This window comes from Toxorhynchites rutilus, chromosome 3, assembly GCF_029784135.1.
Source record: "Toxorhynchites rutilus septentrionalis strain SRP chromosome 3, ASM2978413v1, whole genome shotgun sequence".
Lineage (NCBI taxonomy): Eukaryota > Metazoa > Arthropoda > Insecta > Diptera > Culicidae > Toxorhynchites > Toxorhynchites rutilus.
Genome location: NC_073746.1, coordinates 264,086,439 through 264,230,617, shown reverse-complemented (window position 1 = coordinate 264,230,617; position 144,179 = coordinate 264,086,439). Strand labels below are relative to the sequence as shown.

The 144,179-nt window shown below is 39.0% G+C and overlaps 5 protein-coding genes and 2 long non-coding RNA genes across 9 annotated transcripts; 4 read left to right on the top strand and 3 right to left on the bottom strand.

Annotated features, from left to right (window-relative positions):
- Positions 1–48,424: 48,424 nt before the first annotated feature.
- Positions 48,425–50,292, bottom strand: LOC129776761 (CCA tRNA nucleotidyltransferase 1, mitochondrial). Its single transcript, XM_055782595.1, has 6 exons — positions 50,187–50,292; positions 49,929–50,128; positions 49,584–49,867; positions 49,199–49,519; positions 48,917–49,142; positions 48,425–48,865 (listed from the first exon to the last, which is right to left on the bottom strand). The coding sequence occupies exons 1-6, from the start codon at positions 50,247–50,249 to the stop codon at positions 48,547–48,549; spliced, it is 1,413 nt and encodes a 470-aa protein (XP_055638570.1). The 5' UTR covers positions 50,250–50,292; the 3' UTR covers positions 48,425–48,546.
- A 12,036-nt stretch (positions 50,293–62,328) lies between these two features.
- Positions 62,329–65,682, top strand: LOC129776769 (uncharacterized). The gene is made up of 4 exons (XR_008743161.1): positions 62,329–62,717; positions 62,790–63,181; positions 63,375–64,286; positions 64,339–65,682. It is a non-coding gene; the product is annotated as an uncharacterized LOC129776769 (long non-coding RNA).
- A 7,017-nt stretch (positions 65,683–72,699) lies between these two features.
- Positions 72,700–74,099, top strand: LOC129776770 (uncharacterized). Its single transcript, XR_008743162.1, has 3 exons — positions 72,700–72,869; positions 73,350–73,462; positions 73,527–74,099. It is a non-coding gene; the product is annotated as an uncharacterized LOC129776770 (long non-coding RNA).
- Positions 74,100–78,936: 4,837 nt separating this feature from the next.
- LOC129778628 (polyubiquitin-C) lies at positions 78,937–82,405 on the top strand. Its single transcript, XM_055785652.1, has 2 exons — positions 78,937–79,096; positions 79,804–82,405. The coding sequence occupies exon 2, from the start codon at positions 79,805–79,807 to the stop codon at positions 82,088–82,090; it is 2,286 nt and encodes a 761-aa protein (XP_055641627.1). The 5' UTR covers positions 78,937–79,096; position 79,804; the 3' UTR covers positions 82,091–82,405.
- LOC129778630 (FAST kinase domain-containing protein 2, mitochondrial-like) lies at positions 82,401–84,842 on the bottom strand. 2 transcript variants are annotated; one of them, XM_055785653.1, is made up of 3 exons: positions 84,747–84,842; positions 82,902–84,569; positions 82,401–82,648 (listed from the first exon to the last, which is right to left on the bottom strand). In XM_055785653.1, exons 2-3 carry the CDS (start codon positions 84,545–84,547, stop codon positions 82,450–82,452), a joined length of 1,845 nt encoding a protein of 614 aa, XP_055641628.1. In that variant the 5' UTR covers positions 84,548–84,569; positions 84,747–84,842; the 3' UTR covers positions 82,401–82,449. The 2 variants fall into 2 exon arrangements, with proteins under 2 accessions (XP_055641628.1, XP_055641629.1); XM_055785654.1 differs by having other exon boundaries at positions 84,631–84,771.
- A 14,456-nt stretch (positions 84,843–99,298) lies between these two features.
- On the top strand, positions 99,299–111,005 carry LOC129776830 (proteasome activator complex subunit 4-like). The gene is made up of 8 exons (XM_055782710.1): positions 99,299–99,976; positions 100,173–100,313; positions 100,381–100,497; positions 100,916–100,960; positions 105,755–109,902; positions 109,955–110,486; positions 110,544–110,691; positions 110,750–111,005. The coding sequence occupies exons 1-8, from the start codon at positions 99,738–99,740 to the stop codon at positions 110,882–110,884; spliced, it is 5,505 nt and encodes a 1,834-aa protein (XP_055638685.1). The 5' UTR covers positions 99,299–99,737; the 3' UTR covers positions 110,885–111,005.
- A 2,716-nt stretch (positions 111,006–113,721) lies between these two features.
- On the bottom strand, positions 113,722–138,979 carry LOC129778597 (inactive rhomboid protein 1-like). 2 transcript variants are annotated; one of them, XM_055785588.1, is made up of 8 exons: positions 138,852–138,979; positions 137,464–138,713; positions 116,268–118,572; positions 115,982–116,209; positions 115,585–115,938; positions 115,271–115,525; positions 114,954–115,211; positions 113,722–114,889 (listed from the first exon to the last, which is right to left on the bottom strand). In XM_055785588.1, exons 2-8 carry the CDS (start codon positions 138,069–138,071, stop codon positions 114,389–114,391), a joined length of 4,509 nt encoding a protein of 1,502 aa, XP_055641563.1. In that variant the 5' UTR covers positions 138,072–138,713; positions 138,852–138,979; the 3' UTR covers positions 113,722–114,388. The 2 variants fall into 2 exon arrangements, with proteins under 2 accessions (XP_055641563.1, XP_055641564.1); XM_055785589.1 differs by having other exon boundaries at positions 115,585–115,926; positions 137,464–138,979.
- Positions 138,980–144,179: the final 5,200 nt, after the last annotated feature.

Sequence of the window (144,179 nt, the reverse complement as noted above, 5' to 3'; positions counted from 1 at the left end):
AAATGCAATCTTCATGTAAGCTCTTCCGCATATAAACTGATGAAACGGGATAAAGCACGACATTCCCACAATTATCCCTAACTAGAGGCGTTGAATAGTGATATGGGGTGTTCGATCTCATCTTCCAGCTCGCACTCTTATTATCGGCATCGGAATTGTGAGCAGAGTGCTGGAAGTGTTGCACTGGCCAAAATAAGGATGGAGATATTCAATTTATATTAGATCTCATTGCGAAGGGGGAATTCCATCGACATTGGCCCGCGGTATATTGAATAAAATTCAACCCAATCGTCCATCTATGAATCGAACATGATTGCACCGTGCATAGAAAAAAGTTGTAGAGCTTTAAAAATTTACTCAATTTGAAACTCGGAGATTTTAATATATGTCTCTCGCATCCTCACCTCGAGTGTTCTCTGCAATCTAAGAAACGGAAAAAGGAAGGAATACAAGTCGGAAAAAGGAAGGAATAATATTCGTTACAAAGGCAATTGACCAACTGCCGACATTTAATTCTCATCTGTTAACTGCGCGTGATTGAAAATCAATGAACATAAAAACATATCCATTGTTAGAGATTGGCAGACGCACCATTTGTATTGCTGCAGTCGAAACTATTCAGTGGAAGCTTTCGGCACGAGCGTGTGCATATAGGGATGCCTAGTTTTGTAGTCACAGAATATACAATGATTTTTTTGAACTTTGTTATGGGCTCATTTAGATATAACTGAAACATTGGTATTTTGGTTTCTGGATTCAACTTTTTTGATTATGCAAACAAACATTTTTTTAATATATCCACTTACAAATACTATTTCCCATTTGTTCTGTTCATTTGCCGTTTCCAAGATGTCGGACATTTCCTCTAACCCTCTTCATAAGAGTTGCTTTCGCATAGCAGATGGATGCCAAATCAGGCCAAAACACTACAGATCCTGTATGTTGACGAATCGTGGGCGGCAATCTATTTTGCTAGTATTCCTTAATGTATGTGAGAGTATTTTGAAACATACGAGGGTCGTGCAAAAAATAAGTTTCAGTGACTCAGAAATCGCGGAAAAATAAAGACACAAAGCAAGGTGATTTTCGTAATCTACGTAACGTTCGAGGCATTTTTCATATCGTGGCATGAGTTTTTTTATTACGAGCGCGAAGTGCGTAGCGTCCAACTTTTTGAAGTACAATGTAACTGCGTCACGAATTTCTTCAGTGTTATTGAATCGGCATCCTGGCAGCCTATAAAGGTTCCAGATCGATTCAATCACGTTCATTAGAGGCCTTTCCAAGCACCTGATTGGCTGTGTTCGTTTGTTTGCATTATTCTTTTCTGGTGTGGCATAAACAGTCCGATGTTCCTTTTCGCAAGCAGCAGAACGTGTGCAGATTGAAATAGGCTCGATCTCCATCACTTGATTATTGTTGCGAAGAAGTAGTTATATTATGATAACAGACAAAGGTGGTCAATTGAGAACCAATTCGGCTACGAGATCTATCAGAACTTTTCATTGAAATAGAATAATAAGAAAAAAATATGTTCGACAATAAATTAGAGGAGCAAAGTTTAACATTGATATTTTTAGTGGAACGGCTGAAAAGTTCACATATACATTGCGTGTCACAACGTTCATTGTTTTGTATTTCCAGAGACATGTAAGAGCTCAGTTGAAATTCTATCAAACAAGATCATCCGACATAGTGAACCAGATGAGATTAACAACGACGTTAATTTTAAATCCGCAACTTTGAGAGTGGAATTTCGATGACCGTTTTTGCACCGAAACCACCATGATAAATAGACATTTCAACAGGATAACGCCTCAGTTCATAATAGTAAGATGGAGTCGAGAACATATAAGGAGTGATCGTACGAAGGATAGATGCAGCTAACAGGCAGTATAAGATTAACCAAACCAATGACGAATCCAATAAGCCCAATCATTCAGCATTTCCATTTTCAAAATCTTTTGGGATTTATAAATGTCCCTCCATCTTGAAAATGTTTTGCACGTTTAAGCCTATGAGTAGCTTTTTCCGTTTCAAGTAACACATATAGCGCAGTGGTAAATTGTGTAAAAGAGCATCCAGGATTTTGGAAGGTGCGCTATAGCTATAGCTCCAGTAATTGATAAGTATACCAGACGAATACTCATTGATTTATCAAGCTATTTTTGAGCTCGTATTTGTATAATTTTGAGCTACCAAACTAACGAAACATATGTTAACCTGGGTCTCATTGTGGTCGAATATATCCAATGAATAATACTCGGCTTTAGTCTCTATTTTCCCGAATAGAGCAGTATGGGGTTTAGTAATCGCATACATCAGATGGCCGTTCCAATTTATCTATGCACACCTCCCACTCAAGAGATGCAATTTTATACTTCCTTCTCCTAGTGAATGGAATCATTAACTCACATTTATTAAAATGATTATTTCTTTAGCGAATCCAATGAATTCGTATCCCGAGTTAGTCAGGTTATTCGATAATCGACATCTAGAAACCACAACAAAGGATAAAGAACTCCTCCTCAAGGACAACCACTTGTTGGCTTTGTCGTTATAGATGATCCTCATTTTTTTTATAAGTCAGTTGGTTAACATAGCATGTATCTAGTTGGAGATGCACGTGTCATAATTAATGTTATTAATAGTCAAAGATTTCTTTAGCGTCTATAGACTTCTCTTTTCTGAAATCAACTTGTGAAGTACTGTTTCCGTTAATTTAGTTGCTTGATAGACTTGATTAAGTTTGTTCAGTGGTATCCTTTGCAAGCACGATAATTTGATACGTGATCAGTGATCAGTGATTTTTCCACCATTTTTGAAATAGTAAATGTTAAAATGATTGGTGTATATGCTTTGGGAGTCGTCCTGTCGCTTTTTTACAGTCTTGAGAACAAATATAAGTCATTTGTCTTGAACTTGTAAAGTGTGTGTCCAACATGAGAATCAGTTGTGAATTATCCGTTTTCATTTTTTTAACTACCAAGTTCATTGGTGTAATCCACTCAAATATCTTTACTACAGCAAGCAGACTTTCAAGTTGCTTACAAATGACGAATTTATTCGTTATATTTCATTAAACAGTTTTTATAATCTGTTCAATTAGAAGTTGATTTTTGAGTTGTTGAAGAAATTTCCAGTTAGTTTTCTAAACTTTACAAGCTTCTTGTTCCACCACCCTTTCTTGAAATTTCACGTAAATTATAATTAAACATTCAACATTACATTGGGTCACCAAGCAAGAAATTCGCCATATTTTACATTTTCACTACCTGCGAGGTAAAACTGCAACGAAGGCGGCCGAAAAAATTCGTGTAGTTTATGGACCCGATACTGTAACGATTCGCACAGCACAGCGTTGGTTTGATCGATTTCGTTCTGGTGTAGTGGCTATCGAAGATACACCCCGTTCTGGTAGGCCAATCGTTGTGGAAACCGATAAAATCGTTGAAATCATCCAAGTAGACCCGCATGTGAGCATCCGCTCGATTGGCCAGGAACTGGGTATAGACCATAAAACCGTTTGGAACCATTTGCAGAAGATTGTATTATAAAAAAAGCTGGATTTATGGGTGCCACACCAGTTGACGCAAAAAAAACTTTTAGACCGAATCAACGCCTGCGATGCACTGCAGAAACGGAACGATCCCGACCCATTTTTGAAGAAGATGGTGACTGGTGATGAAAAGTGGATCACGTACGACGACCTAAAGCGAAAAAAGTCGTGGTCGAAGCGCGGTGAGCCGGCCAAAACCATCGCTAAATCCGGATTGACGACCAGGAAGGTTTTGCTGTGTGTTTGGTGGGGTTGGAAGGGAATCATCCACTATGAGCTGCTCAACTATGACCAGACCCTCAATTCGGTTCTCTACTGTGAGCAGCTTGACCGTTTGAAGCAGGCGATTGACCAGAAGCGGCCAGAAATGATCAATAGGAATGGTGTTGTTTTCCATCAGGACAACACTCGGCCTCACACATCTTTGATGACCCGCCAGAAGCTACGGGAGCTCGGATAGGATGTCCTATTGCACCCACCGTATAGTCCGGACCAGGCTCCAAGTGATAATCATCTCTTCCGGTCCATGCAAAACGCTCTTGGTGATACTAAGATGGCCTCAAAAGAGGACTGCGAAAACTGGCTGTCTGAGTTTTTTGCAAATAATGGGGGGGGGGGAGGGTTTATAAGGGATAATGAAGTTGCCTTCTAAATGGCAACAAGTTTGCGAACAAAACGGCGCATATTTGACTTAAATTGGATAATTTCGAGTATGTTAAATAAAGCGTCAAATTTCGATCAGAAATACGACATTTCTTTTTCCCCAACCCTATATGTTGATGATCAGGTAGCGATTCTACATGCCAATTCATTTATCATATCGGATAATTTGGAGCTATAAAATGTTAGATCAAGACCGTTTAGTTTGATTCAGTTAACAAATTATGGATCGTTTCCTTGGTTACAAATAATGTTAACACATTATATTCAAAAAATATGAGTCATTATATAAAATTTCCGTTGTGAGATCAGAAGAGTTGATGAAAACGATGAGGAGGCTACTGAAAATTTGAGGCATAATTTCCTTGTCCTTAATAGCTGACAACATCGTCGAGCAATGCAATCCAGAGTGTCCAAGCCATTCAGTGGCCTACGGAAAATCGAAGACGTCCATTGTTACATTCGAAATAATACTACTCATGAATATGAAAAGTGAAATAAAACTGAATTCATATGCATAAACGCGGCGGAGTTGAATACTCTCAAATCTATGAGACTGTGTCAATTTTCATCAAAATGTTAATTTTGTAATAACCGATTAATAGAATTCTTGTGCTGCAATGCAACATATTAGGCTTTCAAAAAAGTCCTGCGGTATTTTTTTTGAATTTTCATTTGTTCATAAAATTAGTTACAATCATCTGTTTTAAGTCAAATATGCCGTTTTGTTCGATGACTTGTTCCCAACGAAATGCCAACTTCATAATACCCCTGTTATAGAAGCTCGCTTCCTTATTGGCAAAAAACTCGGATAGCCAATTTTCACAGGCCTCTTTTATGGCTAACTTCTGACTGCCTAGCTCGTTCGCCATGGACAAAAACAGGTGGTAGTCACTTGGTGCGAGGTCCGGACTATACGGCGGATGCAAAAGAACCTCCCATCCGAGCTCCCGGAGTTTCTGGCGCGTCACCAAAGAAGTGTGTGGACTGGCGTTGTCCTGATGGAAGACAATGCGGCCTCTGTTTATCAAAGATGGCCTCTTCTTCATGGGTGCTACCTTCAAGCGGTCCAGTTTTTGGCAGTACAGGTCCGAATTGAGCGTTTGGCCATAGGGAAGCAGCTCATAATAGATTCTTCCTTGACAATCCCACCAAACACACAGCAGAACCTTCCTGGCCGTTAATGAGGGCTTGGCCACCGTCTGAGCCGCTTCAGCGGGCTTCGACCACGACCGTTTGCACTTCACGTTGTCGTAAGTGACCCACTTTTCATCGCCAGTCACCATCCGCTTCAGAAACGGGTCGATTTTGTTGCGATTCACATGCGTCGATACGGTCAAAGATGTTTTTTTGCGTCAACGTGTGTGGCACCCATACATCGAGCTTCTTTGTGAATCCAAGCTTCTTCAAATGGTTAATAACGGTTTGATGACTTATCCCCAGCTCTTGGCCGATGCTACGGCTGCTACTATGCCGGTCTTTCTCGGCTAATTCAGCCATTTTGTCGCAATTTTCGACGACAGGCGTTCCGGAGCGTGGCGCATCTTCGACGACCTCTACACCAGAACGAAAACGTTGAAACCATCGTTGTGCGGTGGAAATGGAAACTGTATCGGGTCCATAAACTGCACAAATTTTATTGGCAGCTTGAGATGCATTTTTGCCTTTGTCATAGTAGTACTGTAAAATATGTCGGATTTTCTCTTTATTTTGCTCCATATTTGCGACACTATAACTCACGAACGACTTAACCAAACAAAACACTGTCAAGGACTATATTATAGCGCAAAAATACCTTTCCAACAAGCTATAGTATGACTCGATACAATGAATACAACTAGAACTATGCGCTTACAACGACACCTCGCGGAAATACCGCAGGACTTTTTTGACAGCCTAATATATTGCAATTATGTGAAATTCAATTCCTATCTCTTCTTATATGTCTTATATGTCTTATATGTTTTCTGTCCTTCTGTCTTTCTGCCTGTCTGATTCTTATGGACTCGAAAACTACTGAACCGATCGACATGAAAATTGGTGTGTAGGTGTTTTTGGGATAGGGGAAGGTTTTTATGATAGTTCGAGACCCCTCACCCTTCTCTAAGAGGGGGCTGCCATACAAATGAATTACAAATTTCTGCATAACTCGAGAACTAATCAAGCAAATGGAGCCAAATTTGGTATCTGAAGATTTTAAGGGACAAGAAACCGAAATAGACGTTTCTATGGTGAGTGGTGAGTTGGTTCTATGGTGGTTTGACATATAAAACACATATTTCAATCAAACATATTTCAATCAAACATGACAATTGAAAATTTGCGGAAATTTCTGAATAAAATGGGAAAATTTGCGAAAATTCAATTCCCATATGTTCTACAATTTCATAGTGACAATCGTTGTTAGTCCATTTGATGCTTGCGCTAACGAAATAGACCTTTGTTCGAAAGTGGAAATTGATTTTAATAAGATAAAACTCACTCCTTTAGCTTCTTTATCTGTATAAATAAAAATGGATCGCTGAATGTGTTGATAAGAGCAAAACTCGAGGAAGGAATTGTCCGATTTTGGGCTGTCTTCATTCTATCATATTTTCTGTATCAAACATTTATTTCATGTAACGGAGAAACATTTTATTTGCAAGTGGTTAGAAAATCTTGAACGAGAATTGTGTCTTAAAATAATCTCCTCATAATAATATTATAATGATGAGTTTTGGTAGAAGTACTAGGAATTTTATAGTAAAAGGTAATTTCAAAGGGTAGATTAGAAGATCAATCAATGAACAATTCTGCAATTGGACCCATGAACGTGCGTTTAGTAAGAAAACGTGAATGTCATAACGAAAAATAAAATTTGGACGGGACGAAGTTTGCCGGGTCAGCTAGTTTAAAATAAAAAGGGAAAATTCGATAAAAAGGAGGTACGCATATGTATGTTTAACAGTGAAAATCATCATTCAGGCCAGTTCTTCAGATCTGAACGATAACATACAAACTCTCTTGAAATATATTCGTTATTTTTACCAACCAAAATATTCTCTAGAAATACATTATATGGCAGAACAATGTTTGCCGGGTCAGCTAGTTAATTGTAAGTTTCATGCAGAATTCAATCAACAAGTAATAGGAATAGAAATTATCAGATAATTTTAGAGATCCAGAATAAACTAAATTAAAAATTAAACATTCCCACCATTTCCCAAACAGTTAGGCAACCCTAGTTAACCCCAAAACGTTATTCCTACATCTTCTCTATTCCCTCTTCTGTGCAATAAATTAGGCATGTGCTCCTCCGAATCATCGTCTGCCAGCATCCTTAAATGTATCGTTATGTTAGCTGTCGTAAATTACCTGATTTATCGTGATTTCAGAATGGCAAAAGTTTCCGGAAGGTGAGTGAACAGCTGTTTGGGCTTTTCATCTGTTGTTATGTTTCGTACCTTCGATATCCCGAACACACATCAGTCAGGATCTTTGGCTTGTGCCAATTGTTTGCACATATCAAGGATGGGTATGTTTCACTTGAATGCATTTTGGGAGCAAATCTTCTTCACTCCGGAACCGCCAGGAATAAATGTGTAAACTTACGGTAAGAAGCACACGTCGTATTGCGGCTGAAGTTTTTCAGCGCGTATAATGTGTCGGAATAGCAAGCGTTACTCTTGAAACCAAACAAAGACGCTCAAGCACACACTTCCTCCGTTACGTGGGCTGATCCGGCCAATATGGTCGATGTGGATCTATTTGTTTACTGTCGCTAAACAAGCACGCGCTAGCGGTGTTTTATTATGCAGTGGAAACGTACTTACATGAGGTAGTAAAATTAATCGAGTGAAACAATTTTTGTGTTGGAAATGCAAAATTTGCCTATATTCGTCACCCCTATCGTAATTATTTAGTTATATCTTTTTCCCCCTTTAGGGTTGTCGTACGTTCTGTGGGGGTGCGTGGCAGCTAATCACTAGCATGAAAACTAAACACCTGCCCGTGGTGGACGCGAGACGATCCCACAGAAAAGCGCACCTTGATACGAAATGTTGTTTTTCGTCTGATTATGAAAGGGTTAACAGTGGTAGTTATGAGCGTTATAGAGAGGGAGTTGCAAAAAAAAACTAGATGAGGTTATTCGCGGAACGTGAGCATAGATTATTAAGCGAAACCGATTAAAAGTGACAATTTTCGTACCATCCAGGTTACCAACAATCGTAATTCGATTTCGCGAAATAGAAAAAAATATTCAAATAATCGTTTACTACTAAAATAATTATTCTTCGTTAACTATATAAACAAATACTATGCGCAAATTCCACAAGAATGATCGTCAGAGAAGATATAAAGATATAATTCGTGTACAACAATTCTTCATGAATAAAATAATATCAAATATTATGCAAAATCTCCCCCTCGTGGATGCAACTTCAGGTTATTCACTGAATTATTTGTCTTGTGTTTTTCATTGTGTTATCTAGTGCAGCGTTAATTATCACAAAAATAAGAAATTATATTTATTTTATATTTATCATTAAAACGTTTACATTGCAATGTTAGAAGAAGCATTGTGAACGTTTTACATTACATATTTACGTCGTAGGTGAATCATAATTCTTGTTGTCTTCTCGTATCAGCGAGTGGTTTCGATTCGAATGCAGTATTTTTTAACATGCACTGATACACGCATATCTTTGAATTCACCACTCGAAATACAATCGACCAGTATCATTTGATATACATTTGATTCTTTTCTTATGCGATTCTATCATATGGATGATTCTAGCGAATCTTGTGCTTTCCATAAGAAAAATGGCAAAAGATCGCAGTATTTCTCATTTTGCGGTAAAGAAAGTTTAGGGTGCTTCAAAATATTTGTATTGCCTATTATTATGACTGTTTTTGTTTTTTTTTATTTTTTTATTTTTATATATTTTTATTTTTTATTTGAAACAAATTTTAATTGAAACTGAAAAAACGCACATCACGTTGCATCGTTAGCTACTGTTTCCCTGAACTACTGAATCAAAACACTATCCATATTTGTTCTGAAGTACGGAACTGTCACGGCTCCTTATTGATGTTCCATCAACCCCCACCCTTTTTGATTCGGTTGGTGAGCGCCTTGCTCGCCTGAACCTCACCCCAGCAACCGCACATACCCTTACATTACGCGAAAACCCCTCACACTGCCAGCGATTTAATTCCGCTTTTTCTCTTCGCTCTGCATCGGAGAATTACACCCTTCGGTCAGAACTGCGCCTAGTCACAGAGACACGAGAAATGCAACACAACGCCGCGGCACGCAAACCACTGCCACAACCTTCCGCCACTAGCACTTTTCCCGTTCATCGCTTGTCCAAGCCACCGATTGCTTGTCTATCGCCCTCCCTTTCTTTCCCTTTCTCACACAGCGACCGCTTATTCATTCAATCTAAGTTTTTCCTGCCCAGACTTCGGCACCCTCTCACTATATCGGTGAGCTAGCAGTTGAAGATTTGTTGAATGCATACCGTAACTAGGAGGAAATTGTACGAAATATAAATAAAATAAAAACAAATATTTATGTTCTACAGTTTTTAACTTTATATTTTAACGTACAAAGTTTTTCAGAAACATATCAGTAATTGTATCATGTTTGCCATTACATTATCAGATTTCGAAATGGATCGATCAATCAATTCAGAAAAATCTTTTGAGAACCTATTCTAACGAAGCATGAATAATAATTTCCAAATTACTGATGATATTTGTGAAAGGACTGATACACCCCAACGATGAATATTTTTTCAATCAATAATTCCACCAAATCACCAGTTCTAACTATTTAATTCTACCTCCACACAACTTTGTGGAATATGCTGTTTTTGGAAAGTTACAGTAGATCGTGCGTGTAGCTTTTCAATGCGGATCTGGATGGAAGTACATTATATAGACTGAATGTCAACAGTGTAACAGTTCGGCTGATATGTTTATAAAGTAACACAGCAAAACTATTTTTTTTTGCAAAATTCAATTTCATTATTCAACATAACTGCCTTCAAGGGCGATACAGCGATTATAGCGATTTTGCAACTTTTTGATACCATTTTTATAGTACTCTTTCGGTTTTTCCTGAAAAAGGCCTCAGTTTCTGTAGTTCGGCAATTCCGGTAATTTCGGTAATATTCCACAGTTGCAATAGCTGGAGCAGAATCCGGATAACGTTTGTCAAGCCATGCTTTGGTTTGCACTGTATTTTTCCATCAAAAAGCAATTCTTTATCAATACACGAAATTCGAATTTTTCCATTTTTTTTTACAATAACAAAAGTTGCTTCACTCTTAATGCTGTAACTGACGAACCAATGGACCGAATTGTCAAATTTTGTATCCATTGAAAGGTGGCGGTTTGTGGTAGTCAAGTAGTTTTTTGCAAAAGGCGTCATCAAGACGTTAACTTTATGAGCTTTTCAGCCAAACTGTTTGCTATTTGGGCGAAGCATGATCTATTTTTGACGTAGAACTACGTCTTTCATTAAGAGTGCCAAATCAGAAAACAGGTCAAGTTTTTATGAAATAAAGTTAACGTTAATAACTATTTTTGTCGCGAGCGGATTTTGGTGATTTACATATCAACAAATCGGAAATTCCCTAAGATTTGTTTGATTTGCTATACATTACGATCCCACAGTCTGTATATGGTTTAAATTGATAAAAAATGGAATCAATCCCATTTTCCCATACATTTGTTCTGTCCATTTGTATGATTATCCGAACAGAGATGTCAATAACGAGCAACTTATCGACGAGCAACGAAGGGGAAATCGTAAGATTTAAAGTCTCCGGGAACCGGGAAAAGAAGAAGAATGAAGGGCAATATTTGCCTAGAGTATAAACAGTGGATCTCGCTGAGGCAAACTTTTGGACAAGTTCTGCATTCAAAGTAATGGACATCGCTTGTTCTTCCTTGTTCTGCGACATCACATTTCTTTGTTTCGGATTGAGCTGAGGACGCGACAAAATTACTCACGCGCTGATGTCTCTGGCATTGCAATCATTACATCATACTGACGCTATTCCATTGAGATTTCGAGCAACACAATTGTGTGGGGAATGAACAAAGCTAGGCTATCGTCGGCTCACCAAGAAAATAAATGTTCTGGAATTTCGGTTTCGCATGACGGTAGCAAAACACTCTCCACAAAGGATGAGAGTTAAGCTAGTGCAAATTATACAGCCGTGATGATGAATATAAACAAGGAGGGGAGATAGTGGGAGGGAAATATATGTGCTAGGATAATTAGTAATGAATCTCTGCTGAGGCCTTTTTCAGTCTTTTTCAAAGCAGTTAACATTGTGCCTAAAAGTGCGATTCCACTGGCAATACTAAATAAATGTAGCATGATATTTGAAACTTGCAAGTATTGTCATTGTTATTGTTTCTATGCGGTGCCAAAGGTTTATTGATGTACTTATGAAATGTGGAATAATGTTGCTGGTGCAACATGTATATAATCGATTGTAGCCGAGTCTATGTCAATTGCAAAAAAAAGCCACCGGAATAGCGTTCGAGGTAAATTTTCAATGCAGTGACATGAAACAAATTGCGACATACGATCAGCTAGTGTATTGTTCTGTGAGGTCAAGAATGAATCATTTATCAATTATCACCAACTGATTCTACAAAAACAAAAATCATTTCAGGGCGATCATACCATTCTACTAAACAGTTATTTCTAAAATTTCACAGCATTATGATATAATATCCGAAGTTATAAACAAGCGACTTATATAAAATAACAGCGTAGTTCTACGTCAACAATGCGGTCGTATCTTCGATACCTCCTATAATTTTGTATTGTTAACATGTCGTATTTTGATGTTAAAAATTATAGAGGATAAGGTAGAACACACAAATCAATTGTTGATGAAGGATATTGTTTTAAAATGGAACGAAATTTGAGAAAAAATTCTTTAGAAAATGTCTAATAGCTCTGATGGTTTGCGTAATTTCCAAAATCAGTTACATCTATTCCAATATGAACACGAGAAAGTCCTTGTTAAAAATTACACAAAAATTTAATTAAGCTATTGACGACCAGTTGTTCGAAAAAGCAACATTCATAATTTTTCATGTCTTTGGGAAGTAATCATATGATAATGTTTTTGCACCAAATGATAGCTTTTTTTGCACCAACACATTTGGACTTGTACGAAAAATGTTGGAGGAATTCGAGGAAGTACTACGGGATAACGAACCAGTTCATAAAAGTGAGAAGATCTTTACATGGTTTATTGAACTGGAACTTCAGATTCTGGATTACCCTGCTTAATTACCAGTTCAAAACCTCAATTTACGTACGAAGTATAGATGCAGCTAATAAGGAATATGGGAGTTTAAAGAAGCTTGAACAAGCAGCTACCTCTGCGTGGAGCGAGATGCAAATTTCCTCATGCCATAGCTTGGTCGAATGTACGCCGAATAAGTTGTTTGAATTGATTAAGAACTAACCTAGAAAAGACCCACAAATTATAAACTTATTGTAATTTATGCGAAATTTGCTGTTAATTTTGTAGAAAAGCTATAGTTTTCCAACTGGTCCTATAGCTATGATACACTGCCATTTTCCTTTTAATTCAAAAACTGGCTTCGCACAAGAAAGAAACAATAAAGTTTAAATTGTCAGTCTAATAGACGAAGATAATTATTATACCATACACTATATACATCATTTCAACCGAGCTCTCATCTTTTGCAACTCAAAAAAAAAATAGAATGGTGGTAACATTCTGACACGTTGTGTATAGTCTTGATCTTTCATCATCCATCGCCGAAGGAATATTAGCATTTCCTCGGAAATTCGCGAAATAATCGTACACAAATGGTGAACTATAACCAAAATTTCGCTAAGTTATTTGACCAAAATGGAGAAAATAAGTATTGGAGCGATTCAAAACGGAATTCTATGGAGTATCGAGAGGAATACTGAAATCTGAGTGGAAACCAACTTCGGTGGACAAAACTTGGGACCGGGAAGTTATGCGTGCGTACGCCAGTAAGAAAAGTGCCTCAGTTCAGGACAGTGGGGTAATCTTATTATTTGATAAGATATATAAAATAATATAATAAATAAATATCTTTGGGAGCTGAGACCGACACATTTGTACAATTGCTTCTCGCTAAGTGAGCTAAGTGAGCTGTACATTATTATCCACTATCGAAATTTATTTTTTGATGATTATTCAGGGCACTTGGATTCAATGGAAGATTGAATTACTTCGGAATATAGAGTTTTGAGTGTATCTCTAAATAAAAAAACAAAAAATAAGCAAAGCTATGAGGATTACTTTTGCTTGTTGTCATTTGCATAGTTTTTAACCGGGAGAGGAACCACAATACTTCACCTCAAATAATGGCTATAAAAGAGGGGAATTCGTTAGCCTTTCAAGGTATGTTTCATAATAACAGCCATCGGGAGAAACCACAACAAAAATGAAATGATTATAATTTGTGTTTATTGATAAAACTTGTCTGCTTCATTGCTGCTTCTGTCGGAATTTGTCGGAAACCGATTTCTCGATCATCTCAAGAAATTATTAACAAAAAAATATAGGAAGAAGTTCGTCTGCACTTTTCCCCGAATTCACAAAGCCGAAATTTCTTGTTGCTTCTTTTCTAAAATTTGTCCGAATGCTATTTATCTTTTTATGTCATCTGCCGTACAAATAAGATGCCAACAGGGATGCATCAACGCTGCTTTGTTTTCATTTGAACAAAACTGTAGCAGAAATGATGATGTCTATGAGGATCGTGCTTCATTAATTACGACAAGTGAATACCGATTCAGACGGTTCAAAACAGGATTATTTGAACCAAGCGACAAAGAACGTGATGGGAGGCCACCAACTCTTCAACTGCTGTGGGTCTTTCTTCATGTTTTTGATTTGGAGGCGAAAATGGACCATGATCCGTGTCAGTCCCAAGAGAAACTTGCCAAATGTTCGTGAGTGACTTTACAAGCCATATAATTGCGTCTGAAGGCAATAGTTTGAGAAATGGATGAAGAAGAAGAATAATGGAAGAATTAAAATAAGAAGAGGAACACGATAACATTTCGGATTAGTTTTCATTTATTGAGTCTCATAAAAAACAAGGAAAATCAGTGACGTACATCAATCACAATACGGGGTTAATTTTCAGCAATATTTTCCACTAGATTTTCAATTAATACAAGTTCTTAGAAAAGTTGTTTATATAAAATGATTTAATCTTCTCAAAATCATACAATGTGTGTCACCAATTCACGCCACACCACAGTAGCATTCTAGCACCAGAATTTCCACCCTACTTAGTTCGATTCTACACCCCAGAAGCGACAAAGTGGTTACGAACGCAAAATGAGCCTCAGCCAAACATGTATGTATGTGCGCATAGTGGGTAGCACACCAAATAATGAGGAAAAAGAACTACAAGAAAACATTAATGGGTATCGTTTCGGTGTAGTTCCGAACTTGTTCGAGGCGCTAGTCGCGTCTAGGGCCGTTTCGGTGCCCCTCGCCTGGTATAACGTTTCACAACACAATATCGCACACCCCAAGCAGACCTCAAAGGACAAAAAATATATACGGAGGGACGACAGGCGATCTTCATCATCTACGGCTCGAGCCATCGTCCTCCTTCTCGTCGTAGTCATCATCATTGGTTCTCTTTCGTGGGTAGGTACGTGTACACTAGTTTCTAGTGCGAATAAGTTCGAAAAAAGGGAGGAAAGGGCCAGCGCTTGCATTGAATGTGCTCAAGCGCACCTGGCCACGAGATCCGTTGAGTTCGCCCGGTGGCAGATGGAACTGAAAATCTGGTTCACTGATTGTACCGTTGATGTTATGTTGCAGCTCAATTTTTTTGTGTAGTTCGGCGCTGCAAAATTTTGAAATATAACAATTCTATGCACTGTTTTGTATTGCACAAAATTTTGATGATAAATTATGTTTGTTATTTACAAAATTGTTTTTTTATTTGTTCTCACTAAGAATTCGATGCCGTGATGCCTGAACAAACCCTGGACTAAAAAGATATTTTAATATTCTGATAGTAAAGCATAAAAGTGCATAATTCTTACATAGAAGGAATACATCGATCCTGAAAACTATGCACAATTTTCCAATGTTAATACTGTTTGTATTGATATCTACCAATGTTTGTATGATAACAAATCCATAGCAAAATTCCTATGCACGCAGAAAAGACGCACCTCATAAGAACAATCAAAATGCTCTCGCATTTCAGCATATAAAATAAATATCGTCTCCGAATGTCAAGGTTATCATAAAACCAACAAACCAGAAATTCACTTGTTACCTCCTGGTAGGGTAGCTTCACGTCTTTCCCTGAGACATAACTGTGCAAGGTGCGTCTTTTTATTTTCCCCTACTTCTTGTGGCTCTCCTGAAGAAATGAAATATCCTTACATTCCATCGTCGGAAGAAATGTAACCAACACTACCGAGTCCAATATACACAACGATGCCTCTGTTGCTTTCAGTCCCTTTAACCAAGACGCTCAAATCCGCTCACAGCTGTGATTTCTGCCTTTTAAATTTTTTTCATTTCTTCGTTTCCTTAGACTCCTTCTGCGTGTTGATATTATTGCTGATATTTGTATAGCCAGAGAAGGAACAACACGGGTGTTTTGGTAGGTCTCAGGTGTTGTGTTGTTGGAGCCAAGAAATGCAGGGCTTTTGTATATTGTAGAGGAATTTGAAACGATCCCTACTATTCGTCAGGCGAGTATTATGTTGTGATCAAGGAAGGAAATAGTATCAAGAATAAAAAAAAATGTTGCTGATAAATGTCGTTTTTTAATTTCTTTCCTAAAATTTTATTATTTCATTCATTTTCATACAGCATATAATATTGGACTTGATGTGCTAGTAACGGTAAATCGAATAGCGGTATCTCCAGGCTTCAATGTTTGTCTTTTTTATTCGACTCTTCATCGAGGGTAACTTCATAAAGTGATTTGATTTAGGGAGAGGGTAGAATAGCAGCGACTGCAGTAACGACGACCAAAAACAGGAACGAATAGTATCGCACGCTAAATCGCAGCCTTCAAAGTACAGCGTACAATACTGATACCGAAATGCAATACGAGTATGCTAGGTTCGATGGTTTTCAAGGAAATAGCAGCACACATTGGAAATGTTTGGTGGTGTGAGTAGCTCGTGAAAGGAAAAATAAATTGAAAAGGGGAAATTGGTTGAATTTAAGTTGTTTGATGTATACATCTGTTGGGATTTTTTGATATTGTATAACTGCACAATTGCCGGCGCGAGATGTACATTTTATTTTATTCTCCTATTCTCGGTTTCAAATGTATAAACATATTTTTAAGTTCTTTTGTACACATCTCTAAGATGAATGAGTGGGTGTAACATCGAGAAAAAATCCGTTATAAAAAGTTGCGGACTAATGAAACATCTCTTCAATGCGATAGAAATGAAATTACCACGATTATCGGATGTACGCACATAGGGACATATAGTTAACCTTAACTTAGTTTCCACCGAAAATGCAAGGTGGTGATGTAAATAGTTCTGTTAGTCATTACAAGCGCAACTAGTACTTTTATCTTTGTTTCGACAACTTTTGAGTCACAATTTGGAGTAAAAGAGTTAGATTTTAGGATTCTTGAACAATTAGTTCTGAAATTCAAAAAACAAAAATTCTTAACAATTACAGTCTATCGTCAAGCTTTCGTACGTGCCCCTAGGCAACACCCTTCTTCTGTTTTGACGCGGGAGTATGCTTAACTGGAATGTATAGGTAAGGTAATGAAAAGTAAGCAAGTAACGATATATACAGCCATTCTATGCCAAACCGATATAGAGGTTCTCAGATTTTCATGAAAACTGGTGGTTTTGTTCCTTATCACAAAATATTAGGCCCGTATTTTTTATTTTCTGTTAGGTGACCATTTCGATTTCAACGTGGTCCGAAAAATCTTTTTTTTTCAAAAATGACTTATTTCTAGAATCCATAACTTTTGAGCTACTAGCTGTTATTTTTTGAAAAAATACTACAATCGCATAGAATTTGAGTTTGAATTTTGTAATTATTGAATGTATTTGCTTCTCACAGTTTTTTCTATAATTTTTCTTGAAAACTTCTACATAACATATCCAAAAATCAGTCATGTTTTTTTTTAATTTTTGAGTTATGGTTTTTCAAAGTTAACATGACTAGACTAGACTTTTTTCAGTCTTCGTTCAATATTCCAATGCGACTAGGCTAGATTTATGCGACTAGAATTCAATTTTTTCGCAAGTTTTTCCCCTTTTTATCAGAGAAGACTCATTAACTTATTGACTTTAATTTAATATGTTGGATATCTGAATCGGTCTAGCAGTTCAAAAGTTAAAAGTTTTGAAAAATGTCGTTTTTGGAAAAAGGGGAAAAAATATTTTTCAGACCATCGAGTAAAATCAAGTAAAAACGAAAAAAACACATCTCTGAATTTTGAATATTTAATGTAAAAAATTCACAGCTTTCAAGAAAAAATATCAAAAAATATAGCGCCCTTGGTCCCGAGACCTGTGTTGAAAAAAATCATCTTCGCTAAACTCAAATGCATAGATTTTCGGGCTAGGTTGCATCGAAAACCTATATATTCCAAACGAAAATCAAAATGAGAGATCCACACAACCAGTGAATATGAGCGAATGAACTATTGTTCTTCAAAATGTTTTGAAGTTTGTTTTTCCACCCAGTGTCATTTTCATCTTGATTATTCAAGATGCCAGAATTGAATTACATTTTAGCCAAATGAATATCAGCTGTTGTTTACTTTTATCATGAGGCAGCTGTGTGCGGTTGGTTTTTATTTATGCCGTTGTTACCGTCTCGCCAAACAAAATCCTGCGCGATTTCTTGTAAAGTTCATTTCATCGAACTTTGACGTTTTGGTTCTCTAAATGAAAAAATCATCATCATCATCATCATCATCATCATCATCATCATCATCATCATCATCATCATCATCATCATCATCATCATCATCATCACCATCATCTAACACATAAAAACAAAACAATCAATAATTACGAAAAAAAAACCTTATTTTATACAAATTTAATATCTTTATATATAAAAGAAGGATTTTCCCACGTACGTGTAAAATATCATCACGGGAGAACGGCTGATCAGATCTGCGTCATCCGTATATTTTGCGAGTTTATCTTCACCCAAATTACAATGATAGATTACTTTGGAAAATATTTGAGATGATTAGAAAAATTCGACAAATGTCATACAAATGAAACACAAATTTCTGCATTACTCGAGAACTAATCAAGCAAATGAAATCAAATCAGGCATATTGAGGTATTAGGGTGCAATAAATGTTTCTATGGTGGTTAGACTTTCCACTCCCCTCTTTAAGGGGGGGCTGCCATACAAATGAAACACAAATTTCTGAATTACTCGAGAATTCATCAAGCAAACGAAACCAATATGGCATGTGTAGGTTTTAGGATGCAATAAATATTGAAAATTTTCGCAAAATTCCGAAGGAAAAAGGGAAAAAAGGCAAATTAAGCATATGGAGGTTTTAGGGTGCAAAAAATGTTTCTATGGTGGTTAGACTCTCCACCCCCCTCTCTAAGGGGGGCTGCCATACAAATGAAACACAAATTTCTGCATTACTCGAGAATTATTCAAGCAAATGAAATCAAATCAGGCATATTGAGGTATTAGGGTGCAATAAATGTTTCTATGGTGGTTAGACTTTCCACTCCCCTCTCTAAGGGGGGGCTGCCATACAAATGAAACACAAATTTCTGAATTACTCGAGAATTCATCAAGCAAACGAAACCAATATGGCATGTGTAGGTTTTAGGATGCAATAAATATTGAAAATTTTCGCAAAATTCCGAAGGAAAAAGGGAAGAAATTGAATTCCCATATGTTCTACAATTACATAGTGACAAGTGCTGTTAATCCATGTGATGTTTGCGCTAGCGAAATTGATCCTTGTTCGAAACTGGAAATGGATTTTAATGTGATGAAATGTACTCCTATGTCTTCTTCTATCTATAGAAAAAAAGGATCGCCAGATGTGTTGATAAGAGTAGAATTCGAGGAAGGAATTGTCCGATTTAGGGCTGTCTTTATGCTATTATATTTTCTGTTTAACCCTTTCGTCGCCCCGTCACCCACATATGGGTGACACTTTCCTCGTTCAAATTTAATAGGATTTTCAAACCAAATTTGACAGCATAGGCACCTGAATGTAACTATAGGGTATGTAGAAAAATAATAAAATCATAATCATATTAATATAATATTAATACTATACTTTTTATCAATTTATAGTGCGGAAGGTTTGTACTGGAGTTGTTTGCGAAACCCGTATAATATGACTTTGGCATGTGCTATTGTTGTAAATTTGTCTTAAAATAGAAAGAAATTTCACTAGATCATTGTCTACAAACTATGTTTGGTCTTCATTTAATGAATCATCCGCAATTTGGGCCTCGCGAGAAACTCAAAAACAACGCATTGGGCGACGAACGTGTTAAACATTTATTCCATGTAACGGAGAAACATGTTATTTACAAGTGGTTGAAAAATATTGAACGAGAATTGTGTCTGAAAATTATCTGATATTATAATGATGAGTTTTGTTAGAAATACTAGGAATTTTATAGTAAAAAGTAAATTCAACGGAGACGAATAGAAAATCAGTCAATGAACAGTTCTGCGATTGGGCCCATGAACTTGCTCATAGTAAGTAAATGCGAATGTTTGAAGGTATTGATAACAAAAAACAAATTTTTGGCGAGACGAAGTTTGCCGGGTCAGCTAGTTTTTTCAGAAAAGACTAGCTAATTGGCTTCAATTATTACATCTGGTCAAGTTCTTCAAAAGTTATGATTTTTTAAAAAGAATCATTTTTTGAAGAAAGGGGAAAATTGGTTTTATGGACCACCTTAAAATGAAAACGGACACCCTAATGAAAAAATAACAAAACTTCTATTTTACGATAAGGAACAAAACTATAAATTTTCACGAAAAACTGAGAACAACTATATGGGTTTGGTATGGAATGGCTGTATAGATATATCACAGAGATTTGTATCAATTAAGGATCGATACTTAGAGTTTCATGAACAATTAGTTGAATATCCTATCAATCTTACAGGTTCTCAGAAATCATTCAGTGGCCTCGGTATATAACTGCGGAAGTATAACATCTGATCGCGTTCAACAGTCGGTACCATTAAACGCACCAGGAAAGACAAGTTTATATTCGTCAATTGTTTTGCAACCACCCGAAAAAGTTTCAAAAAGGCCTAGCATCCGAAGGTAGACGAAGTTTCATTTTTAAATAGTTGGAGGGGGTGGATACGACCTTGGGTACGTTGAAAAATTTTCTCAAGCTGTAAGGCATACGCCTACTTATAATAACCGAGAAAAAATATTTCCGTCGTATTGGGGTTATTGACAAACATGTGGAAGAATTTTCTGCGGAAATGAAACGGCAAACTCATCCCATCGACAACGTACATCGACAGAGACTCGTCAAATGGGAGATTTTTCAAGAGCTAGTACTTAGAGGCGAATGAACTGCAAAGTTTAAAGCCTCTTAAAAACAAAGAAAGAAGAAGAAGAGCTAGTTTTTCAATCAACTTGTATTTCGTGTGGCACATTTTTTGAAGCCTGATTGAGTCATTCTTTAGGCCGTTCTTGTTCTAGATAACTTCTCGATCCATTACAGTGCAGAGAGACCACTAACAAGTGATAGAGCCATATTTTATAAGTTTTTGGCTCTCATCACCACCAATCAATTCAACAATGACAATGTTTTTGCTTCGTCTATGATATCGAGGTTTTTTTTAATGATATTTTTTGTAATGAAAGGCAAAAACTTATAAAATATGACTGAATGCATCAATATTGAATACACGATGATATAAAGAGCACAAGCTAAGGAGTCTGTGCTGGAGTCTGTCATCTAGAAGTCCTGTAAAATGTTGTACTTTGAGGAAGTTCGCAACCCATCAGCTGATATTCACTCTAGCACTTCGAACCTAAAGGGTGTCCCACATCAAATTGCATCACGGAAAAAAATGCTGTGGAAATTATCTAGTTGGCCGATCCTTTTCAAAAATATAACCCATCAGTAAGCTTTTACATATTTATTTCATTCAACTTCAATACCATAACCGTATGCTCGCACCTCATGCTTAACTCCACTCATAAGGTTCTGTACAACATCTGGTTGTAGTCTCTTCTTTACGGAAACCCACTTTTTCTTCATGTCTTTCACAGAATTGACCTCGTCAGGATGCTCCCGTAGTACCTGCTTCATAATTCAGTATTTTTCGATGGGACTTAGCTCTTAGTACGTAGGGGGGAGGGGGCTAGATCCGGTCAGAAGATCGTAGGGTCCTCGTGTTACTCCAACAGAGGGAGCAAATGTTTCTACAGATACTTCTTGAGGTAGATCTGCCCGTTTACAGTACCGGTAGTTACGAACGGCGCACTTCGTTTGCCACATGAGTAGATCGCTTGCCAAATCATGTATTTCTTGGCAAACTTTGAAAGTTTCTGCTTCCTTACTTCCTCCTGAACACCTGAACACTTGTGCTGGGCGGTGAAGAACAGTAGCCCCGGAACCAGCCGGAAGTCCACATTGACGTAAGTCTCATCATACATGATGAGACAATGAAGCTTCGTCCGCATCTAATTGTACATTTTCCGGGCCCGTGATTTTCCCACCGTATTTTGCCGTTCTTCACAATTTGGAGCCTTCTGCACTTTGTGCGTATGAAGTTCCTCCCGGTCCTTGGCTCTCTAAACAAATGACTTGGACGGATTCAACTTTTTTTTGTCACATGCCAGACCGAAGCATTAGGATTCCGCTTAAACGCTTTGACGACACGTTTGTGATCCTAATCTCTAATAGAACATCCATTTTGACCACATTTCTCCTTCCGTTCGATGCTCAGAGTTTCGTAGTAACGTTTAATCATACGACTCACCGTTGACTGCACAATTCCGAGTTGATTGTCCCGATGTCCAGATGATAGAGTTGAGGATCTTCCAGGTACTTGCGCAAAATCAATTCACGGCGATGCTTTTCGGGTGACGTTATTTTTCCAATTTTCAAATAACTGACAGCGATAAAAATACAATGTAACAATACGCTCTGAACTACCTCTACCCGAATTTTCAAGAGAAAATATCTAATGGGTTATTTTCTACAACGTTTTTTCCGTGATGCAATATGATGTGGGGCCTTCTTTTAGATGCTAAGGAAATCCTCTGAATTTCGGCATCAGTTGATCCTGAAGATGAAATCATCAACGTATCCGACGAATCTGCTTTGAATGGCGCCGATTTCTGGTTAGGTATGATGAAGAGCAAGTTTGGTCTTCAAACGTGTGCTTTGCAAAAGATCATCCTGGACAACATTGCATGTAAAAGAGTTTGAGAAGTGGTGTGATATCATGTATAATAATATATCATCAAGGAAGGTTATGTTTCTATTGATCATTTCTATGAATTGTTCATGATGTCAAAAATTCTCAAAGAAAAATGTTCTACTTCGATTTGATATATGGAATTGATTTTGGTTTCAATGTGTTTCTTGAATTAGTTATTTTTTTGTTATCCGCAATTAACCGTATGAATGAAAGTAATGACAAGAGCCTTCTTCTTCTCCTTCAACTTCTAGTTGGATTTTATCATCATTATTTACTAACCATACTCAAAAAAAAACAAAATAAAGTAATCTGAGCTATATTTCTGAGCTCTTTTTATGCTGCGATATAACGTACAATTCGATACAACGTACAATATTGAAATTGGAATGTACGTTATATCGAAGTTTTCCTGTATTTCTACATACATATGGGGTTGGGGAAAAAGAAATGTCGTATTTCTGATCGAAATTTGACGCTTTATTTGACATACTTAAAATTATCCAATTTAAGTCAAATATGCGCCGTTTTGTTCGCAAACTTGTTGCCATTTAGAAGGCAACTTCATTATCCTCTCCTTATTTGAAAAAAACTCAGACAGCCAGCTTTCGCAAGCCTCTTTTACTTGGAAGGGAGTGAAAATAAAATGCGACTAAACTAGCGAACGATCAAACAAGAAAGATATATTTCGACAAACTACAGAGCATTAAATTATCATGGCATGCTTCTTGTAATCGTGTTGCTTCGTTGGCAATCTCAACACTCCTCCTCAATCACGATCTGTTGCAGGCCAATTGATGATCGTAGTCTCTCCAGCTTCACCCTTGGTAGCGGCTTTGTCAGGGCATCTGCTTCCATGGATTCGGTTGGACAATACCGAACGCACAGGACTCCAGATTTCTTCAGATCACGGACGAGGTTGAACCTGGTGTCGATGTGTTTGGTACGGCGGGTATCACCTTCGTTCTGCAGCATGCTGATGCAACTCTGGTTGTCCTCGTGGATGAGAACAGGGTAGTGAACTTCTTCACCGAGGCCTCGCATGAGTTTGATGAGCCACAGCAGTTCCTTGGTTGCTTCTGCCAGAGCTACATACTCTGCCTCGGTCGATGACAGCGTAACGCATGACTGCTTCCGGGATGTCCACGCGATCGGTCCACCTCCAAGCTTGAACAAAAATCCGGAATTCGATTTCCGGTCCGAGCGATCTCCTGCCCAATCCGCGTCAGCATAGCCTTCAAGGTTTCCCTCTCCTCCTAGCTTCAACCGCAAGTTGGCAGTACCCTTCAAGTACCGCAGGGCTCGCTTTGTTTCCGACCAGTCGGTTTCCGTCGGCTTGCTTACTCTGCGCCCGAGAATGGACGCGGTGATCGCCAAGTCTGGTCTGGTACAAACAGCAACATAGAGCAAAGCACCGACAAGGCTTTGGTACTTCTCACTGTTCGGCATTTTCTCCTCCTTTTGCGTGATGTTGGGGTAACCAGGATCCATCGGTATCGGTGAAGGTTTCGCTTGTTCCATACTAAATCGAGCCACGATCCGATTGATGTAGCCTTCTTGCGACAGCAGAAAATCTCCGCTCACGTTCCGTTCCACCTGGATCCCAAGGTAGTTTTTCACATTGCCAAGGCAGGAAATCTTGAATTTCTTCCCCAGGAAAGAGCAAACTCGCCTGTATTCGTCATCTCCAAATGATACGATTAGCATATCGTCGACGTAGAGCAAAATAAACGAAAGCTCTCCGTCAACGTTCCTCACGAAAAGACAGTTGTCAGCTTCCGTTGGCTTGTATCCCAGCTGCATCAGGACTTCGGTGATGGTTCTGTTCCAAACCCGTCCGGCTTGCTTGAGTCCATACAAACTCCTCCTTAAGCTGCAAACTTCGCTTCGATTTCCGGTTTCGTATCCGGGGGGTTGCTGCATGAAGATTTCTTCGCTGATTTCTCCATACAGGTACGCCGTTTTGATGTCGATGTGCTTCACATCCATCATCCTCCGGGCAGCTACCGCCAGAAGTGCCCGAAATGTCGTGTGTTTGGCTACGGGCGCGTAGACTTCATCGTAGTCAGTTCCAAACTTCTGACTGAAGCCTTTCGCCACGAGACGCGCCTTGTACCTTGCTACGTTGCCATGCTCATCCAGCTTTTTCTTGAAAATCCAGCGGCAGCCCACTGGTTTCCGGTTGGAGGGCAACTGGACGATTTCCCAAGTTTTGTTCTCCTGCAGAGAAGCAAACTCCTCGTCCATTGCTTTCTTCCACTGCTCTCGCTCTGGACCACCCAGGGCTTCTGCGATGGTCCGTGGCTCAGCGGCTTGCTGAATGGCAATCTGGCCTGTTTCGCCATATCTTTGAGGTGGCACTCCCTTCGTCGTCCGGCTGGACGTTCTTGGAGCCACAGGTTCAATTGGTGCGTTGGGGGGACGTTCATCCTCGTCGTTGCCATCGGTGAGCGTGGCATCGCAATCGACGTATGGATCGATCGTCTCGTTTTGATCATCCTCTTCGTCGGAATCAGACTCCACTTCAATCTCCGGTTGCTCACTATGAACGTCCCCTGCAACGATAGGAAAATTATTAGTCTTCGGGAAAGCATGTTCACCGATCGAGCATTCGATGATACTTCCATTTTCTGACGCTTCATCCTGACCGGTGTTGCCCATCGTCAGAAATCGTGCATCTCTGCTGTTCACAATGGTGCCAGTCATCAGGTCCAGGAATCGGTACGCCTTCTGTTGCGATGAATAGCCCACGAACGTCATCTTCACCGCCTTCGAATCAAACTTCGATCTGTTCTGTTTGGGAACCCACACAAATGCCTTGGTGCCAAAAATCTGCAAATGGCTCACATCCGGTTTCTCGTCCCACCATGCCTCGTACGGTGTTACCTGGAGTGCCTGTTTCGCCATATCTTTGAGGTGGCACTCCCTTCGTCGTCCGGCTGGACGTTCTTGGAGCCACAGGTTCAATTGGTGCGTTGGGGGGACGTTCATCCTCGTCGTTGCCATCGGTGAGCGTGGCATCGCAATCGACGTATGGATCGATCGTCTCGTTTTGATCATCCTCTTCGTCGGAATCAGACTCCTCTTCAATCTCCGGTTGCTCACTATGAACGTCCCCTGCAACGATAGGAAAATTATTAGTCTTCGGGAAAGCATGTTCACCGATCGAGCATTCGATGATACTTCCATTTTCTGACGCTTCATCCTGACCGGTGTTGCCCATCGTCAGAAATCGTGCATCTCTGCTGTTCACAATGGTGCCAGTCATCAGGTCCAGGAATCGGTACGCCTTCTGTTGCGATGAATAGCCCACGAACGTCATCTTCACCGCCTTCGAATCAAACTTCGATCTGTTCTGTTTGGGAACCCACACAAATGCCTTGGTGCCAAAAATCTGCAAATGGCTCACATCCGGTTTCTCGTCCCACCATGCCTCGTACGGTGTTACCTGGAGTGCCGTGGTAGGAAGCCGATTCTGGAGGTAGTTTGCAGTATTCACGGCTTCGGCCCAGTATCGCAACGGGAGGTCCGCGTCCAACAGCATGCACTTCGCCATCTCATTCAGAGAACGATTTTTCCGTTCCGCAACACCATTTTGCTGCGGGGTGTACGGTGTGGTAAACTGTTGCCGGATGCCTTCCCGTCTGCAGAAGTCTTCCATTGCTCGATTCTTGAATTCACCGCCGTTGTCCGATCGGATGATCTTCGGCGGCCTGCCAAAGGTGGTCTTCATCTCCATCACGAAGTCCTTCAGCTTGTCCTCTGCATCGGATTTTTCACGTAGGAAATATACCGTCGTGTAGCGAGAATAGTCGTCAATCACGGTGAGATAGTAGCGACATCCACCTTGTGTGACATTTTTCATCGGCCCACACACGTCGACATGGACCAAATCCAACGGGCGCTTCGATTTCTTCTTGGCTTCTTTGGGAAACGGGAGTCGTGCAAATTTTCCCTCCAGACAGCACTCGCACTGAATCCGCAGCCCACAGTCCTCGATTTGCAGTCCTGTCGCTAGGCTCTTCCTCTTCAAATCCTGCAAGGCCTCGTTGTCACGATGACCCATCCTTCTGTGCCACGTGTGCTGTCAGTTGGCGGTGTGGCGTTTTTCTTCCACCTTCGTCGCTCTGTGGGCGTTCTTCAAGACGTACAACCCACCAGAAACGACCGCGTTTGCTGCAACCCTTTCATCCTTCAGAATGGTGCAGCCCTTGGCATCGAAGATGACGGTTCCTTTCTTCTCGACCAACTTCCGCACCGAAATCAAATTCGACTCGAGATTCGGTACGTACAACGTATCTGTAAGATTAACTGTCAGATTTTTACCTTCAAGATCGCAGCAACCGATGCGACACGTTCCTTTGCCCCTCGCAACCGTCGTCTTGCCGTCAGCGAGCACCACGTGTTCGTTCACATTTTCATCCAGGTCCACGAAAAAATCTATCTCGGCGCACATGTGCGATGTCGCCCCGGAATCGACGACCCAGGCGGCTGCTTCAACTGCTCCTCTGGCCATGAAGGTGGCTTCGCTCCTATCTTCTCGAACCGCCTTTGCCCTGGACGAAGTTTTGCGGGTTTTCCGGTTCTCCTGGTCGTTCCGGTTCTCCTCTTCTCGGTCACTGGCCAACTTCCGACACTCTCGCTGTTTGTGCCCCGGTTTTTGGCAGTAGTGGCAAGTAAGTGGCTTCTTACCAGAACCTGCCCGCAAACCGGTCTCGTTGCCATAGCTACCGATTTTCGTTACCTCGTCGATGAGCTTCCTTTTCACCAACTCCAAAGTGAGCTCGTCGTCCGCCCTGCTCTCGAGGGCCGTCGCCAGCGTGTTGAAAGATTTCGGGAGGCTACTCAACACAATCGCCACTTGCAGCTTTTCGTCCAGTTTCAGGTCCGCCAAGGAGAGACGCTCGAAGATTTCTTCCATTCCGACGACGTGCTTCTCCATGTCCTCGCCCTCACTGTACCGTTTCGTAATCAGGTTTCGCAATAAGGACACTTTGGAAGTCAGGGTTGGCTTCTCAAAATGGTCCCCAAGCTTTTTCCAGGCTTCACGAGCGGTCATTGTCTGCTTGATGAGGCCATGCTGGTTGCTCTCCATCAAGAGCCCGATCGTGGCTCGTGCTCGCTGGTCCCCGTAGTTCCAATCTTCCAACTCAGCAGCGTTTCCCGGATCCGCCGTCGTCGCAGCTTGATCGGCTGGTCTCACTTGGGTGACGAACTTCCACAAATTCTCCCGGATCAGCAGAAGCTCGGTGCTGAACTTCCAGCTGCTGTAATTTTCTCCATTTAGCTTCGGAAACTGGATCTTCTCCATTTCGGCTTCGTTTCAGGAAAAAAATTTCACGGATGTTGATTATCGTTGCTAGGCACCTAGTTCTGGGCCCATAACCACTTGGAAGCGCAGTGCAGTGGAAGCGTGCTGGGCCCATAACCACTTGGAAGGGAGTGAAAATAAAATGCGACTAAACTAGCGAACGATCAAACAAGAAAGATATATTTCGACAAACTACAGAGCATTAAATTATCATGGCATGCTTCTTGTAATCGTGTTGCTTCGTTGGCAATCTCAACACTTTTGAGGCCAACTTAGTATCACCAAGAGCGTTTTGTATGGACCGGAAGATATGATAATCACTTGGAGCCAGGTCCGGACTATACGGTAGGTGCAATAGGACATCCCACCCGAGCTCCCGTAGCTTCTGGCGGGTCATCAAAGATGTGTGAGGCCGAGCGTTGTCCTGGTGGAAGACAACACCATTCCTATTGATCATTTCTAGCCGCTTCTGGTCAATCGCCTGCTTCAAATAGTCAAGCTGCTCACAGTAGAGAACCGAGTTGAGGGTCTGGCCATAGTTGAGCAGCTCATAGTGGATGATTCCCTTCCAATCCCACCAAACACACAGCAAAACCTTCCTGGTCGTCAATCCGGACTTGGTTTGGGCGATGGTTTGGGCCGGCTCGCCGCGCAATGTGTGCAATGTGTCTGTTGTTTCAGCCGCTCATATTGTTCTTATATTGCTATATCATGTATGTAATGCTAAATGCTAAATGCAAATGCTATACCAGTATTTGAGAGTAACACAGTTTCTGTTATTTTTAGGCTCATTCAACTTGATAAAACGGGAATGCCAAAACATGTACTAAAAATTAATTATGGGTGTAGTTTCTAAGAAATTTCGAACAGTTTTGAAAACCGAAAGCTATTGTGAGGGAAAAAAGAGAGATGGTTTGAGGCAAAAATTGTAATTGTAGTGAAAAAAAAGAAACACTACGAAAATTTGTTGACGTGATACAATTACATCGTTATGGATGATGAAACGTGCTGCAAAGCTCTTTTCCGACAAATGCCTGACCCATAATTGATGAAAAAGACGTCGGAATGACACTTCCTTAAAATAAAGTAACGCTTTCGCGAATCTTCGAACCATAAACCAAATTTTCAGTCGGAGTGTCTTCAGAAGAGGCTGCTGCCTTTCCTGGAGCAGCATGAGGTTGAAAGCATTTTTTTGCTAAACTACGAATGAAGAATCATTACGCTCAAATTTTATGTTTTTGTCCGAAAATTTGGGGCTTTGGTAGTCAAAAATATCTTCCAAAATCGTGCAGAGTTTAAATTACACGCATCTTGAAAAACTATGGACATTTAAGTGATTCATTTCTCTGATGTCAATGACTACACACTTCTCGTGTTTATTATAAAATCGTAGGGGAGAGCGGGGCACATTCGGACACTTTTTTTTCCTTGATTTTTAATATTTTTTGTAAACTCCTGAATTCTTTGTAATCCTGAATTCATCCTGGTTGTCATTTGAACATCAATGTATCATATGAGCGTGTTAGAAGTGTGCGTTGATGCGATTATGAATGGTTTATTCGGGTTTTTTTTAAATTGCCTTTTTGTCCGAATGTGCCCCATGGGCAGTTTCGGACAGTCTGGGGCACATTCGGATAACGAAAAAAAATTAAAATTTTATGTTTATCAACAATTACTTTCGTTTCCTCTTATTAACAGCATATTCTGCATTTCTCTGTTTATCAGTATTTGTCTGAAAGGAAACTGCTTGCTATGAGAGTCAGTAAAAATTCGTGATTTGGCTTTCTTCCGTTTTCGAGTGGTGTTTTTCTGCGGTGAAGTTTTTGGAAAAGATTCAACATTTTCCAGGGACAATGTTGCCAGAGTAAAATCTATCTGTGCTGTAGACGCAATGTTTTGCAGCATTGTTGTATTACCCGATGAGACTGTTAACTTACTTATATTTTTAATTTGGTTGAAAATTGTACCACTTAATTTTTACAAACGTTGTCCGAAACTGCCCCCCTTTCCCCTACATGTTTAGCGTGTAGAGCGTGTATGTGATCAATAAAATGAACTTGCGCTTTCTTCATGTCTGCATCGCAAAATAGTTATCTATTCTACTATATAATATACTGACAGCGATAGAAAAACAGTGTAAACAATGCGCCGTGAACTACTTCTACCCGAATTTTCAAGAGAAAATATCTAATGGGTTATTTTCTACAACCTTTTTTCCGTAATACATTTTGATGTGGAACATCCTTTAGATGCTAAGGGAATCCTTCGAATTTCGGCATCAGTCGATCCTGAAGATGAAATAATCAACGTATCCGACGAATCTGCTCAGGATGGCGCCGATGTTCTGGTTAGGTATGATGAAGAGCATGTTTGGTCTTTAAACGTGTGCTTTGCAAAATATCATCCTGGACAACATTGCATGTAGAAGAGTTTGAGAAGTGGTGTGATATCATGTATAATAATATATCATCAAGAAAGGGTATGTTTCCATTTATCATTTCTATGAATTGTTCATGATGTCAAAAATTCTCAAAAAAAAATGGTTTACTTGGATTTGATAAATGAGAGGGTGTATGTGATCAATAATATATATATATATATATATATATATATATATATATATATATATATATATATATATATATATATATGTATATATATATACATATATATATATATATATATATATATATATATATATATATATATATATATATATATATATATATATATATATATATATATATATATATATATATATATATATATATATATATATATGTATATATATATATATATATATATATATATATATATATATATATATATATATAAATGGATTTCTGTCTGTCTGTCTGAGCCGTGGAAGGTTTTCGTGATAGTTTGAGACCCCTCTCCCCTCTCTAAGGGGGGACTGCCATACAAATGAAACACAAATTTCTGCATTACTCGAGAATTATTCAAGCAAATGAAACCAACTTAGGCATCTAAAGGTTTAAGTGTGCAATAAATGTTTCTATGGTGGTTGGACTCTCCACCCCCTTTTCTAAGGGAAGGCTGCCATACAAATGAAACACAAATTTCTGCATTACTCGAGAATTAATCAAGAAAATGAAACCAAGTTAGCTATCTTAAGGTTTTAGGGTGCAGTAAATGTTCCTATGGTGGTTAGACACTCCGCCCCCCTCTCTAAGGGGGGGCTACCATACAAATGAAACACAAATTTCTGCATTACTCGATAATTAATCTAGCAAATGAAACCAAATTAGGCATCTGAAAGTTTAAGGATACAATAAATGTTTCTATGGTGGTTAGACTCTCCACCCCCTTTTCTAAGGGAGGGCTGCCATACAAATGAAACACAAATTACTGCATTACTTGAGAATTATTCAAGCAAATGAAACCAAATTAGGCATCTAAAGGTTTAAGGGTGCAATAAATGTTTCTATGGTGGTTAGACTCTCCACCCCCTTTTCTAAGGGGGGCTGCCATACAAATGTAACACAAATTTCTGCTTTACTCGAGAATTAATCAAGCAAATGAAACCAAATTAGGTATCTAAAGGTTTTAGGGTGCAGTAAGTGTTTCTATGGTGGTTAGACACTCCGCCCCCCTCTCTAAGGGGGTGCTGCCATACAAATGAAGCATACATTTGTGCATAATTCAAGAACTAATCAAGAAAACTGAATCACATTTGGCATGTGGAGGTTTTACGGAGCAAGAAACATTTCTAAGGTGGTTCAACACTCCTCCTACCCTTCTGAAGAGGGGAGGGGGGAGGTCTGCCATAGAAATGAAACAGTTTTGTTAGAAATACTAGGAATTTTATAGTAAAAGGTAAATTCAACGGGGTCAATTAGAAGCTCATAGTAAGAAAACGTGGATGTTTAAAGGTATTGATAACAAAACACAAATTTTGGGCGGGACGAAGTTTGCCGGGTCAGCTAGTTCTACTATATAATATTTATATCGTATTGAAGTTTCACGTATAATTTAACTTTATGATTTTCTCTCTTTCATAATACATGAAGTAGGGGAGACGGGGGTAAGACGGACATGTTAAGGAAAACTTCAATTGTATCTTGGGAAATACATGTTTTCCAAAATTTAAAAGCAGTTTCTTACAGTTCAATATACTGGTTTTCGAAATAATATGCCAAATATTTAATGAAAATGTGTTTTTCCATGTTTATTTACTGAAATTAAAACAAGCTGAAAAATAGAACATTTTTTCGGTGCGGGTATAATGGACATGTAGTGGAGGGTTCATAATATACGAAGCGTAAAGGTTTATCGCTCGCGAGAGGAATAATTTCGCTCTCTCTCAGTGTTTGTGCGTTCAGCAACAGAAATAGAATGAAAAGAGAAAGTAATATAAAAAAGAGTTCAATATTCTTCCCTTCACTTTTCATCATGCATTGGATGTGACTTTCCATTTCAACCCCACCAGTGCAATTATTTCAATCATTTGAATATACCACTTATGAATGAATTTACTTTTCCGTACATACCTAATAACGCGTCTCTGTCAACTCACAAACCGAAATACAACCATCAGCGAATTCAATTTTGCAATTAAACCACTCAAAATGCTTAATATCGAAGCCACAAAAATTACATCCACACGCGGAATGTTTGATTTTCGGTTTTTGTTTCCCTATTTCACTTTTGATCAGTACGTACGAATTGTCCCAGAAATTCATAATGCAACTATACAAATCAACCACCTGTCCATCATACCCCCACTGTTCGTCTTACCCGCGGTTCCCCTACAACGTAGGGGAACTATACAAATGCAACTATACAAATCAACCACCTGCCCATCATACCCCCACCCAGGGTTGCCAACCATAATTTTGAAAAATCAGGAAGAATGAAAATAAAAATCAGGATAAATCAGGATAGCTCATATTGGGTTGTCCGAAAAGTTAATGCCGATTTTTGAGAAGAAAAAAACATTATTTCCAATCAAAGCATTATAATTTAATTCTATAACCATAGTTTCACAATCTTTCGCCATCTTTCACACAGCTTAAATATTCTATCCTCCCAGAACATATTTGCTTCCTCGTCGAAAACTGCTGCGCGCCATACATTTGAGAAACAGGTTGCTTGGAAATAGCTCATAATACAGAATCCATTTCAAATCCCACCAGAAATAGAGTATATCTTTCTTCGGGCGAAGACCGGATATGTAAAAGAATTAATAAGTATGGTGTTTCGCCTGACTTTTTGATCGTTTATATTTTTCCCAAAAAACCTACAGCATCACTACAGTCAATTGCAGAGAAATCAATATTCAAATTTTCACTAGATTCATCATCCATGCTTTGGAATGAATCTTTACTCAACAAATGAGGAAAGAATATCAGCAGTGGTTGTTGATTTTTTTCTAATTTTCATGATATTTAGTACGGTTATAGGTATATTTACCATAGTCCCATAATTAAAGTTTATTCTACTTTGAATCAGACGAACAAATGACATAAAATCTTTTTTATTGACTGTGGACTCAAAAATTTTCTCTTGAGTAATTTTACGTTTTGAATCGTATTCCTACATTAATGACTCTGGGGATACATCTACATGTACATTATCCTCAATGAAGTAATGTTGTTCCTCAAACTTAATCTCGTTGTAATTTCTTGAATTTGTCAGACAATCTGATTTAATTAAATTTTCTACCACTGTTTTGGAAAGCCACGAAACAATTAAGGGTAGAGATAAAAAAAATTGAGTACAGCTTCGCATCTAAAGAATTCAACTTAATGTAAGATATATACAAGTGTGAACTGGAAAACTATCATGACAGAAAGCTATGGCATGGAAACCAGTATATTTATTACGAATAATGTAAAAAGTACAAAAATCAGGAAAAATCAGGATCATTTCAGAAAAGTCACGATAAATTGAGTGCTCGTCAGGATATCCGGGAGCGTGCTAAAAAGTCTGGGAAATGCTGAAAAATTAGGAAGGTTGGCATCTCTGCCCCCAACGTCCGTCTTTCCCGCGGTTCCCCTACAACGTATAGCGAATAGCACCAGCCATATTATGAACATGAAACAATTTGACTAAAAAATATTATTTATTATTTATTATATTTTTATATTTTATTATAAAATTTATCATTTAAATGATTTCTTTAGAGCTATCAAGAAAAGCGGGCATCGCTTTTTCGCTTGCGGGTATCGCTTTTTATTGTTGCATGTTTCGAATAATATCACTTTGCTCCGATTTTGAATTTGTCAAAACTTAGTTATAGTTTTAATTAAAATATTTTTTTTACAAGAAAGTATATTTTTTTCAAAATATGTGGTATAAATGATTGTATAATTTTTTACCAGTATTATTGTTTTCTAAATAAAATGTAAAATCTGTTTGGATGATTCCCAAGTCAGATGCTATAAGTTTTCTGTTTCATTAAACCTAAAATGTTTACCCAAAAATGTAGCCCTTTCGGAATTTTCTAATAAAGTATGCATGTAACATACAATCCTTGAATAGTAGTGGCTCCACATATTTTCTTTAGTGAATCCATCTGTCAATTTTTCTGACTGTCCAATAAATTTGGGACACATTATTTTCAGTCTCCTCACACATCACATTTGTGATTGTTATTTTATTTCCGAACGATAAACCAAGCACAGATTCAAATGTGAAGAATCGACATATGCTAGATACAACTAAGTCTTCGAATCATACCCTGCGGCCCCAAACCGATTTGCAACGGTCCGCGTACTCCTCCTCCATTACTGATCACAAGAACATTTAAACATTAAAACATAACTAATTGAGCAATGGATTTCTCTGAAAAAAAAAATAATCGCCCAATGTGGCCAGAATCGACCATGTTGGTTTACTGTTTTCACGGATGGAATACGTGAAGGAGGGCCAAATGGTACTTCTGTTACGGTTAATATGCGTAAAAACAGTGGAAAAACATTAACCCAGAATTTTGTATGAATGATAAAACCGACACGTGGCAAATGTAGGCAAGGTACGATTGATTTCTACCGAGTCATTCTATCGAAAACCACAGAGTTATTTTTCATTCGCCTAATTAAGAGTTAGAGGATGAAAAGGTGTAAAACTTCATACCGCTGTTATACAGTTAAGCGATGTTTGCCGGTAGGGAATCATAATCCACATAAGTTCGACGTCACAGTTGAAACCATATCATTCTAAGGGAAGCTGGGCTACAGAAGAGGGAGGGGTTTCTATTGAACGATCATCGAAATTCTAACAAATGCCGTCATGCTAACCGGCCGGCTAGAATGTGCACATATGCATTGAATCCAAGGCAACGTCACCCTCCACCCCGTAAAGGTGTAAAAATGAACATAAATCTTATCGGCTAGTTTCGCTCAGTTCTTTCTTCTGGTTTTTAATACCATTGACGAGGGAAGCTAGCGCGTGTACGGTATGGGATATGTGTCGATGCTTTTGGCACCTTTCACCAGGTATAAACAGTATTTTGTTTCATCTCTCACTGCGTTCGTGTTTTCTATACGAGCATAAACCTTTTGCTTATGGTCGGGATAACGAATAAATGTGTTCATAGAATTTATCTGATGGTATTTGGCTTCATAGCTGGTGGGGGCAAGCTAAATGAAAACACGAGCAGCTGCTTGACAAGTTCAATGACATTTTAGGACCATCACATTTCCAAATAATCACTATGGCACGCGCCACTTAATGACTATCTGCGAGAATGGCTAGCGTCATTGTTATTGGTAACCTGAGTACTTATCTCACTTCAGCTTTGAGTACTCTTCAATTATAATCCTTCAAGCAAAGTTATGATCAATCCCACATTTTACGTAACCAAGCAATGATTAATATTCATATTTTGATATAACTAACAAAACAATATGAATTGTTAAGCTATAAAGATTTGAACTTTTTTAAAAAGATCACCTAAGTTAAATTTCAATCATAAACAAGAAGCTAAAATAAAACTTTTTTTTATGAGAATCAGATTCATATTGTACAAGGTAAGTTCCAAAGCCTTCATTTTGGAATAAAAACAAGGAATTATTAATATAACAAATATCCTTGCTTCTATTTGAAATAGTTCACCTGAGAATTTTTACAGCGATTTAACCCGCCAAAATAATAAGATATATATTGGGTTGGGGAAAAAGAATGTCGTATATTGTCAATATATGGCAACACTTAATCATATATTGTGTTGTACTTATCGCATCGGGTCATACTATACGGCTATTTAAAGACGACAATCTGTGCTACAAGTGTCGTTCTGACAGTGTTGTGATTGTCCTTTTCAGTCTCAAGTTATAGCGCGTCAAAGATGGAGTCCACCAAGCAAGAAATTCGCCATATTTTACGTTTTGACGTAGGACTACGTCTTTCATTTATATACCGGGGTGTAACATCAAAGTTTCGAAAACGAAAGCGTTACGCCGGAGACCGAGATTTTGAGTGTTAATAGCTCCTAAACAACTGAACGAAAAGGTATGTTAAACACTTCATTCGAAAGATAAAATGTCTACGCGTTATATACTTGTTACTTTTTCATCCAAAAGCTTGTTTCAATAGCCTTAAAATTGCTTTCAAAACAGGCTATTGAAATCACCAATCGGTATATAAGCGAGCGCCGCTCGTAAACCCACTCAGTTATAATTGAACAGCAATTGGAGCATGTTGTCGCTGTTGTGATGAAGCTAACTTCGTTTATCACGAAAGCGCTGATGAACGGTGTCACCAAGAGCCTGTTTGTGCACCTTAGGCCAGAAGGGAATCCATCAGGAGGAGAGTGATGCCACGGTTCCGCTTGAAACATCGGAGCAGCCGCCACACACACATACACGCGCGGAACCCTTGTTGCTATCATCGTTGCTGAAAAATAATCTACCAGTTCCCCTGGGAATTGTACAATACATTCATGCGAAAGAGTTTATTTTAATGTTTTCTATCCATACAACACTGCAACCAAATACATTTGGTTTTGTGATTTTTCAATCAATCACAATTGACAGGAAAGCTTCTGAATATTATTTTTCCCCATCAGTAGATAATTTCCGTATCCAATATTGGATGCATAACATGAAAAACGGAAAATTTTTCACATCGCGAAAATCACGTAATTTTCGAGCGATTATTTGCTTCCTACTCATATAATGCTGCGACCAAATACATTTCGTTTTGGATTTTTCAATCAAGTGCGATCAAAGTAAGACCACGTCTTTCGGCAATTTATTAGAGGTGCAATGAATCTTAAGGAATTCCCACTCTACGCGCACTGGCAAACGATGTTTACTCAACAATTTCCCAAACGAGAAATGGGTGTTGTGAAAGGATTGAAAAGAATTAGCGAACGCAATAACGACAAACGGGAGAAAGAGATATTTGGAGGTTGAAGGAAATTGGCAGAAAACATCAAATAATGTGATTCATACCACTTCGTTTTGCCAGAAAGAGATTATTAATGCTCAAAGGAGGAATCGAGTCCTCCGAGGAAATTACCCAGCGCAAATTAGAGTCGACTATCGATTGCGGCATTCGTACACAAATAATTTTATAATGCAGTTTCATCAAAGTGATTTCTTCGATATGGGGATATATTCACTACATCATGTCATATATTTCATATTCTCCATTATGAAATCTATATCCATGGCACCTATCGGTATCGAATTATCATCGACACCATGATTTTCGCTAAATGCTCATTTCAGTTCGGCCTGCAAAAAACTTTTCTGAACTCTAATCCATCAAATTTCGAGCCCTGAAAAAGACCGTTGATTATATGCTAAGCTCATATAGCACGTTCTCCTTGGATTCGATGGGCCAGCTGAATTTCCTTGGGCATGACGCGTTTTGCTTGCGAAAACTGGCTGTCTGAGTTTTTTGCAAATAAGGAGGGGGGATTTTATAAGGGGGGGGATAATGAAGTGGCCTTCTAAATGGCAACAAGTTTGCGAACAAAACGGCGCATATTTGACTTAAATTGGATAATTTAAAGTATGTTAAATAAAGCGTCAAATTTCGATCAGAAATACGACATTTCTTTTTCCCCAACCCTATACAATTTCACTGTATTCTGTTCAATGATGTTTTAGCTTATCTATGTTCAATTCACAAACAGTTGTGATTGCATATTCGGATCATTTCTATTGCACATGTAAGTTCGCCATGCAGTGAATTACCCTATCCGAATTTTTGAAGTTATCATGAATCGGGAGGCTGGGAATAGAGCAATAAGAAACTAAATACAGTGAAATCTCGATTATCCGCGAAATGATGTGCGTTCCAATTCCATAGTAATTCTATAAGCGTTCCCGAAATTTGTCAGTGAGTGGTAGGCTCTTGCTCTTTCGTTTTGGGCATGGCGTTCACATTGGCGGGCTGTCCACATACCACGTGGACAACTTTAGGGGTGGTATGGGGTAAGATGTGCACGCTTGTCCATGGAGAGGGGGAGGGGGTATAGACTGAGCCCACGTGGACAGGAAGAATACATTTTTTAAAATACAATCACCTATACGTTCAAAATTAAATAAAATCTGTTAGATATTCAAGAATTTCCAAACTCTCCGTATTTATCAATCAACGGATTGAGCCGCCCGAGAGAGAGCTGCCCAGTCAAACGTTCATTATATTTTTTCTCATATCATTGAACTTCTTCAGTGAAATCTGTATTCTAAAAATGTCTGTATAGTTTTTCATGTTTCATTGCGAGTAAAATCAATTTTTCAAAGTATTTTAATATCGTCAATTTCTAGGAATCAATATTTACATTTGCATGAGATTATCCATGCACTACTAGTCTTCAAACTTAAAAGAATTGAACCAGTATTCTAATAAAAATATACATGGAATTAAATAGCTGATTCAGAATATTTCAGATGGTAATAGAGTATCATATTTGATGAAAAAAATCCTCCTACGCATATGGTCAATTCTCATCTAGGACAGAATTGTTGAACAATTCTTGAGCCCAATTTTATACCTTGAACAGACTCTCATTTAGAAAGTACGCTACTTGGAATGATTACGCTGTTTATTTGAAAAAAAAAAAGAAAATTTTGCGAAGAATGAAGCTGTAAAACATTTAAATTAATGGAACCAAGTACCTTTAAGAAGTAAAGAAGAAACTCAAAATTTTGTATTTTTATTAATTTTCCAAAAATGCATGATGAACTGAATTGTTTCTATCAACCAAATTGAAGCCCTCCACTCTACAATATTTTCCTTGACACCACACTGTTATCCTTCTTGATATCTTCCACTAATTCAAATGTTTTACAACATAATGTTATGGAAAATTTCCTCAACTTTAAAATGAAAGCAATTGAATCGTACTAAGCAGCGAACTTTTTGAATTAAAATCAGTTTAACACTTGACGGCCATGGTGTTTTGGCCAAAAAGTTCATAAAAACCTGGAGGGTCCGATAGTTGATTCTTATACTAGATGGTGCCAGGAACGAACCCATCCAGCAAAACAAAAATCATTCCCATCTGCCATATAAGGGTAAAAACTACCCGTGTGTAGTACTGCACACGCGGCCCCAACTAAGGTAAAGGTAAACGAGTAAAATTTCGATAAAAATCATTATAAAACAATTTATTTTTTTCGAAATTACATTTTATATAACATTATTTCAAACTCGTAAAATTTCTTCTATTATAACAATCCAGACATAAAAATTTTTCGGAGCATTTCGGACAATAATAAATTGTAATTGGTAGAATAATACAAGCATACAAGCAAACTATGATATCGATGTGCCCTACTATGTATTGAGACCAGTAGAAAACGAAAAACACATTAGTTTTAGCGTAAAACTTATGCACTCATGGCCCCAGCGGAATAATTTTTTAATTGCAGTACGGCACTCATGGCCGTCAAAGTGTTAAGGCAAGGCTTTAAGGCTTTATTTTTTCTTGCAATTCATTTTGCCTATAATGCATACACACAGCAAACTAAAAATATGTACGTAAGATATCCCAGAGCTAGAAATTTTTAGCTTGAAAAGGTTTGAAATTTTTTAACTTCATATCATTTATATCGAAGCTACAACGTTCCGAAATCGCTTAAAAATTTCAACTCTTTTTTCCTCAATCTTTAGTCAAATTTGGATCTATTTATATATTAGGCTATCAAAAAAGTCCTGCGGTATTTCCGCGAGGTGTCGTTGTAAGCGCGTAGTTCTAGTTGTATTCATTGTATCGAGTCATACTATAGCTTGTTGGAAAGTTATTTTTGCGCGCTATAATATAGTCCTTGACAGTGTTTTGTTTGGTTAAGTCGTTCGTGAGTTATAGTGTCGCAAATATGGAGCAAAATAAAGAGAAAATCCGACATATTTTACAGTACTACTATGACAATGGCAAAAATGCATCTCAAGCTGCCAATAAAATTTGTGCAGTTTATGGACCCGATACAGTTTCCATTTCCACCGCACAACGATGGTTTCAACGTGTTCGTTCTGGTGTAGAGGTCGTCGAAGATGCGCCACGCTCCGGAAGGCCTGTCGTCGAAAATTGCGACAAAATCGTTGAATTAGCCGAGAAAGACCGGCATAGTAGCAGCCGTAGCATCGGCCAAGAGCTGGGGGTAAGTCATCAAACCGTTATTAACCATTTGAAGAAGCTTGGATTCACAAAGAAGCTCGATGTATGGGTGCCACACACGTTGACGCAAAAAAACCGTATCGACGCATGTGAATCGCTGCTGAATCGCAACAAAATCGAGCCGTTTCTGAAGCGGATGGTGACTGGCGATGAAAAGTTGGTCACTTACGACAACGTGAAGCGCATACGGTCGTGGTCGAAGCCCGCTGAAGCGACTCAGACGGTGGCCAAGCCCTCATTAACGGCCAGGAAGGTTCTGCTGTGTGTTTGGTGGGATTGTCAAGGAATAATCTATTATGAGCTGCTTCCCTATGGCCAAACGCTCAATTCGGACCTGTACTGCCAACAACTGGACCGCTTGAAGGTAGCACTCATGAAGAAGAGGCCATCTTTGATAAACAGAGGCCGCATTGTCTTCCATCAGGACAACGCCAGGCCACACACTTCTTTGGTGACGCGCCAGAAGCTCCGGGAGCTCGGATGGGAGGTTCTTTTGCATCCGCCGTATAGTCCGGACCTTGCACGAAGTGACTACCACCTGTTTTTGTCCATGGCGAACGAGCTAGGTAGTCAGAAGTTATGCGGGCGCTACACGATTCGTCCAACGTTTCACTCGAATGTTGGACTCAAACATTTGACTCGATGAATCGACAAATGTTGTGACGAATGTGCTGCTACACGGTGAAGTGAATGTTCGATTCAATGCAATCGGTCCAAACAATCGGCGAGTATGTGGATCGAATGTTTATTGTTTTTATTTACCATCAAAAACGTTAGGAAATTGGATGACGATGCGGGTATTGAAATTGCTGCCGTTGCAATTATACTGATATCGGGCAGTAAATTAAAAATGCTTGAAATCAACATTATTAAACTGCAATATTTTGCCGAATATTTTGAATTTTATAAATCAATTTCATAGTTCCTTCATCTAAAACTTGTAAACAAACCAATCTGTCAACGATAGATTCGGACGAATCGTGTAGCGGTGTATCGAATGTCATCGAGTGTCGAATCAACGAATGACAAAAATCCTTTGACTCGTGCCACTCGCGTTGGAAGGTAATCCACAACGAACAGATTACCTGCCAACGCGAATATTCGACACTCGACATTGGAGGTTCGTAGCTCGTCAGTCGACTACACGATGCGTCGAATCATCGAGCGTCCAACATTCGAGGATGTTCGTAGCATCGTGTAACGCTGGCTTTAGCCACAAAAGAGGCCTGTGAAAATTGGCTATCCGAGTTTTTTGCCAATAAGGAAGCGAGCTTCTATAACATGGGTATTATGAAGTTGGCATCTCGTTGGAAACAAGTCATCGAACAAAACGGCGCATATTTGACTTAAAACAGATGATTGTAACTAATTTTATGAACAAATGAAAATTCAAAAAAAATACTTTTTTGACAGTCTAATATATACAGCCATTCCATGCCAAACCGATATAGTGGTTCTCAGATTTTCGTCAAAAGTGGTAGTTTTGTTTTTTATCGCAAATTATTAGACCCTTTTTTCATTTTTTTGTTAGGGTGACCATTTCCATTTTTGGGTGGTCCGAAAAATCAATTTTTTCGCATTATTGCCAAAAATGACTTTTTTTTAATTCATGACTTTCGAGCCACTGGATTAATTTAGATGTTCGACATATCCGTAGCCAATCACCTTTTTTGGAAAAATATTACACTTGCAAAAAGTTCCAATTCTGTTCTAGTTATTATTGATTGTATTTGTTTTTTATAGTTTTCATCGTCTCGGGACCATTGCTATATTTTTTATATTTTTTCTGGAAAGCTGAGGATTTTTTACATAACACATCTCGAAATCAAGGAGGCGTTTTTTTCTGTTTTTGAGTTATGATTTTTCAAAGTTAACCGATGGTTCGAAAAAACATTTTTTTCCCATTTTTCCACTACAAAAAATCATAACTTTTGATCTACTGGACCGATTCAGATGATCAACATATCAAATTAAAGCCAATGAACTAGTCTTGTTTAAAAAAATATTACACTCTGAATGAAAATGGATTTTGCTTTCGTAATTATTGATTATATTTGTTTTTTATAGCTTACATCGTTTCGAGACCAAGGGGGCCATATTTTCTCATATTTTTTCTTGAAAGCTGAGGTTTTTGACCTAGGACTACGTCTTTCCTTTCTGTACCGGGGTGTAAGTTCAAAGTTTCGAAAACGAGAGAGTGACATGGACCGCAAGGTTTTGAACGTTAATTCCTCTTTACCGGCTGAATGGAGTAGTATAATAATCACTTCACCCGAAAGATAAAATGTCAACGAATTATATGATTGTCACTTATTGGTCCAAAAAATCGTCTCAATAGCTTAAAAATTCCTTTGAAAGCAAGCTATTGAAATCATAACAATCTAGCTCATTGATGATGATTGGTAATCGCAATGCGTTCCCGAACACGGACGCAAAATCTAGGCACCTTGGGTAACCGTCATAGCGAATGCATGCAAGCTGTGATTTGTTTTGCTCGCTTGCATTAGTGTTTGGGAAACCATAGCGGCTGGAAAAGGCGTGAGTACTGCCACTCGTATCAGTTTCTGTTTTGCTTCCGCACGGAACAGTCATGAAAAATTGTTTGCGTGTGAATGCGTCCGGGCAAAGGAATATTCGCACCCATTTACGCATTTGACTTGGCGTTCCCGTTTTTGGACTATCGGGTTCTTTGAAAAATCATAACTCAAAAACGAAAAAAAAACGCCTTCCTGGTTTCGAGATATGTTATGTGAAAAATCCTCAGCGATTTTTTTTTCGATGCGAAATGACTTAAAAATGCATGAAGCGTCGAGATCGAGGACTTCCCAAAAAGTCGATTTTTGGCCAAAAAATTTTGTTCGAGATGATACCAGATCTCGACGTTTCATGCACTTTTAAGTCATTTGCCATCGAAAAAAAGTATCGATTTTCCAAATTTCTTTGAGGCACCCCTAAATCATGCCCAATTGGGCTGAAGTATTTTTTTATTAATAGAAATGATCTATGCATGTAGAATTGTTCTGTTGTTCTGTGCGCTTCAAAAACTCGAAAAGTTCGGCAATGTTGGAGCTTATATACTGCGTTCCACAACTATAGAACCGCTTCATTTTTCTGAATTTCCAGAGATATGTAAGAATTCGGTTGAATTGAAATATATAGTGTAAGATACAATAGCTATTTTCATTTATAACCCTGGCCATTTGAACTTTATTGTTGTGCCCAGACGCGAAACATTCAAAAAACTAAAATTACAGTGTTTCATAACTATAGAACCAGACAAACAATCATCTCACCCCTTCACCAATTAACGCCAATTCAACATGAATTATGATAAGTTTCTAATTCGTAGGTCAATCTCGTTCTACGTAGAGGAAACTGCTCGTTTTAGCTTTTCAAATCACTCGTACTGCTTGTAAGCTGCATCTACTTTTCGTACCATAACTCCTCATAAGTTTTAGACAGGGTTTTGACTTGGTAAACAAGCTGACCAGTCCAGAATCTGATACCCCTATTCATTAACACTTTCGTCGCCCCGTTACCCAGATATGGGTGACACCTGGAGGCGATCCGGCGTAGTGGTAACATCCAAGGCGCGTAGAAGTATATCCTAAAGTGGGCCAACTTGCTAAAACCACTCTTCAGCCATCTTGGAAGTCTACTGTGTTTTGTTTGTAAACAAAACACAATACGCTAGTGCCGAAGCTCGCTCCTGATCAGTCTGTCTCTTTCACGCTTCAAGGAAATAATTCCCCTTCTGCTTTCTTCCGTACTGTTTTCATATACCGCTCCCCTAACCAACTTAGTGACGAAACGGCCTCACCTAAAGGGTGTGTCACATCAAATTGCATCACGGAAAAAACGCTGTAGAAATTAAATTTTTAGGAATTATATCTTCAGCTTTCGCTTTAAAATCAGATAAGAGTGTATAGATCACGTTGGCCATGCTTCACTGTCAATTTTTCGTAAATTTGGAAAAATGTCGTCGAACGAAAAAGAGCGTCGTGAATTAATCCTGTGCACTCATTTCGAGAATCCGGAGTTGTCACATCGGGACATCGGTAAGATGCTGGGAATCGTCCAATCCACGGTCAGCAGAGTACTAAAACGATACTTCGAGAACCTAACCATCGACCGGAAGGTGAAGAACGGCAAAAATGGATGCTCCGTCAGTGAAAAAGATCACAAGCACGTAGTTAAGCAGTTTAGACGTGATCCGAGAAGTTCGGTCCGGGATGTCGCCAATAAGCTGAATTTGTCAAGTTCATTCGTCCAGCGGACCAAGCAGCGGGAGGGCCCGCGTACATACAAGGTTCAGAAGGCTCCTAACCGCGACGAAAGGCAAAACATGGTGGGGAAGCCGCGAGCCCGGAAGCTCTACACCGAAATGCTGACGAAGCCGCATTGCCTGGTAATGGACGACGAAACCTACGTCAAAGCGGACTTTCGTCAGCTGCCGGGCCTGTTGTTCTTCTCCGCAGATGACAAATTCAGCGTTCCGGAGGAGATTCGCAAGCAGAAACTATCCAAGTTTGACAAAAAGTACATGGTGTGGCAAGCGATCTGCTCTTGCGGAAAGCGGAGCGCCCCCTTCGTGATAACCGGCACGGTAAACGGGCAGAAGCGCTTACTACCACTATTGAAGCAGCACGAGGGCCCGACCATCTTCTGGCCGGATCTCGCTTCGTGCCACTATTCAAAGGACGTGTTGGAGTGGTACGAAGCCAACGGTGTCACCTTCGTGCCAAAGGAAATGAACCCGCCCAACGCGCCGGAGCTTCGCCCAATAGAGAAATATTAGGCGATAATGAAGCAGGCCCTCCGGAAGAACCCAAAAGTTGTCAAATCGGAGGCGGACTTCAAGAGAAAATGGATTTCTGTTCAAAAAAAACTACAACCTGACGTTGTACAGAACCTTATGGATGGGGTAAAGAGGAAGGTACGAGCATACGGGCTTGGGTTCAAAGTATGAAAAATGGAAAATGCCAAAAGATGTTTAATAGTTTTTTTTTTACTGTCTAAAATTTTCAAAAGGATCGGTCTACTGGGCGAATTTCTACAGCGTTTTTTCCGTGATGCAATTTGATGTGACACACCCTTTAGTACCATAGACCCGTCTTGGTAACATCCATGCCTCTCACGATAAAGGTCACGAGTTCAATTCTCACTCCCGACATTCTTCCAAAAATGGAAGTAAAAGTGACGAACCAGCCAAATGAGTTGAAAGTCACTATAATACAGATAAAAAAAATGGGTGACACCTAAATGTAACCATAGGATATGTAGAAAAATTATAAAATCATAACCATATTATTATATTATTTATACTATATTTTTATTAATGTATCACCCTTATTCTTGTTTTCATACGAATAGAAAACGTTCAAAAGTATGCCTCATTCGTATCCTTGATTTCGTACGAAGCAAATTCATCAATTCGGAATTTCGAACATCGTTCGTTCGAAAGAATTGTCCTATCCTCGTTTTCGTACGAATGTGTTTTTTCGCCTGTCAGTCAAACGCTATTTTCGAGTTGCGAATCAGACCAGATCAGACCAAGCTTAAGCTTGCTTCAGAATGAGCGAATTTTTCACTTGAGATATTCGTCCTTGCGAAATGTTTTCGCTAAAGTCATTCACATTGAATTACGAAATCATGCGAATCTGTCAAACTATCGTCCTTACAACGAAAAAAAGTTGTACGAGATTGGTGGATCAAATTCATATTACTCACAAATGTGAGTTCAAGTATATCTTGAACTTCATACAATTCAATGTTAGAAAATTCAGTAAAGTATAAATAGAAATTCAGAAATTTTTTTACTATCGTGCCGCAAGCTTGAATATTGCTTAGATCGTTCCATCGATGTGAAGCTGAGCAAAATTTTGCATATCTTGTTGCACCCATCTTGATTGACTTGTTCCAACTTTCTGATGTGGGTAGAGGCAACTGTCAGTGTACCGTGAATTCGTAATTTTTCGCAACAAAAGCCTGGGAAGTTCTATCTTTTTTCGCTCTTTCGCAAGTGATCCCGCGCTTCGTTCTGATTGGTTGGCGAAAAAAGTTCGCAAACATTCGCAGGAATTTGTCTTCATTGTGAAGGATTGAAAAACAAGCTTTAGATGGAAATTATATCGATGTTTATGTTTTTGTGGTTTATTGATTTATTGTGATTCGTTGTGGAAATTTCTATAGAAGCAGAAAAAAATTTAACATGATTTTTCCATATCGATATTTTAAATTTTGCTGCCGGAGAAAATTGTTTGGTCGTTAGAATTACATGAATTGCTAATCGTTGGTGTTGAACAGGTGAATGATGATGACTTTCACCTTTCCACAGTCATCACCACCAAGTTTCGAGCCATACAAATTAATCGGTTTGTTTCTGAAAAAAATACGTTAAAATTGGTGATTTTTACTTAGTGGAATATCGATATGCTGAAATTTAAACTGCATAGATGATTTTCAATTTTTATACCAAACCGTTGAAACAGTTCCAACTACCGTGTTTTACCAACTTGGTTGTGAAATGGTATTCCTGGTTCGCGTTATGTTCATCGACTTTAGTATCATTAACGTTAAGTTCTCCATATTTTCATACCAATTCGTCATACGTTTTAGGTCCATTTTTCATAGCTTTTGATAATGCATAAAAAGAACATGTAGCATTGGATGTTACGCGAAAATGTTTTTGTTCGGCCAGGTTCGAACGAAACCAATGATACCTTTTCCGAACGTGTTCGAATCAGAGCATTCGTACGAAAGCAGATACGGCCGTTAACAAGAATAAGGGTGAGTTTAGACTAGTGATATATTCATGTAAAGAAATATGATGAGATTTATAGAAATCGCATCAACCGTTTACACTAGCGCGAACTTGTATAATGAATATATTCATATTTTCGGTGAATTTATTCACCTGAAGTAGAATTGCATCCAACTTTAGTGATTTCTCGCCAGTAAGAAATTCACCAGCGTTTACATATGCCTGAATTTATTCTATATATTCTACACATATATACCTCGAAGAAGTGTATCATATATATTCTCACCCGTTTACATCTATTTTCGGCTGAATAAATCCATCTATAGCTATAGATCTCCCTAATGTAAACCCGCCATAAGGGTTTATAGTACGGATTGTTTGTACTGAAGTTCTTGGCAAAACCCATATAATATGACTTTGGCATGTGTTATTGTTGTCAATTCGTCTTCAAATTAAAAAGAATATTGCTAAATCATGTAAAAATTATCTACAAATTAAGTTTGATCTTCATTCAATAATTTATCCGCAAGAAACTCAAAAACGTTGGGCGACAAACCTGTTAAACCATACCATGACCTTCCGGATTTTATGAACTGATGCCAAATACTTATGAATTATTTTCGATACAAATACAACAGTAAATGATTCTGAAGTACTTTATTGCCTTCTGACTGTGCATTCGTGTTGATGAAAAGCTATTTGAACCAGATCTTCTTGAAAATATTTTCCTCAAAAAAAGTCATTTTTGGGAAAAAGTTTTTTAGTCAGTGAATTGTACAGAGTTGCTTTGGTGCCAACATCTCAAACTTCAAAAGTATTTGTTTTCTTCAACAAAGCGAACAAAGCGAATATCTGATTTTTAGTCGTAATGAATGTTTTCAAAATTAAAATTGTGAATGAAAATTAGCTTTTTCATATAAAATTAGTATTCTATTTAAATTAAAAACATTTTTGTTTGCCGGTGGTGAAAAGGTCTCATACGAAAATTGTTCATGAAGAGAACTTTATGTTATAATGAAAAAATCAGTAACAATGTTGGAATTGTATAGCCATATGGTTGAATGAACTTGGAGCCAGATACTTATTTATTCTTGATTCATTTATTGTTTTCAAATGAAACAATATTTACATATGATACATATTTTTCTATTTTCGCAGGAAACCGAAGATTTACTGTTCGTATTTTCATAGCAATTTTATCTTATTTTCTCTTTTCCTCCATTTCAAGATTAAGTTCTTCCAATATTTTTGGCAAATGATTCAACAGATCATCTCTACTCATATTGAATTGGTTCGAAGACCACACCAATTTCAACTTGTTCATTACTACTCCGAGTTTTTGTCCTTTCGGGGCACCATATTCAATCAACAAGTTTCCTTTGATTGGAAACAATGGAATTTGCCATTCCATGAGTTGATTATATAATTCATGTTTTCCGTGATAGCGAAGTAATTCAAGCACGTACTCCTTTTTAAGATTAGCATTCCCAAGTGTTTGCAGGGACAACTGCTGAAATGGTCTGGAAACAAAATTTATACTTTTAAGCCTGAAAATAATTAATTTTACTTACAGGATTTCATTGACTGACTCGAACTCTTTCCGGTTTTGTGTGAGAAAGTACGACAGTTCTCTTTCATAAACAGTGAATTTTAAACGAAGATTTAAAGTTATAGCATCCTCTGGATTATAAAGTAAAGCCGATATCACTGTAATTGGTTGTAGTCTTTCGCTTTGCACCGAAATGACATTGTTAAACACCCTGACAAACTCATCGATATTGGGTTTTTCCGGAAGACCTGGAATAGAAACAGTATAAAAAATTTCAATTTATATACTCTTTCATGATACAAACCCATATGCGGAGCCAATTCACACTTCATCATTCTGATTGTTAAATCACAACCAAAGTTTCCCGTAATAATATGTTTCCACTCTTGCCAAATTCTCTCGCCACTTATCCTGGTTAAACCTTGAGCATTTTTTGTCACAATCCGCAGTGTTTCCTTGTCGTGATTATTTTCATCATCAGCAATTCTACCATAAAATCGGAAGTACCTCAATATTCGGAGATAGTCTTCTTTTATCCTCTGGTCTGGGTCCCCAACAAACGCAATTCGCTTTTTTTTGAGATCGTCGTAACCATAGAAATAATCGTATACGCTACCGTCGAAACCTCAAGAAATTGGAAAAAGGTTAACAGTGGAATAATCAAATTTTTATAATAAAGAAATGCTTACCAAGAAACATCGAATTAATGGTTAAATCCCGACGATTAGCATCTAGGAGCCAATCTTTGGTGTGAATGACTTCCGCATGTCTTCCGTCCGTCACAGCATCTACCCTCAAAGTGGTGATTTCAAAGTTTGTCTTATCATTAATCCTTGGGGTAATAGTTCCATGTTTTTCCCCGTTCATATTTATCATTCGGATGTTCTCCTCTGTGAAGATTTCCTTCATTTCCGTCGGAGTTGCTGTTGTTGCAATGTCTATATCTTTTGGGCACTTTCCCATGAGTATATCCCTATAACAGAATCTCAAATTTTCTACAAATGTTGATAAATTTTTTCATTATTTTTTCTTACCTAACCGCTCCACCGGCAATTCGAATTTCATGACCGTATTTCCGGAACAGTGCGATCAAGTCTTCGAGTTCTTTAGTGAAAATCGATCGAAATTCGGGGGTGTCAATCTTCATTACGACCGGATTCGGTCTTGCGATTGCACTTGCGTCCATCCTGCGTTTTGCAATTAAATTCGACCACTTATTTTGGCTGAGACAGCGCTGAAATAATTTAATCAACATTAATCAAAAGTTATTCGATCATCATTCGTCTACTTACTTTGACTAGTAATTGTTTCAGTGGTTTATACAGTATTCGGAAAGAAACATGCATGAAAACCATATCGTGTGCTGTTTTGTTTTCGTTTATTTACATCTTGCTAGATCAGTGAACAGATGTGGAGAAGGTAGAGGGTGGAGAAGTTCTTGAAATATATTTGTGTTGGTGAACGAAATATTGATGTCGTATATGCCGCGAATTGTACATTTCTCGCGTAACCTTTGAAAAGATCCAATGTAACAAATGAACATAAATCGAATTAAGGGATTATGAGACCCGTATTTTTTTTTTTTGTTAGGGTGACCATTTCCATTTTAGGGTGGTCCAAAAAACCATTTTTTCACATTTTTGCCAAAAATGACTTTTTTTTTTAAATTCATAACTTCTGAACTACTAGACCGATTCAGATGATCGACATATCAAATTAAAGCTAATCACCTTTTTTGAAAAAAATAACGTACCTGCAGAAAATTTGAATTCTGCTCTCGTTATTGTTGATTGTATTCGTAGTCTCGGGACCAAAGGCGCTATAGTTTTTTATATTTTTTCTGGAAAGCTGAGGATTATTCACACAACATATTTCGGAATCAGGGAAGCGTTTTTTTTTTCCTTTTCGAGTTATGATTATCAAAGTTAGCCGATGGTCCAGAAAATCTTTTTTTTTTATTTTTTCCACTACAAAAAATCGTAACTTTTGATCTACTGGACCGATTCTGATGATCGAAATATCAAATTATGAGCTAGTCTTGTTTGAAAAAATATTACACTCTGAATAAAAATAGACTTTGTTTTCGTAATTATTGATTATATTTGTTTTTGAATAGCTTACATTGTTTCGGGACCAAGGGCGCCATATTTTTTATATTTTTTCCTGAAAGTATTTTTCACATAATATATCCAAATACCACCCAGCAAACATTAAATCGTATAATCTTGCACGTGCCAAGTCTTACAAGAAATCTGAATAAATCATAATCGCATATACTATCAATCAAAGTATGTATCGTGTATATTTGAAATCGCATAAAATGTAAAAACTCGAAAATTAAGTCGCATATCGGTATAATAAACATCAATTTTATGATGTCGTAAAATATATTTAATCCGCATCATATGCGTATATTACGCTGATGTAGTTTGTGTGTCGTATAAGCATATAATTTAAATCGATTCAGTACTGTAGTAAATTGTGTTGCATGCTGAAGCAAATCATGAAACTGTAAATCATATTAGATCCTAATAAAGAACATATTACATCATATTGAAATGTCAATGAAATGCTGATGCACTCGAAAGTTTTAACCGCTGTTGAATTAAATTTCAGATAGCCGCGCGAGATAGCTGGTGGATGATAATCCAGACGACCGGAGTTCGAACCCACATTGGAGCAAACATCAATCTGTGCCATTTTAAACATTCATATTCCACTCCCAACACAAGTCAATCAAACATTTATTATTTCTACAAACATAAATACTCATATATAAAAATGGCGATTCGAGAGGCTATAATAAACATTTCACGAAAATATTTTGCGCCATTTGTTTTTTTTTCATGTCTGTAATAAATCGTATATGAGTATGGAAAAAGTTGTATTCAATTTCAACATAATCGCTATTATAGCCGGTTAACAGTTAGCGCTCATCTTCCGAGCCAAGCAGACGTGTTTTCTCTTAAGCTAAACCAGGAAGTCTATACAAGCTAACTTTTAAATCGTTTCGCCGCGTTATTTTCATCGCCGAGCAGTTGTGTGTTTCCGCATACTACGGCTCAGTGATGGTACGGCGCGAAAATACATTCCGCATAGATTATGCGATGTTACCGCGCAAGCCGGACTACACGAAAGTGCAGAATTTCATAGGAACTATTCTGTGCTTGAAACCAGGTGAAGTGACGAGAATCCAATGTAGCCGAAGCCTCGGATGTGCCTTCGTGAAGGTAGTCGATCTGGCGCTGGCACAAAAAGTGTGCGAAGAACACGACGGAAAACACGAGGTGACAGTGGAAGGAGGGGTGAAGATTCCCCTACGAATAACGATGGAGGATGGTGCAGTGGAGGTCAAATTATTCGATTCGTCTGAAGACGTGTCGAATGATGCCATCACTAAATTCCTCTCCGCATACGGTGACGTCATCTCAGTGCGAGAGCAGATATGCGGAAATGATCAGCAGTACTTTTTTCCGGGTATCTGCACTGGTGTCCGAGTTGTGAAAATGATCGTAAAACACAACATAGAATCATGGGTTGTCATCGAAGGCGAATTGACGCTGCTATCTTATTTTGGTCAGCGTCAAACATGCCGACATTGTCGTGAATTCATCCACGTCGGAGCGTCCTGCGTTCAGAACAAGAAGCTGCTCGTACAAAAATCATACGCTGATGCTACGAAGCAGCCAGCAGCTTTGAATGCTAAGCCAACTGCGAAACCGCATGTCCAAAAAACGACACCGAGTCAACCAACGTCTGTATTGCGGCATCCGCCGCCGAAGCAAAAACAGCTGCCGATGCCCGTACCTACAATAGAACCGATCGATACACAATCGGCAACACAATTCCCACCGCTCACTATCCCTATCATACCTATATCGGATTCGAATCGACCATCGGATAGCAGGTCGTTGCCCAGTACATCTGGTCAACAACCTCCTGCTAGTGGCGAAGTGATCGACGGACCTGCTAGTGGAAAATCCGATGGCAACGAGACAGACGAATCGGCGATGTCATCTACACGCTTAAGAGCACGGCGTCAATGCAGGAGGCGACGAGAGGACAGCGACGACGAAAGGGAGCAAAACAACAAGCAATGAGTCATCTGACCAGTTACAACGTTGCCACTATAAACATCAACACGATCACCAATGAAACGAAGATGAATGCCCTCCGAACTTTCTGCAGAACGATGGACCTGGACATCGTTTTTCTGCAAGAAGTCGAGAACGAGCAGCTCCTCATCCCTGGCTACAACGTCGTCACAAACGTTGATCAGTCGAGGAGAGGGACGGCAATAGCGCTGAAGGAGTATATACGTTAAACGGAAGACTTATTGCCCTACGGGTCGAAAACACGACTATAGCCAATATATACGCACCGTCAGGCACCGCAATGCGCGCCGAACGTGAAAATTTTTTCACTGACACCATCGCTTTTTATTTACGGCACAATACAGAAAATTTGATTCTTGCTGGCGACTACAACTGTGTGCTGCGACCATGTGACTCGACGGGACACAACAACAGCCCAGCTCTCCAAGCCACCGTTCGGCAACTGCAACTGAGCGACATTTGGGTGAAGTTATACCCCACCACTTCCGCACCCACATACATAACGCATAATTCTGTCTCCAGGCTCGATCGAATTTATGTCAGCCATGGACTCAGTACGCATCTGCGAAACGCGGCCACACATGTCTGTTCATTCACGAACCACAAAGCACTAACTGCTCGAATATGCCTCCCTAACCTGGGTCGCGAACCCGGTCGCGCTTACTGGTGTTTACGTCCCCATATTCTGACAACAGATAACATTAATGAATTCCAGATTTCATGGCAATATGTGACTCGACAACGACGATATTATCCAAACTGGCTCACGTGGTGGTTAACATACGCAAAGCCAAGAATCCAGTCTTTCTTTCGACGGAAATCGCGTGAGGCGTACAGCGTATTCTATGCGGAGCATCAACGGCTGTACAACCAGCTGAGGCAAGCGTATGATGGATATTTTCAAAACCCAGCGATGCTAGTCACAATAAATCGTGTGAAAGCACAAATGCTTGCACATCAACGCACATTCTCCCAACATTTTATGCGCATCAACGACACTTACATTGCGGGGGAAAACATTAGTACCTTCCAGCTGGGTGAGAGACGACGTAAAAAAAATATAATCACAGAGCTGCGTGGCGTAAACGACGAAAATCTAAATACTTCCGAAGCGATTGAAAATCATCTTCTTCGGTACTTTGCCGAGTTATACACAGCGTCAGAAGTGGATGAGACAGCGCGGTATCCTTTCGAATGCGAGAGAGTGATACCTGTAAATGATGAGTTGAACGAAGCCTGCATGGCTGAAATAACAACAGCAGAAATATTAGCATCAATTCGGTCATCAGCAAAAAAGAAGGCTGCTGGGAGCGATGGGTTACCCATCGAATTTTGACGAGGGACTACGTCTAACCGGAATATATGGAGGGTAAAATGAAAACCTAAACACAGAACATGCAGGAAAAAATGAAAGATTTCGAATGCTTATAGCTCGAACATTTCGTACTGGATAGGAGAGATGTTTGCATCACTTGATAGGGAATATTTCTACGCATCTATCGCAACTAACAAAATGTTGTTTTTCATTAGATAAACAATTGAATAACTGTAAAATATTAGGCGTTATCTAAACGCCCTAACTGCATCGTTTTGATTGGCCCGATTTACGGTTTCCCTAACACAGCCATCAAAACCAAGCAGCCTTGGGGAAATCGGCATTGCAAATACATGAAAGTAGGGGGACTTTTGTTCTCATCGAAAAATGTTCCCTAACACAGACTTTAGAACCAAGCAGCGAAATCGGCATTGCAAACACACGAAAGAGCCTAGAGGCGAGTGAACTGAAAAGTTTAAACCCTCTTAAAGCCAAAAAGAAGAAGAAGAACACACGAAAGTAGAGGGAGCTTTTGTTCCCACCGAAATGTGTTCCCTAATAGAGATTTCTAAACCAAGGTGCCTGGAGAAATCGGTATTTCAAATTCATGCAAGTCGGGGGTATTTTTGTTCCGACTGGAATGTGTTTCCCTAACACAGACTTCAAATCCATGGAGCGTGGGGAAATCGGCATTGCGAATTCATACAAATCGGGGGTATTTTTGTTCCGATTGAAATGTGTTTCCCTAACACAGACTTCAAAACCGAGGTTTCTGGGGAAATCGGCTCTGCAAATAAATGCAAACTGCGAGTACTTTTGTCCTCGCTTGCCTTTGTGCAGAGTGGAATATGTCTGTCCTAACATGATCTTCTAAACTTAGGAACCTGGGAAAATCGTGCAGACACTAGAAGCGAATGAACTTCCCAGTTTCAAGCAAATTCGAGATTCGAGAAGTATGTACACTTTTGGGATGTAAACTTCAGAGGGAAATGTAAAATAAAATAATCGTTTGATAATTCTTCCGTACATATATTTTGTTCTAGTCATCATACCAAACGTAAAAGGTCCGTCATTAAATTTACTTGTAACGAAGAACAATCAATCACAATAAATGAATTGACTTTACACGGCATTTGTTCATTTTTTTCACTCGCAGAGCAAATATATTGAGCTCAATTGAATTTGGAAACTGTTTCATTCAATCAAGAATTTAATCAATACAAACGAATGATTGCTAAGCTAAGGTAGTTCCACGTCAACCTTGCGGTTATTTCATAGATATAACCCACTCATTTTTTTTATGAACACACTTTCGACGTCATTCATCGTGAGCTGAATCTCGTTTTAAACGAAGCACTTGTATCCGAGATACCTCCTGAGTTCGCCAATGGTGTAATCGTGCTAGTACGAAAAAGGGGAACAGAAAATACTGCACGAGGATATCGTCCAATCAGACTTCTAAATTCGGATTTTAAAAATTCTCAGTAGAATTATGACGTTTCGTCTTGAACGGATCATACGTAACCATCGGGTACTGAGTGATGCGCAAAAGTGTGCCAACGAAGGGCACTCAATTTTCGAAGCCACTCTGTCTCTGAAAGACAGAATTGCTCAGCTGAAGGCGAGTAATATAAAAGGGAAGCTGATAAGCTACGATCTAGATCATGCTTTCGATCGGGTATCTCTTTCCTTCCTTCATCAAACAATGAGACAGCTGGGAATGAATCCGAGCTTCGTTGACTTACTAGCACGAATCGCAGAACAATCCTTCTCTCGTTTGCTAATAAACGGGCACCTTTCGCAGCGCTTCCCGATCGAACGCTCCGTACGGCAGGGAGATCCGATGTCGATGCTGCTCTTCGTCATCTACCTCCACCCTTTTCTGACGAAGCTGGAGTGACAACTCGGTTCCGACCTCGTGGTGGCATACGCAGATGACATATCTGCGATAGTTACCAATACTGATACTATAGAGCGCATCAATGAGCTTTTCAATGATTTTGAACGTGCCGCTGGAGCAAAACAAAACAGATCCAAAACGATTTCAATCGACGTCGGGCTCATTGATGGGAATCCAATAAGCGTGCCGTGGCTACATACAACAGATAAAGTGAAGATTTTGGGGGTGTTGTTCACCAACTCGATCCGAGAAATGAGCAAAATTAACTGGGACGCTCTCATAACAAAATTTGCGCAGCAGTTGTGGCTGCACTCTTTGAGAAATCTCAACCTCTATCAGAAAATAATAGTACTAAACACATTCATCACGGCGAAGATTTGGTACGTGGCCTCAATTCTTGCGCCGTATTGCGTTCACACGGCGAAAATAACGTCGCTTATGGGGTCATTCCTGTGGCGTGGACTTCCGGCGCGAGTTCCGATGGAGCAACTAGCGCGTGATACCGAATATGGTGGACTGAAACTGCAGCTACCAGTCTTCAAATGCAAAGCGTTGCTCTTGAATCGTCACATACAGGCAAGTGGCTCCCTCCCCTATTACCAATCCCTTCTGAACCAGGCTATTCCTCCCCCCGCAGACCTTTCCTGCTTCAAGATAATTTCCCAACAAATCCCCCTTCTCCCCCCACTTGTTAGAGCGAATCCATCTAGTGAACAAATCCACCGAATCTTTCTGGAGCGAACAGAAACACCTCGTGTTGAACGGAGAAATCCGGGAACAAATTGGAAAAGAGTTTGGAAGAATATTCTAACGAAACAACTATCGTCGAGCCAGCGAAGCAGTTTGTATCTGTTCGTAAATGAGAAGACAGAACATAGGCAATTAATGAAAAGGATTCAAAGAGCGAATGATGAACACTGCACTGTAACACTGCGATTGAAACGTTGCAACACAAATTTAGTGACTGTTTCCGGGTAGCACCTGCTTGGGCTTACGTACAACAGAGAATAACATTCGGAGCAAATCGGAGCAGTTTTAACCAAACATCAATCTGTGCCATTTTAAACATTTATATTCCATTCCCAACACAAGTAAATTAAATAATTATTATTTCTACAAATATAAATACTCATATATAAAAATGGCGATTTGTGAGGCTATAATTAACATTTAACGAAAATATTTTGCGCCATTTGTTTTTTTTCTATGTCTGTAATAAATCGTATATGAGTATGGCAAAAGTCGTATTAGGTGCGTTGACAATTCATGAATATATTCATATTAGATCGCAATTCAATTTCAACATGATCGCTATTATAGTTGGTCAAAGTTGCATATTCATCCAAACTAATTCGGTAAGCTTTTGCCATGTATGTATATGGCCTCCACTTTTGCATGCATATGCCAGTTAGGCGCATTATATGCCAACCAACCAAGAATAACAGGAATACTCGAGGGATGGCAACGTCTTTCTTTCGAAGAACTAATGCGACCAGCACTACTGAACATAGCAACTACCAAACGAAGTCAAATATTGAAAATTTTAATTCTGTTCATCAATTATGTTAATGAAATTAACGGAAGAATTGATGTTGGCGTACTTGCATTCTACTTAAGATGCGAAAATTATTTTTTTTGATGTAAATACTCTTTTATATTTTTGAAATAAACGTTATATTTTATTTATAATAAAAAAAAAATTTAAAAAAATAAATCAAAGTATGTATCGTGTATATTTGAAATCGCATAAAATGTAAAAACTCGATTTTATATACCATTATCAAATTAAGTAGCATATCGGTATAATAAACATCAATTTTATGATGTCGTAAAATATATTTAATTCGCATCATATGCGTATATTACGCTGATGCAGTTTGTGTGTCGTATAAGCCTATAATTTAAATCGATTCAGTACTGTAGTAAATCGTGTTGCATGCTGAAGAAAATCATGAAACGGTAAATCATATTAGATCCTAATAAAGAACATATTACATCATATTGAAATGTCAATGAAATGCTGATGCACTCGAAAGTTTTAACCGCTGTTGAATTAAATTTCAGTTAGCCGCGCGAGATAGCTGGTGGATGATAATCCAGACGACCGGAGTTCGAACCCATATTGGAGCAAACATCAATCTATGCCATTTTAAACATTCAGATTCCACTCCCAACACAAGTCATTCAAACAATTATTATTTCTACAAACATAAATACTCATATATAAAAATGGCGATTTGTGAGGCTATAATTAACATTTAACGAAAATATTTTGCGCCATTTGTTTTTTTTCTATGTCTGTAATAAATCGTATATGAGTATGGCAAAAGTCGTATTAGGTGCGTTGACAATTCATGAATATATTCATAATGGGGGTTCTACTGTAATTGTGTTATTGGCTTCAATTTGATATGTCGATCATCTAAATCGGTTTAGCAGTTCAAAAAATGTTTTTTTGGACCACCCTAAAATGGAAACGGTCACCCTAACAAAAAATAAAAAATATATGCAAAATTAAAGTACAAATGTTTGATATTCGTATAGTTGTTCACTAAATACAATGGTCACACATATACACACTTGTGAAAGAATTGCACATGCGGAAGAATTGTAAATTGTAAACTATAAATTAAACGGTGGTTTATGGTTATTTTTACAGTTACAGCTTCGGGGTTTTTTTTTCTATAATATATGAGCTGAAAATTATCAACGATAAAATAAGTCGCAGGAAGTTCCTAGAAATCCTTTTATTATTGGCATAAATCTACGACCAAATTCTAGTCCAGTTTTATATTCCGATCATTGCGATGCTGTTCAAAGAATCTGTGACGTGATGTCTGATGACGACATCGTTATGACTCTAGGCGACTATAATCTTCTAAGGTGGTATTTCGATGAAGATGTTAATGGCTATCTCCCGTCTAACTCTTCAACAGAGCAAGAAATAGCGCTTACTGAAACAATTTCCACTAATGGGTTGACACAAGTAAATTCGGTAATGAATTCCAACGGAAGAATCCTTGACATTGCGTTCGTGAATGCAACAGATCTCGTTGAAGTCGATGTCCTGGATTTCGACTTCAAACGATGCGACGTCCAGCTTTTAAAGGAAAAAATCTCGTCAGTTAACTGGGATTGGGATCTACAAAACTGCTCATCAGTTGACGAAAGCTTAGCCCTGTTTTATGAGACACTGAATATCATCTTCGAAGCAATAGTTCCCCGTCGACGCCGTACATTCGGAGCAAATCGGAGCAGTTTTAACCAAACATCAATCTGTGCCATTTTAAACATTTATATTCCATTCCCAACACAAGTAAATTAAATAATTATTATTTCTACAAATATAAATACTCATATATAAAAATGGCGATTTGTGAGGCTATAATTAACATTTAACGAAAATATTTTGCGCCATTTGTTTTTTTTCTATGTCTGTAATAAATCGTATATGAGTATGGCAAAAGTCGTATTAGGTGCGTTGACAATTCATGAATATATTCATATTAGATCGCAATTCAATTTCAACATGATCGCTATTATAGTTGGTCAAAGTTGCATATTCATCCAAACTAATTCGGTAAGCTTTTGCCATGTATGTATATGGCCTCCACTTTTGCATGCATATGCCAGTTAGGCGCATTATATGCCAACCAAAATTTAGGGCATATGATGTTATATATACGCTTGTTATGCGATTTAATGTTTGCTGGGTTATGTTGGTGCAGATTGCTCTACTATTTTTGATATTCCATCCGGAGTTCCACAAGGAAGCGTGCTTGGACCCCTAGTTTTCATTCTTTTCATCAACGACGATTGTCAACAGATAAATTATTCTTTGCTGATGACCTGAAAATCTTCAGGGTCATTGCATCAAATCTGGACTGTATTACCATGCAAGATGATATCGACGAGCTACTCAAATGCTGTGTAGGGAATCGTCAAAATTGAGCGGATCCAAAAGCACTATATTCGCTTCGCCCTTCGACAGTTGCCATGGCTGGACCCAGCAAACCTACCACCCTACAGACCACGGTGTCTTTTGATTGACCTTGACAGCCTTTCGTCCAGACGACTGAAATTGCAACGGATGTTCATATTCGACATAATGACAAACAGAACTGATTGTTCCGCTCTGCTCTAGCAAGTTAACTTGAACGCTCCATCTCGTTTGCTCCGCAATCATAATGCGATCAATATCCCCCTCAACAGGACGAACTACGGGCACAACAACCCACTCAGTGCGAGTTTACATTCAGCATTCATCGATGTTTCCGACTATTTTGACTATAATATAAGCAAGGGCGTTTTCAGAAAAAGGATAAGGAATTTAAATTAATAACAGTCTGTACGATTTTTTTCGAAGACAAAGGAAATAAATAAAAAAAATAAATAAAGATCATCTTTTTATACGCCATCAAAAAAATTGGCATTAAGTTTTTGTTAGATGGTTTTTGTTAAAATGAAATAAAAATATGTTTGTCTCGAGCATGCAGTTATGGTATGTTCTGATTTTCCTAATGAAATCTAAATCGATAAATACGTTTTTATATTATTTCATAGCTCTTTATACTTTAATGAATTATTTTCAGTTGCTTACTTTCAATTAATAACAGGAAAAAGTCGAATTTCGTTATTTGTGTTGAAGTATCAAAAATGACTATGTTTTGAAGAGGCTGAATTACGAAGGTCGTTCAAAAAATAAGTTTCAGTACCTCAGAAATCGAGGAAAAATAAAGTTAGGTCAAACAACAAGGTAATTTTCGTAATCTACGTTTTATTTTCTATTTTTCTACATAATCGCCGTAACGTTCGAGGCATTTTTCATAGCGTGGCACGAGTTTTTCTATTCCGAGCGCGAAGTGCGTAGCGTCCAACTTTTTGAAGTACGATGTAACTACGTCACGAATTTTTTCAGTGTTATCGAATCGTTGACCGCCGAACGCCTGTTTCATCACCGGGAATAAGTGATAGTCGCTAGGGACGAGGTCTGGGGAGTAAGGAAGAGGCTCGAACACAGTTCATTTGAATTTTTTGAATTGCTCTTACGCGAGCAGAATGGGGCTGCGCATTATCGTGGATGAGGAACACTCCTTTTGTCAAAAAACCTGGCCTTTTGTTCTTAATCGGTCCAAAACTTCACAATAGTACGGATTTCGCCCCCATAACCTGAGAAGATCACTAAGAAACCTCTCTACAATAAGAAGGATCTACAATACATATCGTGCCTTATTGGCTCGAGAACATTCTATTTTCTACATATTTTGACATCCAACGACGGAGGTAATGCATAAGAAACCTAAGAAGGTCACTTGAAAGCCTATCCATAATAAAACAAATCTATAATATATTTCGTGGACTATCACATCGCATGCTTTGTAGCTCCTAGAATATTCTAACAGCCGACTTTCTGAACTCTTGGAATATTTCAACACTCGACCTACCTTACCTACATTGTACTTCGTGACCAATCGCATCGCATACATGTTAACTTACGGAATATTTTGTCACCCGACGTAAGTTGATATTCATGAGAAATTATTTATCGCACATACCTTTCATTGAAATAACTCTCCGCGTCATTTTTGTGTGTGGATCGTGAATATAATCTTCCCTTTACATCTAATATATTCCGCTCGAAATGCGCAGCCCACCCTTTTATACATACCGTGCCAACGCGACGCAGCCCTGTCATTCATATTTCGCCCAAGATGTATAGAAGTATTACTACTAAGGTGAGCCAATTAGCCAAAACCAAGGCGCGTAAAAGTATATTCTAAGGTGGGCCAACTTGCTAAAACCAAGACGGGTCTATGGTACTAGGTGAGGCCGTTTCGTCACTAAGTTGGTTAGGGGAGCGGTATATGAAAACAGTACGGAAGAAAGCAGAAGGGAAATTATTTGCTTGAAGCGTGAAAGAGACAGACTGATCAGGAACGAGCTTCGGCACTAGCGTATTGTGTTTTGTTTACAAACAAAACACAGTAGACTTCCAAGATGGCTGAAGAGTGGTTTTAGCAAGTTGGCCCACCTTAGGATATACTTCTACGCGCCTTGGCTAAAACCACTCTTCAGCCATCTTGGAAATCTACTGTGTTTTGTTTGTAAACAAAACACAATACGCTAGTGCCGAAGCTCGCTCCTGATCAGTCTGTCTCTTTCACGCTTCAAGGAAATAATTCCCCTTCTGCTTTCTTCCGTACTGTTTTCATATACCGCTCCCCTAACCAACTTAGTGACGAAACGGCCTCACCTAGTACCATAGACCCGTCTTGGCCAAAACCACTGTGCAGCCATCTTGAAAGTCTACTGTGTTCTGTTTACAAACAAAACACAATACGTTTTTTATAAGCAAGTTACCATACGATACGGCCATTTGCATTCGTACTTCTCTTCAGTTAAAACAAATTTGATCTCGTTGATCTTTATTTTATTTTATCGGGATTATTCAGCGCACAACGACACAAGCACGGATAGAGAAACAAAATTTGTGGTAAGTGGAAATGGAAACCTGATTGAGGTGAGTAGCTAATGACAATAATGTTTATATTTGCTTGCTCCGCAGGTATCTTCATATTCTTCGTTTGTCGTATTTATTTGGCACGATTTGAGGAGATAAGGGCTGCTGAATATACTTATCAGGTAGCGAATGTATGTGTTCATCGCGATCTGAAACAAGAGAACATTCTACTGACGGACTATGACAACCTGAAAATAGTCAATTTCGGGTGGCTCGTTCACCCCCGCTCGATTATCTGCCACCGTAGATGGTCTTAGATCAGTGATGTTTAAGCATTCTGTATTTTGAGTTTGCGTCGGTTTTCCATCGTTTGAATCGGAAACGGCCAAGGCCATATACAATGAGACTCGGAAGCTAGAGGCTGCTTCCGGATTGCGGAAGGAGGTGTTTGGTATCGAAGCAAAATCAATGAGTTCAATTTGTGCCTGTGACATATGGTGTGTAGTTATAATTCCCGTTATATGTGTTTTCATCAACAAACGTAGTTGTCTGTTTGATTATTGATTTGGAGGCATCCTTTTTCTTCACTCTTTCTTTCGATGCTGCATGAAATTAAATTTGAAGGGAAACTCGATTGTATATTGCACTTTGTTTATGTGCTCAATGAAACAAACATACTTTTTGTTGCAGTTCGGTCGGAGATTCGGACATTCGTGACGTGATGGTAACGGTGGGCAAATTCGTGAAAAGGCCTTGCAATCTTTGAACAACTACAATGGAGATTACGGCGCGGAGTCGAATGCGGAAAATGTAGACGATGAGGGCGATGACTTGCTTTCAAGCGACCGATCGGCGAGATAACGACGGCTAAATGTGGGAATAACATTGTACCACTGTCCAGAGTATTTATAGGTGTCGCAAATCGTTGAATAATTACATGATCTATCACCAGAATCAGCTGTCGTTTTCGTGCGATGAATATGGCGTGCAGTTCGCCCGCAAACGGTCGCTATAGGGTTACAAAAAGTAACGATTACTGTACAGGAATCTTCTTGTCTTCGAGACAATATTTTCCACCAGAGAACCGTGCACATCATATCATGGAGTGGAATAGTCTCCTTAATGAAGGCACACCAGACTTTAAAAAAGGAAAAAATAAAAGACGAACCGATTTCGTTTGCATAGGTTGTCGTCAGCATTTCCTGACATAAAAAAAATATCAGCGTCACATTAATGAGTTTCTGAAGCACTTCCCAAAAGTTCTACACCGGTGTCAACTGGCGAATCGAATCGTTAGATTATATGCCACCGGAGATGGTCGTATTTCAGTGATGTTTGTGCATTCTGTATTTTTAGTTTTGCGTCTGTTTTCCACCGTTCGAACCGGAAACGACCAAGGCAACATACTATGAGATCCGATAGCTGAAGGTGGACAATCCATACTTTCTGAGTGCGGGAGCAAGAGATCTGATATTGAAGTTGTGCGCGAAATCAATAATCTCAAAGTTTTCCTGTAATATATATGATGTGTAGTTGTAATTTCCGTTTTGTGTTTTTTTTTTACAACAAACGTACTGTGTCTGTTTGATTATTGATCGGAAGGTAACCTTTTTATCCTATATATTTTAAGGAACTTACTAATTTTTGGTTACAGATTAGAACATTCGTGACGTGATGGTACGCTGAAGTGCATCTCAGAGGACGTCTTGCAATTTTCGGACAACTCCAATGAAGATGACGGCGAGGGGTCGAATGCGGACAACGAAGATATTCGCGAAGATGACTAGCCTACAAGCGAACGATCGGCGAGACAACGGCTCTATGTTGGGATAATTGCACCGGGAGCGGGAGCAATTATCGTAAGTTATAAGAAAATTATTTCCGACGAAGCATATACAAAACGCAGATGAATTAATTCAGCAAAGTGCATCAGAAAAGGCTGATCGATAAGAAGTGCGAGGATGATTGTGAGGAAGAAAATCTATAAATAAGATGAGAAAAGATGACTGAGGACTGTTTATCTAAATATGTCTAAGTCGCACGCGTCAATTCAAGTAGCAACAACATTGTATATCTTAATCATAAATCATTATAATTGAGCTGCTGTTTAGATAGAAAAATGAGAATATACCTTCTCAAAAATTTGCACGTAAATATTCAATAAAATTTCTATTTTTACAAGGACTCAATCGGCTTAATAGGCAATAGAATGTAGCAGTTTTTCATTCCAACAAATAGGAAGAATCTTGCTTAACGTTTTTCGCACTGCTACGTACACTTTCGGCCACCTAAAATAGCTTAAACAATTTTATGAATACTGTATGTTGTGTTTCGACCAACCGCAAGATCGTTAATTGCTCGCCGAAGGTGCCTGAAGGAGCTTTCCAGTTGCATCGTGTGACTAATGCTCATGTAGAGATTTGAATTTTCTCAGGATCGATGCAACCCTTGGAGGAACCCAATTCTATACTCCTCGCGCCATATAATACCATTTCAATAATCCAATTTCTTGACAAATGTCTCCGTATTACTTACAGCCGTTCGCATGCTCATCACCATAAAAATACAGAAGAAAGAATTGCGAGAATTATGTTTTATTCGTTTCGAAATACTCCGGAATTTCAACGGTTCTGACAGTTTGTATGCACACATGTATCATCTGTCTCCCTCCCGCATTTTTTGTACACATTCCCCTCTTACACGCTTCGCTACGTACCACTCCCCTCGCTAACATACTGACGATACGGAATCACCTTAGTAATACTCAAGACGGATCTATGGTACTAGGTGAGGCCGTTTCGTCACTAAGTTGGTTAGGGGAGCGGTATATGAAAACAGTACGGAAGAAAGCAGAAGGGGAATTATTTCCTTGAAGCGTGAAAGAGACAGACTGATCAGGAGCGAGCTTCGGCACTAGCGTATTGTGTTTTGTTTACAAACAAAACACAGTAGATTTCCAAGATGGCTGAAGAGTGGTTTTAGCAAGTTGGCCCACCTTAGGATATACTTCTACGCGCCTTGGTAATACTTTCTATTCATCTTGATTTCGCCCGCTTTGAGGTTTGCCTCAGCCCTGCATAATCCAACCCAATCACGCAGCACGAGTGCTCTGCCTAGTGATCCCCGATTTTTGAAATTAATCGTTCATCCACTAATCGAATACTTCTCAGCAGTTTGTTATTCGATACGATTAATCGCCCCAAATAATCGATTAATCGATTAATCGTCATACTGAGAGAAATAATTAGTTAGACTAATATTTCTTAATTGTTAGAAAGCCATTTGGAATCAAAAAAGTATTCATCATCGCCTGAAAATCAATTATTATCTTCTACACTTCCCTAAACTCGTAAACGAAGCTCAACTCGCGTTGACGGCCTTGAGCTTCGTTTAGGAGTTTAGGGGAGTGTCAAAGATAATGATTGATTTTCAAGATAAAACCACAGCAGCCGTACGTTTCTTTGCTCTGGGTTTGGATCGATTAATCGACGTAAATTATTCGTTCGCTTCGATTATTGGTTGTGTAATATTCGTTCGATTATTAATCGATTTCTGTAGGAAGTATTCGATTTATCGATTAATCGAATGATTATAGGGGATCACTAGCTCTGCCTCTTTCGTATTTGGACTGCGGACAAGGTAAGTTGTGTTCGCTGCGACCGTCTGAAACATCTCCAAAATGGCTGGAGTCAGAGTGGCTTAACTGCACACTTTGGGAAACCTGAGAAGGTAACCTTAAGAAATCTACATATTCTACTATTTATCGCACGTATTTGTAACTAGATCTAATCGTGATGACGAAGTGTTATATTTGGAGAACCTGAGCAGGTATCAGAGGGGAATTTATATATTCTAATTTATCGAAATCCTATCGCGAATGCGTACAGTTATCTTTGGGAGACCTGAGAAGGTAATCCAGAGAACTCTTCTAAAATCAATCGAGCCGGCGATATGTATCGTTATTCATCGCACGTGCGCTCCAATCGATTTATTTTTGAGAAACATGAGAAGTTAAATTTACATAATCACTCTTATACAAAACGAAAAAAAAAGCTCTATGAATGGATTACAAAACGGAACATTAGCTCTTCTACACATAGGGTTTTATTACAATGTTTTTTTAACTGAATTGCAAAAACATTACAAATTCCTACAATTTTGCTACTCATGTAGCAATACTGGTATTTAGGCCAAATCAAAATCATCTGGCATCCCTGTATGCCGCAAAACATCAGACACATACCCACATATACACCGATGGAGAATAACCGAAATGTATAACATACACACAGCTCCAACTCTGGATTCCCTGGAATAATAATACAAATATATGTGCAAGGCCAAGAGAGGGAAACCCCCAAGATAAAGAGCGCGCGACGATTGAGTGCACAACGATACACATATTTTTCACCAACATCCTGAGGAACTAAAGAATTAAAGATCTACTTGGAGAAATGTATAATGTATGAATAACAGGAAACTTAGCTCATTACGCCTGTACGCTCCATGATATACCATCCCTGCGACACGCACAAATACACATTCGCCGCAAACCAGTGAAGAAAGAAAAAAAAACCAACCACAAGGCCGTCGTTACCAACAAACTCTCCAGAACCGTCTCCCGTTCCGCCTATATCACCACCCACCACTTCACACTAATTAAAAAAGCGTTCATACATGTGGGTAGCTGGAACGGTTAGACAAAATCTAAACCGAAATAAAACCAAATGCACGGGAATATACAAACACAATTCACCATCACTGTATGTATTTTCTTTCAAACAAGATTCCGTTCCTTTCTGCGGTTAGCTTCGGAGACACAGGCTTCATTCGGCAACACACACATACACACCCATAACGAAGAAAAGAAAAGAAATGATCCGAAACGAAAACGAGCAGCAACGAGCGCGAGCGCGACCAAATAAACGGACTGTACCAAATAATTTGTACTTCTTCGTCGGATGAAAATCCGATATTTTGAAATCTGTGTACAGAAGTGAAGCTACTTCCACCATAATTGATCTCGCTTAGGAGAAACGCACACTTTTCACAAAAACTGGTACACTTATCACTATTAAAAAGACAAAAAAACAAGGACACTCGAAAAGAAAACAACACGCACGTCTGCTAAGCACAGACGCCCAACCGAACTCCTCTTTCGATTTCTTACACCATGAGTACATTTTGTGGAACTGTATTTTCAAATGCTAATGGCAACTCGCAGAGGCCGAAAAACTGGTCCGAAATCGACCCCTTATTGTCTGGTCTTGTCTTAGGTTTGTATGAGGCCAGCTTCTTCTTCTTCAATGGCACTAACGTTTCTAGAGGAACTTCGCCGTCTCAACGTAGTATTACTTGCGTCATTTTTATTAGTACTTAGTTGAGATTTCTATGCCAAATAACACGCCTTGAATGCATTCTGAGTGGTAAGCTCTAGAATACCCGTGATCACAGTGCAAGTCGGAGGAAATTTCTTTGACGAAAAATTCCCCCGACCAGAACGGGAATCGAACCCGAACACCCGGCATGTTAGTTATGACGCTAACCACTCGGCCAAGGGAGCACATAATGAGGCCAGCTATTCACTACCAGATAAGTCGGCCCTAAGGCAGTTTTGAATTGCTAAAATTTGTTTGAACATTTTTTTCTTTGGGTTATTTACCTACTAAAAGTACGTTGTTCTGACCCTAATTTAAATTATTTTCTATGAATTTTCAGATATTCTGACCAAAATTTACCATTATTATATAAAATTATCTTCAGACACAATTTTTGTATGATATTTTTTCAATGAATTTAAATGAATACATCTCCCCCAGTCGAGCATTTGTTTTCATATTTTCGGCGGGGAAAAATATCATAAGAAAAATATTTCAACTGATCCATGTTAACATAATCAACCTATTACCATTCTTTTTCTTTTTTAGCTGGCCTTGAAAATTGTATGCAGTACCATTATTCAACATAAACAAGTCGGAGGTAAGTATTCGTTTTGACGTAGGACTACGTCTTTCATTTCTATACCGGGGTGTAAAACCAAACTTTCGAGAACGAAAGCGTTACGCCGGAGACCGAGATTTTGAGCGTTAATAGCTCTTAAACAACTGAACGAAATGGTATGATAAACACTTCATTTGAAAGATAAAATGTCTACGCGTCATATACTTGTTACTTTTTCATCCAAAAACTTGTTTCAATAGTCTTAAAATTGCTTTCAAAACAGGCTATTGAAATCAAAAATCGGTATATAAGCGAGCGCCGCTCGTAAACCCACTCAGTTATGATTGAACAGCGATTGGAGCATGTTGTCGCTGTTGTTGTGAAGCTAATTTCGTTTATCATGAAAGCGCTGATGAACGGTGTCACCAAGAGCCTGTTTGTGCACCTAAGGCCAAAAGGGAATCCATCAGGAGGAGAGTGATGCCACGGTTCCGCTTGAAACATCGGAGCAGCCACCACACACACACACACATACACGCGCGGAATTCTCGTTGCTATCATCGTTGCTGAAAAATAATCTGCCAGTTCCCCTGGGAATTGAAAAATACATTCATGCGAAAGAGTTTATTTTAATGTTTTCTATCCATATAACACTACAACCAAATACATTTGGTTTTGTTATTTTTCAATCAATCGCAATTAACAGGAAAGCTTCTGAATATTTTTTTCCCCATCAATGGAAATTTTCATATCCAATATTGGATGCATAACATGAAAAACGGAAAATGTTTCACATCGCGAAAATCAAGTCATTTTCGAGCGATTATTTGCTTTCTACTCATATAATGCTGCGACCAAATACATTTCGTTTTTGATTTTTTCAATCAAGTGCGATCAACGTAAGACCACGTCTTTCGGCAATTTATTAGAGGTGCAATGAATCTTTAGGAATTCCCGCTCTACGCGCACTGACAAACAATGTTTACTCAACAATTTCTCAAACTAGAAATGGGTGTTGTGAGAAAGGATTAGCGAACGCGAAAACGACAAACGGGAGAAAGATACGTTTGGAGGTTGAAGGAAATTGGCAGAAAACTTCTTCATTCTATCATTCAAATAATGTGATTAATACCACATCGTTTTGCCAGAAAGAGATTATTAATGCTCAAAGGAGGAATCGAGTCCTCCGAGGAAATTACCCAGCGCAAATTAGAGTCGACTATCAATTGCGGCATTCGTACACAAATAATTTTATAATGCAGTTTCACCAAAGTGATTTCTTCGGATATATTCACTACATCATGTCATGTATTTCATATTCTTCATTAAGAAATCCATATCCATGGCACCTATCGGTAACGAATTATTATCGAAACCACGATTTTCGCTAAATGCTCCTTTCAGTTCGGGCTGTAAAAAACTTTTCTGTACTCTAATCCATCAAATTTGGAGCCCTGAAAAGGGCCGTTGATTATATGCTAAGCTAATATAGCACGCTCTCCTCGGATACAATGGGCCAGCTAGATGTCCTTGGGCATGATGTGACGCGTTGCGTTTTGCATGGATAGCACACAAATTGGTATCTTCGAATAAGCCTCCTGCAGCGTCATAGCCGCGGAACTTTGGAAGCGCAAGTCGGTTTTGAAGTCCTGAGCAATTCCACGAACCAAATGCTGCAAAGGTAGCTTGCGGATCAGCAATTCGGTCGACTTCCGATAGCGAATTTCACGCAAAGTCCCCGGTCGATAGGCTTCTCCACCTATCCTGCTACTGGTGCGCTTATCCGAGCTGACTTCGTGTGCCTTACCACCGAATGACTAACGAGCTCGAGTCCTCACGGTGCGAGAGTAGAGTAAGAAATGAACGAAAGCAAAGGAAGCGTCATTTTATAAACCATAAAAGTATAGAATCTAAATCCCACCCTTATTATATTCGTGAGTATACAGTAAGCTTATACAATAAAGAGGGTGGGGTTTACATTCGATTCTTTTATGCTTTATAAAATGACACTTCCCTTGCTTTCGTTCATTTCTTACTCTACTCTCGCACCGTGAGGACTCGTTTCATCGGGACTAAGCAGACAGCTCGTTAGTCTTTCGGTGGCAAGGCACCACGAAAGCAGCTCGGATAAGCGCATCAGCCGCAGGAAGCGTGAAGAAGCCACATCGCTATCGACCGGGAACTTCGCATGAAATTCGTCGCTATCAGAAGTCGACCGAATTGCTGATCGTATCCAATATTGGATGCATAACATGAAAAACGGAAAATGTTTCGTATCGCGAAAATTATATAATTTTCAATCGATTATTGCTCAGTCGCCGAAATTTTCATACTCAGAGAGTTCATTCTCCTCTAGTTTGGAAGGCAATTGCCATCGTTAACCACACCTTCTCTCGATTCAATCACGCACGAAAAGCATACTGAAATGATATTGTGGTGGTGAAACCGATTCATTTTTCGTGAGGCGTCGTGCACAAATTACGTAACGCGATAAGGGGGGAGGGGGTAGATGTTGCGTTACTTTCTGTTTATTAGAGATAGGAAATTGCGTTACGAAAGGGGGGGGGGGAGAGGTGGTTCAGAATTCGGATTTTTAGCGTTACATAATTTGTGCACGACGCCTGAGGACATCGACAAGACAACATCGTTACTGAACGAGCTGAACGGCGAGGGATCGAGGGATTCATTACCTGGCCTGACCTGACCTTTAATGCAATCAGTTTGTTTTAACTGTGAGGGAGCGCAGAAAAGCCGATGCTGATACACTCGTGACCAAGAGAGTATCAGCATCGAAATACGGTTCCTCGGGAAGACATAGAAGCAGCCGCCACACACACACATACACGTGCGCAACTCTTTTCGTTTGCTGGTTATCGAGAGGAAACCTGGAAAGAAATGATCGTTGCTGAAAAATAATCTGCCAGTTCCCCTTGGAATTGAAAATTACATTCAAGCGAGTTTATTTTAATGTTTTCTATCCATATAATACTGCGACCACATACATTTGGTTTTGTGATTTGTCAATCAAGTGCAGTTAGCAGGAAAGCTTATTCTTCAGAACAAGGTTTTTTGTATCCAATATTGGATGCATAAAACCTTGATGCTCCAACGTAACACTCTCGTTTTTGAAGTCACCCAAATATTTATTTATTCATTCATTCAGGATGGATTTAGATTCAACTTCAAACAAATGATCTCTAAATCAACGATAGTCCTACGTCACCCTTGCGGTTATACCATAGATATAACCCACTTCCTGTTTTTCATCATTACATCATTCACCTCGGCCGGGCAACCATTTTCATATTCCCGCCGGACACAATTGGCCTTTTTTCTTGTCTTTTACAGCTGGTATCAGCTGGATTTAAACCGCACAGTAAACTATTAGGGCGATTACACATTATCCGGTTTCAGCCGGACCGGCAAATTTCCCAAATGGCAAATTTCGACCGTACCAACCTCTTTACGGCCCCGTGATGCAGCCGTCTACGGCGACTGCAATGTCCGGTGACCGGACAAGCATGACAGTAGCATTGTGTCGACGTCTGGTGGAGACATCGGTTTGGGAAAGCAAATCATACCCTATAAGATTATCCGAACTTAAGACAGTTTTATATTGTTTAAATTTTTAATGAAAATTTATACTACATGTTATTTGATTACTTAAAACACGTAAAACTGACCTTCACTTAACCATTTTTATATAAATTTAATGATATTTTCGCTAAAACACTTCATTATAACATACAATTTTTATCAAACACAATTTTTGTTCAGAATTCTTTCACTACTTGCAAAAGAACGTGTTACTCTATTACAAAAATAACATATTTGTTAAAAAAAAGTTCATTTTCATTCATAATTTTTATTTTGTATACGGGCTTATTGCACCAGGAAATCCATAATAATTATCATTCCCCAAAAGCGGAGCACGTAGTTCAATGCCACCTAGGCGAATTGACAGTATGCTTGTCATGTGTGTTAGTATTGGTACGATTCAGACAATTTTTCGTCTCATGTATCAATATGAGTGTGCTATTGGCGTTTGTTTATTTATTCTCAAAAATTCAAGCGACATGGATGCCGAAAATTTAATTTCGTTAGTTCAGCAACGGTCTGTGCTATGGGACAAATTTAGTGATTCATACAAAGATAGGAATGCTACGAAAAGTGCTTGGCAGGAAGTTTGCGCGGAATTATTTCCAGACTTTCATGCTTTTAATGACAGCGACAAAATTTCGATTGGTAAGTGGATTGTAAAATTATATCTTTACGGGGTTCTACTGTATAAAGAATTTAATTCTATAGTGTCAATGGTAGTAGTAGGCTCCGAACATTAGTTTGTTTATGTTGATGTGGGGGAGTTATGGAGAGGACTGATTTCTGAATTCCCAAGCGGAGCACTATTGAGGGCATTGTATCCAATAACAACTGTTGGTTATCTATTGATGGATGTTTATCACTCAATGAAAATGTTATACACCCACATCTCGCTTTACGGCCTAGATAGGTACCCCGAAACTAAACCGCAAAACGAAGAGCCGTATAAGGAATCATTCTAATGAAAATTTATACCAATCCGATTGAATTTGTGTGAATTTGTATTAGAATAATTGATTGCTTACACGGCTTTCATGAAGTGTTTTGCCATGGATTGTGTTCAACGGTGGGTAGTGTTATTATTCATAATCCATTAATTAACTTTTGTTTTTGTTTTGCTTACAGAAAATTTCCCTCATTTGAAATCGATACTGAACAAGTTTTAGGATGTCAACCAAATTTTCAACTGTTTCATCAAGGGGCAGATTTCAAGCGACTTCATCCAGCTGAATGTGAAGGTGAGTTTTTGTTAATTTGAACACACCAAAATCTTCTAATATTCTTATTCGGTATTTCATACAGTTCAGCCTGACCCGGAACGTTATCGACGAAGAGGTGGTTAAGGCTCGGTTCGAGGAATTCAAGACCAAACTGTCCGATTAGTGCTCGGTGATCGAGATGTTTCCCTGCCCGACTCTGTCAGAACGCAATCACCCAGCAATCGGTCATTCTTCGCCCAGGTTCCGCTGTGCGTTGATGCAAAACGCGCTCAAGAAGCTGCTTCTGCTCCGAAGTACGTCCTCGAGAAATTACGGCTGAGTGCGGTTCTGGACGAGGATCTGCAGAAGCAGCAATTAGATAGTGTTTGAAAGAAAAATATGATGTAATTTTAATCACAAAGCATTATTACTGCAATGCTGAAATAAAAAAAAAAACACTCTAGAATGAATGAATAGGCACACATTCTCTTGTAGGCAGATTTCAAGATGATCACAGGAAGTGAACAGATAATACACATAAATAAGTAGTGCCCCTAGCTTGTTAGAAATTGTTATTATTATTGCTTCATAAAATTTTACACTTTTATCTAACCGTGTTTCTGAGACTGTTAAAAAATATGTGGCAACGGAGCGTGTGAAATAAATCATGCTGTTTGTGACTGTTTGTGTGCTCTTTGCAACTGGACAAAAGTTAGTTTTTATAATACTGTTGATGACAGCCATGTTTTTTGTCCAGTAAGTTTTTCATATTAATTTATCATTGCAAATTTACGTTGCCGTCGTTGTGGGAACTGTTGTAGAACCATATGAGCCTAACATAAACGTGTGCGCTCTGAGAATTACCGAAAAGGTTTGCGAACGTATTTTGAAAATAGGCGGAAAGGTTTATACCTCTGACCGCTCTGATCGCACTTATCGGTAAGAACACCGTCCTGATGTGCGTGTAATGTCTGCGAGGCCTGCACTCACTTTGGCCGTGCTCATGGCGTGCCACACTTCAACATTCGTCCGTATGTACTCTCAAAGGAACGCAAATTTGAGCAGGTTCGTGGTTGCAACCCCAAAAGGCATATCATGAGAGATGAATGCCCTAAGCTGCTCACAAACAATAGCGGAAATTCAAAAAACACGGGCTCGATCAGCCAGGTGCAGCTATACCAAGAACAAGGTACAGATGCTTGATCTTCGCTCACTCATATGCGATCGGGAAGCGAAAGATGCGCAAGGGAATTGGGGAATTCACCGCTGCCGATAGCGATCGGGAACATCACACAGAGATGCGATCAACAAAGCGTAAGCGGAAATAATTTTATTATTCTGCGGAGCAGATACGTCCGAAATCGTCCACCATGGAATCAACAATAAATTAAATATTTTATCGGATGTTTTGCTAAATAAATACAGATTGTAATTTTGTGAAACTGTACATTGTGAATATATGTTTTATATAACTAGTGTTTTCATATGAATATATGTAGTTCTACCAGAACTGTATTTTGTTTGTTGATGTGATGTTTCAGCCGGGTGTTTCGCCGTTTTGTATTTACTGTCGGCATTGCGTGGATAGCAGTTCGAGCTTTTGTTCGCCGACAGCAATTTGTGGTGCGGAAAAGGATTTCCCCATACAATGTTGGGAGATTGAAATTGTGGGCTGTCGAATTGAGCCAGCCACCCAACAGCAATCAGTTGTATGTAGCAGAAATATTTGCAGCAATATTTACCTGTCAAACCACTGTATAAACAAATGCATGTATGTATATGTGAAAGATGTACGGTTTTGTGTAGCGCGAGGTTTCTTTCACATTGTTATCCGGTTATCCGTCCAAACCCAGCGGCGCTTTTTGAAACCGGTCCGGCTGAAACCGGATAATGTGTAATCGCCCTTAGGCCGATTACACATTATCCGGTTTCTGCCGGACCGGTCTGAAACCCAAATGGCAAATTTCAACCGTACCAACCTCTTTACGGCGCCGTGATGCAGCGGTCTACTGCGACTGCAATGTCCGGTGACCGGACAAGCATTATAAGCGATGACAGTAGTATTGTATCGACATCTGGTGGAGACATCAGTTTGGGAAAGCAAATCATTCTCTATAACATTCTATAGCTTTGAATGAAAATTTTCACTTCAAATTATTTGATTACTCAAAACACGTGGAACTGATTCTTACTTAATTATGTTTGTATAACGTTCTTGATGTTTTCACCAAAACTTATAATTATAATATGAAATCACTATCAAACACAATTCTTGTTCAGGGTTGTTTCACTACTTGCGAAAGAACGTATTGCTATATTACATCAAATATATTTATTACAAAAAATGTTTATTTTCATTCATAATTTTTATTTTGTATATGTGTTAATTGCACCTAAAAATTTATTTTTACTGCCACTTCCCAAAAGCAAAACACGAAACTAAATACCATCAACGCGAATTGACAGTTGTTTGTCATGTCTGTTAGTATTAGTACGATTCAGGCAATTTTTCGTCCCATGTATTAGTATGTGTGTGCTATTGACGTTTGTTTATTTTGAAATCATTTCAAAAGTTGCAAGTGATATGGATGCCGAAAATTATATTTCGCTTTATTTCGCTGCTGTAGAACAAGTGAAGTGATGCAAATTTCTGCTCAAAGCGAAGCAATGGTCACAGGCGCACGAGGTCATCATGGAGTGTTTTGCCATGGATTGTGTTCAACGGTGGGTAATGTCAGCGACAAATTATTCATAATTCATTGATTAACTTCTGTTTTTGTTTTGCTCACAGAAAACTTCCATAATTTAAATTCGATACTGAATGAGTTCTAGAATGTCAAACAAATTTTCAACTGTTCCATCAAGGGGCAGATTTCGAGCGACTTCATCCAGCTGAATATGAAGGTGAGTGTTTGTTAACTTGAACACATCAAAATAGTTTCTCTTCTAATATTCTTATTCGGTATTTCCTACAGTTCAACCTGACCCGGAACGCGATCGACGAAGAGGTGGTTAAAGCTTGGCTCGAGGAATTCAAGACCAAACTGTCCGATATGTGTTCGGTGATCAAGATGTTTCCCTGCCCGACGCTGAGCCATCGGTTCTGTCGGAACGAAATTACCCAGCATATCTGATTCGGTCATTCTTTGCCCAGGATCCGCGTAACAAATAGCTGTATGTTGATGCGAAATGCGCTCGAGAAGCTGCTTCTGCCCCAGGAGTACGTGCTTGAGGAATTGCGGCTGCGGAATGCTGAGCGCGTGTCTGAACTAGGATCTGCGGAAGCAGCAATGAAATAATGTTTGAAGGAAAATTATGATGTTATTTTATTCCAAGATAATCACATGCTAGAGGCGAATGAACTGAAAAGTTTAAACCCTCTTAAAGCCAAAAAGAAGAAGAAGCAAGATAATCACAGGAAGTGAACACATTATGCATATAAATAAATAGTGCCCCTAGTTGTTACCAAATGTTATTATTATTGACTCATCAAATTTTACACTTTTATTTAATACTGTTTCTGAGACTGTTGGAAAAATATGTGGCAACAGAGCTTGTGAAATAAATCATGCTATTTGTGCTATTTGCATGCTATTTGTGCCGTCGTTTAGGAGCCGTTGTTGAACCATATGTGCCCAAGATGAACGTGGGTGCTTTGCGAATCACCGAAAAGGCTCGTGAACGTATCCTGAAATGGGGCGAAATGATTTGAAGCGACTTGATAATGTTTTTGAAAATTAATCGGGAACAAATTAACATCTGGAACAAACAACAGGCAATTAGTCGCATGCATGTTTTTCCGCGAATATTTGCACCATATGCAATCAGCTACATATAGCAGGAATATTTGCAGCAATGTTTACCTGTCAATCCACTATATAAATGAATGCATGTATGTGTATGTGAGAGATGTACGGTTTTGTGTAGTGCGAGGTCTCTTTCACATTGTTGTCCGGTTATCCGTCCAAACCCAGCGGCGCTTTTTGAAACCGGTCCGGCAGAAACCGGATAATGTGTAATCGCCCTTAGAGTATATCGTACTGGACTGAACAAGCTTGAACTATTCAAAAAAAAAAAAAGGTGAACATACATATTGATTTGCATATTTAATATCAATGACATATGTATTTCTTTTCTTCATAGGGACACGAGAGAACAAAATACGGATGGAACGTGTTGGTGCTACCGACACTCGGCTAATTAGCTATACCCGTCCCTAGAAAATGTAAACCAGAACAATGCAATAGAAAGAGGAACGGGAACGTGTTTGAGTACTCGAAACTTTGGAAATGCGTGTAAAATTGATGTGGATAAGGCTGCGATTATAACTCTTCCCATGTACGCTGCTTATAGAATAATTACAACGAGAATTATTGGTATTATTAGATACTGTTATTATTATTACAATAATAATTTTTTTGCAGAATAATTGATATAGAATAAGTTAGTATATATAGAATATCAATGTATGTAGAATTAGAATCAGAACTACAAGAACTACATTATACAAACGCCTTGGTACCAATCATCAGTAGGGTAGAAAATGACTAGATAGGGTAGTAAATGACATGTACCAAAAAATTCGTCGCATTTACTAACTATTCCTCTCAGTGTGGTAGTAATATTTCTATTTTCCTTGGAACGGACGTCTTTGACAAGAAGGATCTATGGTACTAGATGAGGCCGTTTCGTCACTAAGTTGGTTAGTGGAGCGGTATATGAAAACAGTACGGAAGAAAGTAGAAGGGGAATTATTTGCTTGTGGCGTGAAAGAGACAGACTGATCACGAGCGAGCTTCGGCACTAGCGTATTGTGTTTTGTTTACAAACAAAACACAGTAGACTTCCAAGATGGCTGAAGCGTGGTTTTAGCCAAGACGGGTCTATGGTACTAGGTGAGGCCGTTTCGTCACTAAGTTGGTTAGGGGAGCGGTATATGAAAACAGTACGGAAGAAAGCAGAAGGGGAATTATTTCCTTGAAGCGTGAAAGAGACAGACTGATCACGAGCGAGCTCCGGCACAAGCGTATTGTGTTTTGTTTACAAACAAAACACAGTAGATTTCCAAGATGGCTGAAGAGTGGTTTTAGCAAGTTGGCCCACCTTAGGATATACTTCTACGCGCCTTGGTTTTAGCCAAGACGGGTCTATGGTACTAGGTGAGGCCGTTTCGTCACTAAGTTGGTTAGGGGAGCGGTATATGAAAACAGTACGGAAGAAAGCAGAAGGGGAATTATTTCCTTGAAGCGTGAAAGAGACAGACTGATCACGAGCGAGCTTGGGCACAAGCGTATTGTGTTTTGTTTACAAACAAAACACAGTAAACTTACAAGATGGCTGAAGAGTGGTTTTAGCAAGTTGGCCCAACTTAGGATATACTTCTAGGCGCCTTGGTCTTTGAATCCTATCATATAAACATCTTGGGTCGAGAGCACTTTTAAAATAATGTTTCACCTTTGTGGTACTACTACCTGGGCTTACACGAAGAACGGCCTCCCTTGCAGAGTTTTATTTTTTTTCGTTGGCTCATTCAGTTTTCTGCTAGCGGAAAGAACAGTGTTGAAATATCGGATCTCTTGAAAGTTCTTTTCAATTTGTGGTGAAGCAACAAAAGAAGTTGAATTTTTGTGAGCGCAGTAATTTCTATCAAACGTATAATCTATAATATTCGAGGTAAGTTTTTCGCGTTATGTTGTCAAATCATGCTGTAGATGAGAATTTTACATTCTGGGATAGTTGAATTCAGTTTAATTGGAAATCTCCAAAATTAAAGAATGAAAAATCAAAATGGCTGCCCTCTGTCTAATTTTCTTTGTTCCAGTATAATGAGTAAGCGAATCAAGATGGCTGAAAATATTCGAAAGTGCATAATCATCTCATTGCTATAATTTTCATTCGTTAAAATTATCAAAATTACGACGAAATCATGTATGATTTTAATTCCAAAGCTCATGTTCATCCTTTGCGTAGATGGTCTCGAACGAAACATAAATTACAACTCATTGATTTGACCCTTTGTGGTCGAATTAATTTCCTTCGAAAAGGACCTTTTTAACTTTTTACCCCTATAATCTTTACTTTGAACAGAGAACTGATATCTATTATTCATAGAAGCTTCGTATTAATTTGTGAATAGGTTCACTAGACATCATTTTTTGTTAGAAAAAAGTAAAGTATTATATGGTTGAATATAGCATTAAGTATGATTCCTTGCTGTGGTGGCTGAGAGCAGACATACGGCAGAGATAATGGGTTCGATTGTTTTCTTTGTTCCTTTTTCATTGACTTTATTATATAGTGCCAGTTAAAGTTTCTGTGAATTATCACAGACTTACATTGTATTTGGTTCAAATAAAGATCACTTTTTCTTCAATTCGCAGGATGCAGATCTTCGTCAAGACATTGACCGGTAAAACCATCACTTTGGAGGTTGAGCCTTCAGACACCATCGAGAACGTTAAAGCCAAGATCCAGGATAAGGAAGGTATTCCTCCAGATCAACAGCGTCTGATCTTTGCTGGTAAACAACTTGAGGATGGTCGTACATTGTCCGACTATAACATCCAGAAGGAATCCACTCTTCATTTGGTCCTGCGTCTCCGCGGTGGTATGCAGATCTTCGTCAAGACATTGACCGGTAAGACCATCACTTTGGAGGTTGAGCCTTCGGACACCATCGAGAATGTTAAAGCTAAGATCCAGGATAAGGAAGGTATTCCTCCAGATCAACAGCGTCTGATCTTTGCTGGTAAACAACTTGAGGATGGTCGTACATTGTCCGACTATAATATCCAGAAGGAATCCACCCTTCACTTGGTCCTGCGTCTCCGCGGTGGTATGCAGATTTTCGTCAAGACATTGACCGGTAAGACCATCACGTTGGAGGTTGAGCCTTCGGACACCATCGAGAATGTTAAGGCTAAGATCCAGGATAAGGAAGGTATTCCTCCAGATCAACAGCGTTTGATCTTTGCCGGTAAACAGCTTGAAGATGGTCGTACATTGTCCGACTATAACATCCAGAAGGAATCCACCCTTCACTTGGTCCTGCGTCTTCGTGGTGGTATGCAGATCTTCGTCAAGACATTGACCGGTAAGACCATCACGTTGGAGGTTGAGCCTTCGGACACCATCGAGAATGTTAAGGCTAAGATCCAGGATAAGGAAGGTATTCCTCCAGATCAACAGCGTTTGATCTTTGCCGGTAAACAGCTTGAGGATGGTCGCACTTTGTCTGACTATAATATTCAGAAGGAGTCGACTCTTCATTTGGTCCTGCGTCTCCGCGGTGGTATGCAGATCTTCGTCAAAACATTGACTGGTAAGACCATCACTTTGGAGGTTGAGCCTTCGGACACTATCGAGAATGTTAAGGCTAAGATCCAGGATAAGGAAGGTATTCCTCCAGATCAACAGCGTTTGATCTTTGCTGGTAAACAACTTGAGGATGGTCGTACATTGTCCGACTATAACATCCAGAAGGAATCCACCCTTCACTTGGTCCTGCGTCTCCGCGGTGGTATGCAGATTTTCGTCAAGACATTGACCGGTAAGACCATTACTTTGGAGGTTGAGCCTTCGGACACCATCGAGAATGTTAAGGCTAAGATCCAGGATAAGGAAGGTATTCCTCCAGATCAACAGCGTTTGATCTTTGCCGGTAAACAGCTTGAAGATGGTCGTACATTGTCCGACTATAACATCCAAAAGGAATCCACCCTTCACTTGGTCCTGCGTCTCCGTGGTGGTATGCAGATCTTCGTCAAGACATTGACCGGTAAGACCATCACGTTGGAGGTTGAGCCTTCGGACACTATCGAGAATGTTAAGGCTAAGATCCAGGATAAGGAAGGTATTCCTCCAGATCAACAGCGTTTGATCTTTGCCGGTAAACAGCTTGAAGATGGTCGTACATTGTCCGACTATAACATCCAGAAGGAATCCACCCTTCACTTGGTCCTGCGTCTCCGCGGTGGTATGCAGATCTTCGTTAAAACATTGACTGGTAAGACCATCACTTTGGAGGTTGAGCCTTCGGACACTATCGAGAATGTTAAGGCTAAGATCCAGGATAAGGAAGGTATTCCTCCAGATCAACAGCGTTTGATCTTTGCCGGTAAACAGCTTGAAGATGGTCGTACATTGTCCGACTATAACATCCAGAAGGAATCCACCCTTCACTTGGTCCTGCGTCTTCGTGGTGGTATGCAGATCTTCGTCAAGACATTGACCGGTAAGACCATCACGTTGGAGGTTGAGCCTTCGGACACCATCGAGAATGTTAAGGCTAAGATCCAGGATAAGGAAGGTATTCCTCCGGATCAACAGCGTTTGATCTTTGCCGGTAAACAGCTTGAAGATGGTCGCACTTTGTCTGACTATAATATTCAGAAGGAGTCAACTCTTCATTTGGTCCTGCGTCTCCGCGGTGGTATGCAGATCTTCGTCAAAACATTGACCGGTAAGACCATCACTTTGGAGGTTGAGCCTTCGGACACCATCGAGAATGTTAAGGCTAAGATCCAGGATAAGGAAGGTATTCCTCCAGATCAACAGCGTTTGATTTTCGCCGGTAAACAACTGGAGGATGGTCGCACTTTGTCTGACTATAATATCCAAAAAGAATCCACCCTTCACCTGGTCCTTCGTCTTCGCGGCGGAAACTGAATCAAAAATTATTATTCATCAGATATACTCCGACGTAGGTCGAGTCTCTTTAATATCCAAATATTCAACCTATCAATGATCGATGTTGTAATTCAAGTAGATGTTGAAAAATTTCAGTTGTAGTTGATGTGATCCAGGAAAAAACAGCTTTGATCAACAATTCGCATTCGAACGTTTGAGAATAAATTGTGAGGCAATTCCTAATAGACAACCATGCCTTTGGCTTAATAGATATACCTTCTGACTAGGATGCTTTCTTTTTATTCTTCAACAAAATATCGTGGTTGGAATAAATAAAAGAGATAAAAGATGTAATTTAAAGGTGCTTTATTCTGAAATCCGAATTCATTTAAACTTCACTACTTCAGCTTCGCACGCACTTCTCGCTCTAGAAATGGTATTCGTTCCGCTTCTGGCAGGTTCGACCACAGTTGGTACGAAATTGGTACTACCGATACGCCAAGAGTCTCAATCGTTTTGAGGTGGAGTGCGTATTGACCACGCAGTCTGTTGACATTAAGCGCGTAGCATATTTTTGCTAGACAAATAATGGTAATGCTGAAAACGAGATAAGAATACAGATTTGTAACTGTTACCATTCATGTGGGTTTTCAATCCGAGCGTCATTCGACGCTGGACCTGATGTAGGTGGCATTTGACTTAAGGAATTAAAATTTTATAGAAAAAAACGTTGAATTGCAATCTCAATCTCTGCAAATTTCATAATCAAAATATCAAACTGTTGGTGGTCATAAACAGTACAAATAACACTAACTAAACAAACAAAAACTAAATTAGGCATGTAACTTACATTTGATTTCCGCCTGCTTTAAGTTCCTCAATCTTTGTTGCCGTTCTGTCTTCTTCACTGTTTCGTGGCTGCTTCACTATACTGCCATTTTGGTCGAACACCACAACGTAGTCCAACACGTGCCCGTATTCGGAGGTAACCTGCGTCAGTACACTTCCTTCTCCGCCAAATGTCAGCTCAAGTGGTTTCAGTAGCGGAAGGTCCGAGTTTTCCAGTAACAAGGCAATTGCCTTCTCCAGATAACGACGATCCGGTAGTGGTCCATCGTATTCCGGATGAAGAAGTTGTAGCGTTTGTGTGAGTTGTAGAATCTGCAGATAATCGATGGTAGCATTCCGAGCCATGCTTTTCTCAAGCGATGAAGAGTCTAGGTAGTGCTTGAGCAACTCGCTGTTGTAAATATCCAGTGAGAGAAGCTCCAGGTTGTAGCGTATCCAAGGAATGGTGCTGCTGGTCAGAAGCGAGTGTCTGCTAATTTCCGGTTTAACTTGTTCCCAGTTGGGGGGCTTATAATTTGCGTTTGCAAAGGCTCCCACGATTGTAATAATTCCTGAATTTGTAACAATCGAAAGATTATCAGCACGCGAAGCGATGTAATCCAGCAGTGGAACGTGAAGATATCCGATTTTATTGAATTTCTTCTGAAAATATAATGCATTTAGAAGGCCAATATTGTGATCAACAATAAATTGAGCACATCGCCTGAAGTAATCTTCATTGTAGAACATCGGATACTTTTCTAAATTCTTATCGACTATTTTCTTCATTATGAAGTCTATTGTTTTGAAGTTCACTTCATCAATACGTTCGGTCAATGCGATAAATATATTTTCTAGCAACTTTAGATACTGCGGTTCGAAGAATGAAAACTCGGTTAATGCTTTCAATGCATCAGCAGCCTGCATACCGCTTAGGTTCGTGCCATGTAACGTAAGAGCGCTGACTACATTCATGACGCAACGATCGGAAACCCGATGTTTACTGATAAAACCCAATAGGTCCACCAACTGCTGAATGTTTTCATGGTCCATTTTATATGCGATTTGAATCTGAAATAACATAGGAAGCGCTAGCAGCAAAGCCTCGATCAGCGGACTTCGATCCATCTTCGTTAATATAAAATTCAGAAAAACAATATGATCCAAGTTGATGTCATTGATTTGATGGCGTAGAAGGTGAAGCAGAATGGTTACGATTTCACTGCTCGAACCAACTCCAAAGTAGGTGAGTATTTTCAAACTTTCTGTTATGTCATTCACAATGAGAAATCTAGAATCATACTTTAAAGCCTTACAAAGCTCGGCGAAGCGTGGATGGTTCAAAACTTCTGTCCGCTGCATTGTGGTTTTGCCATTTTTGTGCAATTCAAAAAGAGCCTTCAGAGCTGCCAGCGTCACTGCTTGGCGATCGAGTTTCCGTTTATCGAGCGTAGGTAGGAACTCCAGAACCTCTTTAGCATCGGATGCCTGTCTTAGAAGATTGAGATAGCTGTCGGTTTGCACTTGATTTATACTTGTGGACAGAGGCTCTTTGTTGAAAGTAGTAGCACTGGTCAAACTTGGGATCGTTGATATTCTTTTTATTAGGTTAACAGAACTCACGGAACCGTAAATTCTTGTCACCTGCGAAATGATTCCTCTCAACATTTTGAATTTGGTTTTCACATATCTGTGGAGTAGGAAAACTCCATTAAAGAATTATTTAAACATAATATACCATTCACAAATACTATTCGGTTGTCCGAGCATAATTGTTTTTTTTTGTCATTAAGACCGTTATTCTATTTCACCCTTGCTACTACCGAATATTCGACTGGTAAAAACGGTTAAAAACTTATTACTTTACCAATTGAGCTTATTTCAGTTTCGATTGTTGATGTTCCAGAATCACAACTTGAAGAAACGTCGTAGGAAGAAACGCATGCTATGCAGAGATGCCAGATATTTTTTTGACACAACCCATGAGAATTATTACAAATATGTGCACACAAATTCAATGTTGCTCAAATTATGATCGATGTTTGAGATTTATCGAAGTGATGAATAGTTTAGGTACTTTCGTATTAGCGTCACCGGAGCCGAAATATAATAGATAGCATTTTTATTGTTCGCACTGGCATTCAAATATTATTTGTATTGTTGTTGCCTTGTTATATGCAGTGTTTTGTCATTTTTAGTGCTATGAAAATGAGCTTCCGACCCGCCGTCGGAAGCGGCGGCCTATCGCAAACAAACCTGTGTTCCATCAATTACCCGGTTAGTTTGAAACATAGGAGACGATCCTTTAGTTAGGTCCGACCGAGCGTTAGCGAGCGTCGGACGGCATACGTTTGCCCGGTTAAGTAATTGCTATCTATTGTATTTCGGCTCCGGTGACGCTAATACGAAAGTACCATAGTTTACGTTTGGTTACTGTGTGAATCGCACTCAATTCAATACAGGATGCAGTATAATTCATATTTGGATTAGACTTAAGTTAGATTGATTGGAATGCACGTGTCATGCGTGTCGCGTTATGATCAGTATGTTGAAGCAATGTTCCCATATGACTATCACGCGTTCAATGTTTGAACCACACATAGTAGCACAATACACTTGTTGACTTAAAAGCTGTTGCCTTCATTGTGTTAGAAACATCAAGAAACGTTTGTCCATGATTATCAGGGACGAATTGCCATCGAGCTAAAGTCCCTCAAAAAGCAAAAACTGAACTGCTTGTCCATGTTGATGAGGAGAAGTGATATAGGTAATGTCCATGTGGACTCATTTAATGAACATTTTCCAATAATACATTCATCAATAAATTCAAAACCAAATGTAATCTCAAGTTCTATGAACGAACTAACTATCCTCAAACATCAAAGCTGCTCTTTTACATGTTCATACCCACACCGTTTTATATGCAACTTCATTTGCATTCTTTAATGTTATTCTGTTGCACAATAATTAATTCTTCCAGTATTATATACAGTATATAAAAAACGACCGGGACTTTCTTTTTAGAGTTTTTAAAAATGCGTCGATTCGATTCGGTCGTCTGATTGAAAACTGATTTCTTTATTCAATTAAAAATGGAATGGTGCTCCTGATGTTCTGCTGCTTCCGCAAATTTGTTTGTTGTTGACCGGATGTGTTCTGCTTACTTCGGCGGTTGTGTGCACGCGTGGCTGGGTTGTTGACGCCGCGATAATATCCAGGTCGCCGCTGGAATTTGATGGTGCGTCGGACTGCGATGTTTCGCGGGCGATTTTGCTGACGGTGTTTATCGATTGGGTTGTCTCGATTTGTGTAGGGCCAGAATGGGCCGTAACTGCTCCCCCTTTAAGATCGAGCCGTCCCGGTTCGATGGATCTGGTTGAAGTGTTTGGTTTTGGTTTGCATGATGTGTAACGGGTTTTCATAAGTCCAACTGCTATTGCTAGGAATACTACGAAAGTCCATGTTCCAAAAGTGAGATGCAATTGTTGTTTATGCAAGACTTCGAGCTTCTTTCTTGTTAAAAAATGTGCTTCCTCCAGTTTTTCGAGGGTAATGGTTTCATTGGTTTCTAAATGGGATTCGACAATGTCTAATCCGTTTAGTGGAATCATTAGAAGTGGTTCCTTGCCGGATAATTCGATGTTATTGTATCTTGTGTTGTTGATAGTAATAGTACAGTTCTGGAAGAATATTAACGCAGTTCCAGTAATGTTCCTGCTTGTCATTCCACAATTTGTGCTCAATGGAATATTGATAGCTCTTTTGACGATGATATGATTATCATCAATTCTTTCGACTTGTGGTTCGTTAAGGGACTCGACGAAACTACATTGTCCTGAGAACCCTTTCAGTAGCTTTGAGAAGCAGTTGTCTGCAGAGACGTTTATCAGCTCGTTTGATCTGCAGATGGTTTCTTCTTCGACTTCGTAGCAATTTCCAGTTATGAAATAGGTATCTTGATCGGAGATGATGGCTCTCTTTGACGGCAGTTTCAGCATTTTACCATTCTTCGCAACAGGTTCCAGAAGCAGGCGGGTGTAACTTGAACTTTTAAAACTAGGAATCATAACAATGAATATAATTTTTGTATTTTGAATTATAGCTGCTAATTCCAAATATTCGTATGTTTTTTCAAAATTGTTGATTGTAATGTTATCTTTTCTCAAGATATGTGTTGCTTCCACAATTTCTTCTGTCGTCAGAATGTTTCTTGGTATAATTTTAACTCTAGCTAATTGAATGGCTTCCGCAATGTTCTCTATTTGGTCTTTGAGTAAGTCTAAACTGAGATTTAGGTTGAAAATTTCCTTCAGTACATTGATTTGGTATGTGTTATTTTTTGTGTTAATTATTTCTTCTCTAGGCTTAATCAGGTTTTTTACAATTGCTTTATGCTGCTCATTTATTTGCTTAATTATAACATTTATTCGTTCTTGCACTTGTTTGTTAATGCGGACTTGTTCGTTATTCTCTGTTATGAGCTTATTACTTCCTTTGTATAGTGCATCAAGTTGTTCATTTATTTTAATTAAATCGTTGTTGTCCAAATTACCTGTAACTATTTTAATAGTGCTTCCTAACGCATCGAATAGTCCTCTTTTTTGTCTAGCTTTTGGTAATAAATTATCGTATGTTATTTGTATTCTAGAAAATTTCTGATTAAGCAATTCTGATAGATCTTTGTATTTGAAAATTTGTAAATCCTGAATTATTTTATTAACTTTTGAAAATGTTGGTTCGAATTCAAGCAGCTCTATTGAATGGAAGATTCTATGCGATCCGGTTCTAATTCGGGCTATACCTGATTGGATGGGGATGAGTCCTGGGTTATTTGTGAGGTCTTGAATTTGGAGAGATGAGCTATGGATGGATGGGGTACTATAAAGGAGGGTTACCAGCACTATCAGTTGAGTCCTCATTCTGTGAAAAGAGAAATTGGAGAGATTATTTTCTTTTCCTTTTTAGTTTGTTTTTGTGCAGTTTTCGTCCTTTGTGATCTATTATGGTTTTGATTCTGTTTTGTCGCACTACTGTTTTCTGAAATTTCGGTCTTGTCTTTGATTTAATACCTTGAGTAGTTTTGAAGATAGGTTCGTCTTCCTCGAAATGGGGTTCGTCTTCCTTATTTTTATTATTTGATTCCAAATTTTTCTTTGCTGTTTTATTGAGTGCTAAGGTAACTTCGTCTGCGATTTCCTGTCTGTTTTCAAATATTCTTTCAATTTCTACTGGTAGCCTTTCAAACTCTCTGTGCCCAAAGAGTATTTCGAATGGTTTCATATTGTGGCTTGTATGGACTGTTCGATTGTATAGATTCGTGGCTATCTTGTAAATTTCTTTTGTAGATAAGTCTTTATACTTTTCCCGAATGCATCGGAAGATTTCACTCAATGTTGAATGGAATCTTTCGACGATTCCATTGGTTTCGCTATGATCTGTGGGTGTGAAGTAGATGGTGGTTTCTAATCGTTCAAGGAGGGATCGGATTTCAATAGATTTGAAAGCAGGTTCATTATCACACACTATGTATTTTGGTGTGCTGTATAGAGTCATTAATTTGACGAATCCTGCTCGCACATCTGGTATTGATCTGGATTTAATTGGAATTAAGGTAGCAAAACGGGAAAATTTATCTACGGCGGATAGGAATAGGTCGGGTTGTGAAATGAAAATATCTATGTGGACTATTTCAAACGGTTTGGTTGGGATGTCAGTTTTGGATAGTTTGATTTTGTATGGCCTTCTCTCGTACTTGTTTTCAAGACATGTTTCGCACATATTCACATAGCGTTGAATTTGTCGCTTCATGCCTGGAAAATAATACTGGCGTAAGATCTGGACTTGGTTTTCTTTAGCGCCGCGGTGGGCTCTATCGTGAGTTTTCCTGATGATCTCGTTCTGCTCTTCGGCGGTACGAAGATCTGTAAGGAGTTTTTGACTAATTTTTATCTTGAATGTTTTCGAGCGACTGAAATAATTTCTGTAGACTATTTGCAGAATATTTATCAGAGACTCGTCGCACATAATACAGTTAATCTTCTTTGGATTCATATATTCCTTGAATATATCTAAAACCCTGACTACTGTGAAATCCGTGCGAGTAATTGTTCGTCGATGTACTCTAGGGAATACTTCTTCGTATTCTGTAGAGTCATTCGTGCCTTTCTTCAGTATAATCTGATTACTAAAGAAATTGATCGGCGATTCGGTTGACGTAATAAATTCGCTATCATCGGTGTCTGCGGAATGACATGTTCCGGACTCTGATGATGTGTCGTTTACGTTTATTTCGTTGGTCTTGATTCTTGATAATCCGTCGGCAACAACATTTTGTTTGCCCGGACGATACTTCACTTCGTAGTCGAATTCCTCGAGACGGAGCCGCCATCTGACCATTTTGTCGTTCGGATCCTTCAAGCTAAACATATATGTTAACGGTTTGTGATCCGTGAATAAGGTAAATTTCTTTCCATACAGGTATGGGCGGAAATATTTGCATGCCCATGATATTGCTAGGAGCTCTTTTTCTATAACCGAGTAGTTTTCCTCGGTTTTAGTCAAAGTCCTCGAAGCAAATGCAACGGGTCTGTCTTGTCCGATTGGTCCTTGCGAAAGCACGGCCCCAATTGCAAACTTACTCGCATCCGTTGTGAGTACGAACGGCTTACTAAAATCGGGATATTGTAAAACGTGGCTACTAGTGAGCAATGTTTTACATTTGTTGAAGGCCTGAATAAAATCATCGGTGTGAGAAACGGTGATTTTTTTTGTATCTCCTTTGCGGAGTTGTTTAGTTAAGGGTTTTACTATTCTTGCAAAGTCCCTTATGAAGCGCCGATAATAACCAAGTATTCCCAGGAATCCTCGTAATTCTGTTTCGGTTTTTGGTATGGGCCAGTTTTTTATTGCCAGAATTTTATCCGGATTGGGTTTAACACCTTCCGGCGTAACGATATGACCAAGAAAACCTACTTCTTTACGTAAGAATTCTGACTTGTCCAGCTGAATCTTCAGATTGAACTTTTGCAAGGCATCAAACACCTTTGTCAAATTAGTTGTATGTTCTTGTAGTGACGTGGAAAACACTATTATGTCATCCATATACACCAAGCAAATTTTGCCTACTAGGTCACGTAGCACGTTGTCCATGACTCTTTGGAAAGTAGAAGGGGCATTCTTCAGTCCAAAGGGCATTTTTACGTATTCATATTTGCCATATTCTACGCTGAACGCAGTTTTAGGAACATCCTTTGGCTCTACCTCAATTTGGTGGAAACCGGATGCAAGGTCAAGTGTAGTGAAATAATTACATCGTCCAAGTCTATCAAGAACTTCGGTGATGTTCGGAATGGGATATTTGTCGTCTATTGTTTTGCTGTTAAGCTTCCTGTAATCGACGACTAATCTCCATTTCTTCTTCCCAGAGGCATCCATCTTCTTGGGCACAACCCAAATAGGAGACGACCAAGGGGAGTTTGAAGGTCGTATAATCCCTTGCTCCAATAGCTCTCTAATTTGCCTTTGGACCTCCTCCTTAAGATGGTAGGGGTACCTATAGCTTTTAGAGTGGATAGGGATATCGTCTTTTGTCTCGATGTTATGTTTTACCACATTGGTAAAACTAAGTTTTTCAGGTTTAAGGTGAAATATTGAATGATAGCGCTGAATCAATTGGAACAGCTTTTTCTTCTCTTCTTCGTTCAGGTGATCCGTCCGAAGCTGGGAAAATAATTCACTGCTTCTGGAGTTCTCGGTTGAATTATTTTCGGAAGAAATAAATTCAAAATTATTCAGTTCCGCGTCAATATTTCGGGGAATTTTCACTTCCACCGCCTCCCTACTGTAATTAGTTATAATGACATTTGTTGAAAAGTCATGTGAACAGTAAAGTCCAGAATGAATTTTGACAAATGGATGAATTTCTACGTCGTTTTCCAGTAGAAAATCGCCTTCCTCAAAACTTGTTCCTATTTTTACTATTTTTGTTTCATTGGAATTCAAACAGACAGAAGAAGGTTCGGGATATTTCCTAAACATTTGGACAGTGGTAGAGGGGAATTTTAACTCGTTCGTTGTGGTTAATATATCGATTTTAAGTTCTTGGAGTGATTGGTAGCCAATCAGGCCGTCAAAAAAAGGATGGAACTCAAAAACGTGGAAGGTGAGAGGTTTTGTTTGTGGGATAAATGGGAAAGGATTAAATTTTGTGTATCGATTTATAGTGTGGGTCCCGCTAACATTCCGAACCTTGTGTGGTTTACTATATCCGCAATATTCTATGTTGATGTGTCTGGGGCTAATATAATTTTGATTTGCTCCAGTGTCAATCAAAAATTTAAGGGGTCCCTTGGATGTATTTATTTTAATATATGGGATAAAATTACTCATCTGCCTATCTGAAAGCTTTGAGCTAGATGAAAATTTAGATCATCTGTAATTTCGTTTTCCTCTGTTTGTTCATGGTTGTCTTGTATTGCAGTTGTTTCATCCGTTTGCGTATGCGCGAAACGGTCGTAATACTGAGCATCTTCGTCGTAATTCTCGTTATACTGTTCTTGCTCGTATGTGCCCTCGTGATAATTAATCGGCCTCTGCTGTGGCCTGTTCATATAATTAACCCGCCTCGATTGGATGGAAGGATCCACTTCCATCGGTGTGGGTTTGGGCATGTGCATTGCTCTCGGCGCGAAAACGTTTTGGTAGGTCTGTTGATAATTCCGCGGGGGAATCTGCGGTCTGTTAAAATTATTAGCATTCGGTGGGGGACGAAGAGGTTGCTGCAAATTTTGGTGTGGATAGTTTCTATGTTGAGGTTTAGGGTATGAGTTTATTTGTTTTGGTATGAATGGTGGTTGTGGTTTGGGTGGTCTGTGAAAATCTGGTTTCGTCAATCCGTGTCTCATTTGGAAATTTCTTTCCTGCACGCAGGCATCAAACGCCTCTTTCAACTTTCTAGGCTGACGGGCTCTCACGTTACCACCGATCGGTTCCCTGAGCCCTGCTAAAAATACTTGTAAAGCGTTTTCAGTGTGAGTGCGGATGCGATCTTCTTTCAAATCAGCATCTGTGGTTGAAATATTCGTGTGGTTCACGAGCAAAGATAATATTTGCTGAACCGACCCGAAGAACTCTTCAATCGTTCCAGTTTGCTGCAACTGGAACAGTTCTCTCGTTAATGTGACCGCATCACGTTTATCGTTGTAGTGTGCGATCAGATTATTTTTCATGTCACTCCATGTCAAAGGAGTACCGTTTATCTCTAAAATTTGGTCTGCATCACCCGTGATTTTCGCACGTATTGATTGCAGCCACACTTTCTCGAATGGGGTATTTATCATGGTATTAAGGAACGGCATTAGATTTTCAACCGCTCTAATGAACGCGTGTAGTTTGACGGGGTTACCGTCAAAACAAGGCAGTTCCTTTATGGCTTGAGGCGTTTGCATCGCCTTTAGCACTTTTTCAGCCCTGTTGAACATGTCAACGGTGGACTGAATTAATTCCTCTTCAGGAATGTTGGTATTGTTAGTTTCTGTGGGGTTCATTTTTTTTTTTTTTTTTTTAATAGTATTTGTTATTTTATTTATTTTAAAAGGGGATAATGTTTCTTTTAGTTTTAATAGTAGAATTGCCACTCACCTCAGCTCCGCTCGTAAACCGCAAGGGAGGATCTTCTCGGATGATGTGGGGGGGGGATGCGCCTGGTCTCTTTTTTTTTTTTTTTTTTCCGGTGAATTCGTTGTTAGCACTGTGTTTGTTCTATCACTTAGTTCGGTCCTAAATATGACAGTTCATGCACAGATTTTGATTATAATTCACTATGTTTGTTCTATCACTTAGTTTGGTCCTAAATATGATAGTTCATGCACAGATTCTGATTATACTTCACTATGTTTGTTCTATCACTTAGTTTAGTCCTAAATATGATAGTTCGCGCACAGGTTACTACGAGTATCTAAACTTGATCACTACGGAGAGAAAAAAAAAAAAAAAAAAAACACTTAGCGCATCCTACCGACTGCGCCAAAAACGACCGGGACTTTCTTTTTAGAGTTTTTAAAAATGCGTCGATTCGATTCGGTCGTCTGATTGAAAACTGATTTCTTTATTCAATTAAAAATGGAATGGTGCTCCTGATGTTCTGCTGCTTCCGCAAATTTGTTTGTTGTTGACCGGATGTGTTCTGCTTACTTCGGCGGTTGTGTGCACGCGTGGCTGGGTTGTTGACGCCGCGATAATATCCAGGTCGCCGCTGGAATTTGATGGTGCGTCGGACTGCGATGTTTCGCGGGCGATTTTGCTGACGGTGTTTATCGATTGGGTTGTCTCGATTTGTGTAGGGCCAGAATGGGCCGTAACTTATATATTATATATATATAGCATATCGAGAATCTTTCAGGATGAGATAGAATTTTTTTTAAATCTCTATTCATATCAAACTCTATGCATATAGTTTTGGGCTGTAGGCAGGTCTAAAACTTGTTATATTTAAAAAAATATCTAATAATTTTTCTTTGCATTTTTGGGAAGCTTATGAGGTCACCTCAATGTTCTGGAAAAAAAAGTAATAAAGATGGTAGAATGGCGAGCGTCATAGCATGCGCTGCCATAATTATTTCTTAAATAGTGACGTCAGCCGTTGTGTTTATCTTTGATTGCCCACCGTATCCATATGAAAATGCTACTTAAAAACGTACAATTTTTTTGGTTCCCGGTGAATATGAAGCTAATGTATTAGCGTGCAGTGAATGTTTGTGAAATCACGGCCAAAAGACGGATAAAAGTGATATTCGTTCTTAGAAACAAGCGAAGTTTCATTATTTAAACGATTGCTCTCTGAACCTTTTTACCACATAAATAATCGAAATAAGCCACGATACAATTTTCATCTGTTAAAAAAGAAACAGCTGAATGATTTCATGAGAATTTTGGCTCAAATTATAATGCAACCGTGAGTACTTTCAATATTGTTTTGTTTCTTCCATATACATTCCATATTGAATGCAAACAATTACGACACGATATTTTGCTTGTCAATACAGATATAGGTCGCTTACTGCTTCACCTCGATATGTACCTCATTGAGGTCACCTCAAGGTATATAGTATTGCTGTGCGAGTTCTTAAACGCATATTTCTCGAAACCATGTTTTTTCAGCTGGTGGTATCGATATCTCACGATATACTCGACCGATTTGACTGGATTTTTTTATCAGCATGCAAATATGAATTATCTAAAGCGTTACATAACCGTTTTATATATCACTTTTTTTAATTTTTTTTTGAGCTTCTAAACAGCGGTTTTTCATGAAAGTAACTGATTTTTAACAAAAAAGGCTGTCATTTTGGAAATTTTTCAAATTTTCAAAAGCCCCTATGAAACGATTTGAGTATTGTCGTAATGTTTCAAAATATTCATTGGAATTCGTTCTGAGACACCTCGTTGCTTCAAAACCGATACCACCAGCATGGTACCGATTTTCAGACAGCATCTCCGCATCCAGCTGTCAACAGCGTGATAATCATCATTCATGCATTCAAAAAATGGAAAATACATAGTCAAATGTACCATAAACAATAATCAAACTACCCGAATACTTCATTTTATTCCTAACATCCGGAAAAAAAAATCACGAAAATTAATTATTTTTCAACCTTCCAGATAGGGGTCCCCCCTTAACATTCCTGTACTCGCGTATAGGTCTGCGAGACCGAAAAAGCAATAAATCGTTCATTTCTTAGAAAATATCAACACTACGACTTTGCGATTCTCTCTAGCTTCGTTATTCGTCGTTCGTCATCGTTTAGCATATTGCATGTGTTGGTACAAAGAGGATGTGTGTCATTTTTTTTAACACTTTCGGTCTAAGACTCCGACGCGAGTATAGGAGTAACTTTTTTGGACAAGTGATCTTGCTCCTATTTCAGAATATTGTTTTATTGAATAGAATGCATAAGATCATTACCGGACTATTCTTATTTGATTTTAGCACTTTTTATCACCTAATTGAACGGATTCATATATTATTCGTTTTATATTCATGCGTGCAAAGGAAAAATACAAATGTTTGATAGTCATTCGCTAAATACAATGGTCATACATGTACAAACTTGTGAAAGAAATGCACTTGTGGAAGAATAGTAAACTGTAAAATATAAACTAATCTGTGGCTTATGGTTATTTTTTTACAATTACAGTTTCGGGAATATTTTTTTATGATATCTAGAGCAACATGTCAAAAGGGTCTATCTTCTTTGATCGATTCTCTTCATCTACATTCTCTTTCATTAATACCTCATCGGTAAACGCATTTCTTTATATTTTCGACAATAAGGAGTGTGAAAAGGAATCTCGTTTATCAAACTACACGGAAAAACTGGAGCGAAATCTGTCTGAAACACCATGGTTATCGAAAGAGAAAGTTGATGAAGAGAATCGATCAAAGAAGATAGACCCTTTTGACATGTTGCTCTAGATATATAAACTGAACAATATCGACAAAAAAAATTATAGGAGGTTGTGTCCAAGATACGACCGCATTGTTGACGTAGAACTACGCTGTTATTTTATATAATTCGCTTGTTTATACCTTAGGATATTATTCTATAATGCTGTGAAATTTTTGAAACAACTGCTTAGTAGACTAATCTCTGAAGTGGTTTTTTCATTGTAGAATCTGTTGACGATAATTGATTGGTGATTCATTCTTGCCCTCGCAAAACAATACACTAGATGATCGTACGTCGCAATTTATTTCATGTCAATGCATTGAAAATTTACCTCGAACGCTATTCCGCCTTGCCTTTTTCGCAATTGACATAGACTCGGCTACAGTCGATTATATACATGTTGTACCAGCACCATTATTCCACATCACATAACTACATCAATATATCTTTGGCACCGCATGGAAACAACAACAATGACAACACTTGCAAGTATCAAATATCATGCTACATGTTAGTTAGTATTGCCTCGTACCTCTAGGCATCGTTCGTACAACGTAAACCAAGCGCCAAACAAGCGTTCGCCATAGCATGTATACAGAGTCATACATTGGTGGCTTGAAACTACTAGGAATATAAACACTTCTCATCATTTTGCGCTATTCTCAATAGAAACGCTTCTGTTAATATTACTGGCCTTGAAAAAGAGTTGCATTACTTTCTCATGCTAGAGAGAAGCGCAGCTGTCACCCTAAGTGGAGGAAGTTTTGTTACTGGCAAGCGAAACCTAATCACATACAAAATTCCAGAACGACATTTACTTTTTTGGTGACTAAACAAGCGAAATAAACTCTTTTTGTAATAACAACCAACGCACCAACGAAGCCCTTATGATGACGGAAAACAAACAATGTTAACTGCTTGGAAAAATACTGAATTATGCCACACAGCTTGTACTTTGCTGTAACACCCATCGATGTGAATTCGCTGATGAGTTTGTCAAGAGCGACCACCTTCACCACCAGCAGGGAGCTTGATTTTGGTTGCTGCCTGGGTAACATCGTTTACATTTTTGACCGACGCGCCGAAATCGCCTACTTCGCTGTTGTTCGATGTGGTGTCACACTCGCGAAGGCTCGGTTCAGTGCAAGCGATATTCACTGCACCAACATCGCGTGTATCATTAGATGACGCTTGCCTCGAAATTTTATTGCCCCTGGCAATGCGTTCGTTTTTTGCAGGGCTCGAGCCTGCCTTCCTCTTTTTCTTGGTCAAACACATTACGAGAAGCGTCTAATTTATGACGCGGAAAGAAAAACACACGATATAAATAACGGGAAAAACGAACTGAAAAAAACCACACGACGATATCCAACTTGGGTTACCACTGGTGAGGTCCAATCTTAGATCGAAGCGCAGCGAAAGCAAAGTGAACTGGATTACTCAACAGTCCGATGCCGAATGAAAGTTTGCCTCAGCGAGATCCACTGTTTATACTCAAGGCAAATATTCCCCTTAATTCTTCTACTTTTCCTTTGTTCACGGAGACATTAAATCCTACGATTTCCCCTCCTTTGGACGTCGATAAGTTGCTCGTTATTGACAGCTCTGTTCGGGAAAGCACACAAATGGACAGAACAAATGTATGGGAAAATGGAAACGTTAAAGTTTTCATGAATTTTAACCATTTACAAACCAGGGGATTCTAATGTATAACATATTAAACAAATCTTACGGAATTTCCGATTCGTTTAGTATGTAAATCGCCAAAACCGTTCACGGCAAAAATAGTTATTAACGTTAAATTTATTTCATAAAAACGTGACCTGTTTTCTGATTTGGCACCCTTAATAAAAGACGTAGTTCTACGTCAAAAACAAGTCGCAGAAAGTTCCTAGAAATCATTTAATATCATCTACTAGTACCCCATCAAAAAACAGTCATTAATTCTTAGTTCACCAAGAACACAGAGACAAAGAATATTAGAAATATGAAAACTAGAAATTCTTGAATCTTTATCATATAGTAACTATCTAGAAGGTTGTTATACATTCTTCTTTTCGAAAAAAGAACCGAAAAACACACTACAACTGCATGAAATGAAAGTAATATGTTTGTCTCGAGCATGCAGTTATGGTATGTTCTGATTCTCACACCAATGAAACCACAATCGATTAATACGTTTTTATGTTATCTTCGAGTTCTTTATATTTTCATGAATTATATTCAGTTGCTTACTTTTAATTAATAACAGGAAAAAATTCGAATTTCGTTATTTGTGTTGGAATATCAAAAATTACTCTGTTTTGAGGAGGCTGAATTAGCTGACTATTAAAACTGAATAAAGACGAAGAAACATATTTTCTGGAGTTTTTTCTTTCAATTATACACTCTTCTTCAAATAAATGCCAATAAAGCCTGAAAAATACACAATAGCAACATTAGAGAGAAGTTCAACTTTCGGTCTGTGACACCGTGCGCGAGTATACGTGTTACGATTTTGCACGCGAATACAGGAGGGTTAAATATAGTTTCTTTCAGGTGCTTTATGCCTTTTGTCTATGGATAATTCGAGTCACGTTTTGGTGTTTTGCTGGGTTGCGCTGACAAAAATAGGGCACCCTGCTCTAATGTGCTATATGTTTTCGTCTTGTTCATGGCACATCCGGCATCAGAAAATGCAGAATCGTGCTTTTTCTGTCCACGTGGTATGTGGATGGCCCCCTCCAACGATACACGAAGCAGAGGCGAGTGCTCATTAATACCATGGACAGACATACAACTGTACTAGCGTTGTACGTGTACAGCGTTGTACAGGTACCACGATAGCATGACACACATACTTTGGTTGTACATTGTACCGCATGTCAAGCTGACAATCATAAATTTGAATATATTGCATTGTATTTTCACCAATATTTGAATGAAAAAGGTTTTTATTTAGCGTCTAAACTATCAAACACAACAAATATGTTTCCAATCTGAGTTATTAACTCAAGAGAAAGTCAATGAAAAGAATGTATACCAAGTGTTTTGATTCGGTTTGTTCATGCTACTCACCACTAACCGTCTATGGCGCTGCGCACAGCACAACTGTAGCCACGTACAGCGGTATAATAGGTCGGTACAGGTACAGCGATTGTACCGAGTTGCTTGCATGGTTCTAGCGCTGTACATGGTGACAGACATACAATTTTCGAAGTACAACGCAAGTACAGCTGTATGTCTGTCATAAGTATAATGAAACAAGTCTCGCGTAACTTTTGAAAAGGTCCTATGTAACAAATGTAAACAAATCGAGTTAATGGATGCACGCTATTAGTTTTCAATCATTGAATGTATTACAAAAACAATCGTTCACGTATCTATCTTCTTCATCTTTTTATCGCTGATACAAAAAATATCCAATGTACAGATTCGGATTTTAAGCGCCCGGTTGTTACTTCGAACGCTTCTTTCCTCCGACGCCCGAAACGTCCGAAGTAACAAAGCAGTCAAAACAATACGAAGTCGTACTTCGGTCGTTTCGAGTTTTTGTTTCTTACAGGTGTTGTTACGGATTTCAGTGCAATTCGACGAGTGATAACAATAATAATCTGCCTTTAGAATGAAATGCTGTTATTTGGATTGTTGTTCAGTAGTTAGTTTCAAATTCTCATCGTGCAACGTAATATGTCCAATGTGCAAATGCGGGTAGTCAAAACGTCCAATGTAACATTTTTCGCTCCTAGTCTTCAACTTTAATCTCAAATCACGGAACAACAGTTACGATTGGTTTTTCAGAGTTATTCTTGACTGCTAGTGGTGAAAGTAGCGATAAAGATCGAAAGCTTTTAAGACAATTCGCGGAATAATGTTTGGGTCTTCAACTTCGTTTTTCTCGAGTTGACGAAAATGTTACATTGGACCTTTTCAAAAGTTACGCGAGAAGTGTTCCTTTTTCCACCATTTGGCAGCACTGTTGAACTGTCGGACGTCGTGACTTTCCATTATGACTCGCTGTTCGTCGTATTCGTAATGAAAAGGGATCAGTGACGGGTTAGTAAATTTTAGAATCAGTTTCAACTAATGTATCATACAAATTGGTACGAAACATTTCGAATTTAGGAACAATTTCGTTCGAGTCTGAAGTGCTGTATGCAAATAGAGGTTAAAACACAGATTTACAAGTGATAATTGATTCACAATAGCAACTCGAATGTTTTAATAGTCTACATAGGAGGGAGTGACAAAGAGAGAGAGTGAACGGGTCTTGTATTGTGTTTGGTGCATAACATTTATATCTTTCGATTGCTGGCACAAGTACGGACGAATCTTCGTACAATCCAAACTAGACGTAGGAATATCGCGAATAATTGAGGTGTTGTGAAAGTAGGGATCTCGGATACCTGCAAACTGAAGTATTAGAAGATATGGATGATGAGAGCAGCGATAGTTTGGAGCTCAGTCGAAGCAAGCGAAATGAACGCATCGACAAGTTGGGATTCCGTCCGCAGAAGGAACTGTTCTGTAACAAGTTCCTCCCGTATGCGGACAAGCTGGATGATGAATCGCAAGCGATCCTGGATAACATCAAGAACAACCTCGGTAAGGCAGCAGCTATGCGGGAAATCACTCCCGGCGTATCGATATACGTGTCCAGATTGATGAAGTAAGTAAATCGATTGTATTTGTAAAAAAAAGAACGATTCCTTCCGTATAACTTTTGGGTGTTTTCTACACCCATTCAGTCTAGGAACGCAAAGCTGTGATTAGTTTTTAATCCTCTATTTTATTTATTTTTATCCCAATAGTTTAAACCCTCTATTCTCATTTTATTAAAAAATCGGTTTGATTGTATGTTCCAGATATATTAAGCTGTATGGTATGAAGTTCTCCAAGGAGGACCACATTAAATTCGTGAAACTACTGCTAGAGCTTATCTGTATACCGAATCTGGAGCCGGACAAAGTTAACAGATTCTGCTACGCACTTACTACACTGTTAAGGTAAAATGTTCACGGGGAGTAAGAATTTATAACAAACAAATTATCTCCACTGGTTTTTTTTTTGCAGGAAACCGGAATGGCTCAGTCCAGATGACCTACAGATCGAGTGGCGACCACTCTACAAACTGTGCAATCTGATACTTAACAAGAACTGTAGCAAGGGAGATCTATACAGATATTTTGCGTAAGTAGATGGCCAATTTGGAATTTTGTTCGGAGGTTTTGGGATCCACATCTCGATAACACACTCTAATCAGCACAATCCTCAGCAGGAATGTGTATAAAGGTGAAACGCCACAGTCTCCGTTAGTCAAATTACTCGCTGTTACAAAGGACATGGGATACGATGTATCCTCCTTTCTGGCGAACGTTGGAATTGGTCTCGAAGAGCCTGAATTACCGTAATGTTAACATATGTAGTCTTTCGTAGAGTTTTACTGTGTGGTGACAGTTGCTAACCTTTTGGTTCTTGAATTAAAAGGAGGTCTTGTTTCGGTTCGCATTACTTAAAATGGCTTGGACTTGTGCTTATCTCGATTTGCTATAGAAGATCCGTAAGTTTAGATTTTCAGGCTAACACTGATCTTTGTTTTATATTTTAGCTCTTTGGAAACAAATCTGCAATTCGCCATTCAATATTGTAACCCGTAAGTACTTTTTTCCCTTCAAAAGAAACTAGAGGTGGGTTATATCTATGATATAACCGCAAGGTGAACGTAAGACTTAGTGATCATTTGCTTGAAGTAACATCTGAATCAATTCTCAAAGAATGAGTAGATACTTTGAAAATTTGCTGCACCTTCTTCTTGTAAATGTGTGAGTGTATACACTGATGGGCGCAAAAAATCCACCCCTATTTGAAATCAAACTATTCCAATGTTGAAAGTTTTTCCAAACTTTTCAGTATGCCAGTCAACACTACGTGAAAGTAGGTGATTAGTAGACCATTTTGTCATTTCAGTATCGTTGGTTTATTTTTTAGAAAAACAAAAAAAATGCTTCTTTTCCTAAACGGTTGTTTTAGGGTTTGACATAAAAGAAATCCACTTGCGTAAATTTGTTTCACCGTGTTTTCTTCCACTATGCTCGTCGATTTTGACAGCATTGTTGTATGGGGTAAGCCGTGGTGCGGTCCAGCTGGTCAAGCATCAGATGTTTGGCAGCGTGTCCGATCGACAGGGAAGAGGATCGAAACGTAAGACTGATGCAAGAACGGAGACGCTGATCTTCCGGGAAATAAAGAAAAATCCACGAATGACCATACAGGCAATTATAGAAAATTTGGATCTGGACCTTTCCAATCGCACCACTCGAAAAGCGATTCAAAAAGTGATTCAAAAAGCGACCGATGATCAGCAACATCAACAAAAAAGCCGCTGGAGTTCTGGAAGCGTGTTTTTTAGTCGGACGAGTCCAAGTTCGAGCTGTTCAACAAAAAAAGTCAACTCCGAGTGTGGCGGAAGTATGCCAAATCGGAACCTCGTGGAGAGTATGTCAAATCGTTGTCAGTTGGTTATCGAGGCCTAAGAGGGTCATATTGACTATTACTTATTTGTTTTTATTTTTTAATCAACCATGAAGTGGGTTTTTTTCTGTCATACACTAAAAAGAACCCATTCAGGAACGAAAGTTATCTTTTGTTTTAAAAAAATTAATCAACGATACCGAAATGGCAAAATGGTCTACAAATTACCTATTTTTACGTAGTATTGATTGGAATACCGAAAAGTTTGAAAAAACTTTTAATATTGGAACTCTTTAATTTCAAATAGGGGTGTATTGTTTTCTAGCGCCCATCTGTGTAAGTATGGTTTTTTGGGTTTCGAATACGAGAGCGTTACGTTGGAGTCACAAGATTTTGAGCCTTAATACCTCTTTGTCGACTGAACGAAATGACATGATAATCAGTTCATTCGTCAGATAAAATGTCTTCAAGTTATATGCTTTCATAATACCTGCTGTTATAGAAGCTCGCTTCTTTATTGGCAAAAAACTCGGATAGCCAATTTTCACAGGCATCTTTTGTGGCTAACTTCTGACTACCTAGCTCGTTCGCCATGGACAAAAACAGGTGGTAGTCACTTGGTGCAAGGTCCGGACTATACGGCGGATGCAAAAGAACCTCCCATCCGAGCTCCCGGAGCTTCTGGCGCGTCACCAAAGAAGTGTGTGGCTTCTTCTTCATGAGTGCTACCTTCAAGCAGTCCAGTTGTTGGCAGTACAGGTCCGAATTGAGCGTTTGGCCATAGGGAAGCAGCTCATAATAGATTATTCCTTGACAATCCCACCAAACACACAGCAGAACCTTCCTGGCCGTTAATGAGGACTTGGCCACCGTCTGAGCCGCTTCAGCGGGCTTCGACCACGACCGTTTGCGCTTCACGTTGTCGTAAGTGACCCACTTTTCATCGCCAGTCACCATCCGCTTCAGAAACGGGTCGATTTTGTTGCGATTCAGCAGCGATTCACATGCGTCGATACGGTCAAAGATGTTTTTTTGCGTCATCGTGTGTGGCACCCATACATCGAGCTTTTTTGTGAATCCAAGCTTTTCAAATGGTTAATAACGGTTTGATGACTTATCCCCAGCTCTTGGCCGATGCTACGGCTGCTACTATGCCGGTCTTTCTCGGCTAATTCAGCGATTTTGTCGCAATTTTCGACGACAGGCCTTCCGGAGCGTGGCGCATCTTGGACGACCTCTACACCAGAACGAAAACGTTGAAACCATCGTTGTGCGGTGGAAATGGAAACTGTATCGGGTCCATAAACTGCACAAATTTTATTGGCAGCTTGAGATGCATTTTTGCCTTTGTCATAGTAGTACTGTAAAATATGTCGGATTTTCTATTTATTTTGCTCCATATTTGCGACACTATAACTCACGAACGACTTAACCAAACAAAACACTGTCAAGGACTATATTATAGCGCGCAAAAATACCTTTCCAACAAGCTATAGTATGAATACAACTCGATGTATCGATACAATGAATACAACTAGAACTACGCGCTTACAACGACACCTCGCGGAAATACCGCAGGACTTTTTTGACAGCCTAATATGTAGCGAAAGAAAAAAATTCAGTCAAAGAAGCAATCGCGTAGAACTTGTGCAAAAATTGTTCTCTGCTTTCTCATGTTTGCCTTATACATAATACATTGCATGTCACTAATTTTCAAACGTTGCGTGTGATATACCATTTCTAATAGACGAAATAACTGTCGCTTCCAATCAATCTACATAAATGTTGCGCTCGCTCTGCCCTTCCTTACAACGCCCACTTCCCGTTTGAGAAATTGTTGGGCCTGATCACGAATGTCACTTCACGGTGAAAACGGAGTGAAATGCATATAACTTTGCATACAAATCATTTCGTTTTCACCGTGAAGTGACTTTCGTGATCAGGGCCGTTGAATGGACATCGTTGACCCTTAATAAGTTTCCTAAGAACGTAATCTTACGTTGATCGCATTTGATCGAAGAAACTACAGAATAAAAATTATTGGATCGCAATATTTTATAAAATCTTTCACTTCAAAGCAAAACGGAAAGCATTGCGTGTGGTGTGGTGGCTGTCTTCAATGCCCAGCCTTTATCCCCCTAAAGCGGAAGCCTTTTTCGATGCTGAAGATTTCGTTGGCCACCTTCTCAGTAGTACTACTTCTCCCCGGTGGATTCCTTTTTGGCCTTAGGGGGAAACTTGAACGAACTCGACGCATCAATGTCGTCTGTTTGCACAAGCTGTTGTGTTTCTCCAGCGTTTTGATTGCGATCACTCGATCTTCTCGTGCATCACTGGATGGTTGGCAGTGGGGAACTAGTCGGGGTTGAGATATTTGGGAAATTGGGTATCGTTGTCTCAATCGAGAGTTGCCACCCGCACTGTAGCGTTGTCCATTATGACCAGGAATGGCATTTGGTGTTTGACTGGTTGTCGAAGGTGGGCGACGGTGAAATGATTGGACAAGACAAACAAAATAATAACGAAAAAGAAGAACGCAAAAGCATTAAATTCTTATCCTTTCGATTGAAAATCTGGGGAATGATGATTGGTCGAAGCTGAAGTTGCTTGTTTCATCGACAAATTGTATTCAATTGAGGAACTGCTGATGGTGAAGTGAGTACGGTCTGGAGTAAACGATGGAAGACAAATATCTGACGAAATATAGTGGTGATAAATTCTCATAAAGCGAGACTGTAAATTTAGACACAGGAATTTTTCAGAGTTTTCAATCACAAGTGACTCCGCATTTCATCAGTATTCAGAGAAAATGTTCCGAGAATCGGTTCTGTAGAGGTGTTACTCCTGTCAGAAACTCGCGATTCATGTTATGCGCTGAGTGATACAGCCGAGAGCTATACGCAGACAATGATATTGAATTCGTTCCAATTCTACAAGGTGACTATTAGCTGCTGAGAGAAATCGAGCGAAGAAAGTTGGCCATCTCTTAACATTTTGGGTTCAAATACTTAATGTCGATATTCCAAGTGCATTTTGAATCAAACCAGACACCAAGATACTTGATGGTCAATGATTGGGTGATGCTTCTGCCCAAAAGCTTAAGTTGCAATTAGGCTGGGAACCGAGACCGTTGTTTTTATATATTTCTTGTTGGCTAATGAATCAACATAGGAGTGGGGCTGGGGCTGGCGATGGAAATTCGTAAGACAAACTAGGCTAATAAACTCTTTGAGTTTGAAACCTTCAGCAACTGAGCAATAAGTGCTCCAAATTAGACGATTATCGCGATGCGAAAGATTTTCCGTTTTGCAATATATAACGTTTTTATTTCACACCAAGACTGCACTATAATTTATTTTACTGGTATGGAAGAATAATCTTTAGCTTTCCTGTTATTTGCACTTGATCGAAGAAATTAAAAGAATGTATTTGATCAGAGTATTTGATAAACTTTTTCGTTTTAAAGCGATTTTGAGTTCTGAACTCTGAATTTGATTTGCTGAAAACGGTGACGTTGCACAAACAGGCTCTTGGTGGTGACATCGTTCATCGGCGCTTTCTGGATTAACGAAATTAGCTTCGCCAAATTAGTCTTGAGCAGCGATAATATGCTCCAACCGCTGTACAATTATAACTGAATGGATTTCAGAATTAGCACAGGCTTATACAAACAATTTTTTTGAGCTATTGAAACGTTGAAGTTTTTGGACCAATAAGTAATAAGCATATAATGCGTAGACATTTTATCTTTCGAAGGAAGCAGTCATCATATCATTTCATTCAACCGGCAATGAGGTATTAACCGTATTAACGCTCAAAATCTTGTTTCTCCAATGTAACGTTCAAAATCTTGTTTCTCCAATGTAACGCTCTCGTTTTCGAACTTTGAATTTATACCCCAGTATAGGAATGAGAGACTTAGTCCTACGTCAAAATTGTTCTCATTACTTATTACCAATTGAGTTTGTTCTTTTAGCTATTTTCCGCGTTCAGCGACGCAGGAAATTCTTGACGAGCTGCTGCCTAAGCTGCAGCCTTTGGACACTGGAAAGGGTTTCAACACCTTCGGATTGCTTCATATCTTTCTCAGTGGCGAGCACGACTACGATTTGTGGTTCGAAAAATTTATGACCATCTGGAACGCGTATCACAACCCGCCATGGAGTATCGACATGATGATTTTGTTCGCTTCGGCAAGTTATCGAAACATTGGTTACATCGATTGGGAACCGTACATTCCCACAATGTTTGCCAGGATATTGCGCTCGATCGATTTCCCGGTGAGCTATAAAAATACCAAAAGCTCCAAATTGCAGGGACTTTCCCCGCAGTCTGTTGCCCTCTGGATTGTGTCGGTCCTGGGACCCAAAAGCTCAGCGCAGCAATACCTGAACAAGTTCATGACGACGATCGAATCCTATCTGCATCCGGCAAATACTGGTAAATGGGTCTCGATGCTAGGGGAAATTCTGATACATCTGCCTAAATATTTCTTCGATCGATTAATTCTTGAGCGGTACAGGAAGCACCCGTACAGGAAACCAATCCCCGAAAGTCACAAGCTGACAGACGATTGTATCACGGCGTTTGTGGAGTGTATGAAACCAGTTACTCTCCAAGCGATGTACTCCAGGCTGAATCCACAGGACGTAGGCAAAATTTTCCAACATTTGGCGGATTTAAGGCCAGCGCTGATCATTCCATCCATCATCGATCGTGTGTATGCGAGTTTGGATTCCCTAACGGAGCCGCATAAAATGACTGCTGCGTTGCATAGTTTAATCTACGTATCTCGGGCGCTTGTGTCCGGTCACAACGGATACACGGAGGGGAAGAATCACGTGATTCCATTATTTTTCGCTATGCTGCCAGGAATCGATCCGAACGACTTTAGAAAGACTTCAATCACATTCAACTTCCTAACGTCGATAGCGTTTTTGATTCCCATAATCGATTGCTCAAAAGCGGGTCAGTACCACGAGTTGAACGAGGAGGAGCGTCTGTTGTGTGAGCAGACGGCCGATTTCGAGGATTTTGTCCTCCAGTATCTGGATAGGATATTTCTGCTTATAGAGAGTAATTCGCTAGACAACGTTCGGATGGAACAATCGGACGCGGATTCGATGAGATCAAAATGGGAGTCAATTTCCGAAGCTCTGATTCAAGCATGTAGCCACGGAATCCTGGGACAGTGCTCCGAGAGTATACTGAATTCAGCCTCTAGGAAGTTGATTGATTTTGTTAAGACTCGGCTGTTGGAACCGAAGGTGGCAGGGCAAATGATGGGATGTTTGATAAGGGTATTCGCTAGGATTCATGGTAAAGAAGTGCAGCGTTCGCTGATGCCTTATTTGGTTCAGACCATAGAACGATACATGGAAGATCACGAAGATATAGCGGAAGTGGAGAAGCAGAGTGATGAAATGCTGTACTATTTGCTACTGCTCACGAATATGATGCGAGGCGATCCGGTTGAGATTGTCAAGTACGTTGATGATGTACTGCCTATTTTGGATCGTATTTTGAAATTCAAGTGCAAGCAGGCAAACAAGTACGGATCCACACTTTTAGCCAACCTGATGAGTAACCTATCGACGATGCAAACATTGGACGTTAAGAACAGTCCCGATAGCTTCGAGAAACCGCTGTCTGAAATCCTACCTATTCGATGTTGGGGCGAAAAAATGCCTCCAGATGGAAAGCTGAAGTGGTATTTTCCCAATGAGCAAGCATTGATGGTTTGCTCAAAATTGTTGCATCGGTATTTGATACCAATCATGGATAATTTCCAAAAATACAGCGCCGATAAAATGGAACTACATCGGGACGATATCAATCGAGACTTGGTGATCATTCTCTCGCTGGTCAGATGCTCTAATTTTCTGCCTAACTGGGATGATGAGGAGCCACTCCCAATCTACGAGTCCACTATTGATCGGCATGAAATGAAATGGAATGTAACCCGAGGGTTTGAGGATTTAATAATAAAAATGCCAGACGGACAAAACGTTCGTAAGGCAATAGTGAAATGCATTACTGCTTTGCAGCGGAAAATTCTGGAAAAATCAGAAGACGATGTGAAATCGCTAAAATCGATTCTCCAATTGTACGACAAAATATTCGTTCGAAAACACTCGAACGCGCTGTTTGATAGCCAAGTAAAAAATTTCGCCAGCACGAAGAAATTCCAGAATTATAGGTTGACCAAATTTAAGCGAGACGTTCGGGCTATTGTCGCCACCCGAGTCATTATGCAGCAGGACTGTCGGGATGAACTGGATCAGCCGTTGTTCACCGCCACTCATTTGGAGGTGTTGATGAACCTCTTCGATCTTGCCACGTCGCATTACAGCAGTGTCCGGGTGACAGCTCAATGCAAACTGTTTGTGTTGCTTTCCACTTTCTCGTTCAGCTACAAATATCTAACGGACAGGATTGTCGATAGCTTACAGTTGGACTCGAATAAGAATCACGAAGCGTTCAAGGGAATACTCTACATTTTGATAGTTAATCGAAGGTCTCGTCTCGTTATCAAGCACGACTGGGAGTTCATTAGTCGGATATGGGTGGCTCTGCTGAAGTCTAAGCTTTCGGAGAAACCATCAATCGTAAAACTGCTGGATGCTATTACGGAGGTTATAAAGAATGAGTTTCCCACAGTATCAACCGAACTAGAAGTATCGGATGTCTGTGTTGAGTGTGGACTGGCATTGAGAACGCGTGAAGACGTCTTAGACTTGGAAAGCGGTCGTATGGCTCGAGCTGCTAAAAATAGCAAAAATGTACAGATGTATTACGATCTAATCGCCCAAATTCTTTCAACGGTGGAGAACGATAAACTCCACTGGAGATACAATTATCTAGCCTCGTCAATGTTATACAACTTGGTTCACCCGCTGACCAAGTTTCCCGCTTCGGTGGCACAATTTGCCGTGAACAATTTAATTCACGATTCGATAGACGACCGGAAACAGGCGATCAAATTGCTAAACCATGTCTTGAGACAGCAGAAGCGCGAACATTTGAAAGTTGCTGCTAATCCGTATGAGATTGCGGGGTGTCCGGAGAAGGCACCCGTGCATGGTTCGAGCGTCCAGCCAGGTTATCGGGAGGACAACCTCTGGCTGCAGTACGATGTAGAGAAATTACCGAAAAGTCAAGAAGAATGGGATCAACCCCGCTATGTGTATAAAATGGACGGGTATTTTGGTTGGAGCTCTGATTTTTCCGTCTATGCACCAAGTAAGGATCAGCCAAAGTTGGATCGGACACTCGAAGAAATGAACGAGCATGAGCAAGTAATTTTCAATTTTTTTAACAAACAGGAAAACATCGATAAACTGATTAAATTTTGGTCACTGGAGGAGAAAAAGGGACGTGACAAGTTTAACCGTAATCGGTTTTGTTTGATCAAGGGTCTAATGAACGCTTTCGGGGATTTATTTCTGGACAAATTCGTGAAACACCTCCGGCCCTTGATTGAGGATAAAGCCTCCGAGAGTAATCATCGTTGCTCCGCTGAAATAATGGCCGGCATTATGAGGGGCGCAAAGCACTGGCCCTACAGCAAAACAGAATCAATGTATGAGTCGCTGGTACCCTTGATACGGCTTGCATTGAACAATGTAACGGTCGATACGGACGGATATTGGGGTACGTGTTTTGCCACTGGTGTAGAGTTCATAGATCCCTCGAAGCAGTATTGGCTACATGAAATTCTGCTGGAGAATCCCCTGCAGGAAAGCACCAGCTTTATAGATTGCAATCGATTGTACTGTCTGCAAGGAGCGTTCAATCAGCATGTTTGGAGAATGACCACTGTCGCGAAACGATTATTGGAATACCTGCGTCCGTACTTGGACCATTCGTTCCAAAATGTGCGCGAGAGAATCGGGAGCACACTGATAAACATTTTCGAAGCAGATTTACGTTTCCAGGGAAATCAAGGACTGGAGTTATCGCCCAAAATAAAAGAAATGATTGCCTATGTCATGCCAAAATTGAGCGTTCTGTTGAACGAGGAGGATGCATCTGCTGGTAAAATGGATATCGAGTCAGAAGAAGGAAGTTGCAGTAAAAGACAAGACACAGAACACGAGACCGCTGTAAGATTATTCAAAACCGGTAAGTTGGAGAGATATAAATAGTTTCTTTTCTAACTTTGTTTTCTCGTTAGTGGCTCAGTGGCTGACTAGCTTGATTAATCGATGCTCGAACGGAAATGAGATTGAGTATTTCGATTTGCTTCCGATTGTGTGTCGCTTGGAGCGTTCCGAACAGGACCAAGAGTTGGCTGAGATTTGTTCTACTTTGCTGGCAATGATTTCACAAGCACTAACGTTACCCCCCTGTATGGATGCGGCGCTGGCTAAAATAGATCAAATTTCCAAAATGTCTTCATGGTCGGCCCGACGATCTGTGATCGATGTGCTTCAGGTGTTGGTTTTTTACAATATGACAATAATTTTAAGCAACGAAAAGTGGAAAACGAAAACGCAGGACATCGTTCTTCGTTTGCTAGAGGACAGTGTGGTGGAGGTTAGAGAGAAAGCTGCTGAGGTGTTGTGTGGTCTCCTGCATTGTTCATTTCTTACCGCCACGGAAGAGCTGTTGGAACTGTTCAAGGACAAGTGTCGAACGAGGATGATGAGAACGAAAAGGCTAAAAATCACACCGAGCTGTTCCAGTGCTGTTTTAAAAAATGATGGGTATGTTCACATACAGCGATGATTGACATATTGTAATAAATGTTGCCTTCTTTACAGTGGGGAGGCAAACGCAGTTCGTGCTCGTCACACCGGTGTTCTCGGTCTATGTGCCTTTATTTCTGCATATCCATACGAAGTGCCTGAATTTGTACCGAACGTATTCGAGCATCTGGGAGCGCATTTGAATGATCCACAACCGATTCCTGTAAGTTTTGATTTGGTTGGTTGATTTTAATCTATAGTTGTTATTTTGAATTCCTCAGGCAACGATCCGCAAGACATTGGGTGACTTCAAAAGAACTCATCATGATAACTGGGAACTACATCAGCTGAAGTTCACCGAAGATCAATTGGCTGTGCTGAGCGACCTCACAATTCCACCATCGTATTACGCGTAAACAATTGTTCAATCTCTTCTTCGGTTTCGTGTTTATTTTTCCACGAGGGAATGTTGTTTTTGTTCTATTTCCTTCCTTTATTCAGTATATATATATATATATATATATATATATATATATATATATATATATATATATATATATATATATATATATATATATATATATATATATATATATATATATATATATATATATATATATATATATATATATATAGTTAGATGACAACGGAAATATAACACACCTAAGGCATTCGGTTCAGCTTACGGTGGTTTATATTGTATCAAATTTATGGATTTGGTTTTTATTGCATAATTAAACGAGACACTTATGTAAAAAGCATAATAGAATAGTTTTTTTTTTAATATTCCGAATATCGTGATGTGTCCTAAGATGGCTAAGATGAACACCTGAACAGCGCGCAGACAGGAGACCAAGACGGCGTTGAGGAAGACTACATCGGTGCAGTGAACTACGACGACGTACCACCCCTGACGATGGGTGAAATGAAAGAGGTCATTAATCAGTTAAAGAAACACAAACTAGCTGGTAAGGATGGCCTCGTAGCGGAGCTCTTCAGGGAGGTCTGGGAGAACTTGTAGAGTGTATGCACCGGTTGATAGTATGGATCTGGGACACAGAGCAGCTCCCGGAGTAGTGGAAGGACGGTGTAATCTGCCCCATCATTAAAAAAGTAACAAGTTGGATTGTGGGGACTACCGTGCCATCACAATCCTGAATGGTGCCTACAAAATTCTGTCTCAGATCCACTTTCGCCGTCTATCACCAATAGTAAGTAGATTTGTGGGAAGTTATCAGGCCAAATTCATCCCAGGGTGCTCGACGACGGACTAGTTTTTTACAATGGGGAATATCCTTCAAAAGTGCCGCGAGTATCAGGTCCCTACGCACCACATCTTCATTGATTTCAAGGCCGCATATGATACAACCGACCGACGACAGCTATGGAGAATCATTGAAGAACACGGCTTTACCCGAAAGCTGACAAGAACGATGGACGGTGTGCGATGCAGTGTGCGGATCTCAGGTGATCTGTCGGAATCGTTTGAGACTCACGGGGAACTTCGACAAGGCGATGGACTTTCCTGTCTGCTCTTCAACGTGGCGCTGGAAGGCGTTATGCGGAGAACTGGCTTCAATATTCGGGGCACGATTTTCAACAGGTCTAGTCAGTTTATCTGCTTCGTCAGCGACGTGGACATAATCGGAAGAACACATGCGACGGTAGCCGACTTGTATACCTGACTGAAACTTGGAGCAGGACTGATTGGACTTGGGATCAATGCGTCTAAGACTAAATACATGCCAGCAGGAGAGTCTGATTGTAACAAAATTCATCTTGGTAGTAATGTTGTGATCGACGATGACGAGGTCGATGTGTTAGAGAAATGTGTCTACCTTGGCTCGTTGATAACAACTGACAACAACAGCCGTGAAATTTGAAGACGCATAGTCAGTGGAAGTCGCGCCTACTATGGGCTCCGCAAATCCTTGAGGTCCAACGAACTCCGATCCAGCACGAAGTGTACCATGTACAAATCCCTTAGTCGACTGTAGACACGAAGCATGGACGATGCTTAAAGAGGACTCTCAAGCACTCGGTGTTCATTGAAGGACAAAGGGAAGAATGTTTTGATGCAACATTTCACTTGGTCGGACACTGTGCAGTAGATGGGCAACATCGAGCCCGAAATCGGGCGACAAAAAAGAAATTTTAACCCGTTTAATGTTTGTAAAGACTATAAGTGTTGTTTCTTAGTCCCGTGTCGCGTCTCGTGAGTGGTCATTCGAATTTCCTTCCATTTTCTGGTTGTCAAAAAAATGTGGCTTCTCTTTAGTCGCTATGGTCGTATGCACTTGGTCAACTCTGAGTGCATACTATCATCAGTTTTTGCTGATCAGTCAAAATAAATGCATGCCATGAACCTGGCTGTTTGCAACATTAATGTGATCTGATAAGAGCAGAATGTGGGTTAAGAAATTCTTGATTTTTTGCTACTAATATGTTTTTTTCTACTTTTTCTAATTGTGTTTGTCTCCCTTACAAATGAAACACAAATTTCTGTATATTCGAGAACCAATCAAGCAATTCGAGCCAAATTTGGTATGTGAAGGTTTTAGGGGGCACAAATTGTTAATTGACACTCCTTCTCACTTTCTTCTCTAAAGAGGGGCTACCATACGAATTTAAACGCAAATTTCTATATAACTCGAAAACTAATCAAGCAAATGGAACCAAATTTGGTATGCGGAGGTTTTTGGGTACGAGAAATGTCTCTATGATGTTTCCTCCCTCCTGTGAAATAGAAAGGGGGTCCCGTAAAAATAATACACATACTTCAACCAAACATATTCCAACCAAACTTGACAGTTGAAAAACTCTGAAGGAAAATGAGAAAATTCGAAGAATTCAACTCGCATGTTCTACGATTACATAGTGATAAGCGTTGTAAGTCCAAATGATGTTTGCCTTAACGAAATTGATTTTTGTTCGAAAGTGGAAATGGATTTTAATGTGATAAATTGCACTCCTATATCTTCTTCTATTTATATAAATAAAAATGGATCACCGAATGTGTTGATAAGAGCAAAACAGTTCTGCGATTGGACCCATGAACGTGCGCTTAGTAAGGAAACGTGAATGTGATAACGATAAATAATTTTTGGGCGGGACGAAGTTTGCCGGGTCAGCTAGTAAGAAAAATAAACACATGGGATAAAAAAAACAAAAAAGCCACTAGTTGGGACCTGAGTTCATGATGGAAGACACAACGGACCTTTGACGAATGCTAGTCTAACGGAAACTCCGGTAGTAAATTGAAATAGAGATTTTATTAGAATTTGCTTACATTTTTCCTTGACTCGCTTCTGTGTTATGTTGGTTGTGTTTTACAAATTTATTTATCTTCATTTTCTTTGCTTGTTTTTGATCTGTTGTTTTTGAAATTCATACAATATTTCATTAACATTTTAGAAGGATGGCTATTCGAACTAACTGAGGACAATTCTAAGAATTGGTTACTTATACTCACACACTTGTCTTACGTTGTCATTTTTCGCGATTTGCTTGCTTGCTTGTATGTTTGTATTGACTTCTTGTATAGAATAAACATGGGTAAAGTTAGGGTAAAATGTGACTTAAAGTTAAGGAAACGTAAACATAACTGGTTGCTAGCGTTAATATTATATATGGTTTAGTTATTTTAATTCGATCGGTCCGTCCAAAGATACGAATATATATGCATTTGTTTCAAACGTTCTGTAAAAACTAAATAATTCAACTAAGATACGATTTTAGATCACATTTTCGATGGAGAAAGATATATAAAAATTATTTTACATTATTTTGTCACTATATTGTTGGTTTTATCACATGATGAACTGATAAATGGCCTGAAAATCATCCACATCGTACAGGCTCAGTAGTACAAACAAGACGTAAAGTAACTCCAACGACGTAAACAGCAGAAAACATCGACGTCATGCATTCGTGTCAGTACTACGGGGCTGACGTTGAACACATTGCCCTTTCTCACACATGCTGATGCCTTTCATTAGATTATTATTTCTATTATTGTTATTATTACTAAGCTTATTAATACCACCGGACATACTGATGCCGCCCCCACCGCCTCCACCGCCGTATTCATGATGATTGTGCAAGATTCCTCCGCCATGACCGGTAGGCGTCTTGTAACTGTTACCATTGTACGTCGTGACAATGTGATTCCCTCCGTTGACGATGCCGCTGTTCCCACCATGGTTCTGGATGTGACCGTTTCCACCTGCAGGATTGTAATTCTGATATCCCTCGTACAGATTGTAATGGTCGTGGTAGCTATACGTGGGATTGTGATCCGTCAGCTGATTTCCATCGATGAAGTTCAACGAAGAAAACAACAAAGGGAAAATGTAGAAAGTAACAAACATGATGGCATAGATGACAAACTGTAGCACAATACATGTCCATATTAGATTAATCTGGGAATACAAAAGATGCATCATTTCAAGCATAGGTCGTTTGGTAATGTCCATTTTGGCTTACTTTACTCTTCCTAGTATGCTTCGTTACGTTAACAAACGGCACGAAAGACAACGTCAGTCCGATCCCGAAAAGCAAACCGGCTATCAGTCCGGTAAAATTTTGCTGCCAGGGCAATGTTCCTAATCCGAATAATGTACACCCGATAACTAGTAATTTGATCATAGCTACGTGCGGTTTCTTCAAGCTCTTCCAGTGACACAGCATTAACTGGATCATTAGCGACGATAAAACGCCAGCCAGTGATGGTAGTGGACCGACCTGTAATGTGGAAATTTTTTAGAGTTTGTTTTATCCAGTTATTTCATGGGAGACTTTACTTCAGCTTTGTATGGTACAAAAATTGCGCTCGTCAGGTTGCCAGCGATTCCAGACCCAATGTACAGGATCGCCATGCGCAATGGACCGATCAGTCGTTCCAGGTCCGACATCAGCAAATGCTGAAAGGCAACGGTGATTGCTAGATGTATGATACCTGCGTGTAGACAAAGCGACGTGAAGAGGCGATAAAATTGATCCGGGTAATTGCTGGCCATGAATGGAAACATTCCGCACACATCGTTCAGACAGGACACCTAGGATAAAAAAAAATTAGAATCTAAAAGGTAGATAAATCGGGCGATATGATTCGCACCTGCGAGCAGAGAGATGCTTCCTCGTGGAAATACCCGTTTACGAAATCACAGTACTCCCTCGTAGTAATACGACATTCTCCGTAGACCCCTATACAGCATGGGTGACCAATCACCTCGCACACCATGTGTTCCGCGGTGTGGTCCTTGAAACGAAATCGTTGAGAGAATTGATTGTTCTTACGACAAATCGGCCACTTGGTGATATCATCGGGCCACTCGTGTGGTGCTACCGAGGCTGGAGCATCACAGTACTTCGGATCGAGACCACATACACTGCCCGAAATTCGTCCACCGGGGCCGGATTCGCCCGGGGACCACTTCTTCCAGGTTGCGATGGTTTTCTTCAAGTTAAACTAAATAGAATGTCTTATCTTTCTGAAGAATATAGAAACTTACTGTTGGCCAAAGTCCACGCATTGAACAGTCCGCTTGGGAGCTCTGTACACAGCCAGAGTCGTCGTTTCGAATACAACAAGCCGTCTCCCGTTCCTGCTTCCGTGTTTTGGAAATCACCTCAGTTATCCTAGAATCGCGACGCATGCAAGCTCCATATTTTGCACCCAAGTGTACAATATCCGTATTTCTCAATCCAATCCATACATTCCGGGTTTCTTGGTGATGGACCTAGTAAAAATACAATCAAAAGCAAAGACCAAATTTCTCCGATAATCGCAATTGTTACCTGTTGTAAGCTCAAACTAGTTACCAGCACCTGGGCTGTTTTGTATTCCATTCCTATGCCGATCGGGCCGAAACCATAGCAGATGAGTGAAATTACAAGCACCAGAACCTGAACCGTGTTCACCCAGTAGGTGAAGAATGGTCTGTAATCGTACCGATCGTCCAACAAATTGGGCCTAAGCAGTTTTATTTTGTTTCCGATGGGTCTCATCGAGTTGTCCAAAACGCCGTCCAGTATGTGGGAAGAAATTCGTTGTCCAAGTGTACCATTTGCACCCTCACGAATTTGCAGTTGCAGTTCCGAGGATCGTGTACGCCACCCGTTAATGATGCCACTGCCAGCTGGACCACCCATTCCTCGATCACCATCCGAAACGAACAACTGACGCGAGTTGTCCACGACCTGACCTTGATTGACTGGTGGACCGGACGTTTGGACCGGTGTGTCGAAGAATGTTTCTTCCTCCTGGATAGGCTGCAAACCATCGCACAAATCGCTATCTTCACTGGTAAGCTCGACATGACCCGGAGCGAAGCTGCGAGACCACTGTTTCTGCTTCCGTAAACGTTTTTTGGTGATACTTCGAATCAGGAATGATACACCATTCCAGAGAACCGTTGGTACAGAGGGTTTTCTTTCAGCTTTGATAACAAAATTATCGGAACCGTTGTCGTATGTATAGTATGGATTTGCTCGTTGCCGACGAGTTTGCTCGGTGTCCCGCTCGTCTTGACTCTGAGCAGGCAGTATATCTGGTCTGTCGACAGGTGGAATATTCTCTTCCGTCGTGTTATTATTAGTATTGCTGTTACGATATGCAAAATCGTATTCATCCTTTAAATGTCCGAAACGACGGATAGCAAATCGTTTTTGTCGATCCTCCCATTTGTGCTTCTCGTATTCTTCGTTCAAGCTGTCCACGCCGAAAAATTTGGCTGTTTCGTGCTTCAAATACTCCTTTACACGTTGCTTGCGGGACAGGGTTGAAACATTGGAACGAAAAACTTGTTGCGCATTACGCTGTAATGAGGATGCCGGCGAATCGCTGACCATTGGCGAATGAGGTTGCATTGATGGTCCTGGCAGCGGTACGGGTGCAACATGGACAGGCATTGGTTGCGGCTGTTGTGGTTGTGGGGCTTGCTGCTGTACTTGAGGTGGTTGCTGTGGGATTATTTGCTGCGCTGGTACAGATTGTACTGTTGGCGGTGGTTGAATTTGCTGTTGTGCTGGTGGCTGCTGGAGGATACTCTGCTGTTGATATTGTATCAATATCGAACGACTGTTACTGTTGGTTATGATACTATGTTCTGAAGAATTGGCCGATGGTTGTTGGGATGGTTGTTGTTGTTGTTTAGCTATATTTCTCGGTATGGTTGAGATGTCACGAGGTTCCAGCTTGTTATATTTATCTGGTGCTATTTGTGGGTGTGATTGTGCTGCTGATAAAATATTAGTTGAAATTTGAGACGATGGTAGATGATGGTGGGGCAACTGCGCTGCGACTTGTGATTGATGATGATTGTGCGAAGTTTGATGTAGACTACTGGGTGATTGTGCTGCGGTCATTGACGAGGATAACGAGGCTGGACTCATGGGCGATTGCTGACCAGTGGATTCGGTAGTCGATGAAATTGATAACGGCTGTGGGCTGATGAGGCCACTTGTCTGAGTGGTTTGATGAACACCCGTTGTTCTTCGTAGTGTGCTGCAGTGGAGACAGGATGCACTTCCGTTTGGTTCACTCATGACACTGACTGGAGTGGCAACCCGACAAGACGACTGGTCAAGGAACTCGGCACTGGGAGCACGCGCCACCAAATATTCTGTGCTTTGGCGGGACTGACGGCCTGTATTTATAGTTTGGGCTGAGAGTGCAGAGCTAGGTACCGAGCAACTGGTGGTCAGGGAAGACTGACATTTCATGGGTTGAACACGTGGTGGTGTGGCATAATGATCGGATGTATCGAATCCCTTGGGTGGTGAAATTGTTTGCTCATTCGGACAAGATTTCACGCGGAAGCGATACGGTCGTGTGCTGGTAAGATGGCTATTTCTTTGCTGTGACGATGTTTGGGTCAAGATCGCTGCCATGAGTTGGGTTTGTGGCTGGTACGTTGGTTCCTGGGGTGGTGGAGTCGGCACATATCGCTTGACTGGAGTGTGAACGTTGGAGTTGAGGTACCCATAGCTGTCGGTTGCAGACAGTGGGTTCGTGTTGTCGAGGAAGTGCGCTGGGGGAGGAATGTAACGATCACATTGTGGTGACATATCACGGTAGCTCTCGCCAAGACTGTGGCGGTATCTGTGGGATAGATGGAACCAATATTAGAACAAAACTTATAAGTAATTATTTTTATTGATTTTTATACTTTTAATGTGTTCATTAAATAATTATGTTTTTTTGAATCTATGTTTTTGTTGAACATTGCATTTTGAAAAGCTAAAATCTTCGAAGTTGTTGACCTGATTATGTATATCAAATTAGCAGATATACCAGGTGTGCAATTTGAAACTGTCCGGTTTTTTTTTTCTATTAAGAAAACACATAATTTTCAGTAGAACCTCAAAATATTTCTATTTGAAGTAGTCCCTGTTTGATTCTACACATTTCACATTTCACATTTTCATCTCTTATGCATCTTGCGGATTTCTTTCCTACGAAACTTTTTTTGTTTCGATGAATACCATTCGCCGAAGTGCTTCTTTTCAAGTGCATGTCCCAGTGAAGCCAAAAGGTGATTGTCTGAATGGGTCAGGTCTGCGGAATATGACCCATATATGTATGATAAGTACATAATGGGCCTGATCACGAACGTCACTTCACGGTGAAAACGAAGTGAATTGTATACAACCTTATTACGGCTGTCACCGTGTGTGTAGAATCCAGAAGAGTTCATCCGTCGTGACAACTTAGATGAACTAGGTGTTATTATGAATACCACGACACTGTCATGTCACGGAGAAACACAGGTATATTTGTCACCTGCGTTTTAGATGGTGAAAGCTAGTCACGCGGAATGGAGTAAGTTTTCTTTCGTATTTATTTAGCTTTTTTGCTAACATTTTGGATCTTGTCTTGTCTTGTTTAAGCAACAAAAGATAAACACACAGCAATTTACCCGCTTGGTGGCATTTTTAGAACGAAATTCTGACGTATCAAGAGGGCGTAGATTTGTTTATATGGATTTGGTAAATGCGCTATGAGATGTAATTAAGATTAAAAATGTAGTTCCCGTAGGCCCATTGAAACATGGCGAAGGTCTACTTCCGATTGTCCTGAATGAGCAGATTTTTGTTTTGTTTTTATTTTTAGGATTAGACTTAGAGAGAGTTGCAACACCATAAAATGGCAATGGAGACCACTGGCCCAAATACGATCATTATGATTGATTATATATAATATTGATTTGTTGATATTTTGAATATAAAATAATAACTGTAAAGTTTTTCCAACATTGCAGAGCTAGTTTTTTGTAATTCATACATTCACAAGACCAGAATTAGGACGATAGTTATAACTTTTTACGTTATAGATATGTACAACGGTTTTGTTTTGAAGACATACTTTGAATGAAAGAATATTGAAAATATGATAATAAGTTTCAAACAAGGAAAGAATTAGTCTATTATTGCAAAGCTTTCACAAGATACAGTTTTTAAAATCTTCTCTAGTTCTTTTTCCATAAGTTTGATATTCGTCTAAAGCAAATCTGAAACACTTTCCGCTTTTGTCAAACTCCTTGAAACCTATCAGATGTTTTCTATGAGGATTATGCTTCTGACGCTGCTGACCAGTTTCTGTTTAAATAATTAAATCGAACTTCATGTCCCGTATATCAAATTACACGAGAATGGAAGGATAAGAAGATTAAACTTCAGAATCCCATATTGGAGTAGCTCAGATTATACTGATCGTGAGGTAGAAGATATTATTATTCATCAAAATTGTAGAAACGGTTCATAAAAAATGATTCTAAATATTTCTCACTATTTAAACGAGCAACACAGAACTAAGTACAAGAGTATGCGATATTTCAATTATTCAACATAATAGTCATGTTTTATCTCTAGCGTAAAATTACATTCTCATATGTTCAACAACTACATTATTCCCGAGCAACCAGGTATTCCTCCTCATCTTTGAGCCAGCATTTGACTCAGCAAACTAATCATCGAGGTATAATCGCAAACTTGTCATTCTAAAATATACGACTAATTAAATGGAATATTATCTCATACGCTGTATTAATTTTACCTACATAACGCTCAAACGTCCGAAATTATGCAACCGACACAACGTTCAAACACCCGACATTATGCAACCAACATGTCTCTTATAAACGAGAATGAACACTTTCACTTCACGGAATTCATTTTTACACGCAACTGTCCGTGACAATGATGATAAAAAAACACAAAAAGATTAAGTGAAGTGTAAGTGTCGTGAAAGCTTACGTGACAGTGATGTTCGTGATCAGGCCCAATATTAAAAAAAACCTGATTTTCAATGAAGGTAATCGGTTATTATTTATGGTATAATGTAAAAAAACAAGTCACTATGGAAAAGTTCATGTTATAGAATCTTTCTTGGTTTTTATGTAGAACTATGTCGTTCATTTCAGTACTGAGTGTAGGTTCAAAGTCTCGAAAACGAGGGGGTTACGTTCGGAGTACAAGGTTTTGAGCCTTAATATCTCTCTGCCGGATGAACGAAGTGGCATGAAAATAATTTTATTCGAAAGATAAAAGGTCTACTAGTTCTGATTTTCTATTTATTGACTACGAAACGGAGGAATGAATAATATAAAAACTGTTTAATCTGCTTACTCGGTTCCATCTGATCGCTGAGATATGATTCTGAGCCACAAAGGTGGGGTGCTCAATATAATGCTGCGAATTCAATTTATGGACTGATAACAGCCACTGGAGTTTTCTGCGACTGAAATACTAGATCAAAAGCAAGGTCCCTTCTACTAGCAGTTTATGATTCAATACTTCTGTATTATCTGTACTTTTGGTGCGTTGTGTTACATGAAGTAGATCTAGCGCGATCTACGATCTAGATACCAAGATTCCCCAATCAAAGGATTGTATTAGATGTGTGACAGTTCATCATGAAGTGCGACATCCAAATCTTACTTAGAAGCAGAAATTGAATTTGAAGCTGTGAAGCTGTTTGAAGCTTAATTAAAAATTTGCGGTCAACGATGGGGCAGATATGCTTAACACGTTGAGCCTCATACCGTTATTGTTGCGCATTCCATTGAACCGCCAACAAGAGAGCGAAAGCACAATTAATGGGAAACGCTTTTACAATATCGATCCCAAAAATATTTATTTGAAAACAGGACGATAGTCTGAAATAAAATAGTCACGTTTTGACATCTAAAAATAAACCATAAGACCTACACGTGAAAATTTTGTGATTTCTTGTTCGTCCTATCTAATACTATAATAAATACGTATCTTGTTTCGATAAATTATTATTTTTTTCATTTCATTAGAAAATTAAAGTTTTGATAACAGAATATTATGGATGACACCCATGAAATCCATCCCGGGTGTCACCCGGTCACGCTACGCCACTGATTCTGCGGAACATATCAGTCGGAAGAAAACAACTGTTATAGATATAGATATACTTTTCTCAATTGTTATCTCAACAGTTACTTCGTAAATTACTTCAACGAAGCTCATTCATGATTGTTTAGTTGTTGGTGTATGTCGTCGCTTCGTTTTGCTATTGGTTCTATACAAAGCGGACATTATCGAGCCAGATTACGTGCGTGCCATTGCACAATGGTCCAGGAGATGCATTGAGGTGGAAATTAGCATTTAGAGTTTGACAGTTATTCTCTAGACAAAAACTGTATTAGACAAAGTGGTTACTCATGATAGAGCGCTCGTTTTTATGTTGTCAGAAATAGGGCGACCAAAATTGTCGATGAAATAAAAAATCTAACTTTCTTTTCTTTCTAGATAGAGGTAAACATGGTTCGACAATGTTGTAGCTCCAATTATTTGAGATATCTTTGTAGAACAAAGTTTTTCTCTATCTCTTGAAATAACCGTAATAGCGCCTTTTTTCTAAGTTACGTTAGGGTCACCATGGAAGAAAAATGTTTTTTTGCTCTAACTTTTATATTTCAAATTTTACATGCAAACTGTCTTCGAAAGACTTTTAGAGCTTACTGATACAAACGTTTTTCGATGTAAAACTTGTCAATATCTTAACTCTACTCAATTTCATTGATATTTCTTCCCAAAAAACACGCTCTATTCATTTGTTTGTCATTCTTTCTGGGGCAAACATAAAAAATGTTTGTTGACGTAATTTGAAAGACAGATTTCACTCTATGTAATATGTGATTTTCAAAACTATGTTATTTTTTGTGTTTGAGTAAATAAAAATTGAAATCATGAGTTTTTGGATGAAAATCCATCAACAACTTTGAGCAGGATTAGGATTTTGACATGTTCTGCATCGAACAATATTGGTATTGATAAGTTCTAAAAGTCGTACGAAGACCATTTTGATGTATAATTTTAAATATAAAAGTTAGAGTAAAAAAACCCGTTTTTTTCATAGTTACCCTAATGCAACTCAGAGAGAAAGCGCTAAAAACAACTTTGTGGGAGATATTCATTTTTTAGACAAAAACTGTCTTAGACAAAGACATATGATAGAGCGCTCATTTTTATGTTATCAAAAATAGGGTGACCAAAATAGTCGACGAAATGAAAAATCTAACTTTCTTATCTTTATAGATAGAGATAAACATAGTTCAACAATGTTGTAGCCCCAGTCATTTTGAACAACTTTGTAGAACAAAGCTTTTTTCTATCTTTTAAAATAATCTATTTAGCGCCTTTTTTCTAAGTTGCATTGGGGTGACCATGAAAAAACGTGTTTTTCCTGCTTTAACTTTCATATTTCAAATTCTACATCAAAACTGTCTTCATACGACTTTTAGAGCTTATCGATACCAACATTTTGCGATGAAGAACTTGTCTATATTTTAATACTCAAAGTTATTGATGGTTTTTTACCCAAAAACTCATGAATCCAATTTTAATTTATAAGCTCTATAAGTCTTTTGAAGACAGTTTGCATGTAGAATTTGAAATATAAAAGTTAGAGCGAAAAAATAGTTTTTTCATGGTAACCCTAACGTAACATGGAAAAAAGGCGCTATATCGGTTATTTCAAGAGATAAAGAAAAACTTTGTTCTACAAAGATATCTCAAATAATTGGAGCTATAACATTGTCGAACTATGTTTATCTCTATCTCTAACGAAAAGAAAGTTAGATTTTTTATTTCATCGACAATTTTGGTCACCCTATTTTTGATAACATAAAAATGAGCGCTCTATCATATGTAACAACTTTGTCTAATACAGTTTTTGTCTAGAGAATAACTGTCGAGCTCTAAATGCAAATTTCTAATTAAAGGGTGTGTCACATCAAATTGCATCACGGAAAAAACGCTGTAGAAATTCGCCCAGTAGACCGATCCTTTTGAAAATTTTAGACAGTAAAATAAAAACTATTAAACAACTTTTGGCATTTTCTTTTTATTCATACTTCGAGCCCAAGCCCGTATGCTCGCACCTTCCTCTTTACCCCGTCCATAAGGTTCTGTACAACGTCAGGTTGTAGTTTTTTTTGAACAAAAATCCATTTTCTCTTGAAGCCCGCCTCCGATTTGACAACTTTTGTGTTCTTCCGGAGGGCCTGCTTCATAATCGCCCAATATTTCTCTATTGGGCGAAGCTCCGGCGCGTTGGGCGGGTTCATTTCCTTTGGCACGAAGGTGACCCCGTTGGCTTCGTACCACTCCAACACGTCCTTTGAATAGTGGCACGAAGCGAGATCCGGCCAGAAGATGGTCGGGTCCTCGTGCTGCTTCAATAGTGGTAGTAAGCGCTTCTGTAGGCACTCCTTAAGGTAAACCTGCCCGTTTACCGTGCCGGTAATCACGAAGGGGGCGCTCCGCTTTCCGCAAGAGCAGATCGCTTGCCACACCATGTACTTTTTGGCAAACTTGGATAGTTTCTGCTTGCGAATCTCCTCCGGAACGCTGAATTTGTCCTCTGCGGAGAAGAACAACAGGCCCGGCAGCTGACGAAAGTCCGCTTTGACGTAGGTTTCGTCGTCCATTACCAGGCAATGCGGCTTCGTCAGCATTTCGGTGTATAGCTTCCGGGCTCGCGTCTTCCCCACCATGTTTTGCCTTTCGTCGCGGTTAGGAGCCTTCTGAACTTTGTATGTACGCAGGCCCTCCCGCTGCTTGGTCCGCTGGACGAATGAACTTGACAAATTCAGCTTATTGGCGACATCCCGGACCGAACTTCTTGGATCACGTCTAAACTGCTTAACTACGCGCTTGTGATCTTTTTCACTGACGGAGCATCCATTTTTGCCGTTCTTCACCTTCCGGTCGATGGTTAGGTTCTCGAAGTATCGTTTTAGTACTCTGCTGACCGTGGATTGGACGATTCCCAGCATCTTACCGATGTCCCGATGTGACAACTCCGGATTCTCGAAATGAGTGCACAGGATTAATTCACGACGCTCTTTTTCGTTCGACGACATTTTTCCAAATTTACGAAAAATTTACAGTGAAGCATGGCCAACGTGATCTATACACTCTTATCTGATTATAAGCGAAAGCTGAAGATATAATTCCTAAAAATTAAATTTCTACAGCGTTTTTTCCGTGATGCAATTTGATGTGACACACCCTTTAAATGCATCTCCTGGACCATTGTGCATTGGCGATGGGTCCGATAGCGTTCAATATGAAATGTTTAATCACAGGTTGCGCTGGGTATTTCCAAGGAAGAATCAATTATTGCACCGTAGATTCTTGAGGACCGCTGGTGTATGACAATAGGGAATCGTTAGCAATGGAAAGGGGTGCGTTGAAAATGATCATCCTGATTTGCATATCAACGTTATCCTACACTTCGAATGGATTGGTGCGGAAGCTCTTATGGTTTCTGGAGTTTTGAAAACATTGTTTCTTTTGGCTTATCCCCTTGGTATTAGAAATATTCTTATTTGAGAAACGTAAATACACCCCGATTGTCCACTGAATTATCCCGCATATTCATTTAAATAATCTCTATGCTAAAACGTTTGTTCGATAGCTACAACCGATTCAATCGATTCGTATTTCGCTACCTAATTGGATTGAATTTACCCCGGGAGTTCAGGAGATCTTGAATCATCTATTACTTGTGTATTTGTAATTAATTTGAATTGGTAATTATTAATTACACTTGATATTTACTTGTACATCTATTGTACATCTGTACTGATTTGTACATCTATTTAGTTCGTTGAACATGGCAACTCGGTAAGGGCAAAAGACACTGTTTGCTCGAAGCCAACTATTTAACACTTATGGACGAATAGAATTTGATCAACGTGTACTGGTGGTATTGATCAAATCGTGACCGGAATAAATCGCTGCAGAAAACAACAGCAACAGAAATGACCGCAGTGTAGAAGTGAATATTGTGGTGCCAGAAAAACATCATGCCTCTACAAAACCGAAATGTGTTACAGGAAAAAGCGTAATTTCTATCATAAATTATTTGTTTTCGTTTTTCGAAATTTGTTCTGAGGTGAATGTAATGGGGGAGAAATCCTCATTTAACGAGGATCAGGAATCGCAATCCGAGTCCAGCGCCGACCCGCCGTCGGAAACAGCGGTGTGTCGCACGTAAACCAGTGTTCCACTGATTGCCCGGTTAGTTTTAAACATAGGATACGATCCTTCAGCAAGATCCGACCGAGTTTTTCGAGCGTCGGACGACATACGTTTGCCTGCTGCATTACGTTTGCCCGGCGCATAATCCTAACTCGTATACATACTCGCACACGGTATCACAGACAGTATTCTACCCATGATGTTTTTCCCGCGTCACAGAATTTCTAGCCTATTACACTTTTCCTCAGCGGTTGTTTTTGGTGCGATTTATTCCGGGAATCTGATCAAATATATTTGACACTTAAACTTTTTTCAGGGCCTTCAATTGACCATAATTGTATTGTTAGAGAACAACTACGTCCACGCGACGGAGATCGATCCACGGTTGAATGAAGATCGATTCATCCATACAAGCTTTGCTTGAAACTGCTCTGCTCTGCCAGAAATATCGGGCTGTTGTGCTATTAACAACACAACAATGATCATATCAACTGTCTTCGCTGCCCGGGGGTCTAACTGAACAATGGAAGAACAGAAGGAATTCTCTTACGCCTAAAAATGGCTACGGTGTAATGTACAATTTACAGATACGATAAAACATGTAACATTTACAGGATTAAAAATCCGGCTCTGTTACAGCTAAAATGGTAATGAGCCTAAATAGAAATGGGATAAAAATGAAAAAAACATGTACTGAAATGTTTTGATAAAGTAGTGTTTGTACCAAATGTCAATGAAATTTTATCTGTTGAAAATGTTTCAAAACCTTAAGCAACGTGATACAGAGTTTGCCATTTCAGACCCAAAAATTAAACGCATACACAGGATGTTAATTTTGAAGGGACGTTTTTCAAACTTCTGTTTCTGACAGCGGGATTCGTGACATGTGTCAAAGTTAAAAAGTATAACTGAACCTTCCTAAAATGTTACTTTGGTGAAAGAACACACATTGTGATGTAGGGCAAAACTCATTTAATTGAGCTTCCTACAGGAAAATTACAGCCAGGGAAATTGGGTGTTCGAAAAATCGAACGTTGGGCACAATGAACGTTTTTTGTTTAACAAAAAGTATAGCATTTTTTTCGATGCGAATAATATGGACATATAGTGGGGGATATGTACATGTTTGAAGAAGTGTAGAAGTTTACTCCTCGTGAGAGGAATAATTTTATTCAACTAAGGTCTGAACTCATCACGAATGTCTGATAAATGATGAAAAAATCGAATCAATCCAACTAGAAGTGATATTGAGCTTTTCAACAGTATAAATGGACAGACCCTCAACTATTTTGCTTTTGGTTCCAGTCAGCTTCTAGACAGTCCGCCTTTGGTGATTTTGTTCCCGTTTATAAATGCAGGGTGTTCCTTAGGAATAGAGTAACCAGACTTTTCACAGTCCATCTCACTCCCACTGGAAACTGTCCGTTCACCCCACTAGTACGATTATTTCAATAATTTAAATTTTCCACTCACAAATGAATTTACTTTTCCGTACATACCTTATATCGCTGCTCTGTTAACTCATAAACAGAAATATAACCATCAACGAATTGAATTTTGAAATTAAAATACTCAAAATGCTTAATATCGAAACCGCAAAAATTACATCCACATGCAGAATCATGTTTGATCTTCGGTTTTTGTTTTCCACTTTTGATCATGTAGAAGAGGTTCTAATTATCAGAAATTTGAAATTCATAATGTAACTATGCCGGCATACATATCTCAACTAGGTACTACCAATAAAAATGACGCAAGTAATCTCTACGTTGAGAAGACAAAAGTTAGTGCCGTCCAAGAAGAATGGAACTATGCAAATCAACCACCTGTTTATCTTATCTTCACTGTCCGTCTTACCCGCATGGAACGATGATTCTAACGATATTGCTTGTGTGCAGGCATCCCAAAAGTACTGCATTTTCATAACAGTCGGTATGAAATTGAATCGACAGTCTCTGTGAGCACGCTACACTCGTATACAAGCGACAAAGCATGAATGCATAAAGTAATACTATACAGCAACAGTCGGTGTTTCGTCGAATTCAACTAATTTGTCGTGCCCGACCGTAGTGAGCCGGGGAGACTGTTCGTTTCCGATTTTTTCGTGTCTGCTATTCCGTTCGCTCTGTCGCCGTAACAGTCGCTGACGAAGCGATGAATCTCATCGGTTTACCCGGGTTACTGTCACACGTGACTGTCGCCAGAAAAATGTCATGACATTTTTCTGGCGATCGTAATGCTAGCCTGTGTCTTATGCGTTTGTGCTTCTTCAGCAGTACGCTTTGAGATGTGTATCGGACATATGGCTGTGATCACAAGTTGCGTGCACACATAGGAAGCCGAGTTAATTTCATATCGACTGTAATAAGAATGCTTTACTGTTGGGATGCCTGAATCCAGATACACAAATGATCAACAATTCATATGAGAAAAACACGCACAGCCTAATAATTCTAGGCGAGAGTTTCTTCGATAATATATTGGTGACGTCGGAAATACTCAGTGTTGGGAGTGTTTAGATTTATCCTCCAAGTTGGAAACTAATGCAGCGCGAACTCGATTATATACAGTCTCCGATTTCTTTTCACTGTATATAATCGAGTCAAAAAAATGTTTTTTTTAATTTGTTTTTCATGCATATAATTTTTGATTATTGAATGTAAAAGAAGAATTTAATATATTTTCCCAGAATCTCTCAGGAGGTGATAGATGATCATATTTCATGGGAAAAACCCTCCTACGCATATGTTCGAATTTTAACAATGACAGAGTTATAGAACTAAACTGGCTCTACACTAAAAAGTACGCTACGTGAGCCAATTATGTTGCTTTCATTTGAAAGATATTTTTTTTAAATCTCTAAAACATTTTCTTGCTAGTTGTACGTTTTTCTCATAATCCAGTGGACCGATATGGCTGATTTTTTTTAGCATGTAAAAATCTTATTATCTGAATTGTTACGTAGCGGTTTTTGAAAATTATGAAAATTGCCAAAATGTCGGCCATTTGATAAAAAAAAATTCAACAAAAATCGTAAGGCCGTGGTTATCAGAGAAGTTATCAATGATGATAATCGATCGAAGCAGATAGGTCCTTTTCGTAGGTCACACAAGAATTCATTTTTGCATGCTCAAAAAAAACTTCTGCTAAATTGGTCCACTAGATTCTGAGATAAACGTACCACCAGCTGAAAAAAATGCACTTAAAGATTCGTACAGCCATGTTACTCTTGAGATGACCCCATAGTTTTTACTGCAGATTTTCAACGAAATGAAATATCGAAGAATCCTTCCGGTACAACATTGCATAAAAACCATTTTTTCGATTTACCAGAGTTTACCAGAACAGATTCCCGAAAAAATCGCAAATGAAACAAGTATAACGAAAATTTTCGCACGTAGAAGATCTCATGGAAATAAATTTGTACATAAAAAAAGGCAATGTTTTTTTTATTAACTTTACACTTTCAAAAATAGCTGAATGTTCAAATCAAAACATCTCTATATGTGGAAAATTCTTCAGATCATGATATAATTATAGTTTTGAATGTCAATGAATCATATATTTCAAAGCAAGAATCAACCAGGCAAACCTAATTCACCAGGTAAAAGTATACCGTCGTATTCTGAAATACAATCGAGTTAGAATTACCCGAACGGATCGCAATTTTGCATTCTGTAATCCGTTCGACGACTCAAGTTCAATCGAGCTATGCATCCTAACCACACTCAACCGTATCAAACATGGGTTCTATGTAACAGAGTAATAAAATCTTGCATGAACAACATATGTATTAATGTTCTGCAGTTCTGTAGTTCCGTGAAAAGCATTAAATACATTTGCAAGTCCGTGAATGAGGGCAGTAATGTGGCTGTATTTCAAATTCAGTATATCGATATGAATATGAAACACACTTGCAATACACTTGTTGTTTGTCATATAACAACGAATATATTCGCTAAAAATTATCTAAATGGCAGCATAACGTTTACCGGGTCAGCTAGTAATAATGATAATAATACTAAAATGTTACTTTACATTTTTGTTGATAATATTAAGATTACGCGCTAAACATATTTTATTCATAAATAAAATAAAATCTCCTTCATGTCCAAACCTACATTGCTAAGTGCGCAACACTCCCCCCAGCCGCATTCTAATCTGGCCCTACAGTTGCATTCGCGTAACTTTCATTCACACGACTTCCACCCACGACACTTCTCCAAGCACCTCTTTCAACAGATTCTCTTCTGTTGCTCACACTATTTCCCCCGAAAACTTCTCTACATAGAATAGCCGCGTCATCGACAAATTAAATTTTCCCATATCGGAATATGCTGCAGAATTCGCCAGTTATTAATTGTTATTAATTCTCCGCTGCACAGCAGATTAATCTCTTTAGTTTGCGAAAATGAAATGAAATAAAATGACGTTGTACTGGAAAAATATATACTAAGACACCCGACATCATCAGCACGAGGGAAAAAAACCATCAACGACGGTAGCAACGTATAACTATTGCATTCAGAATCTACAAAAACATCACTAATGAGCAAGCGGGTCTGTCGCAGACGAAAGACCAAAATACTCTCACATGGGAATGTATTCGTGTACAGTACACGACAGTAACAATAAATGTCGCATAACATTTCCACTGTGTGACTGTAGTTAAAAATTCAATCGCGTGACTGTCACGGGACAATGGTGGCGACAGTCATGAGATTACTGTCGTGATGCAGTACATTTGGTACCCCTGCTTGTGTGAATAATCTTCCGACGATTCCGGTGGGCGATGAATCGATGAAAAAAACCTAAATGATGATTCTATTCAACTGAATAATAACCTCCCTACCCTCAATGCCAATGTTTTAATAATCGGGGAGTAATAATTCTTAAGCATTGAAATTTCTCCATGACCAACAATAAAAATAACAGTAATAGCTTTCGTTTGATAGAAAAAGTCTGTCGGTAGTAAGTTAAAACTATATGAAATAATAAAGAGCACATCTCACCATGGGTGGATTAATTCAGGTTTATATTTAGAGACTTCCATTCTGTTGTGATTGTTCGTTCCGGAATGTAAAATTAATACGTTTATGAACGCCGCATATTAGCTAATTGAAGTGACGTTTAGTTCGCAGTATGTTTGTACTTGTAAGAAAAACGTGCGGGGTTCGGCCAATGTTTGATTTTTCGAACAGTCATTTCTCATGTTTTCTAGAACATTTGTCTACCAGAAGAATTAAGCGTTTCAATTTAGTAATACACCGGGTTTTTTATAAGCAGTAAACTATTGTTTGATGAAATGTGAAAAGTTTCTCTTACTGAATCAATCGTGCTTGATTACAGGTTCTAAAATTCATGGTGGGACAGTTATGCCTAGAATATCAACATGGGATAATTGGACTTGATGTTGTTTTTTTGAATACTGGGAACAAACAAAATGTTTTTTTTTGTTTTTCCAAAAGATTGTGCATAAAAACATCGTTTTATGAAGAAGGGAGTGATCTGCAACACCTTTGCAGAATATAAATCTAATTGTTGAAACATTCGCTAACAAGGTGTACACGTGTTCTGTTAAAGTATTTTTTTATTGTTCTGAAAATTAGTTCGTTTTTCCAAACCAGAAATGAGTGTATTAGCCCCACTGGAAGCGTGACATAAAATTCTTGTACAGGAAAACCTCTTCTTGTGCGGAGGACAGAGACTGCACAAAAGAAAATAACATTAAAAAAACGTGTAAAACTTCACCAGTAGCTTTAAAAAATCGTGTTCGTATGTATTATATATGAGTGTACCTCCAAAACCTCAAAAGCTCATTTTTTTCATCACAAAAGTCATTACTGCCCATGTTTGTATAGGAGACGTAAACGACAATATGAGCAAAATCGACTTTTACGCTGTTTTGCATTCTACACAATGTAATACGTTTGCTCAACATGTAAACAAACATTTTTTGTTCGAAAACATTTGAGCAATTTTGAAAAAACCTTTCCATACAGCTTTCATACATCGTTCGAAAATCAACAATTATCAGTATTATGTACTATAAGCTAAATCTACACTGCCGTAATCTCGCAAAGTGACGCAAGTGCCAAAATTGACATTTTCCTTTTTTTTTATAGATCGATGAAGAATTCCAAATGCTTTCAAACAAATGCGAAGTTTTACAGAAATGTGAAAAAATGACCCCGTAAAAGCCTAAAAACGGAGTGGCGCAAGCGCCATTTCCACTGTGATGTGGCGCAAGCGCCATTTTCCCTATGGTGTGACGTGATTTAATTGTGATAGGAAGTGATTTTCTATCTGATCTGACAGCATAGAATGGATTAGCAGGGACAGCAAATTTCACATAAAAACATCTTCCGTAATGAACGTTTAGCATAATGAGAATCACTTTTCCGAAAAGCTCGTCATGTCAAATATTTTAATCCAAAACAGTCCATCTTCATGCAGTGCTACCTTTATAATAGCAATTTGTTTCAGAACTACAAATCATGTTCTTTGCTCTGTTTATAAATCTCGTCAAATATTTAAATTCATAAAATCAAACTCACCTCAAAGGAAAAAATTATCCTTGATCGATCACATATTGCACGTAAAAATGGTAACTAATTAGTTTAAACTCATCAATTTAATTGTTGATTACCAGAATTGATGTCTTTTGATGGCAATGATGTCTTCTATCCTCAGGTATCAAGCGATAAAGCTTCTTGACGTATCTGCTTTACATCGGATGATTCTGGACGGGATTATCTTATGGTTTCAATGTCGTATTTTGGATTTGAAAAAAATTGTACTGTCCATAATTGTTACAATCGGGTTCTCAACTATGTTAGCCTGTTCAACGCATGTTACAAAGTCGGCAAATGTGTAGAACTTTTCTCCCCGATGCTTTCTCATGCTCCGCTCAACGACAGCATTTTGGATAAAATAATTGGAAACAGATTCTCGCATACTTTTATGGATGAACGCTAACCGGTTGTGGAAACAGCGATTAAAATTTACTGTTTCCACAACAAATTGGCGTTGGTGAAATAGCTTAAATAAAACAGCATTTTTTCAAAAATCAAGTCGATGGCAACGTTTTTTCATCAAGTGTACACAATTTTATTTTTTTTATCTATATTATAGTGATTTTCAACTCATTTGGCTGGTTCGTCACTTTTTACTTCCATTTTTGGAAGAATGTCGGGAGTGAGAATTGAACTCGTGACCTTTAGCGTGAGAGGCATGGTGTAACAGGTGTACATTTGTGTATTGTAGCGTTTAACATTTCTTGTAAATATTCCGTCAAGTGTTATGTATTTATTTTCAATATTGTACATACACTTACTTTCTAGATAATTTATTTATATATTTATTCACCCACTTTTGGTAGATTTATTTATTTATTTATTTATTTATTTTTATATTTATTTATATTTATTATTTATTTATTATTTATTCATTATTTATTTATTTTTTATTTAATTATTTATTTATTTATTTATTCGTTGGTGGACTTATTATGTTAATATTTAAATGTTGTTCCGTGCATGATTCAATTTTCCTATTCACACTTGCCAAACTTCTACTGTAACATAATGATTCAGTATAAATGAAACGGACTTTTTCTTCGTGGAAATTGCACGCAATGGGTTTCATATATTGCATGAAATCGTTGTGTTGTTGTACGCAACACCACATCGAAGAGCGCGAGTAAAGCTCATGTTCCGCCACACCAACACATGCTAAGAGCGAGTAGCTTAAGCTACGCTCTAAGTGGTCACTCATGCGCGAGAAAAATAAAGAAGCCAGGTTTCGTGGAAGAATCGCGAGAATTAGCTCAACCTTGACAAAAAAAGAGCGGACAATTATGACTTGTTTGGCTGCGTGACTGGGGGTTTGAGGAAATTCGCGGTTCAAAAAGAACATTATTTGCTTCGGCAAATATTGTTCTCCTGAAGTAAAAAGGCTAATTGTTTCAAGGGACTCGAACGCTTTTGCTCGTCCACTTTGATCCAATCAGCGGAAGAGGCAGCAGTGCGATTTTTCAAAATCGCGTCGCGGTGTGACTTTACAAGTAAATTCTGTATAAACGGTTTTTTCAAATGTACTTAATGTTGTTTGTTCTTGATAGGGAATTTAACGAAAGTTTTCGAAGACTTTAGATATCCGTTAAGTGTCTGTGCTTGTGAAATAAAGCTCAAACAGGTAAAGTTTAGTTTGTAAGCCATTAGTTCAAATTCTTATTGCGTCGAACAGCCGTTCGACGGCTGTTTGTTAGGGATTATTTCCCAGGTAGACACTCCTTGGAAGCTCGGCGCATCGCACTCAATCAGCCGGACGCACTTATGACCCCACGGTTGGAGTCAAATTTTCCCGACAAGCCTATTTCCGTCGGAAGGGAGTGCTACGTCACTACAGCACTCCGGACAGAGCAAGCAGAGCGATAAAGTGAGTACCCATCCCGTTATAACATGCGCATGTGGGTGGGTATTTTTAAACTTGGAACTGATGAGACAGTGATCACTGAAATAAAGTTTACGCTTAAGAAAATTGAGACGCACGTGGCACGGAATTGTTAGGGATATTAGGGAAAATGAAATTGTAATTTAGCTAGTTAATAAATGTTTAAATGATATTTAGTTTTGTTATTTGGAGAAACCGTACGTTTTATGATCGTTCGTGATACTGTAGTCTGTTTGATTTTTTGGGTATATGTTTGGAGTCCCACTATTGTTTCTGAAACGAGAGGTAATATTTGGACAGCAGAAGGATTCGAGTGAAGAGCAATTTGTTGTGCCTTTTTATCCAGGTTCAGCTGCGAATTTCCTCCGCTCCTTTGAGCGAGTAGCCGAGCAAGTCATAGGAACGCATTTAGGAAACATTTTGAAAAGAGTCACTGTTCGAGCGATTCTTCAACAATTTTCAGAGGCCAGTTTCAAGACTGGTCCTTTGCCGGGCAAATCTCGCGTGAGTGGTCCTCCTAGAGGTGGCGCTTAAGCCACTCGCCTTTAAAGAATCCCCGGAACAGTGGCGGAACCGTAGCTGTGAGTTCTGCACGCTACAATGGATGTTACCACTACGCCAGATCGCCTCCTGTACACAATTTGAACAGATCAGATTTTCGTAATGTACGCGTAAGCTGATTATACATGCAATTTTATGAAAAGTCTCGTACTGAAAATTCTTCCCTCTGGCGCTTGCGTCACTTTGCAAGATTACGGCAGTACATTTGAATCACATTCTTTGTAGAGTCCAAACATGCCTGTCACGATAGCATCTTATTACTAAGTGTTTCCTAATAGATGAATATAAGAAACCATTGAAATGCTGCTCACATAATTACTATTTTCTGTACACGATGAACAAAGAGAAGCAATTGTGTTTTTTAATGTTATAATTACCTAAAATTTCTGCATTTGAATCTTCAAGTAGATAATGAAACAATCAGATCAGTAGTTAAATTAAAATAATATTGGTTCTTAGCATTATAACTTTTTGGATTCAACATTGAATTATTCCACATACTCAGCATTCACTTATACTGTTAGTGTAAGTCACTCCACCATCTTTATGCGATTGATCCTGATATCGGCAAATCATGTTGCTAAAATTACCAACATTGCAGATTGCCTTCAATTAATTGAAAAAACACGAACCTGCTGTTCTTATCATATCCCAGAGTCATGAACACCTTTTCCAGACATTCCACTAAATTTCTTCCGAACCTTTATGATTTTATCCGATAACAACAAAAACTACCGACAGAGACGTTTTGACTATTATCGGAATTGTAAATACTAACGCTACAAACAGAGCAACCTGGTGATTACGTCTAGCTATGCGAACAAATGTTCATTGAAACGATTGATTGTCCGCATAAATAGACGCAAGCGTTTTTCAAATGGAAAAAATATGTTATAATCCGCAAAATCACCTAGGCCCTCTTTTTGCCGATAATATCCTTCAACTGGACAGATCATTTCATCGGAAATTTGCATGGTTATGCTTGTAGGCCAAAAAACAACAAAAATGCGTTTTCCCAACACTATTGGTGTTGTCGATTACGTCTCCTATGCAATCATGGGCAGTTTACATGACCTTCGTTGTTCGACATCATGCTATCCTTCATCACAATTCCATAAAATGTTAGTAGCAAGACCTTTACGATAAAGATGCGCATTGAGTGTGGAACGATTGAACATCAATCTGAAATCATTCTAATAAATTTTCTATCAATATTAAGCCCTTTAACCGTTTGAGTCCTCTTTTTATATGCCAAATATACGGGGAACCGCAATAGCACTTTTCTTGTTTTATGTTAACATTTTTGACTTGGCACCTTTTAACGAAGGATTTCGTCTTTCGAAAACATTTGTAAAAGAGGACTTGACGCACTATGTGTAGCAAACCAGAATTGTGAATGAAATTGTGTAATTTTAATTTATTTAAAATAATAATACACATGTAAATAGGCTAATGTTGATAAATTTTATAAACGCTACTTTTATGCGTCTTTTTCGATTAACTCAACTTTTGTGACCTAATCAGTTATCTATATTTATTAGTATTTTTTTAAATATACCCAAGCTCATCCGCATTTTTGGCATATGCTCTCAAAGTTTGCTCCGCACTCAAACGGTTAGGCCAGGAACGGCCAGGAAACTTAGGGAATGATAGGGTAAAACCATCTTCCAAGTTCATCTCTGTCCTATTGATGTTGCCATTTTGTTATCATTCTGGTAAGTGTCTGCTGTCGGCAGATGGAGAAACCTTAAGATTTAGTTACATCTTATTTTCAATTTCGTAGAACGTCCTCCCTATCAAGAAATCAACAACGTGCCTGTGGCTTGAGTTTTTGTATTAATTGAATAGTCTCATTGCTGTGACGAGTTACCGATAGGGACTTGAAGGTATTCATTTATTATGAATTGCTTCCGTATGGCCAAACACTGAATTCAAATCTCGACTGTCAACAACTGGACTGTTTGAAGCTACCGATTGACCGGAAACGGACAAAATTGACCAACAGAACAGGTGTTGTGTTTCATCAGGACAACGCAAGGCCACACACGTCTGTAGTGACTTGCCAGAAACTCCGGGAGCATGGTTTGGAAGTTTTAATGCATCCACCATATAGTCCGGACCTGGCATCAAGCGATTACCACTTTTTTCTAGCATGGGAAAACTTCCTGAGTGTTGGGAAATTGGGATCAAGAGAAGATTACTAGAATTTTTCGCCACCTTCTACTTCTATGAGAGAGGCATTATGGAGTTACTATTTAAATGCCAACATATTATACAACAAATCGGTGCATATTCAACCAAAATCGAACAATCCGAAACACCTTAAATAAAGTTTTGAATTTCACGTAAAAGTAATGGACTTTTTTTCCCCGACCTATTTTTAAAATAACTTTCATTTTCACTACTAGTCCCGAAACATAATTGACACAATGTGTAGGTAAATTCTTCATTCACTCACCTGTTGTTGGTTGACGGACTCATTGTTCTCTGCTGAAATGTATAGTGCCGATCTGTGTAATGATGTGCCGATGGGGATGGCGATGGCATTCCCATGACATAGTGATCATTGCTGGGTGCTGGCGAGGGTGGCTGCAGACAGCTGCTGTCATCGATGATATATCGCTCGCTATGCATGATTCGGTTACTAAGCGTGCCGTACTGAAGTTCTGGCATATAGCGTTGACCTGAGTAATTGCTAATGACACTCCCGCTGCCCACTGAGATGTTATCTGCCAGGTTGAGACCATCGTGAAAATTTACAGCTTGCGGTATCAGTTGTTGTTGGTAGTGACTGGGTCCAAAAGATGAACGTCGGCTGCCGCGGGTGAGCGTGGCGTTTCCTCCGCCAGACCCTGTCGTTTGAGTGAGAACCTGCCCTTGGCTCTGATGATGCGACAGTGTGTTCGATGGCAACGCAGCTGATAGCTTGGTCTGATGCTGTTGTTGTTGTTGTTGCTGCTGCTGTTGCTGCTGGTGGTGTAAATGTTGTTGTCCATGTCGATGGTGTTGTTGTTGAGGGAGGTTGTGAGGATTGCTATAGTCTGAGCAGTCCTCCATAGAAGACATATCCTTATTGTCTAGGGAAATGAAACTTGTCCTCTTTCCATCAACGCCCACATATCCTTGCGCTTTACGCTGATGTTTTCTTCTTACTTACATCCTTTTCAAGCATCACAAAAAAAGCCACCGATTGTAGCATTAACAATAACAATATCGATGAAGATTAGAAAAATCGATCAACAGTAGAAAATATTGTGTTAATTATAAACTCATGCGGAATTCTGTCACTATCGGCTCCGCTTTTCACTAAATCTTCTCCACCTTCATGTATCACAAACATATGCGTCCTTTTCGGGAAGAAAAACTAATCTAGCCGTGTGAAACACTTTCAACTACTGTTAACTCCACATTCCGACGTTCACTCAAGTTATGGCGTATAGTCTTTCTTCCATCTACGTTCGAAAAGGATTTTCCACCATTACAGATATTTCGTCTGCACCACTCGTCGACTGTTGAGTTTTGCACTGTTCGGTAATCCAAAAGGGAATTCCCATTACTGTTGGATGCTCAGGGAAAATCCGAAAATCATCAGCTTTTTTTTCCAATTTCACTTCCTTCAATGTTTTCGCTTCGCCGTTCCTCGATCAAACATAATGGTTGACAAAGGGTGGTCTCAGCCCCCAACTGTCGAGTCTCTCGTTGAACAATCTGTAAGAGGGCGATGAGTGGTGAAAAAGGAGAAAACGGGATTCCTTTGCAGTAATGTGTAAGGGCGAACTCGGGGACTTGCTGTTTATTTCTTTCGTTTTTGGGTAATCCACTAAGAATTGGAGTTTTCCTCCACACCTAAACAATGCACCGACGTTTGAGGATCACATCCATCATATGCAAAGTAAAAAAAATCCTCAAATGAATTGATTTATTTTCTGACAAAAAGTTCTTGAATCTGCCTGCTGTTTTTTCAAATGGTGGAAAATAAAACTCTCAACGTCACATACTTGATTTTCCCTACGGTGGAACTGTGTGCGTGTTTCTGTTAGGAGGGAGAATTTTGTTGAGCGAGCGTTCTCTCACTCTCATTTCTGTGCACGGTTGGAGGGTGTGTGGTTTGCAGGGTTGTAGTCGATATTACGAATGTACAATAATGCAAAATGTATCTACGTGAGTCTGATTTAATGTATGATTATTGTCACAGCTTCTTGTATCATGTCTACATGGTTTCATTTTTAGTATCTAATGTTATCATTTGTAATATTTGGCTTCATAATTGAACTCTGTTTTCGATTCATTACATTCGATTTCTACTGATTTCGTAGAATTTATGAAACAAAATTTTTGTTGTCTCTATCTTGCTCTTCTGCAGGCTATGAATCGTACCGAAAAATATGGAAAATCCTAATAACATGATGAAAGCAACCAAATCCTACTGTATTTTAGAGCAACGATATGAGATGAATCTATTTGGCAACCACAAATCAATGCACGAAAGAATGAAAAACAGTATGTTCACCAATACCAATAATTTTCCAGACAGCAATGAAAACAATTTTCCGATATCACGTCCATCCTGTCACCAAATGCGTGTTTAATGTATGTGTGTGCGCTGTTCAACTCTCGTAAGGGAAGAACATAAACGAAGCCATAATAAAATGCTCAATGTTTTCTTTTCATAAGAAATAAAGAAGAGAGGATTTTAGAAAATAGCCACTGAACTGGAGGAGAGAGCTTGTGCGCATGGTCGTACATTCCGATTTGAAGGAAACCGGGATGGTTTTGACACTTCTTGGTCCGTGCTTTCATATATGTTTTGTTCTCTATTCGGTGGTGGAGTGTTGAGTTTAGGTGTAGAGATAACGTGATAAATTTGTGGAGAAATTTGATAGCTTTTCAGAAAGCTTACACTGTTGCTTAGTGAATATCTACTAGATGGCTTCTGAAACATGGAGCTTTATCTATTATCTCTAGTTTGGCGGCTAATGAAAATTAAAAGGAATTTACTTATTAGGTCACTTTATATATATATATATATATATATATATATATATATATATATACATATATATAGAGAATAAGAATGAAAATGTGATTCTTCACATTTCAGTCACAAGTCAGTCTTAGTCACATTGACCCCTAGCTAAATAATTTTGTGTTTTAGCTTATGCATTCTGATCTTGAGCTGTAAAAATGAATTAGTGTTTCTATGGTTAACATTCGACAACAAGTGGATAATTTCTTCTTTCATGTTAGATGAGTCCGATAAGATGACCGTGTTTTTAGTATGCATGAGACTCTGTAACATTTTTTCTAGGTAAGCTGATTTGAATATCTGTTCTCTAAGCCTGTTGATGAGAATGAATGATGAAAGATGCGAGTGAGTGTTTGGGGACTATCGCATTCTTGTTGATATTTAAGAATATGTTTCCGGGACTGCCCATTATCAATACTTGGAAAAGTCTCCTAATCATTTTACTGACAGGGCAAATTATTGAAACAACATCGTATTCAATCACCAATGTACCGCAGCTCATTTCAAATCAACTGAACTTAAGACCATGAACCGACACTCATTTAAGTTGAAACATTTAGTTTTTGCATTATTTTCCACACTCTTTCGTAAACTGTCGCACTGAGAATGAACATCCAAAATATTCCGAGAAATATCATATGATACCGTTCAGATGTTTATATGCGCGTTCATGAAAATGCTTTCCTGATTTATTTCCAGTTCGGTTCCGTTTTTGTGTTACCACGCAGCAGTTACACAGGATACTTCCTTCGATTGGTAATGGGACTTTAGAGTACAGAAAAGGTACGGTTTTCAACCATTGAGAAACAAATTTTCAGTTTCTATTTCTTAAAATATGACGTGGCAACTAAAGCTCAATCATTCCGATGGAAGTTGTTGAATCGAAATAGAAAAAGACGAAGACGAATTGAATATCGATTCGCGATACTTTTTGAACAGACCACGAATGTAATTTATTTTAACTGTCTTTGTATATTCATGGTGCTCCCGAGCGTCAAAGAAAATTCTTCCGACTTGCACTGTGGTCACGCGTATTCTAGAACATGCCTCTCAGAATGTATTCAAGGCATCTCAACAAAGTACTAATAAAAATGATGCAAGTTGACTACGTTGAGAAGGCAAAAGTTCCACTGGGAACGTTAATGCCATCCAAGCAATATATTCATAAGTAATGAAAAATAAAACCATTATATCTTATCTTCGTAACATGTACAATAAACAAAACAAAATAAAATACACACACAATAAACAGCAACAACTTCAAGAAATCTTCTATGAATTTTTGCTCAATTTTTATTGATTTGAATTCATTCGAACATTCACGTTTTCTTACTAAGCGAACGGTCGTGGGTTCAATCGCGGAACTCTCCATTCATTGATCTTCCAAATGGCCCTTCTCAATCTCTTTTTAATATATATTTCCATGTACTTGTACCAAAACTCATCATTTTAATATAAATTTAATTTTAGACACAATTTTTACTCAAGATTCTTGATTCGCTTGCAAATAAAATTTTTCTCCGTTACATGGAATACATGTTACAGACATACAGGACATGTTACATACAGAAAAGTAAATTTTCATACATAATTTTTATTTTCAAAGTGCCTCATTCCACCTGAGAATCCATTGCCATCTGATACGCACCACTCAACGACTGTTTACCATACTCCTGTCATCATCACTCGGTAAACATTGGGGGAGTGAACAAACAATACCCAACAATCCAACAAAATTGCCCTTTCCTGCGCCACCAAATCATGATCAAAGAGTTTAACGATGTAATTCTCCAAACATATCCAAAATCAACAGATATCCTAATGGAATCCTACGTCAACTATGCGGTCGTGTCTCAGACACAACCCTCCTGCGACTTTTTTTTCAATTTTACTCTCCGCTAGATTTGATCTGATCTATATAGACGGCTCAAATCGGGCCATTCGTTCCTCGAGTTTTGTGTTTACCAGCACAATTGGCCTTCCATTTCTATTTATATAGATTAACCAATTACGATTCGGCAGTTATCCAGCTGGCAGTCTGTCGGCGGCAGCGAGGGCGTCCAAAATGTAATTTTTGAATTCTGGTTTCAAGCCTTATAGAAAATATATAGAAGATTTCGAAGATAGAGGATGAAAAACATTATCCGAAGAATAAAACAGACTCAGGGAACAGCGTGGTATGTTATTCCGGTTTCTACTTGAGAAAAACTGGTGACACGAAGATTGAGTAAGGTTCCACAAAACAGAGGACATGCTTCAAAATATTAAGAGCGCTTTTGGAACGTGAAATGTTAGGAAAGCTACATTCCACGTTCCAAGCAGCTCTCTCAATATTTGGTATGTAGAAAAAACTCTCAATATTTGATATGTATTTGGTAGTTTGGTTCATTGTTTCTATTTTTTCAGCAGTGTATTTACTTTTTTGCCACCTGGATAACACTAGTTTTTTTTTATCCCATTTATTTATTTATTAGGCTCATTAGCATTTTAGCTGTAACAGAGCCGGGTTTAATCGTGTACATGTACATATGTTCATGTTTCTATAAATTGTAAATTACACAGTAGTAGCCATTTAGGCGTAAAGGTATTCTTTCTGTTCTTCCATTGTTCAGCAGACCGGACAGCGGAGACAGTTGATATTGATCCATTGTTGGGTTATTTATAGAACAGCAGCCCGATGTTTCTTGCAGAGCAGAGCAGTTGTATGGATGAATCGATCTTTGTTCCACCGTGGATCGATTTCCATCGCTGATGATGGTTGCTTAGACGTAGTTATTCTATAACAACACAAAGATGGTCAATTGAGGGCCCTGAGTTTGAACTCACGATCGATCGCTTGGTAAGCGAACGCGTAACCAAGTGGCTACGAAGACCCTCTATAATAACACTAGTTCTCGCAAAGAAAAAAAAACTCTCGGAATCAAATTTAGAAAAAATGTATCATTTTTAGTTACTCTAATATTAGGTTGGAGAAAACGTGATCCATTATTTCGTGAAATTCAAAACTTTTTCCAATGTGCTTTGGATTGTCCGATCTGGGTCAAATATGCACCGTTTTGTTGAAAAATTTGTTGCTATTCTAAAGGTAGCTTCGTAATTCCTATCTCATAGAAGTCTTTGGCCTTATTGCCGAAAAACTCTAGCAATAGATTTTTACAATCTATTCTTGATCCCAATTTCTTATCACTCAGGAAGTTTTGCAATGCGAGAAAAAGGAAGTTATTTGGGCTATATGGTGGATGCATTAAAACATCCCAATCATGCTCTCTGAGTTGTGTGGCCTTGCGTTGTTCTGATGGAACACAATACAGTTCCTTTTGGCGAATTCTGGTCGATTGCTAGCTTCAAACGATCCATATTTTGATAGTAGGTATTTGAATTAAGTTTATTGTTCTAAAAAAAATTAAAAAAATTGAAAATTAAAAAAAAAATTGAAAATATAGTTAGGTTAGTTAGTTAAGAAGTGAGATAAGTGAGAAAATAAATTGCACGTATTTTACTGTTATAGTGTCGGCACCATAAACGCCAATCACAGTTTTAGCGGCCTACAGAAGAGAAGTTTAAAATGTTCCGAATTTTCTTTTTGTTGACTTCCATTGCACATTGTTCCAGGAGGTGCATTTATGTGGAAATTAGCATCTAGAGCTCGACAGTTATTCTCTAGACAAAAACTGTCTTCGACACAGTTGTCCATTATTTTATGTACAGGGTTTTCCAACTTTAAATTCCGAAAGTAAATTGAAATAAAACACACTTAGAATTCGAATTTCGATGAAACTTTTATTTCAAATTAAAGGTTGGTTTATGCCATTATGTGTGAAACACAACATCATTCAAATGTCCACCTAGGGCTTCCTCGCACACCTTGATCCGGAACAGGTAATTTTCGATGACTTTTCGGCACTTCTCGGGCGGTATCTCGGTCATAACTTCACGAATGTTGTCTTTCAAATGTTCAAGCGTTTGCGGAGAGTTGGCATAGACACGGTCTTTCGCATAACCCCACAAAAAAAGCGGGTTCAAATCGCATGATCTGGACGGCCAATTGGCATCACCAAAACGCGAAATTATGCGTCCCTCAAATTTCGTTCGCAAAATGGCCATGTTCGGTCGTGTTGTGTGGCACGTGGCGCCATCCTGCTGAAACC

Coding starts and splice junctions, on each gene's coding strand:
- LOC129778628 (XM_055785652.1), top strand. CDS start 79,805: ATGCAGATCTTCGTCAAGACATTGACCGGTAAAACCATCACTTTGGAG.
- LOC129778597 (XM_055785588.1), bottom strand. CDS start 138,071: ATGTCTTCTATGGAGGACTGCTCAGACTATAGCAATCCTCACAACCTC. Junction 118,573..137,463: donor AGTCCGTCAACCAACAACAG/GTGAGTGAATGA, acceptor TCTATCCCACAG/ATACCGCCACAGTCTTGGCG. Junction 115,526..115,584: donor AAGCATCTCTCTGCTCGCAG/GTGCGAATCATA, acceptor TTTTTATCCTAG/GTGTCCTGTCTGAACGATGT.
- LOC129776761 (XM_055782595.1), bottom strand. CDS start 50,249: ATGGTTTTCATGCATGTTTCTTTCCGAATACTGTATAAACCACTGAAA. Junction 50,129..50,186: donor TGAAACAATTACTAGTCAAA/GTAAGTAGACGA, acceptor AAATTATTTCAG/CGCTGTCTCAGCCAAAATAA. Junction 48,866..48,916: donor GAGTCAGTCAATGAAATCCT/GTAAGTAAAATT, acceptor TTTTGTTTCCAG/ACCATTTCAGCAGTTGTCCC.
- LOC129778630 (XM_055785653.1), bottom strand. CDS start 84,547: ATGTTGAGAGGAATCATTTCGCAGGTGACAAGAATTTACGGTTCCGTG. Junction 82,649..82,901: donor AAAGCAGGCGGAAATCAAAT/GTAAGTTACATG, acceptor TCTCGTTTTCAG/CATTACCATTATTTGTCTAG.
- LOC129776830 (XM_055782710.1), top strand. CDS start 99,738: ATGGATGATGAGAGCAGCGATAGTTTGGAGCTCAGTCGAAGCAAGCGA. Junction 99,977..100,172: donor TACGTGTCCAGATTGATGAA/GTAAGTAAATCG, acceptor TGTATGTTCCAG/ATATATTAAGCTGTATGGTA. Junction 100,961..105,754: donor GCCATTCAATATTGTAACCC/GTAAGTACTTTT, acceptor TTGTTCTTTTAG/CTATTTTCCGCGTTCAGCGA.